The 144,179-nt window shown below is 39.5% G+C and overlaps 3 protein-coding genes across 4 annotated transcripts in view; 1 reads left to right on the forward strand and 2 right to left on the reverse strand.

Annotated features, from left to right (window-relative positions):
* The first annotated feature begins 35,011 nt into the window (after positions 1-35,011).
* On the forward strand, positions 35,012-96,867 carry ATP11B (ATPase phospholipid transporting 11B (putative)). The gene is given in 30 exon segments (XM_062499406.1): positions 35,012-35,038; positions 49,898-50,014; positions 50,846-50,935; positions 53,902-53,982; positions 58,185-58,292; positions 58,435-58,563; positions 58,688-58,791; positions 60,002-60,049; positions 62,747-62,811; positions 63,354-63,435; positions 64,319-64,469; positions 66,444-66,641; positions 66,915-67,151; positions 67,392-67,564; positions 67,948-68,016; positions 68,937-69,010; positions 69,097-69,200; positions 69,357-69,538; positions 70,241-70,444; positions 70,714-70,867; positions 73,523-73,625; positions 73,857-74,002; positions 74,770-74,829; positions 75,109-75,236; positions 76,084-76,222; positions 79,478-79,543; positions 79,824-79,927; positions 80,556-80,721; positions 91,935-92,068; positions 95,650-96,867. Coding segments are annotated over 30 exon segments (3,525 nt in total). The 3' UTR covers positions 95,732-96,867.
* Positions 96,868-101,645: 4,778 nt separating this feature from the next.
* Positions 101,646-120,304, reverse strand: DCUN1D1 (defective in cullin neddylation 1 domain containing 1). Of its 2 annotated transcripts, none has more exons than XM_062499200.1 (7): positions 120,285-120,304; positions 112,110-112,326; positions 110,673-110,841; positions 110,055-110,185; positions 105,928-106,010; positions 105,598-105,694; positions 101,646-104,609 (listed from the first exon to the last, which is right to left on the reverse strand). In XM_062499200.1, the coding sequence occupies exons 1-7, from the start codon at positions 120,285-120,287 to the stop codon at positions 104,530-104,532; spliced, it is 780 nt and encodes a 259-aa protein (XP_062355184.1). In that variant the 5' UTR covers positions 120,288-120,304; the 3' UTR covers positions 101,646-104,529. The 2 variants fall into 2 exon arrangements, with proteins under 2 accessions (XP_062355184.1, XP_062355185.1); XM_062499201.1 differs by lacking the exon at positions 120,285-120,304 and adding an exon at positions 112,663-112,910.
* A 7,548-nt stretch (positions 120,305-127,852) lies between these two features.
* Positions 127,853-144,179, reverse strand: part of MCCC1 (methylcrotonyl-CoA carboxylase subunit 1) — an 18,918-nt gene continuing 2,591 nt past the window's right edge. Inside the window, exons 5-18 of the mRNA XM_062498896.1 lie at positions 143,743-143,890; positions 142,825-142,946; positions 141,631-141,742; positions 141,223-141,304; positions 140,298-140,425; positions 139,197-139,380; positions 138,577-138,686; positions 137,154-137,370; positions 136,346-136,432; positions 135,726-135,775; positions 133,453-133,593; positions 132,001-132,108; positions 130,956-131,027; positions 127,853-129,426 (exon numbers count right to left, since the gene is read on the reverse strand). Coding sequence (XP_062354880.1) covers positions 129,307-129,426; positions 130,956-131,027; positions 132,001-132,108; positions 133,453-133,593; positions 135,726-135,775; positions 136,346-136,432; positions 137,154-137,370; positions 138,577-138,686; positions 139,197-139,380; positions 140,298-140,425; positions 141,223-141,304; positions 141,631-141,742; positions 142,825-142,946; positions 143,743-143,890 — 1,681 coding nt within the window. The 3' untranslated portion in view covers positions 127,853-129,306. The remainder of the gene's footprint in view (positions 129,427-130,955; positions 131,028-132,000; positions 132,109-133,452; positions 133,594-135,725; positions 135,776-136,345; positions 136,433-137,153; positions 137,371-138,576; positions 138,687-139,196; positions 139,381-140,297; positions 140,426-141,222; positions 141,305-141,630; positions 141,743-142,824; positions 142,947-143,742; positions 143,891-144,179) is intronic.

Consider the following 144,179-nt stretch of genomic DNA (forward strand, 5'->3'; position numbering starts at 1 on the left):
CAGAAGTCAGACTTGTGTGGCTAGTGGGAGATCAACTGTGAAAGCCAAGACTCCAACTCTACTGCACTGAAAAACAACTAAAAAGGGATCAGCATCATCATTAATTTCAAATTACTTGAAGTGCCAATAACAAGACACAGAGAAAGAATTGGCACTCACAAAAATTGTTCTTCAAAGACAAGTTAGTTCTACTGCAGTTTTCATTACAGGAATTGCCTTGTTTTGGAGAACTCTTCTTCAGTGGTAGAGTACAACATTTTTGAGTGATTTAAAAAAACACAACACCAGAAAAAAAAGCTCAATTGGCCCTTCGCATAACTGCACATGTTCAAAGTCTAGTGGGTCAGTCTATGGTAGAAGGGTTGAGCAGTGAACAGAGCTAAAAAAGAGCAGACTGCTGGACTGGACACTCTACAACCACCTGTTGTTTTATAAGGGAAAGGAGATGTCTCTGGATTCATTTCCCTGGGTATAGAATCCAGAGTTATCTGATTTCAAGGAACATAGAAAGGAAGAAAAAAGTTGTGCCTCATTAGATGCCCCATAAACACCTTTGTGATTCCACCCTCACCCTGCACACTGCTTTCCCTATAGGCAGCACGAGTTTTACACAGGTCTAACTTTTGCCCTTGCCCTTTGCACAAAATTTCAGTGCTGAAAAATATGTTTAAACTAACTGCTCTGGTTAAGGTATAAAATTAACTGTGATTGTTGCTCAGGCCTGGACCAAGATATTTCACTTCAAGGAGCACACTTTAAATGTGTGTACAGCAACCTTGGGTGCCACCATCACAAATTATGCGTATGTGGTGTGTCAGATAGAAGGAACATGTGAGCAGGATCTTCCTTAGATGGCAGATTTCCACATTAAAATGAATATTAGCAATTTCAGCCTCAAAAACACTTCTTCTGAAAACAGTTAAAAGGCACTCAGAGCAATAAAATATTAATCAGTAGTAAGAAGGTAAAATAATTTCCCAAGGGGCATCTTGTGGTGCTACAGCTTTGCACAGTTTCCTATCTTACACTTCCTTCCTCATTAGGTTGGCATTGGGATAAAAGAGCAGAATGGGTCAGGAGGTCCTGTTCCAAGTAATTAGAGAGTTGCTTCTTTTATCTAAGTGTACCTTGTTAAAGTATATCAGTGTCAGCCAGGTTAATTGGAACTTTAATACATAATTGATGCTAATTTATGGTCATTTTTGTTCCAGTATGCTGATGCAGACCCCAAAGTCAGGATACAGTTTTCTTGTTATCAATTATATACTGAAAACCAATATCCCTTGGAAGGAGACCTATAACTTACTATATTCTATAGATTTTTCTGCCCCAAAACTCCTTGGTTCACTTGTTTTATGTTGGTTTTTAAAAGATCCTATTTAGCCTTTGCAATCAAAAAGGTAAATGTTTATTTCTGTTTTCACCCATCACCTTACTCAGTAGAAATGTTCAACTATGCTGCTTTGAAGAGGGCAGGACTCCAGCTCTGTAGCCAAACTGTCATTCCCAAAAAATGCTTTTCCTCTTCAAACTGACAAAATATCCAGGAAGAAGTAAATAGTAAATGCTCTTGCTGCATTTTAATTAATTTTAAAAGTGAAGTCAGAGCTGTGCACTGGTGGATCTATGAGGAGGAAACACCTAGAAAAGGCAAATGAGAGCCAAGTGCCCTGAATTTTTGAAGCACAAGGATTTCCCTGTCTGGGGTTTGGACTGCCTGTGGGATGGGGGTAGCAGCTTTCCCTGAACAGCATTCTTTAGTGTGCTTGAAGAACTGAGATTTTCATGGCAGTGTTTTATCTGAACCACCTGGGAGTTTTTTCCCTCATCACTGCAGTGACCAGGAAGTATAACAGAGGAGGTGTGGATCAGTCTGCAGGTCCCATAAGGTAAGAAAATCACAGGAGGTGTAGGATGGCCAGACCATTCATTTTCCTTATCATTTGCCTGTCTCAGATTCAATGTCTATGGGCTTTCAGTACTTGTACAAGGAAAACATGAAGGATGCTTTTCTCTCTTGTCAGTTTAGCTGAGATTTTAGATTTTCTCTAAAGAGGGATTTTGTAGCATCTTAAGTACAGCAGGATTTGCACAGATAACATGATATTATCAGTTGTCCCTGCTTAGACATATCCAAAAATAATGCTGTTTCTGGGGTTAACAGTGGTCCTACAAGTACACTGGAAGTTCACCTCTTCCTATATGTTGTCAGATATTTGAACTGGTTAGCTCTGTGTACAACTGTTTCCTCCTTTAATTTGTTCCTCAGTTGATTTTGTTCTCTGGAAACCAGATGTGGCATAACGTGATAAAATACCTGTAGTGGGTTATGCTGGAACATGACACAACATGTGTCAAGTTTCTTTTGAACCATTCTGAGATCAGGTATCAGTCAAAAGGAGGTCATTTTAATTACCAATTATTAATTCATTAGATGATTGTTGGACAGATGGATCCAAAGATTATATAGCACTCTTAATCAGTGTCTGTAACCTAGAAGAAAAATGAAGATTTTTTTTTGAGATTAAAGAATGGAAGGATTGTTGCTCAAAATGTCAGTTATTTGTGTGATGTTTTTGTAGCATTTTAAAAGTGATGAAGTGAAGTAGCATCTCTAAGTACAACCTTATGAGCAGTGGCAAACAATTAGGAATCAATCTGCATTTCAGAAACTACCTCTTGATTTAAATATATTCCTACCCCATTTTGGTTTTTAGATGTCCAAACTGAACTATTTTTATTCATGCTACTATTTAGGGATTTGAGTGCTGTGCAGAGCTGGGCTGCACCAGCAGTCCTTGCCCAGTTATTCCATGTGGATCCTCCTCCTGCTGCTGTTGGCTGGGATGGCTGGGGACCTGCAGGGTGAAGTGATCCTGATCAAACCAAATCAATTTAACTGTTTTCAGAATCAGCACTGATCACAGAAGGCAAGGTGCAGACATTGGAATGGGGATGCTTTAGCAGCAGAAAAATCCTTTTGGTCAGATCTGCTGTTTTCAAGGATGCCATGTGTGTTCCACAGCTCCATAAATGCTGGTGCTCCTTGTGAGCAGGACAGTGGCCAGTTCAGCCCACTCATGTACACAGCTCAAGCACTCCTGTGCCCAGCATTGGGCACAGCCCAAAATGTGGCCAAACTTTGGTACAAGAACAGTGCCTTGACAGGACAGCCTTTTGAAGACCAGTTTACTCAGGGAGGAGTGAAGGGGATTTTAGCACTTTGCTTCCTTCAGTATTTCACTGATGTAACATTTGCTTTTGCCACATGTGAGATGTCCACATTAGACAAAGGTTCACCACTGCCCCAGTCATGATGCAAATCACAATGTGAGGAAGCAAGAGGAAAGTCTGGAGGCCAGTCCATATTTTCCATCAGCAACAGGATAATGCAGAGGCACCACTGAGCTCCAGCTGCTGATGAGTTTGGACCTTTCAGTAATAAAACTGCATTTGTGAGTGCCCAGTCAGCAGAAATTGTGGCAAAGAGGAAAGAGGGTTTGGCAATTTGATCAGGCTCAGTGTTGCCTGAATAGCTCCATAGGCCAGTGTTTAACATGCCAATTTCCATTTGTCTATACCATTTAAATTTCCTTGCACTCAATGCTCTTTGTGTGCCAGGCTGTACAAGGTAAATCTCTTCACAAGGTTTTGGGATCTTGAGTAGTTCTGATAACTCACAAGGTGTTGCACTGTAATTTGCTGTGTAGTACTTCCAATATGGCACAGACTGGGTGGTCTTGGCAAATTAAAAGTGCAGATCAGTATCTGGGGTTTTTTATTTAAGGAGCAATTTAAGTATCTAGCAGCATACTTTCCAAAGATGGTGAGACTGAGACAAACACCATTAAAAACTGAAGCAATCTTAGGGCTATAAGGATTGCATGAAAATCTCCCTTGGCTTTTTATCTGCTTATTCTTTCCTGTCCGAGGATTTCACAAGAGAGGACTGAGTGGAATCGATTAACCTCACAGAAACTCCAGCAAGACTTAATATTCTCAAAGGAAGGTCACCAGGTTTCAGTTTGTGCCAGCACTCACTGTCCCGAGGTATTGAAGGCTGGGGAGCTGGAAGTGAACCCTGGTCTCCAGCAAAAGAACTGGAGAAATGTGCCAAGCAATTTGAATAGAAATTGATGTGGTGGTAATTTCTTTTTCTTTTTTCTTTTTTTTTTTTTTTTAATTTTGGAAGTTGCTCCTGTTTTCAGGACTGTGCTCATCTCAGAAAGGAGGCGGGGAAATAAGGGAATAATGCTTCACATGGCTAATTGTCATTGCTTTGGTGGCAGAAATAAACAGAATGGGGAAGGCAGCAAGTGCATTAGGGCAGGGGAAATAAAGAAGCATTTCTAACCTCTCACAGCAATAGGCAGCAGGACACATAATGAGCTCTGCTGCACTTGTGTGAACTAAGGGAGGTTGTTCTTTCCCACCTCCCTCCTGATGGCACATCTACTCGTGCCCTGTGGAGAGCAGTCAGCCAGGGTTAGCAGCAGATAACCCTGTCTTATTAAGTGAAGGGTCTGATTTTAGGGGTTTTTTGTCGGATCTGATTGGAGGATTTTATTGTCCCTAATGGGTGGCCAAATAATGTTCAGACCATCAGCTTGGAGTTGGCTGGGGTTTTTCTGGAGCTGGGATAGAAATTGTCCCTTATCTTCATTGTAGCTGCTCAGGTGACAAGCCAGAGCTGGAGTATATAGCCCTCAAGGAAAACATTTCCCTTTTTTTTTCCTGTAAATGCTGGCAGTAATTACAAACAAGTGAATCATGATTTGCCTGGAATACCCAGACCTTTGCATGTATAACAGGCACAGGCTTGGCATGGCAGAGAGGATAGTGGTGGGAATTTCCTTCTTCTCAGTCTTTTCTCAGCTCTTTCTGAGACTGCCTGCTTGGCCCTGCTGCTTTCTGTACCATATGTATTGCTTTACAGTAACAAAATAAAGATCAGGAATATATTATTGACTTGTGAGTTTCTTCAAGTCAACATGCAGAAAGTACCTCAAGGTCACCTGTTTATAAGCAGTCCCCCAAAGAAGTCCATGGGTTTGTAGTTTTTTGGGTTTTTTTTTGTTTTTGTTTTTTGTTTGTTTGTTTGTTTGTTTGTTGTTGTTGTTTTGGGGTTTTTTTTGTAGGAAGAGACTGTAGAAAACAAGGTATTTCACATCTTCATAAACAGTTAACTCCAGCAGTGACTGAACAAAACTAGCTAATCAGAGCTCCCTCAGGAGGGCCAGCAAAACTGGGAAAGGTACCACTGCTCATACCAGAAGAGTAGCTTTTATTGCTTCATTACCTGCTAGAAACACTTAACGTTAGAAATATTCTCCTGCCTGGTCCCCAGCCCCACAACCTGGAGCAGCCCTTCCTAACCATCACTGCCTTTGGAGGCCCTTACAGGTTTTGAGTTTTTTCCTCAGGGACACTTGAATTCCGAGGCTGTGCTTGCCAAGCAGCAGATGTTGTTCCCTGGGGGGTTTTGCTGCTTGGTGCTAAATCACACTGTCATTGCAAAACAATTAGGATTTTTTGGATTTTGGTTTTTTGGGGTTTTTTTGTGGTTTTCTTGTGGTGTTTTCCTGGTCTCAAGAGTCCAGGGGTGTTTTGCTGAATTGCCCTGCTTACGTGTTGCAATGTTTTGGGCACTGATTGCAGTGATGATGCTACAGGGATCCGAAGCTGCCGGGTGTTCTGCTGTGAAAGGGTGATGTGCGGCTCGGCAAACACTGCCTTTGTGACTGAAATATTCTGGTGTTATACAGCACCCCTTCAAAGCCAATGACATGAAATCAGTGGAGGTACTTTATTTCAGACGTGTGTTTCTGTTGTAAGCTGTATGTGATGCGTAGCTATGTTTCTAAAATCTAAGCCTTCAAAAATCGATGAGCAGTGCTGGGGTTTTATTGAGCCTCCCTTTGCGATCTTAGGCTGTAAATACTTTTTACACCAATTACAGAATTCGGCTCGAAAGTACAATATATCTTGAAGGCATTCCCGGGAAATACCCAGTGAAATGGTGCATGTCGCACGTTTACTCACCCAGCTCCGCAGAGCGTTTGTAGCTGTTGTGTTGCAAACCTGAAGCGGAGGAGCAGATTTACATTTCGCAAATGACCCTGTAAATGCCCCATTAATTCCATGTACCTGGTTAGTGGAAGAGGGAAGAGAACGGGTTTGGTGACATTTGAAAGGGGAGGCAGAGCCGAGCTCTGAGCCTGGAGCTCCCTTCAGCGACCGCGGAGGGCAGTGCACGGCTCCGGAACAGAGCCCGGGTCCGGAATACAGCCCGGGTCCGGCACACAGCCCGGGTCCGGCACAGAGCCCGGGTCCGGAATACAGCCCGGGTCCGGAATACAGCCCGGGTCCGGCACAGAGCCCGGGTCCGGCACAGAGCCCGGGTCCGGAACAGAGCCCGGGTCCGGAACAGAGCCCGGGTCCGGAATACAGCCCGGGTCCGGAATACAGCCCGGGTCCGGCACAGAGCCCGGGTCCGGAATACAGCCCGGGTCCGGCACAGAGCCCGGGTCCGGCACAGAGCCCGGGTCCGGCACAGAGCCCGGGTCCGGCACACAGCCCGGGTCCGGAATACAGCCCGGGTCCGGAATACAGCCCGGGTCCAGAACAGAGCCCGGGTCCGGCACACAGCCCGGGTCCGGCACAGAGCCCGGGTCCGGCACACAGCCCGGGTCCGGAACAGAGCCCGGGTCCGGCACACAGCCCGGGTCCGGCACACAGCCTGGCTCCCGCAGCCAGGAGCTGCTCACATAAGCCCCGGCTCTCAGCTGCGCTCACACCAATCTTCAGGGGGATCTCACTCTGAGACACGGAGAGATGCCCGTGCTCCCGATTCCCACCTGGTAGCAGGAGACCAGCCGGGCTTTCATCTAAAATGCCCTGGCGAGGTAAAAGGCTGGACTGGTTCAGAGGCTGCAAGTCTGGACTTGAACCCCCCAGCCAATCTCGTTCTGCTGCTGGGTTTGGAAAGCAAGTACGTCTTCATTGCCATGTTCTTAGAGCTGGGACTGGTGGGACTTGAAATGACTTCTTCCCTTCTTTGGTCAAGTGGGTTACATAAACAAGTGTGCTGTTAACTGTGGGCTCCAGCCAAAGGCAATGGAAAACCTCAGGACCCGAGGATTTATCTGTGGAGAGTAAAAGAGGCCAAAAGACCTCTTCTGCCCATCAAAAGCAAAAGATGGGTGATGGGGAAGGAATAGACTCCTCTCTCCACAGAGTGTGGCCTGTCACTACAAGGACACCCTGTAGGACTCTCACATCTCAAGAGCTGACTGTGTCACTTGCTGGTTTCACCTTCCCTCTCCTCCCTGGCTGAGGTGGCTCACCTTGGCCATTTGGAGCACTGTATCCTATGGTCTCTCTCCCTCTTTTGACCCCATGGGCAGATTTTGCTGGCTTCTCTGACAAAGCAAGTTATGGTGGTTTTCTCTGGCCTGTGAGCTCTGCTCCCCAGAGCCCCTGCTTTGGGAGTAGGTGCTATCAATCTTCTCCTGTACCCCCTGCCTGTCAGTGTGGTGATTGGGGCAGATAACAGGTTTCTACTCCAGCCTGTTCCAGCAGCTTGTGTACATTGTCCTCAAATCCTTGATGATGTAGAGTTCTTTTGTTGTAGCACTGCAATCTATGGCATCATAGATTTTCAAGGAAGTAATCTATAGCTCTGATAATAAATATTCAGAGGGCACTGATAAGTTTCTTCCCTGAAAATATATCTTTAAAAGGAGATTCTAAGTCCAGACTCCATGTCCATTCAGTACAGATAAACAAAAACCAGTGCTCTGCATTGCTGGTAGGCTATACTGAATTTAAACTGATGGTCTGGATGTAAAAGGTTTGATTGCAATATCAACTGGTTGTCTGGGCTGCAAAAGTTTTCTTTGCCATCCTTCACAGTGATGTGATGGAAAAGTCCCAATAACATAAAGAAATATTAGAGTAAAAACACAAATTTCAACCCCCTGTTATAGGATTTGGTGTGTTTCAGAAGAAGATAAAGAATGAATGGCTTCTTCAGGAGCAGGAGCCAGTGTCCAGCTTTGGAGCAGGATCTAAATTTCCTAAATTCCAGGAGTGGTCAGATCTTGTGTTGCTTGGCATCCAGCACACTTCAGGGTAGACAATTGCATGGGGTAGCACACTCAACAAATGGGCAGGAAATCAGCAGCAGGTCTAATTGGTGACTTCGAAAGATGGGGAGCTGGAAGGAGAGAGAAAGGGATAAGATCTTGACAACATTGCAACTTCACATAAACTTGTTTTGTTTAATTCCATGATTTTGAACATATGGTCCATCAACTTCTCACAAGCATTTGAATTTCATTTCCTAGTGTGACTGAGGGATAGTTTTAATGCAGGATGGCAGGAGGTGTGTTCAAAAATCCATTTATCAAATAATGGGATTAACAGGAATACCTCCCGAGCCCTGCTTTAGAAACTTACTTCTAAATCTACATATTCAGCGACTACAGCAGCAACGTTACAGCACAACAAATGAAAGTGCTGGACAAGCATTTTGAGGCCTTCTCCCACAGTTCTGATAATAAAGCTGGGGCCCAAGACAGGGACAAACTCTCTTCTTACTAAGTGGGTTGGAGGATGTGAGCTCCTCTGCTGCTGATAAAGTGAAACAAATGCAGAGGAGATTGCAGCTGCATTTGAAGCAGAAAAGAGCAGCTCTCAAACACTGAAGGACACTGTCCTGGATGTGCCTGTATCTCTTTTGCTCCTTATTTCAGGAGGAGACAAAATGGACACAGGCAGATAAGAGGAAATATGCAGATGATTTAAAGATAAGAGCAGACCTAAATTGTCCTATATTTTTGCATTCACTGGCATATTAAGACTTTTTGTGGTTTCATATCTTATCCCACACAAATTCTAGGCTTTGGGGTTTTTTTCCTACTTTCTCCCATATTCTTTACAGTTAGCTATTTTTTAAATACATAAATTGGAGTTTGAGGTGTTTCTTCTCTGCAGAAAAGTCTCATCTTTAGAAACACTTCTTTGAGTTTCCACTGCATTTTTACTATTGCAAGCATTTAATTTTCATTTAAAATAAAAGTACAGGAAAATGCATGAGAGGTTCTCTATGTCAATAAGCAAACAGTGTTCTGTTCTACAGGGAGAAGGACCTTACTTAGAGTGAACTTCTGTTTTGTATTTGGCCTACCACAAAGCTTCTAAAAATTATTTCCATGTGCATATACAGTTTAATTCAAACATTACCATTTCCTCTCTTTAAAAAAAAAATCTTGAATGGAAAAATACTATGATGGGGTTTATATCAGAAAAGGAATGGCAAGTTTATCTTTGCTGGTAGGGACTTCTACAAAACTAAAGCTGGCACTGTGAACCTGTAAGTGTTGTCAACACAACCTGTGGCTTTGTAGCACCAGCCTATATAGTTCTCTCTCTGCTTGTTTCATTTTTGCAAAGCAGAGATAAAGGAGCAGTTTCAGCATGCAGAGAGCATTCAGCATTTGCAGAATGATGTTTCTAAGAGATGCTGGTTTCTGCATACGTATCATCCTGGTTTTGGTAAGAAAGCCCTGTTAAAAAACTCCCTCCCCTATAAAACCTGCTGCATTTCCTTATGCCCCTGCTGCAGCTCCTGCCCCAGCCCTGTGGTGCTGATGGTGCTGGTGGGGTGGGCACAAGTGGAGGAGACTTGTGTTGCCCTGACTTAACAGCTGAAGGCAGCACATCCAGCATCCCCTAAGTGCAATGCTCTCCCAGTGCCTGTGTTAATGTCCACCTACTGAAGAACATGCACAAATTTAAAAGATTAGCAGTAACACAGAAAAGTATATTGTGAGATAGGAGATGGAGTTTTATGGAGGAAAAGGATTAGTAGATATTGCAAAAAGCTGCAGTAAAAGAAGCGCTGAGATTTTAATAACCTAAGGTATTAAGTTTTTATCTCAGTTTTTCTAAAGCTCTGAATCAAGGTTTTTTTGGAGGCATAGGGAGGATTTACACACATGCATCACCTATTAAGGGAACCCTGAAGTCAAGCAGAAACTCCAGGCATCTTGAGACAAGTCAGGCTCAAACTTAGCAGCTCTTCTCATTATAGAGTCCAGGGTGAAGGGACAGGGTCACTGTTCTGTTCTGGCTCCTTCAAATGATGAGGTAGGCTGGATCTGTGTGAGTTCAGCACACACTTTTCTCCTTTGTACAAGTAGAACATTGAAGCTGTTTACTCTTTTTACTGGTAGAAGTAACACTGTGTCGCTGCATGCCAAAGGGGGCTTTCCTGCCCTGGTCTGATAGGGGATCATGGATCCAAATGAACAAAAGCTTTTCCTTAACTCTCCCTGGTCACACTGGCATGGTCAGCCTGTGCCAGCCAGCACACGGTCTCTGTCTGACATGGGAGGGCTGTAAACAGCAGTAAGAGCACGTGAGAGGCTCAAGGTGGATATGGCAGGAACAAGGGAGAGTAAAATATATGTGCAGGCAGTCTAAATCCTTAAGTCCCAATAGGTAGACAGGGTTTTTTCCTTTCTTCCCAGCCTTAACTTATTTTCTCACAGAGTAATGATTACACATTAATTATTTTCTAACTCCCTTTGAAAGAGAAAAGAGACCATTCCCTCCCAGGGAATCGAGTCCATACCCCAATTACTTTTTTTTTCCTTAATGCATATCACTCCCAAAAACCGTGCGTCCAAATCTGACCTTACAGGGATTTATTTTCCACTAGATGGAGCTTGAGTATTTCCTCACCACGCATCCCTGCAGCTCCCTACATCCATGCTCTGGCAGCAGCATCCAGCAGAGCGGTTCTGGCTCTTGGCCTGCACTACTGGTATCATTTTTGCCACACCGTGTCATCAATAATAAATTTCTTTTCCTCTGCTGAAAAGCACAAAATATTTCATAGTGGAAAGCCGGAGACACCACAAGCTAATTCCTTGTAGGAGGATTCCTGAAATCGCACACTTGTTTGCAGAGCAGCCTAGTCCTACAGTTAATCTAAGTGCTTTTATTATGGAAGTCTTCAGTGTAGCTTTGTTTAATCATAAGCTTTGGGTTTTATGGTTTGGGGAAGAAACTTCCAAAATTTGGCTGGATTGTGTTGTGGTTCAGTGCCATTTGATGGCAGAATTGTCTGAATCCACAGAGCTGCAGTGATGATGGAGTGGGCAGAAGGAGCCACATGGGCTGGTCAGGCTGTGCTGTATTTTGGCTCTGAAGGTCAGTCACAGTAGGGTTCAAGTCACTACTAAAATTCACTGCAAATGCTTCTAGACAGATATGAAAACTGTTCTGTGAGGGGCTCTGTGAAGACCAAATAATCATTGGTATTTTGTTGAAGCCTGATAGGAATGAGAAGTTTAATACTGTTTCCTGAAAAAAAATCTGATTTCCCAGTCCACAAAGAAAAATTAAAAAGCCATCCCTTTCCTTGTATCTTCTGAAAATCAGCAATAAGCCTACTGGGTAATTTTCTGAGGTTTTAATACTGTGTATGTGCCCTTCTCAGCCCACTCATATGCTAATTTCCACTGCTTTTATACTGTGTATTCCACGAGCTAAGTCTTTGAGCTGTCTGAATGGGAAAGGAGTTTCTGTTATCGAGGGAGGAGGGAACTACCAGCTGTAGAAAGAACTCAGTGCTAAGGGGAATAAAGCTTAAAGTGAAGTTGCTGATTTCCTCAGACCCAGGACTCTACATCTCTGAGGGGATGATATAAATCAGTCTTTTAAACCAGCTCACAAAGGTGAAAAATGGTCCTGTCCTATTGCTTTCCCAGACAGTTAAGAAAGACTTATTAATCTGTATCTGTATTAAATCTGTGACATAAAACTGAGGGCAAAAGATGTGTCTGTAATTTTCAGCAATTCTAACTGAACACCTGGAGCAGTATGACTAGACTGAAATGTCTTGGAAATTACAGCAATACCGATGGGAAGTGTGCATAAACATGGGCACTGAGCAAGCAGGATTCCTTAGGGAAACATCAGATAGCAATATTATATTCAGGCTATTTTGTTTAAATTGAGACATTTTAGCTGCCAATTTATCAGATGAAAAATTCAAGACGCTCCTTACACTCAAATTTGCAGATCATAATTAAACTCTGATGAAGAGCTGTTTTCCCTTCTCCCAAACAGGAAAGTTGGAAGCTTGCTTTTGAAATAGCAGTTATTTTGCTACAAGTGAAGATTTTGGCCAAAATTTCAATGATGACCAGTCACCATTGAAAGCCCAGGCAGGTCTGGGGTCTGACAAGCTGCTCAGCTCTGAGCCTTCCCTAGGCACTGGCGCAGCTCAATGTGGGTGTCAGATTTCTGACTCCCCTTGCAAAGTGCTTTATTGTGCTTGAGCCCCGAATGATCAGTCAATTGTGCACCCCAGCAAAGGGTGTCCCTGTGAATGGCCCCTGCTGCACTAGCTCCCCCAAAACACTGATTTCAGGGATAAACAGTGTATGCTGGGAACTACCCAAAGTGATGGGTGAGCTCTTTTTGGGGCCTGCCTCTGTTGTATGCATCAGTCACAAAAGGCATTGCCTTTTTTTCTACTCTTGTTCTCTGGTTATTTTGAAAGTGTGTTTGGTTTCCAGAGCTAATGGTGACATTGTTTGCTTGCCAGTCAGCTGATTAGCCATTGTACTTTCAAATCAGAGGGATTTAAACTAATGCTCTCCAACTGTTCTGGAAAAAATGTAACTTTACAACTAGACTCAGATAGTGGCAGAGAGAATGCCACTCACTATTGAAGGAGGGCTGCTTTCAAAATGGTCTGTGGCTGCAGTGGGGGAAAAATGTTGATTGGCAGCTGGCAATGTAATGATGCAGCTGATGTTTGGATGATGTTGTTATATAGCTGGTTTGTCAAGGGCACCTGAAGAGTCAGCTATTGCACTGGGAAAGCAATGGAAAAGTTCTCCTGTGAGAACTCAGAAATTAATATATCACCATTTCAGGGTCATCTCTGCAGTGTTGCTTTGCATTTCCAAGACTCATTTCTGAAGGTAAAAGTATTTGGGTGATATTGCTTGACTTTGGAGTTCCCAAAGGCATCTCACTGGGTTGGGTGCTGTGTCAAGACTGAGGTTGGCTGTATGATTTAAGCCTCTGTAAGTTCTGTCTGAAAGCTGGGGAGACAAGCTAATTTAGGGCTGAAATCAGAAAACGTCCAAGTGTTCAAAGGGAGGTAAAAAGTCCATCACATACCCAGAACATGTCCTCCCCATGGAGCACAGGAGCTGTCAGACACACATCCCTGATCTGTTTATTTACAGCATTCTCACACTCCAGCCTTTTTTATTTGTATTCACAGAGAGGGACAGAGAAGGATGCTTCTGCTTCCAAACGAGGCTAGAGCAGGAGAGTAGAAGAGTGTGCCTAGTGCTCCTTTTCATCTGCCATTTTTCCACCTGCCTGCCTGCAGTAATGATAATGCCCACGGGGATTTGCACCTCTCAGCTGGAGCAGGAGAAGTCCTTGGAGCCCAGGGAGGAGGGGGAGGCTCACCATTTCAGAAGACACCAGAAATAAAACTGCCAGGCTCAGAGAAGCCCAGATCAGAGACACAGCTTCGAAGGGTTAGAAGGAGGGGAGCAATTCACCTGCGGGGATTAAGGATCCAGCTACAGTCCAACAGCAGTGCTGAGGATGAATGTGGAAGTCAGAGAGAGTAGCCAAAGCCACATAGCAGGTTCTTGGGCTGTTTCTTCAAAGGCTGCCATCTCCTGGAGGGGAGCACTTCCTCTCACAGTCGGTACATTCGTTTGTCAGCTGCCTTCACACCCAGCCCTCCCACGCTCTGCTGTGACTTTCTGAACCCTCTGATGCTCCTGTGCTCAAATGTATTTCCTTATTATTTTCCCCTGAGATGAATCTCTCTTGTCACTGCACTTCAGGCTATGCTCGAAGTTGTTTTTTTGTTTTTTTTTTTTTTGTTCGGTTACTCTCTGTAAGTGCTGGTGTATAACTGAGCTGTCACAAGAACAAATCAGCAAAATAATTGTCTCTGACAGGGTGTTCACATCGTGTAACTGCCAGTGTCTGGCACAGATATTCAAACTAGCCAGAGAAACTTCTCTGAACCACAGAAAGGCTTTGACTTTTGAATGTGTTGCTATGTCTGACTATTGACTGCCCATCTTGTCTCACCCTCAAGGTCCCACTCCTACCCCACTCCCGGTTTGGAGGCAGCCTTTGCATTGCCATCATGTCCAACCTGGAATATGAATTGAATCTGTGAAAGATTGAGAAAAAACCACAACTACCTCAAAATAATCCTCCCCATACTTATTACCCACAGTCCTGCTTAGTGGCTCCAATTCACACTCAGGGATGGAGTTAAGGATCTGATTTAGGGGTGGGGCTGGCTGAGCCCAGGGGGTCTGGTGGGGTTCCTGCTGGTGCCTGCCCATCCACTCATGCTCCCTGGAAGCTGGAATGGTTGTGGCTGAGCTCCAGTCCATCTTCAGCCTCCAGCTCAGCACTGCAAAGCCAGACAGAAATGATAATACCAGGGAAGAGATGAGAAATTGCACTTCTCACATGGGCATCTTCTCACATGGGCACAAAAATAGGCTGTTTACATGCTGGTTTGTAATTTATTCAGTTCTCCCTTCATTTTGATCTTAGAAGGAACAAAGACTAAATTTTATGAAGTGTGTTCGAGTATTTAACGATGCAATTAGGAAATGCAATTTGAAAGTTGCACTAATTGCCTGTCTACACCATTAGCCATTTAAATAGTTTTTAAAAATCTATCCCCTTAGTACTTGACCTTGATTCATAGAGCAACTTCCTTATACTTGTGCACCCAGCCAGTACCCTGGTTGCAAAGGCAATGAGTGACGTGGTACAGGGGAATCTGCCTTTAAGAAAAGGAGTCTCTCCTGCAGCCCTTGGGGTTTCCTTCTCCTAGTTCTCACTCCTCTCCTTGCAGACAGATTGACACTAGCCATGAGCAAGGAAAATATGTGACAGTAAAATAGGGAGGATAGCTGCAATGGAAGTGGTGGTGGAGAAACTTAGAAAACTGAAAGCCCTGAGGTTGCTTTGACTCCCACGTAGCCAAGATCATTTTCAAAATCACTGACCCGCGGAACACAGTCAACTACAATGTCCAAATACACTGCCTGAAACCAGCACCAGATTACAAGGGGGCCTCCCTGAATGTGTCCCTCAGTCTCTTTCCCTAATCTGCTGCTGACTGTTTCGGAAGACTGATTCAGGCCAGCTGTTCATATGTAGGTATTTATACACAGAAATATTTTCATCTGTGATTGCTTTATGGCTATGCCTGTTAGATTCAAGAAAGCTATCAACTTCAGAAAATGTTCATTAAAGGTTTTAAATTAGTGATTTGGTTTAGATTATATAAACCTAATACTTGTTTATAGTACATATTGATAAAGAGAGAATTGCACCCAAGTATGAAGACATGTAATTTCAGAGTAGCTCAAAATTTGTTCTTAATACCATATATAGAGATAAGTTAAGATTTACTTTTATGTCCTTAGGTAAACTTTAGTACTAGAAAACTGCAATCTACTAGCTAATTATCATTATTATTAAATGTCTGTCTTAGTGCAGAATACAGCTTATGAGCTTTAAAGCTTACACTAATCAAGAAGCATGATCAACTAGTGATGTAGGTCACTTATAGCTCAGCTGATATGTAGCTGCCCCTCACTGACATTACTGCTTAAACATTTATATTGATGAAATAAAAAGTTAGAGTTCTGTGATGTGAAGTAAGAAGATAATTACATTTTTGATTATTAGGAAGTCAGTTACCAATCCCATTTGCACAAACACTTGAGCTGATAGAAGGACAGAAAACTAAACGGATTCAGTAATACAACATATGAATTGTATCAGTTGTAAAGTGCATTGGAGCTTCCATGTAAGTCTTCATTGCTGTAATATTATTTTAACCATAATTACTCTTTCACATTGCAGCGGTACTTAGAGGCATGTGGTCATTGGGCTGTGGGCTACTGAGAGGAAATCTAAATCTCTCCTTTGTTTATGGAGTGCAGAGATGGTCCAACACATTTTTTGAAAAAGGACCTGAACACACATCTCAAGTGCATGTCCTGATTTAAACCAGTAATTACTTTCTTCATTCCGTGCAAAACTGTTTCAGTTGGCAGGTTGCATCCCACAGGACACTGTTGATAGTCAGAGCTTTCTCCTAGAAGAGAAGTGATGCAGATTTGGGTCTGCATTTCACTCCTAGCTCAGGTTGCTCTCTTCACTTGGTTCCTAAGGATATCTCCTGTCAAGTGTCTTAACATGCTTAGAAAAAAGATTTTGTATTGATGCTTGGAAATGACTGAGAAAGAAACCAAAGTATGTCAGCAACTCTAGAATAACTCTGCATCCTGTCACCTACTGAGCTACTAATTCCTACTCATATTGATTTCCAGGGAACACAACTTCAGTATTTTTATGTATTCATCATATTATAAGAACTTATGCCTTAGAAGTTTAGAAACCTTTGTGGACATTAAGCTGTCATTCTGGTACGTATGGCTTGGTTTCCCTTTCATTCACACTGGTGTAACTGAGGAGTAGTTTGGTGAGATGAGATGAAGATCAGCACAGCATTGCTGATTCATAGCCATGGTTCATAGTTCAAAGTAGCTGTGGCTCTTGCCCAGCAGAGTTACACCAAGGTAAGGCACTACAACTCAGTGTTTGAATTCAATGCCATAACTGACATTTAAATGCTTAAAACTGGAGGCAAGTAGTCCATGGCTGTGAGGTCTAAGGCTGCTTAGCACAAGTAGAGAAGGAGAATATTCAGGAAGAATTAAAAAGATTGAGAGTTTTTTAAAGCTTAGGAAGTCATTCACACTCTTTCCTTGGATTACTTGGATATATATTTTAATACTGTCTCCTTTCTAGTTTAAGTAACATTGAGGTCAAAAACCAAAGTAGAAAATCTAAGTTCACTGTTCATGGTGACATTGTCCTTAACCAGAACAGGAAAGGAGCCTTCATGATACAGCAGAGGACTCTAATGACACAGCAGCACACTGAACTCATGTTTTGCCTCTGGCAGTGTACTGTACAAGTGTAAAATAACTAGCCTGGTTTCAGTTGACAAACAGTATAGGTGAACAAATGCCTGAAATGCGCTGCTGGGGATACAGCCAGTTTTTACCCTCAGTTCCTCACTTATTGGTGCTATTCTGGACTTGTATTTATGAAAAAATTTGCCCAGGGATAAAGAATCTTGTGAATGCTTGGTTTGCCATTCCTTGTGCTTACCAGTGGATGTGATGAATACTGGGTTAGACCCAAAACTAATTAATTTTCCAATAGCTTGTTCTAGAAGTTATTTTTAGTTTATCCTGACCTAGCTGCATTGTCATTTTGTTAAAAGCATGTTGGTAAAGTAATTCAAACGGATGTACTACTGCACACAAGAATCCATAAAGCAAAATCTCGTGTAGCAAGAGAGATGTAACAGGAGTTATCAGGTAGGAGTAAACATTTCCATCAGCTCATGGTATGAGATTCTGTGCAACATTAAACAATCATGGTTTAATAGCTGAAACAATCCATCAATGTGAAACTAAACACTCACCAAGGACGGTAAACCTTAACTCTTTTAGCTGTCTCTGGTGTAAGAGAACATCTCTGTCTAGGTGAACCCTGTTCCATTTTCCAACCCTCTGCACCAGGAGGTTTGGGAAGCAGTGGCTGCCTGAACTTCCTACCATGAGGCAAACAGCCTTCTGTTTTTCCAGCTCCATTCTTGTAATTGGCTGCAGTTTAGAGATAGTTTTCCCCCTCCAGAACTCAGCCTGTTGCTGATCCTGGTACAAACAGTCACAGTAAAAATTTCAGAGTGGAAAATTTGGCCTCACTTCTTCAAACAATTTGTTAAGCCACAATTTTCAAATCCAGCTGCCTAGACACAGCTCTCTAACATGTCCTTTGAAGCCACCTGCAAGGATTTAAGAAGCAATTGCCTATGCGCTGACATGGCCTTTCTGACAGCATTCACCACACATCAAGGAGGGCATGAGCCCCTAATTCAGAGGCTCCAGTTCCTGCTGTCATACCAACATAAGTAATCTAAATTGATTATTTCTTTAGGACCAGCAGTGGGAACAACAGAACTTGAAGTTAAGCATCTACTTGAAGTTGTGCATAATGCCAAACTGGCACCTTAAATCTGCACTGGGGCCTCTAATATAAAGCTGAGTGTCTTGTCAAGCTTATGTCCACATTAATAATAAATCCTGGTGACACAACCTCTTTAGGAAGAACAGTAAGAGCTGAAGCCTCCTTAAGTGGAAGCAATCTGCTTTGCTGTGTTTCAGTGTAGCCAGAATACTTGGAAGTTACTTCTGTTTTATTCTGTGCTCTCTCCTATTATCAAAATTTCCAAAAGCAGCATGGTTCAGTCAATACTGTTTTAACTAGCTTGTTCCTTTATCTGGTTAGTCATTTTAAGAGCTACTACTTGTTTAGGGAAGTCTGTATGTTTTGATTTTATTTTTATTCTGGCTGACTGTAGTCATCTGGCTGTTCATGTGAATGATTAAAGTCTTTAAAAGCTCTGATGGATTTTTTTTTCTCTCTTGCTCCTGTTACATTCTAGATTTCTGCAAATGCAGAAATACATATGTCATTCTGTAAAAGGAAAGGCTGTTAACAAACAGTAAATAAACTAAACTGGACTTCTATTATAATGGCAGACTAATGAGCCGAGTAATTTGAGTGGTATAAAAAATGAATGGCCAGAAGCAAGGGAGGCTGTAAGAGAGTCCATTGTAAGAGGAGACTGGGTTTACTAAAGCCTTTCAGCAGAGTGATTACTTAATAAAGAGCCTTATAAGCAAAGGTCCTGGGCTGGAGCCTGCTCCTAGCTCTGTATTGCTGGTAACAGGGTAACAGTGTTAGCAGGATTTGGTTCTGTTGAGTTCCCATAGAACTGGAGGGGAATCTGGTCTCTTTGATGGCCCAGTATGATGCATTTGATATGTGTACATACAACAGATTTTGGAGCACCACAGTACAGGAATTACACAGACATAGGCCCTGGAAATGGCACTAAGGTGCAGTAACAAATGAGCAGGACACGTTAGGGATTGTCATCAATTATTTGAAGAAAATGAGTGGATCTTATTGCACAGTCCCAAGTCCTTTACAGACATATTGCTGGACAGGGAAGTGTTTCTATTACCTCAGTTTTCAGAACTGGTTTATGGCTATCTTTAAGAGAGCTTCTTCCTTGCACAAATCCTGCCAAGGTGTGGATATATCCAGGACCTCTATTTTGTAGGGTGAGCTGAAGATGTGTCAGTAAAGAGAAATTCCTGCTATCCCCACATGAGCTCTTCCTTAGCCAATATTAAACATTTTCTGAGTGTATTGGCTGCCAACAAGTGGCACAGGATACTATAACTACTTTTCATTCCTGTCTCAGTTTTTCTATAATTTTTGAGTGTCCTTACTTATGGCTGTGTTGAAAGAAGATGGTGTAAATCAGGGAGTTTTAACTGCTCCATCCTTCTGTTCTGTATTCAGGTTTTAAATTATTATAAGCTCATGCCTATAAAAATGTCCTTGTTTCCATCACCTGTGTTTGGCTTCCAGGCTACATACTGAATTTTATAGATATTGTGCAGCTTACACACACTCTATGGAGATTTTTGAGGAACTGTGCCTCAAAATCTCCTTAGACTTTGAAACTTAGAACATATTTGAGTGGAAATTGCATTCAGGGAACAGAGGAAAAAAGAACAGGCTGAACAAATGCAATTTCTTTTGAGCATAATGGGTGGAAGTTTAAACCCATTAAAAAATGGCTGGGAGAGACTCCTGAGTTATTTCAGGCACTGCAGAGTAAATGTCCAGCCCTATCTGTACAATCTATGATGATAAGAACAGAGATTCATCACCTCAGTTCCAAGGTATTGGTTAATGCCAGTAAGATTCAATTAGCTTTTCAGGCTGCCAGGAATCATTCAGTGCTAGCAAGAATGGTCCTCAGAGAAGGACCACTGGATGGCAAACTAACAGCTAGTGTCTCTTTGGGTTTTGCATTCCCCCAAACCTGAATTTTGTGTCTTCCTCTTCTATTTAGATGCTGAATGGCACTAAGCAACTGTCTCTGCAGCACACAGGGAGAGGTTTGTCCTTCCACGGCATTTCTGAGTTCTCAGAAATTCCCAGAGAGCTCCTGGGACCTTGTTGGGCCAAGCAGACAGACATCAGTGCTTTTAAAAAAATACATATGACTGGCACTGTGCTTTAAACTGAAAAAGAGGTCGTGTAGTACCCTTCAAATATTTGTAGTGAGGATTTGAAAGTGTAGCTTGAGAAATGCAGATACAGCTGATTAGTCCAGTTTATAATATGGAAATATTTGTGCTTTACAAATACTGACCACTCCTCTCTGGACTGGTTCACTTTGCTTTTGATTATACTTTGAATTTGTGTCATGTTTAGGTTTTCCCTGTAGCAGGTGCAGATGAGCATGAAAACTGAAGCAGAGAGCAGCAGTGTGCTGCTTGGGGAAATGGCAAGTGACTCTATAATTTACTCAGCGGTGTGTTTCTCCTTATAATTATTGCTAATTCAAAAAAGAAAAAAATCACTGTGAATTGCATGACAGCTTTGTGTAAGATGAGTGTAGAGACAAAACATGAATATAACCCATGCCTTGTAGGCTGACAAATGAAGTGTAAGGTGCTATTGTTTGTTTACTGACTGCCTAAGCATGAGATGAACGATTATCTCTGCCTTGAGAGGTAGCCCAAAATTTCCAGTCATATCAATCTGCCTGTTTGTGATTCATTTGTGCAAACAGTACAAAGCTAAGCATATAACTGAAGGTGATTACCCACTTACTTCTCTGCCTCTTAAAAATTACATTGTTTCTCCATTCCCTTTTGAAACTCAGGATTGCTCTGGAGCAAGACTGGGACGATGAGCCCCACTTCTGGACACGACAAGGTAGGTCCAGACTCACACTCCTGCCTGCAAACCTCCCCACTGGGAATTGCTGCTGCCCAGCAGCAAGATGTTCTAATGAGCTCACAGGGAGGGGCAGGAGGAGCTGGATTCACCCAGGTGCACCCAGGGCTGCTGAGATGTGGGTGCAGCCTCTCACCCCTCCCTGGCAAAGGCTGCACTTCTGTCAGGGTCAGGAGATGTGGGACAGGGCTAGCTTTAGGTGTGACATCCTTCCTGTGATTCCTGCGCAGAGGTGTGAGGAAGCTGCAAGGGGAGGGTTCCCCTGCTCACTGACAGCAGGATGTGAAACAGGTGAAGTCCTGGGCCTGCTCTGTGCTCTCCATGGCCCAGCTAACAGAAAACTCAATGGGGAAGCTGGCCTAGGCAGTAAAAACCAGATTAATTAGTCACATGTGAACCTGATGAGTGTTTGAGTCCTCTTCCAACCCCAATCTTGCCAGGACAGGTAACACTGTTTTCCCACACCCAGCATTTAAGATTTTGGCCTTCACAGTTCCTTTCCTTTTTCCTTTTTTCCTTTTTTCCTTTTTTCCTTTTTTCCTTTTTCCTTTCCTTCTCTCTTTTTCTTCTCTGTAATAGTTCATGCATTCCACTTCTGCCCATCTCATTCCCCACAAAGCACTGCTTGTCTGCAAATCAGCTGGAGGAGCAAACTGAAAAGTTAACAAAGCTCCCAGTGAAAATTGGAGAAAGCTTACTCCATTTTTAGTGGATTATCACAAAGTAAAGTGGTAACTGGACAGTGGTTTTTAAATATTTACATAACTAAGATATCAAAATATAAGTATTGGCCTCTGAAATCAAGTGGATACCTTAAATTAGATTAGGGATAAAGTTTTGTCTCCATTCTTAACAAGGATGGAATTGTAACACTGCAACAACTTCATAAGGCAGGGCTAGGCTGCTTCTCATTTGAAGTCATTAAGTAAATAATTGTTTGTTTGGGGTTTTTAAATTAAGGACTAAAAACGCCTGGCTTCACCAGAAAGTAAAGTCTGCATATGGGACATACCTAGTGAAACTCCCTGGCCTGTAGGAAGTTTAGACTAATAGGTTTGACTGGCCTGTGAAACTACACTACCATTAACCACCAGAATAAATGTTTTAAAATTAATCTAGCAGTTCATCAGCAACTCTTGAAGAGAGCACTAAAAAAGTGAATTGTGGAAATGCAATGAAAGCAACACCATGTCAAGACTCAGAGTCTTAATCTGCCAACTCACCAGGCCATTGAGGACTCCGGAGAGAAACCAGAAACGCCTGTTGGTGTGTGAGAAGTACCTCAGAAGGGCACTTCTGTGTAGCAGATCTGCTTGCTGGAGCAAATAAAACATCAGTGACTTAGAAATGTATTCTGGGTTGTCTATGTCAAGTGTTGTTAACATTTTTCAGAGCCACCTTTCCTGTAAGGCAGCATTGGAAGGGTGGGGATTAATTGTCACTCAGGAAATGCCCTGCTGGGGCATTTAGCTAGCTCACAGCCCTATGGACTGATTAGGAGCAAAAACTGCAAGCAAACACAAATCATTATTTGACCATACTAACTTTCTTCTGGAACTCAATTTGGGTGCTAAAATAATGTGTGCCCCATTAACTTCAGTCCTAAATGCTCCTGGTTTGCTCAGTCCTTGTTTGTGCAGCTGAGTGCCTGCAGGAGCATCACTGGAACCTTATGACAATGAAAGAGGTTCATTCTCATGGATCTGTTGGAACTGATCTCCCAGATGATTAAAAAAAAAATTCTGCAGGAAATAGGAATCAGTAGGGATCTTGGGATCTCCTGAGGGACTTTTTTCTTTTTCTTTTTTGTATTTCTCTTAACCTAGCAGCATCACTGCATTGCTATCAGAGTGGAAATGTATACAGTACAGACTGCAGCTTCAGCTATCTGATCTTATATAGCACAGTCTACCCATGTACCAATTTGTAACACATCCAAAGCCTTGTGAAAGCATCCCCATATATAGAATTACATGTGTCATATTTATTTAATGATAGATTTGCTAATACAGCACCTGCTCAACAGAATTGCAGATTACATTGAAATCAATCACCGTATGCAAACTGCTTCTAGCAAATGGGGTAGGATATCTGCCCAGCTGAACTGCACGGATCTCTGTGTTTGGTCATCTTTTTTAACACAACTATTAATCTGGACTGTCAGACTTTTCAGACACATATTCGATGGTTTTCTGTTTCTACTGTTTTTTGACTAAATGAAAACTGGTGCCCTCTCTAGACTTGGAACCAAACTGCTGGAAGTCAATGGGTGTCAGGAGTCAGGGCCTCTGTGTAATTAGGGAGAAAATTCAGTTTCCAGCCTAGAGCTCTCTCTAAAGCTTGAGATTCTTCTTTGTGTGCATGTCCTGGGAGATGCATTTAGAGATGTTTGAGCCTGAAAAGGCTGTATTTGGGTTACCACTTTCTGGACATGCTTTTCTGGGATGCTTGTAGCTGCAGTGAAGTTCCCTTGGGCTCTGACCTGCTGTCACACGGGGTCCTATTCTGCTCGATTTCCACATCAGAAATGCCTGAGAGATGGAAAATCCCTTTCCACTGTGGTATGCTGACCTAAAGCAACCCCTAGGGAGGGAGGAATGTCTGGGAGCCCAAGGGTCTCATTCCCATCACATTTACATCCCCATTGTAATTCCACTGGCTTACCTAGACTCCTTCCTGGAGGACTAGCACTCCTAAATGCCCCCAAAATACAAAAATAAACATTTGTCTCTTTGCATTTCAACAGAGTTTCCTTGCTTTTGTTTTATTTAATTTGTGTTTTTCATATTCATTTGGAAGCTGGAAGTACTTGAGCTATAAAAGGAGTTTTGTGTACTCAATGCAGCTGACTTGATTTCCATAATGAAAAATACATGAATCATCAGCTACAGGAGTATGTCTTGAATCTTTCTTAAAGTTTCCCCAAAAAAGATGGTCTAAAAGTTGAAGTAAACAAAAGAAATCTAGTTAGTTTGTATGTGGGTTTTTTCAGGCACTAGTACTAATTATAATGTAAATAAAGTGATAATAAATATTACAATAATGATAATTAGTTAATGTATTGGTTGTTTCAGTAAATAAGTTAATTATTCCATATTCTATCAAAGGCTGACATGGGGTTAATTCTGGTCATCACTGGAGGGGAGAGCTAGAATCCTTCCATGGTTAATTCAATGTCTTTTATTCATGGTTCTGGATGAAAAATGAAGTTTGTATAAAAACTGACAGTGTTTCTTTAACTTCAGAGGCAACTTTTGTATTGGTGTTACAGGCCCTGACTGTCATAAATCAAACAAGATGGTTCATTACTCCTTTCCATATACACTTCTCACTTTTTGGTTGAAAGACTATTTTTCAGACCTGCCACAACAGCAAGCTTTACCCACTCAAGTATTGGAGAGCTTTTCTATAGCAGGAGATACCAACAATGAAATTGTTGCTCAGCTGTAAGTGTGCCATTATTGTCACTCTAAAGGGCACTGGCAAATGAAAAATATCTGACAAACTGACAACTTGACAGTGACTCGAGATGGTGAATTAATCCACCTTGGCAGAAGTCTGTTGATGAATATTTAAATAGGTTAATAGTCAACATCAGAACCCTGAAACCAAATACAGGCTGGCAGCAGTAGGGAACAGGTAAATCTGATATCTAAATTATACTGTTAGTAGTGTGCTTCAATCTCAGAATGGAAATCAGATCCTCAAATCTGAAATTAAAAAGTTAATAATCTTCCCTTACAGATAGTTCTTTGAGCAACAGCCTTTTCCATGAAAAGAAGGTGCTTGTTTCTTTAATTTATGTGTGCCCTTACACAGGCAAATCCCCAGTTCCTTATTCCACTCAAAGACACACACATTCAAATAAAAAGATGGGTAAGTTCACAAAAGAGAAATATATTAAAAACAAGCGAATCCCATCTGAATTGGCATTGATAAATTTTGAATATATCCATGAGTCTCTCGATTTCTCTGTTCTTTCTCCCAAAACACAATGAGAAATACTTGCTGTTCCGACCATGTATGACAGATAGACAGATAGACACGATAGATATGTCTCTTTAGGATGGCTTCCAGGGTGTTTTTACAGCCAAGATCTGCACTCCTGAGGGTGCCATCAGCCCAGCACCAGAGCTGGAGTTGCAAGAAAATGAGAAGTGAGAAAGGAACATAAGGATGTGTAGCAGTGGTGTAGATGATCCAACCTCAGCTCTTCCCTGCAGTACTTTCTGGGTCACCTGCAGTATCTTTTTGGCAAAATGCAGAAGGGCAAGCTCAGCTGGCACCACACACATTTACCTTGCAGAATATCATTAAAAATGTACAAGTTGGACAATGCACTTTGCCTGTATCACTTTCAGGCACTTTCAGGTGGCATTCCTCCAAAGGGCTGATGCAGTTCAGTAGCAGTGTTTTTTAGCCATCTCTGGGTTCTGTAAAGAATTCTTTCACTTACCCAGAATCCTGTTTGGCTCAAGAAAGGCTCCAGGCAAGCCAGGCAAGTTGGGTGCACTGGAATCTATCTGCTGTCTAAGGATAACTCAATTCCACGTTAATAATAAGAGCTAGTGCTGGTCAAATCCTTTTTCATTGTGTAAATCAAAGAGTGGTTCTTATGAGAGTCTGTTCTTGGTCCAATACTAATCAGTATTTTCACTAAGTACTGGGATTAGGGGTTATGATATTTGCAGATGACACCAAGATGGGAGGCACTTTGCAGGAGAAAAGCTAAATTCAAAAAAATCTTGGTAAAGTAAATAAATAGTCTGAGTGGCACTAAAATAAAAATGGTAATTAAAAACAATAGTAATTATTTAAGAATAATGAATTGCATGAACATTAGATACAAAGTGACTGATTTGGCCTGTCAGAAAAAAAGTTTCAAATGCTACCAAGCATGCATTTGCCAGTAGTCAAAAGGGTAATAGCTATAGGGGGAAAAACAACTATTTCTTGTTATGGGTTATACAAATACATGTGAGATAAGTGAAATTAATTTTCCATTGCGTGCAGCACAGATAAGCCTTCAGTTAAAGTACCAGCTCTGTTTGGTACTTGTAAATTTGGAAAAGAAGTGGCCAGGATAATTTCCAGATAAGAGAAACAAAAAATAAAACAGATTTCATCAGAAAACTTAAGGAAATTGGATGATCTTCAGGTTAAAGAAGTAGGATTATTTTCATATAGTACAGAGGTATTGCTCAGTATTACAATTCATATTTGGGCCAGGATAAGAAGAAAGAATTTACCTATTGGTAAAGAAGATCTAGGTTGGAGGTTCAGAAAAACTTAATGCTTTGGGGGATCTTGAGTTTTTATGATTGATTTTTAGGAGCAGCTGGATGACCAGAATTGGCTAGTGCAGTAGGCCTTGGGCAGGAGTGTGGGACTGGAAAACTGCTGCCCATTTTATTTTCTAGAAAACAATTGCTTAAGTCCCAACTGATGTCAGTGGTACTGAAATATCTGAATATATTTTTGTGGAACAAGCAAAACTGAGGACAAGCAGAACAGAAGGAAATGCCGTAACTTAAAACACATGGAAGACTATTTTGCTTGCTATAGCTCATCATCTAATGGTTTCCTCCAGATATATTTTAACAAATAGATTCACGGGCAGTAAAATATAAATCAGAGAATATTTGGGTCTCATTCACCAATTTATAAATATGAATTTTCTCTGCTTAAGAATGATTTTTGTTTTAGTAAGCAAGAAATAGAAGGAAATAGTATGACAGATGTGTTCTCCCAAAGAATAATTTCAGTAAGTTCTACAGAGTAGGGATAAACCTCCTGTGATCCAGCATTGTTCCCACTCAAGTCAATGAAAAGCTTGCTATTTTTTTCAGCTGGACAATCTCATAGTTATTTTAGCAATTAGGTTCACATAATTAATTAATTACATAAAATTATAAGCAATTTTTTTGTTAGACAAATACAAAGAAATTAAATTAACTGGATAAATTATATGCTGTGAACCACTCATCTGTAATACTTATCTTTTGCTATTATGTACTCTTAGAAATATTCCAAGTAAGAAACACAGTTTAATAAAAATTATTGTGAAATACAATTGTTATAAGACTGTCTAATTAATATGTAGATGGTTTTATAATATTTTTATGAAATTATTAAATAAATTCCAAAACACCTCATGGAAATATATCACAAAACACAATCAGTAGCAGAGTCTCTCTTGTTTTTCTGAGTCCAGCATTTAAATCTGCACTGGATCCTGTCCCTCCTAGCTGTTTTTCATTGAGCCAGTGAAATAATTTCAGATTGTAGCAGTGGCACAAATCCTAGGGTAAAACCAGAAATAGGGTCAGGTTGCTCACAGGGAATTCAGTGTTCCAACGCTAGAACTGATTTATTACCAACTAGTTTGTTTATAGCTATCTTTGATGTCTTCCGGCTACTTTGAATTATGCATTGTTGACATACCCTCAGCCAACCTCTACTGATATTAATGAAACATTGAAAACAACAGATACTCAACTAAGGACAGAGTAGAAAATGTTTGAAGACCTCTAGATTTGTTTAAACAGCGTGAGTGTTAACATCTTGCAGCAATAGCATCAGTATTGTACATTTGCTGTGATCAAACAGTACTGCAAGAAAACTGACAGAAGGCTAAAAACCAAACTTTTCATTCTATCAGAACCATTAGCAAGTAAAAATGTCTCCCTTCAGAAAAGCGGGAGATTGGGAAACAAAAATAAAAATATGTGAGGAAATTACAAAATATGGGAGATTTACAGATTTACAGCTGCAGCAGGCCTAAATGGAGAAAGTGAGACAGCAGAAAAGGGATTAGGATTACTTATGCACTTATATAACATTTGTTCTAAATTTGATTACAGTACTCAGTAAAATGAGAACTCAGTATTCACCATGCACAGTAAAAAACTTCACATCAGCATCCCCATTTACATTTGTAAAAATTATTAGGAATCATTTGTAAAATGCTTTAATTATGTTAATCAGCCAATGTTTCACTACACTTTGAAGACATAAAAGATTGAAGGAGCTTCAGACAGAGCAACCATATGTTTGTTTGCCTCATATGGCTGTAAGAACATCATGTCATGTTCACAGTTTTGGGTTTTTTTTGTCTGCAGAGTCCCCAGTTATCCCTGCATGGTAGATTATTGCACCCTACTTCTAGAATACTAGGCCATGAGGGGATTTTAAAAAAATAATAAATATATGCACACACCCTCTCAAATTTTGAGTATCCAGCTTCATATTTAGAAAGCTTAAGTGCTAAATACTTCCTACGGGTTTATTTAGTCTGCAGCTTCTTCAGAAGCTTGACTGAAATGGTTGACAGGTTTTTGAAACTCTGAGCCTATGTGACTTTTCTTAAAGCTTAGCTGGAAAGGAAATGTGAAGGTGTTGTGGAATCAGTGGTACCACAACCTGTCATTAGACTTTGCATATACTTTTCCTTTATGATACATAACTTGTCTTGAAAGTGATCTCCAACCTAAAGGCTAGGAAAGTCTCATTCCCCAAGAGCAGTGTAAATCAACCCATTTTACTATATTTATGCCAAAAAAAAAAAAAAAAGATAAAAAGGTGTGTGGGGGGGGGAGTTAAAAAGCCCAACCAAAAGCCTTTTTCTGTGATTGCTATTCCAAGGCATCAGAGTGAACCAAACAACAATGCTGTGTCTGTGTGAAGGAAGCCTGACTGTGCACAGCCCAGCCTGGGACAGGGAGAGAGGTCAGCAGCAGCTGGGAGCCAGCCTGGCATTCCTGGTGGACACACCTACGTGGGAGATCTGCCCAGAGACATGCAGGGTCTTATTAGCACACATGTGAACACACTTGGTTTGGGTGGGAAGGATGGTGTTGAAAGGAAAGCTGGTGGAAAGACAGGTTCCATCATAAATACCAACTGGAGATGTGATTAATTTACAATTAATTTGCAATTTTGGCAAAAAACACCCAAAAACTTTATTGTAAACACTATGGTGGAAGCAAGAAATGTTTTTGTCAGCTTATTCTGTTAGGTAGATGCTTTTGTAAAACCCTTTTGCTGTATAAAATGCATCTCTGTTAGCAAAAATTGCTTTTACAGCTGCATTAATGAACAGCCTCTCCAGTGCCAAGCAAGCATAAGTGACTTTATCTTCATCTGTGAGACCCTCTCTTACCCACTGATAGATCTGAAACCTGTGTTCATGGCCAACATTGGCAGAGCTCTTCTGTTTTGTCCTTTGTCACCCAAGGAGGTTGTATCAGTTTTAGATGAGGCACTGAAATTTTCTACAACTCCCCAAGGTGCTCCAACTCCAAGGTGTTGCTTTGCCTCTGCCTTGTTTCCTGAGGCATGTGTGTGAGCCAGACAAGCTGGAGCCCTGGGCTTTGTCATGGACACACCTGTGCAAGGCAGTAACCACCACTCTTTGAGACACCTGTAGAAAGCAGGTACAGGGGTAAAGTCAGTTGAAACAAATTTAATCTCTCACCCTTGAGAAAGAAAGGTTCTCACCAATACTGGCTAATATCCTGCCACTTACCATTGAGACACAGGCTTAAATAATGGGGAATTGATGGAAAGCACTGAATTATAAGTCTCTGTTAAATTGTTTTCCCTTTTCCCTTAGATGAGTTGAGAGAAAGGAAGAACCTTGAAAAGGAACCTTTATAGTCACTGCTCGTTGCTGCTGGGACAGGTAAGATTCACAGGCATCCAAGTTAGGTTTTCAGCATTCAAGCTGGCTACAATCCAGCCAACAGCACAGCAAGGTGCACCTTCAGAAATATTGGCTTTTAATTTGATATGTATTTGATATAATCACTCAAAAATAATTTGAGTGCGGTATAGGAACATGTTATCTGGCATTATATGAGCTAACTCAAATACTAAAAGTCTGAATCCTGGACACAAAAAATATATGTTAGTTACGACAAGCTTACTTCATATCTAAATCCCACAGAGATTTATGTGACTTGTAAAGTGTGAACCAGAAGGTGCCATCAGAAAACCTCTATCCAATTCACCAGTTTGCCCTCCAAGACATGGGAAACTGAAGTTCTACACAAGGGTGCTTGAAATCCTACTTCCCACTAACTGAAGAGCATTCCCTATAGTAGATGTTACACTATTTTGAAGCAAACTATTAAACCAAGAGAGAGTGTACAACCATGAACAGAATCCCCATGTTCCTTTCCCACAAAGATCTCAAACTCCTTTCCAAGGTAACATCCCTAGGTGTGTAACTGTTTGTATTATAGTTGTCATGGTAATGTCCCAGGTGACTGGTATCAAGAGACCTGGATACTAAGCCCTGTGTTTATTCTCCAGAATTCAATCTTTCTTTATCCACTCAGTGGTCTTAACTGAGGTGCTACAAAGCAGGAAAAAAAAAAAAAAGTCCCCGTAGAAAATTATGAGGTTTTTATTGAGATGCATCATTTTCTGCCTGGCAGTTTTTTACAAAGGTTAACCATGAGGTGACATATGAATGCCAATAATCACTAGGGCTTATAAATTAGAAAAGGAAATTGTTATAAAAAGATGAGGCTAAGAATGAATTGGTTGGAAAGTGTATTTTTATAAATCATTAAATAAAGAGTCTGGAGAAAAATTCACATTTTATAAGGTTATCCTTTTTTACAATACAGAATTGCAAAATTATGTCACTGTCAAGGATAGTAACTAGAAATTAACTGACTTACCTGAACACATTTTCTAACAAAACCATTGTTTTGCAAGATTATGAGTCCTCCACCTTCCATCAAGACAGGACCATTGGAGATGTTCCAAACTTTATGAGCCATGGGTTAAAAAATGTATCTCTTCCCTTAAAAACAAAACAAAAAACAAAACAAAACAAAGAAGAAAAAAGAAAGAAAAAAGAGCATGATCAATAAGCATTTTATACTTCATCCTGGTCATACTCAGCTTTGTGAAGATAAGGGATGGCTTTCCAGGATTTTCCATTTCTTCTAATCTTGGACTGCTTCCCCAGGGAAAAAGAAAACAAAACAGCGTTAGAGAAAGCCACAAGCTGAACAATACAGCCTACAGGCAACACATAATTAAAAAGTTAACAGTGAGGCAGAAAGGGAAGATGAATTTTAATGTTTTCCACAGGTTCCTGTTATCCTGGGACCTTGCAAACTGAGTTGCACGGATTGTAAACTCTCTTGACTTGCATTTAGCAAGGCCATTCCACACAGCCAGGGATGAGATAAGGGCAGAGCATCTTTAGGTGAAGTGTGGTGCAGTGCAAAGCTCTCTGTGCCTGCAGGGGACTGACAGGTTTGACCTTCTGTGTGTCACACACACGGAGCTCCTCAGCTGGCACTGGGGATCCAGCTCTCTTGAGCTTCATGTGTTGGATAGAAGTTGAACACTCTCAACAAAGCTCTCAAGTGAAAAGAAAAAAACAATGGGAAGGTAAGGTTTCACATTAAGATACAGGTTTTAACAACTGAGAGAAAGGGTAAGGAGAAATAAAAAATACTGCATTATTGTGGAGATCCAGTAAGTGTCTTACAAATGTCACCTTGTGCATCCTGTAATTTAATCTGATTTTATTTCTTTCCAGGCACAAAAAACGAGTGACAAACTGCATGCAAGGTTTCCCTTTAAAAAGTTCAGTTTGATTTCTAACTCTTTTACTTTTTCCCTGAAGACTGGTTGCTCTAGGTAAGAATACACGTGTCTTTAGATGAAAAGCCCTGTGACTGAAAATCAGTCACTGATTATCTCTACATAATTGATGCTTCAGCCAGTAAGTGAATGCTTGAGAATTAAAGATGCCTTGAAGAAACCCTGTGTCTCTCAAGCAGCCCTTTCTCTCTATGGATTAGAAACAAAAGAAGAATAGTTATAGTTTACATTTTTAATTAACACCATAATTAGCAAGTAAATAATGCATATATTAAAATACTCATTTAGAGAAATTACAAAATAGTTCATTAAAACCAAAGTAATGACTGAGAGGAATTTTCCACCAGGAAAATGATACTGTAAGGAGTATGAATGGGTTTTGCTATACAAACCTACATCCCTACTCTGCACCTCTTTGGCTTCGCTGTTTGTCTGTCCCAAAGGACAGAGGTGTTTTCTAGATGCAACACAAGAGCTGGGCTGCCCCAAAGTCAGTGCACCAGATGAGACCACCCCTTTTGCTACCACCTGCCTTGCCTGCATCACAGCAGCCCCCTGGGGGCCTGGGTTGGGGCTGTTGCATCCAGGGATGGGACAGGTGAAAGGGGTCAGCTGCCAAGCACTTCACAGTTTTCCAAGGTGGGAATGCTGAAGGCAGCTCACCCTCTGGCATCAGTGCCGCATTTCTATCTCCTCTCATCATGCACTGGATGTGGCTGTACAGCCTGACCCAGTTCCTGCTGGAAAAGGGCCCCAAAACACCATTCTAATGGAAATGTATGAGTGCCTCACACAGAAAAAGCTCAGGGAGCAGCATTAGCAGCCCCAGAGACAATTTGATGGCTCCATGTTCAGGCAGTGATTCTCTGGTTACCAGTGTTTAATTTTATAAACCTAAAAGTAGCACCATTGATTATATAAGAATTACTCATGCACACATAAATAAAAGCTTGCTGGACCGAACATTTAAGTGTGTGTTTTTATGTTTATGTAAATATTTCTTTATTAGACAGGATTTGTATCCTGATCTTGCTAAACAAACATCTGAAATCATTACTCTCATAGAAACATAAGTGGAAAGCTTGGAGTCTAATCAAGAGAGCCTAGGCATTGGGTTAAACCTAATCTTCAGAAGGTGACTTTTTTCTTCAGCAGTTGCTTTTTTATCCTGTATAAGCCTGCTGTGTGAATTCAGGTGAGACTCCAGGGCACTATTTTAAAGTGGGGTCTCTGATGTGGGAATCTTAATTCTTAATACAGTTGACCTCTGATTTAAGAAGTGCTGGAGTGTTACTGGCTAATCAATATCTGGCTTGGCTGCTCTGCTTCAATTTTCTCTTCTGAAAACTATTTATCTCTCAAGGGTGAGATGAAACTTCGCAAGTGTCTAGTGTGGGCTTTCGAGCAATTTAAAAGGTGCAGAGTTTTACTAGGCAGGATGTTAGGAAAGGACGTTTTTTAGTGAAATTTTTCTGTATATTTGAAAAGATGCAGTCAGAGCCTTTGCTGCACAGGGCAAAAAAAAATTCCTATCCATCCCATCAATATACTTTCATCCACTAAAATACGAACATCTTAAGTGAAAAATACAAGCTGCAGGTTCAAATCACTTGCAAATTGCTTCCAAGATTTGTCTGATGAAACAATATCATTACAGCAAATGTGGAACAGACAGCGCCAAGCAGCTTTATGTAACACAACTGCAAGCCATGGAAACAGAGGCTTGCAGAAAGTGCAACTCATAGTGGAATTTGGCAGGGACAGAGTGACAAATATTCTTGCACTTCAGAGTACTAGCAAATGAATTTTAGTGTGTAGTGGTCAGGACCCTGTTCTACATCTGATGACAAAAGAGGAGCACGAATATTGAGTGTATCAGTTCAGCTTCTGGCTTAAGGCCACTCTCCAGGCAACGTGCCACAGCTATGAAATCACTGTTATTTTCGACTTCACATTAGATGAATAGGGTAGTGCAAGCTGTTTGAAACCCAGCTTTGATGTATTTAAATGTTTTGAAATAATGCCTAGCATTTAATACTGAGTTTTGCTAACATTAGCTTTCCTAAGTGCCTGATAAAAATAGTCTTATTCCCCGCTGTTAAATGTTATTTTTCTAACTGAATGCAGATGCTTAAACCTTCAGCATTCACCACAAGATTCCCTTGCTCAGACATTAGATCATCCATCTTAAATCCTGAATTACATTCCAGATTTCTACATGAACGGTAAAAACAATAGCAGATACGATTATGATTCGTTGCTAAAAATCCTAATTCTCTGGGAACAAACAGGAGCGGCAAGAACAGTGCTCTTCACGCAAACACTTCTCTTTAATTCAGCGTCAAAATTGTCACCGACTTCAGTGACAACTGTATTTGGTCACAAATGCCCAGGTCTTTACTGCTTAAAATAATCTCCTTTAGTTCTCAGTCACACAGGCACAGAAGGTGCACACTTGTATAGGTGTGTCCAACGTTTGGCGCTGAGCGCTGTTTTGTTTCTGTAAGCAGCAGCTGTTTCCAGAGCAAAATCACGGATTTGTCAAGGTTGGGAGGGACCCCTGGCGATCACCCAGCCCAACCCCTTGCCAAGGCAGGGTCACCCAGAGCAGGTGACACAGGAACGCGCCCAGGTGGGAAGATTTCTTCCAGTGGAAGATTTCGGAGAGATCACTGCCTGACATCAGCACGTTTCTACACCCGATTTTAACAAACAGCAGCTCACGACAATGGTGCCAGCCGCAGGGCAGATCCCCCATGGCTTTGGGAGACCCACACACCGTGCACTTGGGCTTTAATTTTAAATCAGTGATTATCTGCGCTCTCTTCGAAGTCTTTATTCCAACACGTGTACGCTCTGCACTTTTTGCAAAGAACACAAAGATAATCAAGTTGCCAAGTAGCTTCCCTGGGGTAGAACAGGGGGCCCTCACAGGCTGAAGCCCTGGCTGAGGGCGCTGATCCCTGCCGGGCTGCGGCCGGAGCTGGAATTGTGCCCGAGAGTCACTCGGGCGCACGCACGGCTCTTGTGCCCGAGAAACCGCGCCTCAGGGCGGCGGAGCGGCCGGACCACGGCAGCCCAGGCCCGGAGCAGCTCATGGCGGCTCCCCCTCACGGCTCCATGGCTCTCACCGGCCCCTCTCCCCGCCCCGCCACGTCACTTCCCGGGCGGCCGCAGCCGCCGAGTGTCAGCGGTCGTGCTGTGATGGCGGCGGCAGCCGCGGCTCGGGGCGCCCGCGGGGCTGTGCCGCTCCTGACTCGGCGTGGGCCCCGCGCCATGGGGAGCAGCCGCGGCGGGCGGCTCGCCTGAGGCGGCGGCGACAGCGGAGGGAGGGCGCGGCACCGCCGAGGGAGCCCCGCCGCGGGGGCCGCGACCCGCGCCGCCGGGGATGCTGCGCTGGGTCCGGCAGCAGCTGGTAGGTGCCTCCCTGCAGCCCCCGGGCCGGGCGGGCTCTCGGCTCGGCCCTGTCCCGACGGCGCTGCCCGGGCCGTGGGACCGCGGGGGAGCAGGGCCGGGGTGCGGGAGGGAGGGGAGTCCTTCCCCCCGCAGGGGCTGGGGAGACCCGCAGGCTGTACTTTGATCGTTATGGACGGGTTTTTAAATTTTATTTTCAACCCGTTTCCGAGGATTTGGGGCGTTTCGGGTTTTTTGGCTTTTTGTTGGTTTTTGTGTGTTTTTTTTCCCTCGAAACCCCCTTTGGCACAGAGGACAGCGCGGTCCCTTTCATGTGGCCCCCTTCGGGAAGGGCTCCCCAAACTTCCCGGAGAAATGACGGTGCCTTTTTCCCTGGACCGACACTTCAGAGATTCGCAGCTTCTTCCTCCTTCCCGTTGCGAAATGTTTTAAAGCTTTTTCACCCGACGTGCGTCTCTCTCAAATATTTCTCCGTGCCCCAGCGCTCTGCAGCCGCTGCGTGCTGAGGGTTTGAAAGTAAAAGAAATTAAAGGAAAACATCCGTGAAATGCTTTTGGCGGGGGAAGCCGCTAGGAAAAGGCAGCAGCGAGGGTGCCTGTGCCCCCACACAGGCGCTGCTTGCTGTGCTGGGTTAGAGCGAGCAGGGGAAACAAGGCGGCCGTGGCTGTCACGTCTGTGCTGCTGTAGCAGGGAAGTACATCGAGTGTCACTGTTTTGATTTGAAGTACTGGCCGGCTTCCTGCCCCGACCAGCGTTATCCTACTTGCATTTTCTCTAAGGCAGAAATTCTTTCTAAATGATGAATTTGTAAAATAACTTCCATTCATTGGAGTTGCTTTGCATCACAGATGTTGTCCAGGTTAGTGCAAGACCTTACATTAGTTAGGTTTTCAGATTTCAGTTGTTAAAGCTTCTGTCTCACTAATGATTTGTTTAATTTGTTGCGTCACTTTTTACAAAAAAAAAAAAAAAAAGAAAAGAAACTTTCTGTGTTTTCTTTTTTCCTTCTGTTCTTCCCTGACCTTGTTTCCCATGGCCCATAGATTTTCCCAGTTCTGTGTCTGAGGCAGAGAGTTGTGGTGATGGTCTCAGTGCCAGCTTGACAGTGCTCAGTAGTTTGGTCTGACACCAAGAATTACTGACCTGGAAATTAATTGCTCTGTTTGAGCTCTGACTGTACTCTTCTGTTCTGTTACAGTCGTACACACGTTCTTTAGGGAAAAAAAAGTCTGTTTAGTGTAACATAGCTGTCATTTTTTCCACTTAAAGCCGGCTTGAGGTTTGTGTGTGTGGTTTTTAAAGCAGCGTTATACCACCTTCTGTGGAGTTTAGATTAGGACTGTATCAGTGCTAGCAATTAGTGTATCAAACATGGTTGCTTTTTTCACTGCAAGTAGTACACTGACCAGCTTTCCAGAAATCTGTTTGCCCTTAATAGAAAGTAAAAGATTAGTGTAACAGGATGAGAAATAAACTTGGCACTAGGAGGTTTAAGTGCTTCTTAAAGGAAATGGGTGGAAAATTACTGTTTAAAACTTGCACTAGTTTTGACAGGGAAGAATTAGTGTAGTAGAAAAGCAGGATGATAAAAAGTCAAGACTCTTGGCAGACATCTAAATATGGTCCTGATGAGAAAAAATTATTGCAATGATATGTGGTTTGTGGGGTTTTTTCCTATAGACGTCACAGATGTTAATGGCTTTGTTGTTTCACAGCTCATAAAGATGAAAAGTGGCCTAAGATAGGTATCACACTGCATGTTTCTTCCTAAAGACGCTCAGACAACTCATCCTTGTGTGTAATTGCTGGTTTAACATAGATCCCAGCATATGTTTGCTTCTTCGCATGGCTGTGATGTTTAGGTTCTGAAAGAATGTCAGAGGGCTAAAAACACGGGGAAGGATGCTGACAAAATAACGAGAATGAGTGGGAAGAGTGGGGTGACAGAAATATTTGAATCAAAAGGTGCCAAAAATCTGTGTCTGAGAGGAGAAGAGAGGAATGCGTGGGTTTGGATGCCTTTGGAGTGTGCTTTTGTACCTGTGCTTGATGTGGCAATGGGTTTTACAAAAGGGGTCCTCATCCAGCCAGGAGGGTTGGAATCAGGCAAATGTGTGGGAGTGATGCAAGTGGGATGTTGTACTAACACAAAAGAAAAACGTCGGTGTGCAGAAATGCTGGAAAAGTAGTAAGGGATTGGGAAAGGGGGAGGGATTGGTACTTTGCTGAAAGTGCTTTTCGATAGTTATTAAGTACTCTCTGTATGAAACCTATGAATTGTTTTGCAGCTTCTTTTTTGCTTAAGAGAACAGTATTTCATATACTGAGTGCTCATGAGTTTATATGGTTTTGAGAACTTGCATTGTTAAGAGGGGGGAGAATGAAGCAGGTGAGCTTAAAGTAATTCCAAAATGGAATTCAGCCTATTTTAGCTAAGTTTTAAAAGTGGTGACTCTGCTGTGCTTTCTCTGTGAAGTCCTGTGCATGCCTGCAGAGCTACAGAAAGGGATAGAAATGCGTGAGCAGTCCTCTGAGGAGACGTGCTGAGAATGTAAGACTTCTTTCATCCTTATTATCATCTTACAAGTCAGTAACAGTTTTTTTAACTGAAGTTAGATGTTTTGTAGTGACTTTTTGTATCTAAGAAATTGGTGACAGTACTACAGCCTTCAGTGCCTGCGTGACACAAGTCATCAGGTTGTTTGGTATCTTGCCCTTCAGTCTGGTTTTCTTGCTCCAGAACAATTCACACCACCCTACAGAGACAGTGTATCAGTTCTTCTCTGTCTAGTGCTGCCTCATGCTAAATAAGCTGCATAGTAAGTCGTTAACTTTCTAGTCAATGTGATGTTATAGTATGTAGTTAATAGTTGGAAGTACTGAAGTTTTAGTAATGAAAAAAATACAGAGTCAAATGGGCTTACAGTAAATTCATGGCTTTGAGTAAAATGCCATGACAAAGACAATCTTTGGGCCGGAGAGATGTTTGGGTTCCAGCTCTGTTACCTTGAGATCTCAGAGAGCAGTAGGCATGTGGATTTGCAGGGTTGCATAATGCCACAGGCGCAGCCAGCTCTGCCTGAAAAAAGCAACCGGATGAACAACAGTTGATAGGAAGCATCATTAATATTCAGGAATGGCATAGTATGTTTTATTTGCGTTTCCAGATACGATGGGTTAGACCTCATGGCAAATCTGTGTACAAAGTGCTATTGTGGCTCCTGTGGTCGAGTTTGTGCAGTACCAACACAAAACAAGAGTACAGTGACTTTTTTATCACCCAGGGACTTTGTGTTCCACTTCTCCTGTGGTGGGTTTCTGACAGCGTTTGGGCTGTGCCGCTCTCTGATGGTGCACGTGGAGTGCAGGAGCTGCTGCAGTGCCATTAACAGAACATACTGAGACCTTTGGTTGTCTGGCAAGGAGGTCTCTGAAAATTGTGGTATAATACTCTTGTATGTGTGATTTTAGCTGCATAATTCTAAATTATTAGTCCAGTCAATTGCAGAAGGGTCTCAGGATTTCTCTTCTATTGCTGCTTTGAGGAGTTCAAGCCTTTTGATCTGTTATCTAACAGCTCAGTGAAATACAAAGGATACTGCATGGAGAAAACCTAAGAGCTGCCTGCCTGGCCCCTCTTTTATAAATGACAGTTCAAGACAAGTGTTGTGCTGGATTTGGCAGAGTATCTTTGCAGTTTAAGGACCTGAATGCTGTAGTGCACAACAGCTTTAGTGCTGTGGAGAGCTGGGTATTTGGGCAAATGCAGCTTTCGTATTTAACTATAAACGAAAGATAAAATCTATAGATTAACAGTGAAACCTAGTTACCAGACTATTTCATTTATTTTATGGTCATAAGAAGGTTCAGGCTGTGAGGCATGTCAGGAGTTTATCAAGTCCAGAAGTTCTCCATAGGCTGCACTGTGTGGTGATCACAGGCAATGTTTTTGACTGTTCTGTGTAGGTAGTGCCTGTCACACCTCACACCCTTCACAGCCAGCACAGTATCTGTAGGAGTGTTTTTCATCTTCTACATGTGTTCTAATGAAAAATTTCTACTAATAAGGGAATGTCCTCAAATAGATTAGCACTGGCGGATTGTATGTCTGGGGTGGTTTGTTTTTTTTCCTTTCAGATGCTGGTTCCTGTTAAGATGTTCTGAGAGGACAGATGGTATTTTGTAATACCTTGCAGTTACTGGCATTCTGAACAAGGTGGACAGCATTTATCTCATTGGTTGTACTGACAACTGTGTATTATTTTCACTTAACCATTTTACTGAATGCAGTTACTTCCCTTCCCCCCAATTCCCCCTATTTTCTGAATGCCAAAGTATTTTAAACTAATCTAGTGACTGAAAATCTAGTTTCTGAAATCACCTTGCTATTCTGGAGTACAATTTCCCCCCTCTTATTTGTCAATGAAGTCTCTTTCCCTTTCTGGCTAAAGCTAACTGCTTGTTATTTTATGCTAGAAAAATAAATGCGTATTTGCTCAGAAGTGTTCCTGTGGTTCAGACTGTCCCTGAAATACCTTCTGAATTATCACCGAGGGATCAGTAAGGTGTGTGTTGGAGCAGCCCAAAGGTTGCGTTGCTTTGCTAGAGTAGTGTAGCTAGAGAGCTGGAGGTCAAGGACTCCCCTCTTGTAACTTAGCACAGGAGAAAATGTGGCCCTTGTTTTTTGCTAAGACATATTCTTTGATCTGCTGGACTAGTGCTCTGATGTGTTTGGGTCTTTTAACCTTATTTTCTCTTTGTATTCTGTGGCTCCTGAGGACTGATAGGTTTGCAGCACAGTGTGTTCCAAAGCGTGCCAAACCTGGCCCTGTCTTCAGCCAGCTGTCTGCTCCAAATGGAGACATCCGTTGTGTCCTGTGTGTAATTCATAAGTCTTACCTCATGAAAATTAAACTCTAAGAATTGCATACCGGAACATAATCAAACCATTCCTGACATGGATTCTTTCAAAGACTGTTTTAAAAATGGGAAGATCCGTGTTGTCTGATGTGCTGGCTTGCTGTGAGACTCGGATATTTGATTTGTATCTTGTCCCATCCTCTTTTCTTTTTGTTCCTATCCATGAGCTTTTTAATCAGCAAATTTTTGTTGTGCAAAATTTCCACTTACCACTCAATAATAGGACTATTTAATTGATGGTATGAGCCCTGCATTAATGGAGTCCTGCTCCCTTAATAACTTCTGTCTGTTTATGGTTTTTATGTGACTAAGGGAGAAGAGGGAGAAAAATAGAATTTTGTTGACAATGAGCAAAAAGTGTGTTCTGGTCAATAGGGAGTATCTGGTAGGATGGGCGGAAGGCTCTGTTTACTGCTAAGAGATTGTTTCTGTACTTTCAGTGGAAGGTAGAATTTGTAATCTAAGGCAAGTAAATATGTGCTGGATTTAGTAACATTCAACATGTGCTTTGGATACCACTGGTATTTGTTTTTCTAGTTTTAAATGGGTTGCCTGACTTCATTAAAACTGACATTTGCTTTCCTCTGGGATGGAGAGACAGAATTTATAAAAGAAAAATATAACTATGTTTTTAAATTTCATTTAAAGTGTCATGACTTGTGACTTTCACTGACTATCTGCTCTTGCTTTTTCTTGACTGTATTGTGATGTGTTCAGTAGTTATGACTGTTTTTTGTAATTATGTCACCAGGAGAAAGTTTACCTCTCAAAAAAAATCCTTCCATTTCTAACACAAAATCTGTTTGTAAAGCAAGCAGATAAGAACTGCAGCAAAATAGATGTGACAAAGTGTCTCTGTAAATGCAAGGTCATATCTTCTGCAAAACACAGGTGACATATTTGCAGCTATAGTTTTTTTAATACGAACCTCTTTTCACCTGCTGTTGAGAAAACCACTTTGCATTAGTACAGACCATGGTAGAAAAGATAGAAAGTAGGACTGAGAACTACACTGTGATTTAAAAAACAAACCCCTGCAATTCCTTGGCCTCCCACATGCAGTGACTTAAGATGATATTTTTTTCCTTGTTTACTTTGAGTAAAAATAAATCTGGGAAAGAACTTTCCTGTAAATGGGAAGGAGAGATAATGATGTAGACAAAAGGCAAACTCTTTGTTTTCATCCTGAAATGTTTTACTAGAGGAAGAGGTTTCATATGGTTTATCCCCCAAAATATATTCTGTCATCTGTTGTTGCATTTTGTTACTCCTTTGCACATTTTTGTACTACTTGGTGTGGCTGTGCACATTTTTGTAGATATTTACATTTCTGTTTGGAAAGAGAATTGCAATAAAATGGAAAGGAAGCTTAAGATTTAGCATGCTTTAAGGATAGACTAGTCTGTACACATGTCTGAAAGCAGGGCATTAAACTGACATTTAAATCATAAATCATGTTCAAAATGGAATTACATCTAAAAATGCTCTTGGGTGGATGCAGTAGACTCAAAACTGTAGTGTTTTACAGAGCAGGCTTTCTCAAAGCATTTTAAAAGGAAGAGCTAGACAGTTCCAGCTGTGAAATAAATTTTCTTCCTGTGAAATTTGTTGAGCAGCCACTGTCAGCAGTTGTCAGTATGATTTTAGCACACATTTTGAAAAAGCCTTCAGGTTTATTATTTAATGATGATTTTGGAGAAAGATGCTTTTGGAAAGGGTTTGTTGAGATTTTTCTGTGCTGAAAGAAAGTAGGAATTAGACTCACAGTGCAGGAGCTGATTGGCATGAATAGCTATTGCCTACTAGAACAAATCCAAATATTGAAAACAAGGGTTTTCAATAATGGCTGTATGAATAGTCCAGAACAGGAGCCCTTCATGCTTGTGTGAAATACTTTTATAAACGATTCTTCAAAGCAGAGGGTAAACAGCATTTCATTTTAAGATAATAGTGTATATAGTATGCCAGTACGTGAAGGAATGTATGATTGCTCTGTATTTTTCCTGTCATGGACTTGACAAGTGTCATTTTTTATGGTGAAATTGCTATCTACAAAATTTGAGCTGCTTTCTAGTCTTAAGGGAAAGTTCGTAGCCTGTCACAGATTTGAATGTTTTATTTAATATTGAAAATCTGCTATAAACCTACTTAACAAATGAAGGGAATGTACAGAAAGGATGCACTTGAGGAGGGAGAAGGGGCTCTTTTTCTGAGATCCTGTGGTGGTTCGAGGTATGTGAAGGATTTGTGTGTTAAACGTTTCATTTCTTGTCTTGGTTCTCTATTTCTTAGTGTGGCCTGTTTAGTAGCTGCTATTTCTGTGATTGATTATTGCAGAATTGTAGCACTTTCCATGCTCAGTGTAGTTTATATGGTTTGAGAAGTCTTCTGAAAAAGTGGCTTGTGATTTTTGAGCTCTCAATTCCTATTTTATAGAATGTGATGCCCTATAGTTGTCTCCTAATGGGTGTCTGAAGTCACCCTTCAGCTTTAAAAATTTTGCTTATTCTCCTTTTGTACATGCCTGACAGGAAGATGATATTGCAGATAAAGAAAGCTAATTGCTGGAGCCCACAGAGGAAAACTTAGTTCTGAAATTAGAACTGTGTAGTTGGAATTTCTAAGGCATCTTTATTTCCATGTTAGAGCAATGGGCTGCTTTGGGAACACGTGGCAAAAGACCATGCATTTTGGACTACAGGCACTGTCAAGCCTCAATATCTCTTCAGCTGCTTGGACTTTACATAAAGCTTTTTTTTTCAAGAAGAAGAAGAAAAAGTGCACTGACTGGCCTTGAAAGGTAACTTGGGAGAAACTAGCCCTGCCTTTGGGATTGAGTCTTGCTTCTTAGATCCTGAATGTTCACTAAGTTTCTTCTTTCACTGGAGCTGAAGACACATTTATTGTACAGTCTCTTTTCTTCCAAAAAGCATCTGAGCAAAAGTTACTGATGATCTGTGTGTGTGTGACAGGGAGCATCCTAAAATGAAGTGGACAAGGAATGTATTACAGGCATTTGGTTGGTTGAGCACATTGAGGCAAGCAGGTAAGTCCCATCCAACCTGGCCTTGAACACTTCACAGCTTCTGTGGCTACCTGTGTCAGGGCCTCTGCACCCTCACAAGGAAGAATTTCTTCCTTGTATCTAATCCAAATTTGCCATCTCTCAGTTTAAAGCCATTCCCCTTTGTCAAATCACTACATGAACTTGTAAACAGCCCCTCCCTGGCTTTCTTGTAGGCCCCCTTTGTGTACTGGAGTAATAATTCTGTAGGAAAAAGTGACTCTTTGCATTCTGTTGAAGACAGTCATGAAAGAGGAGCTGTTACAAGGTCTTAGGTTTGCATTACCGTATCAAGTCCAAAATGGATTATGCTTTATAAATACTGTGATTTGGATTGTAGAGGAGGATAAGAAAGCCATTTCCTTCATTGATGCAAGTTAGACTATTTTTGAATTAAACAATGTACCTGAATCTCTGTTCCAGTGCTTTGCTGCTAGCAGGAACAGGACATGGCTTAGCAGCCTTTGAGAATCTTGTGGCAGAAAGCTAAACTTGCCTATTCAGCTCATTTTTCCTTTCTGATTTTATTGATGTTACAAGACCCAGTTTGGCATCAGTGATCTGAGCAGAGAAACTGGCACAGTTTGTATGTTAGCAGTGAATGAAGCCAGCTTACCTTGCTTGTTTTGTTTGCAGATAAATAGAGAAGATAAGTGATTTTTAAAAATTTTAAGTAGGAGTTTTTCCAAGTTATTTTTTGGTGGGCATCCTGAGAAAATAGTGTATAAAGTAAGAGCAATTTGAGCTCTGTGTGAGCTGGACTTTGTGGTGAGCACCAGTACAACTTTTCTTAATGCAGTACTAGGCATATTTTAACTTTGTTAAAGGAATGATTATTGCCTCATGATTTCCCAGGCCTTATTGCCTAGAGGGTGTGTTTTCACAAAATCGTGTAATCTGGTTATAGGGTTACAACATGATTTATTATCAGATATTTTGGACAGCTGTAGATACAGTAAGAGGGAAGAGGAAGTTGCACGAATAGTGCATGACTTTCAGTAGTTTTATTTCTTTACTGCAGTGATATTTAAAAGGGGAGGTACAAATTGCATGGCACTGTGTACACATCAGGGTGCTTCAGCTGATTCACTATTTTAGTTGCTAGAGCAGTGTTTAAAATTGCTGTGAGAGGCTGTTTCTTCCTTCATGCTAACCTTTGATAAGGCAAATTCAGTTTGACTATTGCCCAGTTACATGACTGAAAGAATTATTGGCTGACTGTATGGAGTACTAAGTTGCACAGACTTGTGAAAGTGGGCATGGAGTGTGAATAGATCATCTTATCTGACAGAGGGAAAGTATTCTATGTATATTCAGAAGAAAATCCAAAGCAAGAAAATCCATTTCCTCAAAACACCTTTAATCAAAATATATCTTGACAGCAGTGTAATAGCAGACTTTCGGGCTGTCTGCCAGGAAATGTGGTGTTCAGCTTCTGCAGCCACAATCAGTCAAGTCACTTCCCTAGGAGAAAGAGTTTCTGAGACGGTTTTATTCTGTTTATTAGCTGTATTAAGTAGTGTGTGATATTCAGAAGGGTTTGGGGGGAGCTGCTGCTTTTGTCGTGTTCAATGTGGGTTTTGAAAGGAGGAAGAGGTGCTGCATCAGGCTTCCTTCTTTCAAACCCCTTTCACTTTTCAGTGGTCACAAAGAAGAAGTTCTTTCAGCAAGTAAAAGTTTAGTTTCTCTCCCCCCTCTGTAAAAGCTGTGAGTAATGAATGAGAAACCCTGGGAGATGATATTAAAGCATACTAAGTTTATGCAATTTGTAACATAACCTGCCTGTCAGATCATTTGTGATTATCAATGCCATATTGCAAAACTTGATAATGAAATTGGTGTGTTGTTTGCCAGTCTCATGTCAATAATCCTTGCTGAAAGATCTGTGAATTTCTGCTGTGTCATGTAATAGTGCTGTAGAGTGTGTGGGGAGGGCAGTTGTGCACACTGCCATATATTCAGAGTAGCATTCAAGGGTTAAGTCTTGCAGTAGATGTGTACGTTCCAGCAACAAGCTGAGTACAAAAGGTTTTTTTTCTTTTCTTCCGTTGCACTTGCAGTTGTTGGGAGGATCTTTTTTGTAGTGCTGATCCACATTTGCTTCCTGGGTGGTTGCCTACTTTGTTATATGTGTTATTAAGGCTTCCTCAGCAGCACTGTAAAACTCTTCTTTCGCAGGGAAGCTTTCTATTATATGACCAGACAACTGGCATGACATATTAAAAAAACTGGGATTAAAAAATGCCAACACAAAACCAAAAACACAAACCAAAGTGGGAAAATGGATGGATGAGTTTTCCTTACCTGATGGCTGATGGGCAATTCTCCAGGTGCAGTGGTTGAGATGCAGACACAATGTAGGAAAGAGTTGTTTGGAAGTGGCTATTGAATCCCGTGGCTTTCATGAAATAAATTGCATAAAATTGCAGTCACATATCTCTCCTCAGTTCCCTGGGATACGTTTTTTATGCTGTTTTAAAGGGGCCTAATTCACTGCACAGAGAGTATCTTTGTCTAACTTTTAGAGCAGTAATGAAGCCATGGCTGAAGAAGTTTAGTAAAAATTACTTAGACAAGTTATTCAAATTTATAAGAAATGAAAACTATGAATTATTTGTGCTTTATAAATCAGCTTGACTAGAGTATCTGTGTACTGTATATAAATGGCATGCTTTTAGGCTGTTTTCAAAACCAAAGTATTAAGTTCATCCAGATGCAGAATTTCTGCTGGGGAAATGTGTATTGAAGATTAAATGAGAGCTGTATTCGAAGGGTAGATAACGCCTGGTTTGTGTTGAAAAATCATCTGAAGGACTGAACTTTAGCTAATAAATCTAGATTTAATTTGCAACATGAAGGGGAGAAAATCAGGTCACTTCATCTTATGGTCAAATTTTATTTAAAGGTGATTCATGTAATATATATGCCTGTAATATACCTGTTCAAGAAGCCTTAAATACCAGGTCTTGTAATATGTTCAGCATTATTTGTTATGAAGTCAGTGATCGGTGCACTTGGGTAGAAATTACTTCACCAGATAACTGCAGGAAAACTAACTTTTTTTGGAAAGAGATTGGTGACAACTTAATCATTTTTCAAGACTCTAATTTAGGGTTTCTCTCCTCATGCTGTTTAGCTGCAGAAATCCTTTGACAAGGGCATGTTACCCTACTTTTGCAGCTGAGTTGGAGAATGACGTTAGAGAGAACTGTCTATTAAGTGAAATTAGGAAACAGTGAGCTTTCTGCACTGCTTTGCTGGCTGCACAGAGTTACTGTGGAAAATCCCTTGCTGGACATAAATTTGGGCTACAAATCAGTTTAGTGTCAGGAGCAGGCTCTGTGACCAGCCCCATAGTTAGAGAAGAGTTAGAGACATTTCAGCTCTTGAACAATGAAGTTCAATGCCTGTGCAGAATTTTCCTTGGAGAGATGTGTAATTAAAATTTCTCTGGAAGATCTGCTTGGTTGTGGTCTCATCAGCTAATTATAAGATGGCAGAATTGTTGGCTACTTTCAAGTGATTTTTAGTTGTTATGGTCACAAAGCTTAGGAAATGTGGGTTTTGTTTCCAGCTCTGACACTCACTTCCTGCTGTGGCTGCAGTCAAGTCACTGAGATTGTCAGGGATGTGTCCTTTACCAGCCACAGCTCTGACAACTGAGGGGTTTTTTCCCCAGCCTGCCTTGCATGTGCATTGTGATCTGCTGACTGCACAGCTTCTGTGCCTTCTCTGTGGCAAATGTCAACAAAACAGAATTAAACCTCTATAGACTGCAAATCTAAACTGTTTAAGCTCCACAACTGTAAACCTGTATGGCCTGAGATTCTAATTTATCTGGAAAATAAAATTACTGCTTTTAATCAGCTGAGCCTGCTTCAGCAGAGGTATTCATTCTGGTAGAAGTGCTTGTTCAGTGAGACTGGAGTTGTATAGAGGTCTTTACTCTTCATCATAAAATGTCATCAAACTTACCAACCTTCAGGAGCTCAGATAGTGGCCTAAAAAGGGCATATAAAAATTCAGTGATATCCTAGTCACTGAATAATCATATTTATCTTTTAATAGCGTTCAGCAAGTGGCATGCGGGTTAGAATTTATCACTGTCAGAAAGAAGACTGCAACTTGTTTTCTTTGCTCTTTGTGTTTTTTTCCTTGCTTTACATCTGTTTGATTTAGAGTGGAATTTTTTCAGGCTGTAGAGTCTGACTTTCCAAAGTGAGGATGTCTGGCATTTTGTGAGTGCCAGACATTTTCTCTGAGCTCTCTGTAGAAGAGAGCTGTGTACGAGGTCTTACTAATTAGGTGCTTTTTTTCTTGCTTGCAAAACACTTTTATTTGTGGCATCTTCTAGATTGATTTAGAAATACTGTGTCACTAATGTCAGATATCCAAAATGCTTCTGCTGCAAACACTCTTCTCTTTAAATTTTGTGCCAGCAGTTAACAGGTACATTTTTTTTCATCTTCCTTTCATGCTTGTATTTCTTTTCTTAAAGCTGTGAACAGTTCCTTGCATTTTGCTTTTGGTATGCTGTGTATTTTTTTCCATCCTTTCCACTATCTACTTTTTGCCTCCCTGCCCCACTCTTATGTTTAAACAAGTTTTCACCCTGGAGCATGTGACTAGCCCAGCCTTCCACTGCTTGTCATCTAAAGTTTGTTCTCCTTCAAATCTCTTTGAAAAATCCCTCTTCCTTTCTTTCTCCCTTCATTATTCTAGACCTCTTTCTATTTCAAGCAGAATGTTTCTGTAGTAATGATGCAAAACACAAACATTTGTATGTTTGAGAGGAATTTTTATTTATTCCTTTACTTCCAAATGACATCATCCTGAATGTGAACATACCTAACGACCTGCATTAAAGATATTAATGAATTAAAAAACTTAATGGTTGGTTATACCAACCATTTTATGAGTCAATCATTGTGCTCACTGTTCTCTTCTGTAGTTAACTGGTACAGAGGTGTCCTCTTCTGAAGTTCTGTGAAGTGTTACTTTTTATTTGACATGGATAAAGCTCTGAGCCTCATTCACAAGTGGAGCAACACAACTGCAAATGCAGTTTCCTCACCTGCGGTAGTGGAACTGATAATGCCCTTTCTAGCAAAGGACGCCATCAGTTGTCTTTGCTCTTGGCATCAAAGAACAAGGAGATTGTGTAAACTCTGCAAGTTGCTTCTAAGATTAGGAATGTGTGGTGCTGATGCTGGAATTTACCACTTTGCAGGCGGTCATTGATTCCCAATCCAACAGCAGTTTCAAATTTAATTTCACTAGTTTATTTTGTGTCTAAAAACTTTTTGACTTTTTATTTAGTAGTTTTCTTGGACTGTTATCTGAATTATTACTGTTTGGTTGTCTTCTGCCATCACCTGCTTCTCCGGGTCAGAACATTATTGCTAGGAAGGGTTCTGGTGAGTCATGTAGCCCCAGGAAAGGCTCAATTAAAGATAGACTTGAATGACCTAGATATAAGCCCTTCTGTTACAGACATTGCAGCCTTTCCTCATGACTTATTTTGGTGTTTAATTTTTCCTTTCCACAACAAAATAATTAGTTTGCTTTCCAATACTCAGACATAAGTTTCCTTACCTGCAACTTAAGCCTGCTTACTTCTGTTCTTTGGCCTTCAAAGTACCCATTTTCTCAATGGAACAGTCATCTATGTATCAGGAGATTTACTAGGATATCCCAAGTTTCCTCTCCTCCAGGCTAGATGACTCTAATTTGTTTGCTCTTTGCTTTTTAGATTGTTCAGCCTTGCGTTATATGTCATGTTTTCAGGATCTCTCAGGGCTCACGTTGCACTCCTCTGGGTGATGTCCAGCTGGTTCACAGTGCTTCAGCTGTGGCTCCCACTCCTCCTGCAGCCTCCTCTGCACTGAAGGCCTTTTTCTCAGTGGGATGATGTGGATGACTCATGTCTTGCCTGTGATCTGTTATAGCCTTTGACATTTTTCTTCAAAATTCCTTTTTGGACTTTTATTCTCTTTCTAGATGAAATTTCTATGCTCTGGATCTTTGTGTTCTGTGCATCTGGTTGGTCAAGAATTTTCTCTTACTTGGCGTTCTTGCAGTCCCAGGGTGGTGTCATCTGCAGGTTTAACACTTGTGTTCCACTTCCTCTTGAGAAGCAGATGATGAAAACACTGACCATTGAAACAGGGCTTTGATTGCCAGGGACCTCATTCAGATCATCTGTTTTGGCAGGAAGTTATTGATAAGTATTTCTGAGTATGCTTTTTTTTTCCCCATGAATTTGCTTTCACTGTTGCACCATTCATGTATGAATTGGTGGCAACGGCAGGAAATCACATTTGGAATGAGACAAGATCTTAGTTCTTGGAGATAGAACTTGTTTGGAAAAATACTGCTGTCTGGTCAGATGCATATGCTTTTAGCTTTTCTCTGGTGAGAATCTTTTCAAAATCCAGTTACCACAGTATATATACATATAGCTTGTATGTTTTGACCTTCTATTTTTCTCAATAATCTGTTTTATTAGGGTTATCATAAGCATGGCTGTGAGGTTTTGTAAATTTGTTTTAATCTCCATTTCTGTTTCTTCCTTTTTAAGTTTTGCAGGGCTTCAAGTTTGCATGGTAGCAAGTATTCTCTGTCCTTGAGACAGGGTTTTTTTCTTTCATTTTTTCAGAGTGAGTACACAACCTCACAATTGAGATTTTGGGGTTTTTTCCCACAATTTTTGAAAATTGTCTGGACACAGCAGACTTCAGTTTTATACAGTATTTTTTTTTACTCTTTCAAAACTGCTGCTTGATACCTGAATGTCCTTTTCCACAGAATTTTACGAAACAGCAGTTAATAGAATCTGCTTTCTTGATTAACTCTTTTTTTGATTTTATGTTCTAGGGTTTTGACCCACCGCATCAAAGTGACACAAGAACTATTTATATAGCAAACCGTTTTCCCCAGCATGGCCATTATGTTCCTCAGAAGTTTGCAGACAACAGAATCATATCATCCAAGGTAAGGAATCAATTTGTCATGGCAAAATCACTTGATATGTTGCTAAAGAAGTTAGTGTGTGTTAGTGTGGCAGATATGCAGAATACTGATGTGTCTGTATTATATCTAGTGGTGCTTATGCAGTGTTCAAAATGAAATAAACTCTGAACTGTTTAGAGGGAAAAGCTGGGTTGCTTCATGTGTAGTTTGTCTCATTCTCTCACCCTTCTCTCCTCCAAGTACAGGAGCAATTAAGCAAGTTGGTCAGGCTTTCTGATGAAAAGTAGTTTTTCAACCAGTATTGCCCAAACTACTTAAAAAGCAGGATAAAACTGGTTATGAGGATTTTTTAAATAGCCAAATTGAAAGCCAGTACTTTGCATAAAATAAGTCAGCAGTGGACTGCAGTTGCAGATTCCCTCCTAGTGTGTCCTTGGATTGAAATCAATAGAGCTGATGGTGGGGATGTTCCTCATTGCTGTAGTGTTGCAGGGAATGTTACAGCTGCAGGAATTAATTTCCTTTCTCCTACCCAGGACACAAGCAACCAAATGACTCCAGCTGCCCCTGGCCCAGTTGGAGGGAAACATTTTAAACTTGCCCTGTAGAGGACATGCAGTTGCTACCTACCCCTACTTCCCTGCTAGCTGTACTTAAAACAGAAAGAAATTTTTTAAATGCACAAAAATTGGATACAGCAGTTCTCATGAGCAAAGAGCAAGGTCTGGGGAAGGGGACCTGGGGAATGAGAAGATTTAGGTTAGGAGAGTTCAGTGGAAGCAGAAGTGAATTTCACTGAAAAATTGTGCATTGTAATTATTCATATCTCTCTCTCCTTTTTTTCCCCTTCAGTATACAGTGTGGAATTTTGTTCCAAAAAACTTATTTGAGCAGTTCAGAAGAGTAGCCAACTTTTATTTTCTCATTATATTTTTGGTTCAGGTAAGTTGAATAATACTCAGGAAATGGCATTTTCTGTTTTGTAAATTCTGGCACTGATTTTTGTTCTATGAATTTAACTTCTCTACTTATATATTCTGTCTATTAAAAAAAAAGCTTTTCTAGTTTCTCTAGGAAAAGAACATAACTTTAAAAATAATTATATCCAAATTTAAGTATTATCCTTAGGTTCTAGCTTCATGAATGCTAATGTATTAGGTGTGCAGCTTCAAAGTCCATTGCACAGTCAGCACAGGGATTCAAGTGTCTGCCTCAAGAACAACTTTAAATCTCTTAAGGGATTAATGAAGTTCCAATACGCTTCTTGTTTTTGTGGATGTTGTTGGTGTTTAAATATTTGTGTATTTTCACTGTAGGTGGTTGCAGATCAACAGACTATTGTGATATAGTTCTAGGAGCCTCAAATTCAATTTGTTCCCATAAAATGAACACACAGATGTTACAGCTAAAATAGATAATTTGACAGGTTTGAAGACCTCAATTAGTGCTGTTATTGTTGCAGTTTATGTCAGAAATGTTGCTGTGGCTTTCGTAGCAGAATGTATTTCTTTTTAATTATAAACACCTACAAGTAGATTTGGACAGTCTGTACATATTGTGTGATCTTTGCCTCTCCAGCTCTGTAATGCACCTGAATTCTGTGGAGCTATTGCAGGCTTAGTAGGTGAAGAATAAGAGGGAGAAGGGTTCAGAGGAGAGATAGTAACTTTTGAAAGACTAATATCTGAGGCAGAGACAAGATTTTGGGGTACACAAACTTTTCCTTCATTATAAAATAGAATTATTTGAACATGTACAGCCCTCCACAGTGATTAGCCAACATTTAGGGTGTGCGTCTAAAAAAGATGGCACCTCATTTGACAAAGAATGGGGATAGTGAAAAGTTCATAAAATTGTCTGTGGTTGTGTAAGGTGTCAGTATCAGGGCCAGGTCTGCACCTTTTAATCCAGTGCTTCCTGTGCCCCTTGATCTTGTTCTTTCACATTTAGAAAGAAGGACATTTCTAGGCTGAAAATTCCTGTGCTGGACTAAAGTCAAGCGCTTCTAACTTAGGTTGACAAAAATGTGTTGTCCCTCACATCTTCCTAGTCAAGAATGTTGACTATGTCATTCCTGTTGCAATGTTTCATGCTAGTTAATATATTGTAGCATGAGGAAGGTGGGAATGTGCTGAGGATGGAACATAAATGTTACTAAAGTTATCACAGACAGGGTGGCTTTTACTTCTTTTAAATGCAGATTTATCTCTTCAGTTCAATGTTGTGTCACAGTTCTTTCAAACTGTTGCCTTTCAGTAGTATCTAAATGTGATGTCCCTGAACAAATAAGGATCTAAGGGCAGAAATTCTGTTCTGAGTGTAATCCTGTTCTCTCCATTTGTGTCAAGTGGATGCTCTCACATGTATGGGAAGTGTCTTATTGTCTGTGTGTCTGCATTCTTGGAAACAGAACAGCAGAAAAGTTGAAGTAATTTTTGTTCATTTGCTAGAATGGAATCCTGTTATTATTCAAATCCTTTTTGGAAGTTCATTAGTATCTTACATTTTATTCTTTTTATGAGGCAAAGTTGCCTTGTAAGGCTGATCAGCATGGTACCTTCCTTGCCCTATGAATCTCATGTGGCCAAGATGCACTGTCTGTCATCACCACCTTTTCCACTGGGGGTGGCAGAGCTGGGTCAGGGTCTCATTGTGTGATTTCAACTTGCAGCACAGTCCAGCCCACGTTGTTCACCACGCTAGTGCATGCCCAAAACAAGGTGACAGACTGCATTTTGGTGACACGAGGTATGTCATGGATATGTGTCCAGCTGCATGGCAAGCAGAGGGCCATGGTGTCCTGGTGAAACTTGACAATTCAACCAGCACAAAACCTGCTTCATTTTCATATATGAGGCTCTCTTGAGAAAGAACGAGAGAGTGTAAATGGCAGAAATGCTACAATTAACCCTATCCAACTGAAAATCAGATGCTTTTGGTAAGGTTCTTCTTGGCAAAAATGCTGCCAAGCTGAAATTGTAGTGCTGTAGTTAAAGAACAGACAGTATTGCAGGCTACGTTTCATTTTTGTTGTGTTCTGTAAATTGTCTGTTTCAGTGAAAAAAACAACCAAAAACCTCATGTGTGCATTGTAAAGTGGCATGATCTGTTTTCTCTGTGAGGTTCTTCCCCCATAATAAACTTCATGTATGACTTTTTTTTCTTCTTTAATGATTCCCAAAGCAATGCCATAAGTCTCAGGTAAAGTGGATCCAATCAGTGTCTGTGGTTTTGAGTAGTTCTTGTGTATATTTCCTTTACAGCACTTGACCGTGTTGATTTTTTCCTGCAGCAGAGGAGAACCACTGACATCCCCCCACATACAGAACCTTAGTGTGTACACTGCACTTTTGGCATGCCAGCAATAATAGCACAAAATGTAAAAACTGCATGTTAACTTGGGTCAACCAGAAAGGTGCAGTCTAAAAAAAGTGTTCTGTAATATCTAAACCATTGGAAATTACTGTTCTTAACTTTATTTTCATTTCTGAAGTGGATGATGTTATACTCTGCATTGCTGGTAAGCAGTAGATCGTATAGAGTTGAATCAGTTTCATGAAATGTAGATTTCCTTCCTCTGTAATATGCTTTTGAATTAATTTTTGTAGGATGAAATTATACCTTCCTTTTTCTAAGGACCCTTAAAATTGTCACATGCTTTACAAATGTGACTAAGGCTGCTCTATGCCCTAAAACATTTGTTTGTGTCATTATTGACATATTATTTAGTTGTCAGAAACCAAGTTTTGCTTGAGAAGTTCTGCAGAAAATGCAGTAAATATACTCACAGGTTATAATAAAGAGTTGGAAAATAGTTGTCGTCTTGCTTCATTTGTTGGGAGTTTTTTCTGAAAGTAAATTTGTAAAAATAAAATTTGGACTAATTTTTGTATTTTCTTTTCTTTTAGCTCATGATAGATACCCCTACCAGTCCTATTACCAGTGGATTGCCATTATTCTTTGTCATAACTGTGACAGCCATAAAACAGGTAAAGGGGAGAAGTCTGGCAGCATGAAGTCCTACTGACATAAAGTTACTTAACAGGGTCTGACCAGGATAGTGCTTAGATACTAAAAACACATAAAAATGATGTAATTTTTAGAAACTGTTTTTTGTTTCATGTTTCTAGTTAGATGCTTGAGCTTCAGCATTTGGTTGGTTGTCAAGTACTCAGTGACTCACTGCAGTACCCTAAAATGGACAGTGGATGACTGTCAGGCAGCATTTTTGTCTAAACATTACGTGTCACTTGTTATCAGACCTTTTCTGAAAGCTCCTCATTCATTCCTTTGGCACACCTCACAGCCTGTTAGAGCAAGTCCTCCCACATCACACCCTGAGAAAGGAGCTTGGGCAGATGAAGCAGTGGTGCAGGCTGTGTTTGTCCACAGTTAAAAGGCAAATTTTGCCCCAAGGGGTATGTTTTATGGTGTAAAATGTGTATTAAGTGTGACCCTGTACCAGGTAAAAGCTCTGGTTTAGGAAGCTCCTGATCTTCAGTTGCATAAAACATTTTGGACTGTTTCATAGCACTTAAAGTAAGAACAATCTTCTGAGTGTAATAGAAATCTTGTTCAAGCACCATTTTACATCCTACTGAGACCTAGAGCCTCTGGAATCAAAATGTAAAAAGAAAAGAAAAAGAGAGAATAAAAAGTCTTCTGTTTTCTTTATGCCTTTAAAGCAAGAGGAGAAAGAAGCAAGCTCATAAATAAAGAAGTGATGTGGATAAAAATGATAATCTCTTCTGCAGGGAGGTAATTTTCAGGAACTATCCTCTTCAAGGGGTTTGACAGTGCTGTCGGGAATAGATGCAGCCTCGCAACTGAAAAATAAGCAGGAGACTGTTTCAGAGCTGAAACCAGAATTTCAATTTGCCTTCTGTGCCAGAAAGACCCAAAGCCACCCAGAAATAGGGCAAAAGTAAAAATAGTTCTAGCTTTCAAGCAGATAGAAAGGTGTTTGGGCCAAAGTGATTCTTAATGCTGGAATAATATTTGGACTAATATTTCCTCTTGTTGCTGTGCAATTTGTATATGTAAAATGCCCTAATCCTATTCAATTGCAGTTGTTACCATCACCCTCCAAAAAAATCACATGTTCAAAAGCCATAATCATAAGTAGGCAATGGATAATAAAACTCTGTGAACTAAAAGAGATTATGAAACAGAGTTATAAATATTACATCACCTTTTCCAGAAAGAAACTGGACTTGTGTAAATCTAAAATGGTCCAAAATAACCTTAACACCACCTTGCTTACAGATGTCCAATCTTACATTGGGAAATTTAACTCTCTTAATATCAATTTCAAAGAACAGACATTCTGTCATTCCTTCTGGAAGCTTGAAAGCATTCATGACTTGCCAGGCATCAAAAAATTTTCTGGCTGTCTCAGTATCTCTGCAAGGACTATTGGAACCACCTTAACTGACCTAATGGACTCTTACGTTTCTTCTACTTGCTGCAAAGGAGGCAAGGAATATTCACAGGCTGTTATCTTGAAGGGACAATGAATTTTACTATTTCCAATAAGCTGCCCTCAGACCAGGGAGAAAGATAAATCTGTTGGAGTGCAGAGAGAAAAATCCCCTGTATTGCCTCAAAATCAGTTCCCATTTTCTCTAAACCAGAAGTGTAATAGGAAGCAGATTTTAAGGAAAGAACCCCTTTCTGAAAGCTGTGGGGCACTGGTTCTTTATAAAGTTACATCAGGATAAATGTTAAACTGTAATTTAGTGTTCTGTCAAAATGTGAAAGGGTAAAATAGAAGTATTAATCATTTGAAGGTTTGAGAAGCTTAGCAGTGGATGGAACAAGCCCCTTGCCTTCCAGAAGACCAGTGAATGTGGCGTTTCTTGCAAACCTTAGAACTCAGCCTTGTTTCAGTCTCAGCAAAGGAGACAGAACTTTTTCGACTTGGAAGTCTAATTTCACCTGGGTCAGAAGAAGGGCATACAAAACTGCAAAGTGATGCAGCTCATGCTGTGTCATTTTGTCTGTCTTGTTAGCCAGAGCACTTTCCTCCTTATGCCTCTGAAGATCTGTATGCAGTCCTCCAAGGAGTTCAAAGTTAGCAAATAAATAAAAAAAACAGAACAAAAAGTTGAAAAAAAATCAAACAAAAACCCCCAAACCAAAATACAACAAAATAAAGGTATTTCCTAAGGAACAGTGCATTTTAATAAATGCATAGGTATTTAGCTGATGGAACACAGATGTTTACTTGACTGCCAGGTAAATTATAAACAGCTGCTTTGCACGTTTTGATTAACTGTAGACCTAAACTGAGAATGAAAAACCTGGTAGTAAAAAAAATGCAGATATTTTCTCAATTACATTGATGCAGTTATTTAAACAGAACTTGAGAATGTAATGTAATTGAGGGATTTTGATCTTTAGTTTATTTTCTTGCACATAGGCAACGTTTCCTGTATTCCTCTTGCATCTTTCTTTTCACTGTATTTTTCCAATGTTTTCAAGTGAGGATGAGTATGTCTCAAAAATGCCACAGTAGGTAAATTTGGGGGGAATGTGAACTGACCACACTAAGTTGGCTTTTAAGAATTCCCTGGTGTGAGGTGTCACCCTCGTGTTGGAAGCAGGAGGTGTCAGATGGAAAAAGTGCTGAAATCTGTACTTTCTAAAGAAGGTAAATTTCAGTCCTTTGCCAAATGCCCACATTGCTCAGCTGTTCAGGTTTGTGAGACAAATGCCCCAAGGTTACTGAATGTTAGTTAAATCCTTGTTTTCTTCTGTCAGTCACCTTTAACAAGGAGCTGTAGGTACTGACTCTTGCTTTTTCATACTGCTTAGGAAGGATTCTTAAAAGAGTGGTACTTAGGGACTTTAGGATTCTGACATCCCAGTATCTCTGTATGGCTGCTATTACTGCACACTTCCGAATTATTTGTTTTTGAAACATTTGGCATATAAAGCTCTTTTCTTTTCCCCATTCCCCTTGTCTTTCATCTTTCTTTTCAAACACAGGTAGTGCAGTTGTGCTGTCCTTATTCATTTGTGCTAGTAACAATGGAGGTGTGTGAAGGTAGAACTACAAAACTACTTTTAACATGTAAATTTCATCATATAACTTTTCCTACAAACTGCAGTCAACCACAGTACTCTCTGAACTGCATCTGCATTAGTACTTCTTGTAGTATGACATTGATGTAGTGTTTGTAGGTTGAGTTGGGATTATGCCTGCTGTTTCACACAGCTGCCTTTTTCTGTCTGCAGACTTCCAAGGAACCGTTTTTATCTCTTTCATAGTTCTTATACCTAGAGAAAAGCATTTTAGGAAGTCTCTATTCTTATTATCTGCAATTAGTTGCAGGAGTCTTGCCAGGCTGTAATAGACAGTTGAACTTCCTGCATGATTGATCTACTTTCTGTGCTTGCTCGCAGGGCTTTCCAAACAGTACCCAGACTTGGGGATCAGAGATTATTGTCCTACTATGATCTAATGCTATTAGGTTAAATAAGCAGTGGATTCATACTTGAGGAAAATAGGGGAATAGTATACTTGGATTCACAATCTTGAGTGTTTAAACATGTGTGCATGGGATAAAGGGTGCCTAAACAGGTGTGAAGTATCAGGTAAAGAAAAGCTGCTTAGTTTGTCAATTTAAAGCTCAGTTGCTGCAGATGTTCCATTAGAACTCAAAAAGAGTGAAAATCTTCTCAGTCATCTTCTCTTGCTGGACAGAGCCAATGTGTCAACAGCATGTCACACAGAACTCTTATCTTGAGATTTCATGCACGTACTGTGGCAGCAACTATAAGAAATGCTGTATGGTATGACTTGAGAAAGTAATTTCTGGAAAAAAAAAAAAAGGAATCCACAAAGGGGCCTGAGGACAGATTGTTTCTGGTTTTGTGGTGTATTAATCCATATGGATCAAAGATTTATTGAGTGCTTGGTCATCTGATCTGAAGAAAATGTCATTGCCTGTTTGTTGTAAGAGAACATGGGACTGTTAAGTTTCTTCACCACTTGTGCTACTTCATTTGCCTTTACATGTTTGTGTAAAATGACAAAAGTAACAGCTGGAGCAGAAACTCAAGAGAAGTTAGTAACTGCATTCAGACAATGCAGGAAGTAGTTTGAACACATTTGTTTAGTAGATTACATTTAGTCTATTTTTTAGTTTTCTTGCTTAAAAAGTCGATTTTTATGTGTTTTCCACAGGGCTATGAGGACTGGTTACGTCATAAAGCAGACAATGAAGTCAACGGTGCTCCAGTTTATGTTGTTCGAAGCGGTGGCCTTGTGAAAACCAGATCTAAAAACATCCGGGTAAAGGACAAACTGAAATTTGTGTATTAAACAGCTAAAACTCTTGCTTTATTGCTAATCGTTGTGGTTTGGTAACAATGCTAAAATGAATTCTGCTCTTTAAACCTCTTTGTACCTTTCTGGTCTATGTTCACTTTGTTAGGTGGGGGACATTGTCAGAGTAGCCAAAGATGAGACTTTCCCTGTTGATCTGGTGCTCCTGTCGTCTGACCGAGTGGACGGTTCATGCCATGTTACCACTGCAAGTTTGGATGGAGAGACCAATCTTAAGGTTTGGGTTACTTCTGTGAAATAGAATGTAGTTAATTTGTGGTGCCATTTTTTGTTCAGCCTGTTGAAATACCTGCTCTGCTACGTGGTAGTCCTGCAGTAACCCAGTGGGCACTGTTTTACAGACGCACGTTGCAGTCCCAGAAACAGCAGTGCTGCAGTCTGTTGCCAACCTGGACAAACTAGTAGCTGTTATAGAATGTCAGCAGCCAGAAGCAGATCTCTACAGGTATCACTTTATTAGTAAATATTTTGAAATTAAATCAAAATGGGACGTTTAATACTCAGAATGTTACAGGTCTTGCTAGGATTAAAATAGCTTCAACCATCTGTTCGAATTTTAGGTTTTAATAATCAGGTTGTGTTTATACATGTGTACTTACTGAAAGCGGCAAGTGACAAGTTAAATTTGAGTACTTGAATAGTAACCAAGACATTATAATATTAATCTTTTTTATTTTAATTATGTACATTTCAGTTCTAATCAGTAAACTTGTTTCTAGCTTTTAAAGAATTGAATGGCCTACAGTCTGATCAGGTTGAAGAAAGTTCTATGAGGTTCTGCCAGGAGATTTCAGTATTATATAGGATATGTTAAAGTGGAATTGACTCAAGTCTAATTCTAAGGATATGTGCTGCTCACATTTATTTTGCATATACTTCAGAGAAGATTTGAACTCCATTCTTCAGCAACAAAATCTTAGATTAAGAGCAGGGATATCCGAGTGTGCTTTAATATCAGTAGGCAAGGTCATAGACTCTGTAAAGCAGCATCATGGGTAGCAAAAGTTATGTTCCCATCCAAGTTTCTTCTGAATTGTATAAAGGAAGATGGTAGCTATGAAGTAGTAGTTTTTAAAATCCAAGTACATTATCACAGCTATTCTTAAGTTAACTTGGGGATCTTTGAGAAATATTAAGTTTTTTAAAACTAAGATACTCAGTTGGAACAGATGTTCAAATACTTGATATTTAGCAAATTAAGGTACAATCACTATAGATGTTTGTGTCCCTTTTTGTGATTGGAGTCGTCCTAAATATGTGCATGTCAGATAAATGTGTAGTAGCTTGGCTTTATTAAATGAAAAGTTACTATTTCTGATGGATAGTGTGCAAACTTACATTTGTTGAGGAATTATTTCTTACTGAATCATCAAGAAGTCACAATCTGTTTTAAATTAATAGAAATGTAATATTTTGTGGTAATTAATCAGATTTAATAAGCTTTCTCAAATGCCTATTCCTTTGAGGGATAAATGTTTCTGTTGTTAAATGTCTCTTGTAAAATTATTGCCAATTTTACCATATTGGTTCAGTTTGATTGTTAATAAAATTTGATTTCTTTTTTACTTGTGAACCGTTTTTTGTTGTCAGAGAGAAGGTTTATACATTTTTGAGTCTTTATGTAGATACTTCTAAGATGTATCCATCTTTCATAGATTTGTTGGAAGAATAACTGTAAGTCAACAAGCTGAAGAAATAGTACGGTGAGTAAAATTGTATAAGCTGATTATTTAGAATGCATGGAAGTGATTGAATATATGAAAAGGGGAGGTATTTTTATTAAAAGTATCAACTGGAGCTGCATGGAGATGAGAAAAAATGAGTGAGAGAAGTTCATTACTACCCAGTTTTACAGATTTAATACAAGAGTTCTGGAAAGCTTGGCTGTTGTGAAGTGGGTCATTTTTTGGGCACTGGTTATCAGATCATAACTTTGTTGTTATTTATTAATTAAATCATTTACTGATCTGAAACAATTTCCACTGATGTATTCACTACACTACAACAGATCCCCTTTCTTCAGAGGCTCTGAGAAGGAGTTTGTGCCATTGAAATCCCTGGGATTTCCTGATGTAACAAAGTGTCTGCTACAAATTTGTAATTTTTAGTATCTATTTCAAACTACAGCTGGACTGTGCAGATAAGTACTTACATCTGTCACAGGCAACACAATGGTGTGCACATAATCATGTGCTCACCATCTTTCCTTGTGCAGTCACAGCAAGTAACAAGCACACATGCAGATATAAAAATGAAGATGTGACTTTGGCGTCCATCTCGACTTCCTGGAAAGATTTCTAATTGCTGTGGGTTGGTCCCAGCTACCAGTGAGGCATCCAAACAGCTGCTTATTCAATTCCCCCCACCACAACAGGATAGGAGATTAAACAGGAAGGACAGGAGTGTGAAGGATCATGGTTTGAAATAAAGACATTGAAATCACTCACAAGAAATTGCCAAATTTTCAGAAATATTTCATTTTCAAGTTTAGTTATTTTATCTTGTGAGTTGTTGATTGTCCAGCTTTCAAAAAAACTTTGTCACCTCTTCTGAAAAGGTGAAGTGCTGTGTGTAAATTTGTCACAGGACCAGGTAAATCTGTTAATGTTCTTTCACTTCTCTGATGTCCAAAATTATGTCTTCTACACTTTTTTGGGCGAAATTTCTACTTGAATATTAAAAGAGTACTGTTTTCCTTGGAATATCTGCCTTCAGCCTGAGGAACTGAATGTATCTCAGTCTAAGGCTGGCAAACGTCTTGGATGGGAGTGACTTGGAGTTCAGAGTGAATCGAGGAGTTTTCAGTGGTTTTGCAAGAAATATGAAGGTGTAGCAGCCAGGTTACTTAGCCCTAAGTTCAGTGGCTTAGTCACCCTCACCAAAAAGCCCCACCCATGGCAGTCCCAAAAAACCACTCAGCTGTTTTCTAAGGTCACTTGCTACTTCAGTGTGAGCTTTTTGGAATTCATTACTGCCAGTCTTGACAGGTGCAGCATTGGGGGATAATCTATCAAAATAATTCAGTTGACAATGTTGTAAAACAGAGTTGGTTAAAAGGGAGGTGAAAAAAATAATTACAAGTTCTGACTACTTAGTGGAGCTGTATCTTCTGTCTAAGATAAACTTGTCTGGTCTGTGTTGCACTGATTCAGGTTTGGTATTTTGGTTTGTCAGTCTGGTTATACAAAATTGAATCCAGAAATATAAATTGTGTTTCTTATACGAAAATTCTAAATGCTCAAGCATTTAATTGCTTGTAGTTCAAGTTTTCAGTTAAAGTCTGAGTCTAGCCTAAAATATTAACATATGTATGTTTACTTTAAAGAATCCACCATAATCTGTGGGTATAATTGGTACACGTGGTATTTGTGATGGTGACTGTTACATTTGCAGTAACATTTAAGTTAAATTTTTGACTGTGGAAGGTGGGTTGTGGGTTTGGCTTTGGTTGTTTTGAGTAACTTCACATGGTATTTTCAAAGAGAGCTCAAGTTTAGGAGCTTTGTTTATGTAATAGTGGTCATGGCCTGCACGTGGCACAGCTAAAGGAAAAGTAGGGTAAAACCCAAGGCCTTGTATGCCAAAGCACTTAGCATCTGAACTTTTAATTCTTTTGTTTCTACCTAAGTATGTTAATCTGGCCAACGCAGTTGTTAAATTTCTGCTTTCATTTGAAATAGTGGGAAAAATACCTTTTTTTAAATTTCAAACCAACCCTGTTGGCAGTTTCTAAAGATGATACAGCTGCTGCAGTAGAGCATATGGCTCTAACTTTATATTAACCTTGTTTCTAACTAGACCCTTATTTTCACAGCCCTGCTTGCGGTGAACTTAGCCAAAGAAATGAATGTGTTATTGTATTTTGATAGATGTGAGGAAAAAACATCTATTTTACCTCCTGAAATTTTACCTCCTGTGTTAGGAAACAAAACTGGCGCTGCTGTGGTGGTGTTCTTCTAGTTGTTTGTTTCTTTGGTGTGAATAGCTTTTGAACTTTCATTTCAGCCTCACAGATGGGTAGAGGATTGGTAAATTAGCCAAACATAAACCAGTACTTTGGGTGCACTGTGAGCTTGACTGGTTTCTTGTCTGCTTCCTTCCCAAGTACCTTGCGGGTCTCTTGGAACCAGCCATTTTGGAATATTTAGCTCAGTCAGTAGTTAAGGGATATGGAGCAGTGGTGGGGGAATATGGCAGTGACCAAAGGAGACATGAAGGGAACAGAGCTCTGTGGAGGCTTGTGGGAGGTGTGGTGGAAGGGATAAGATCACTGATTGAGATGCTGCATTGGGAATTTATAGGGGATATAGGACAGCTTTGCATAGGAAACTAGATTTCAGTACTTCTCCAGAATACAGGACAGCTGATGTTTACTTGCTAATATGTCTGTTTCTTTTTAGACCTCTTGGACCTGAAAGTCTCTTACTTCGTGGAGCAAGATTAAAAAACACTAAAGAAATATTTGGTTTGTAGACATCTAAATATTTAAAGAGTATTCTCTTCTTAAAGCATTTTGATGAACTGGGTTTTAATTCCACTTGCACTGAAGAAATTGTAATAATCTTGCTGACTGTTACCTGAGGGCATATGATTATAGATGAAAGTAATGATATTATGCTGAAAAACCTCTAAGGATATGAAGTTCCAGCTCTGTTCTGTGAAAATATTTGAAGTGGTTTGATAAAGGAATAACTTAACTTCAATGGATAAATGACTGTTCTTACTGTTACCTATTGTTCAAGGCTTTCTCCTGAGATTTACCATGCTGATTTCCATAAAATACATATTGAAGAGCAGTACTGTCATAATAATGAACAGTGTTTAAATTACTTCAGTAGTCCTCTTTTACTGTAGAAGAATCTTGCAAATAGTACAAAATACTGCCATGTAGTAAACACTGAAGTAGCACCACCTTTTGTTTTTATCCTTTATCTCTCAAAATGAAAAATTCTGCAAACTGTATTTATGCAGAAAAGGAAGTCTGACTCTTCCCCCCTTCCTTCCCAGGTGTTGCTGTGTATACAGGTATGGAGACAAAGATGGCATTAAATTACAAGAGTAAATCTCAGAAACGGTCAGCAGTAGAAAAGTATGTTTATTTTCTAATATCTCTCTTATTTGTAGAGCTTTAACTTAGTTTTTCTTGTGTAACCTTAAAACCCTGGTGGTCTCATCGAGTTATAGGCAGAGGGAAGAGAGTATTCATTGCCTTGCCTTCAGTAGGAAGCTATAAAGATAAAATCCATTTCTTGATATTTCATCCTTTAGTAGTGTAAAGTGGAAATATCGAAGCTTGCTCTGCTTGCAGGATAGGTGTTGCTATGATAGATATTCATATTGAATCTCATGATTTATTTTAAAAGGAAAAGGAGTTCTGATATGTTGCCTTTATTCCAGTTTCTAAAAACCTGAGAGAGCCCCCTGGCATTCTTGTGCAAATACATAGCTACATACAAACAACTGTATGTAGCCCAAGAGAAGTTCAGTCATCAAAGGCAGGAAGGAAGGATGGTCTGGCTGGTTACAGAAGAAGTAGGTGTGACTGTTCTGCTGTGGCCTGGCCTGGGTTAAATGTTCAGCTGCACATGGCAGTGCTCTTCTAACTGAGGAAAAGGTGCAGCCATGGGTTTCTGCTGTGCTTGTTTGTACTGCCTGCGCAGCCTTGCAGGCTCCTTGGGGAGAAAGAGGACCACTGTGGGACTGCAGTTGGGACACAGGTCAGCTGTTGGGGTGTTCCTGCAACTTAATCTCGTCTTCATATTGCTGTAGAGAATGTTTGTCTTAGTCAAATGTAGAATCTCTTTCCATTCTGTTGCCTGCTGGTCGCATAGAAACTTTGTATCAAGCACAAGATACACTTTTGTAATAAGGTCCAAGTTTTTGATCAATTCATGTAACCACACTATCAACAGATGAAGTAAAATAAACTGAAGTTTCTTGCTGTGTTGTTTTTTTTTTTTGCCTCTTTATAGATCCATGAATTCCTTTTTGATTATTTATCTAATAATCCTCCTCTTTGAAGCCATTCTGAGTACTATTTTAAAGTATGCATGGCAAGCTGAAGAGAAATGGGATGAGCCTTGGTATAATGAAAAAACAGAGCATGAAAGAAACAGCAGTAAGGTAATGTAGTTCTTCCCAATTGCATATCTGAGGAGCACTCAAACAATATACACTCCATGTCATATATATTATGTCTCTATTCTATATGTAACTACCACATGACCCACTTGCAATTCTCTGTGCTATTCTTTCAGTGATTGTTGAGTTAGTCCCATGTAGCCTCAGGACTGTGTAGAAATATTTCTACCTCTGTTACTGGTGGGACTTCTTCCTTTATGAAAAGACCAGACTTTCTGAAAAATTTTGGAAAGGCTTTGTTAGGACGTATTTCTGGTGGTTTATGTTCTAATTATTGTTCTTTAGGATGTCTTTTGTCATTCCATAAAAGAAAAGAGGAGGAGGAGGAGGATGGCTATTCTCGTGTATGTTCTATTGCAGAGATTTCACAGTTCAGGAATTTAGTACGTTCTGTGATGTTGAGATGGTTTGGGCAATTTCATAAGGCTCTAATTTTGCTCGAGCTTCTGCTTGCATGCTCAGTTCTCTTCAGAGATTGAAGGGATACTTTAAAGTGTTCCTGAAATCTGTGGTTCTGAGAAGTATCTCTTTTTTTCAATTAATCTGTATTTTTCTGTGTTCTCTTTAATTTTTGATTTCTGTATGTATCTGCCTTTGTCCAAAGCAGTTCAGGAGCTTAATTTGAAATAATTCTATGCAAGTTAGTCTAGCCTGTGGAGCCTTTCAGTTCTGAATAGAGCAGGGATCAATCTTTCCATTCCTTTGCCATCAAGAATGTAGAGAGCCATGCTTTTCTGCAGTATCATTCTCCTTCTGTCATGTCTTTGTTTTCCTGTGTCCCATGTTGACTTCCACAATCTGCTTTGCATTTTTCAGCATGCTGACATCCTTACTCAGAGTGCTCTCCCTTGTCCATCTCCTCCTGTGTGTGCAGATTGTTATTTCATTGCCACTGCTTGAAGAAACTCTCTAACTTAAGTAATTGTCAGTACTTCTCTTAGATTAATTATTTTCTATCTGTCTTTTCTGGTTTAGTTTGGAAGATCTCTTTAGGCACAGAACTTGCTGAGTTTTTGTGAGCTACTTTAATTATTTATTAAATACTTACAGCAATGCTCCCTAAAGGGGAAGAATAGACATTATTTAGCTTTGCAAATTGTTGACTGCTTTTATGCCTCCTTTATATAAAATATTCTCCTGCACAAATATCTGGTGTAATTAAAAGAGATGGCCTGTTTTTTGTCATCTCTAATCTCCCTTGCTCGATATTCAAGTGTTCATAAGGGTTTTTCCAAAGCACAATTTAGATACTGAGTTTGTTGTGCAGGTGAAAAAGTGACTGTAGTGTTGTATTTCATGGTTTGTTAAAATTATCATGCCTAGTAAAAAGAAGTTTCTCTCCTGTCACATAGGTGTTTGCCTGGAACGTGTGTGTGGAACACAATGATTTGAAGAGGCATAAAAGTTTGTTTTCGTGTAGTTGGGATCCCCCAACTCACTGGGGAATGCCAGCAGACAGGAACCCTCTTGACACTTTGCTGACCTGAAACAACAGAGTGCTTGCAGATTCCTCTGATAGCGTGGAAAATCATTTGTTTGCCTGCACAACTTAGGGTTCCTTAGAAAAGCTTACGTGAATGATGCTTTTGATGGAATGGGGATCACGTTAGTTTTCTCAGAACAAACTCTTTCAGAGTTGGAAAACAGAATCATCATGGCAGTTAATATTAATTGGCAGCCCTCCTGACAGATTCAGTAGAGAGACAAAAATTAATGAACTTGTGAATTGAAACCTGCAGTCACAGCTTAAGGCAGAGTTTTTACCTCAGTGTGAAGGTGTGTTACTGGGGCAACCTGCAAATGCTGCGCAGTCACTGGAGTGTTGTCTCTCTCGTGTGAACGTGGGACTTGGCTCTCCCAGTTTGGCATTTTTCAAGCATATTGTAGCATAATTAAATCACCATGTTTCATCTGATCACTGTGGTAATCTTCACATTTTCTCTTTTTCCCTTGTAGATCCTGAGATTTATTTCAGATTTTCTTGCTTTTCTGGTACTTTACAATTTTATCATACCCATTTCACTCTATGTGACTGTTGAGATGCAGAAATTTCTTGGATCTTTTTTTATTGGCTGGGATCTTGACCTCTATCATGAAGAAACAAACCAGAGAGCACAAGTAAATACTTCAGACCTCAATGAGGAATTAGGACAGGTAAAAATACATTGTCTATGGGCTTTTTTAAACCTATTTTCTACTTAGTTTTTAATATTAAAATTAAAAGTTACTGCAGTTTCTTTATTACTTGTGATATGATTTGTGATTAATTTCAAAATAAGGTATAAAGATGTGATGGCAGAAGTTAAAAGTTATTATATGATTTAAGAAATGTGTGTAATAGAAAGTATAGTGGAGATTATTGTCTCTTTTTGCTTCTAATGAGTACATGTAATTCCAAGTTTGTTTTTTTGTTTTATTTTACAAAAGGTAGAGTATGTGTTTACAGACAAAACTGGTACATTAACTGAAAATGAGATGCAGTTTCGTGAGTGCTCCATTAATGGCATAAAGTACCAAGAGGTCAATGGTAAACTAACTCCAGAGGGATTTTCTGAAGATTCTCCAGATGGAAATAGGCGTGGTTTGGTAAGGTTCTTGTTTTCCCACCATTAGTCATCCTAGATGGAAAGTGTTTTATTTCAGAGAAGTATTCCTGTGCCATTAGCATAAAAAAAAAACCAAACAAACAAACCTGAAAACCAACCCAAACATAAATCAGAATTTCAGAATAGTTTGAAGCTTTCAAGTGTCACTGAACAAATAATATTTATTAAACATGTTGAGATGTGATTATTTAACATGAAATGCTTGGCAGATTTGTAAGTAAAAACATTTTTCCTGAAGTGTGTTCAAAACTGGGTTGATATGTAAATGTTACAAATCAAGTTTTTTTATTTCTTCTAGGTGAAAGAGGAAGAGCTCTTCTTGAAAGCAGTCTGTCTGTGTCATACAGTGCAGATCAATGCAGATCAGACAGATGGTGCTGATGGTCCCTGGCATGCCAATGGAATCACATCCCCGCTGGAATATTATGCTTCCTCACCGGATGAGAAGGCTTTAGTGGAAGCTGCGAGCCGGTGAGCAGCACTGGCAGGGCTGTCTGACACAGGAACTGCCTGCAAGGGCAGCCTTACAAGTGGCTCAGGACACTGGTGAAGCCCAGGGCCTGGCACTGTCACCTTACTGGGAAAACATTCAAATGTAAAAGACACAGCCCCCTAGATGCAGCATTAAGTGATGATTTAAAATATTTATGAAAGTACTTGAGAAATTACAGTGGTCAGAGTGTGGTGTGAATAAAATACTGCAGAAATGGGAATTCTTAATTTTCCATAGAAGCAGAATACAGTAATGGAGTGTAAGAGTTTCTCCTTTTCTTCCCTGCCATCTTTCCCTCCCTCCTTTAAAATAGGCATTTTGTCTAAAGTGATAATTAAATGTATATTTTCTTTACTTCTAGGGTTGGAGTAGTATTTACTGGAATTAGTGGAGACAGTATGGAAGTAAAAAGTCTTGGAAAACCAGAGAGGTATTTGTTTTTTTTCCTTGATTATTTTGAAGGACAGAACAGTAGTGAAGATTAATGTAATGTTCTCCTCTTAATCCTCTGTGTTCATAAGCAAACCTTGCCTTTCCACAGCGTGCTCTGTTTAATGCTTTTCCCTTGATGTCTTCAAGACAGCTTGCATCTTATTCCTTACCAATTGTAGCTGAGATGCAAGAATTTTGTGTGAGTTACTCTGTGTAGGTGTGTGTTGTAACAGTTTGTATCTTTGCCCATTCCTCAAAGGTTGAGACTATAGCAGAGTTGGAAAACTGAACTGCTTATTCGAGCCTTGTTTCAGCTCTAGAAATTCCCAGAATAATCTAATTAGATATTTTAAACGTTCCCAAAATGAGTACAAATTACTAATAACTGTTTAACTGCAGAATGCCATAACTCCTTTTACTCATTTGATTTGTGACAGCTAGTTGACAGTATTTTGAATTTAAATGTCTAAAATTAATTTTCTAAGCTAGTGGTAACATAACAAATGCTAATCCACTTACCAGGGCACATGCATTTTTTTGACAGTCTAGATTTTTTGCAAGTTTGTCAGAAACAAATTGTAGTTTTCAAAGTTACACTTGAAGTAATGACAGAAGGATGAAGGAATAGAAAGGAGCTGCTTGTAATCTCCAGACATCAAGTTAGTATTCAGAAAACTATTCCTGTTGCTAGAAGAACCTTTTATTCTTACAGAATGGAGTTAAGCATATATACACTGATAAAAAGCAATGAACAGTGGTTGTTCAACATTGGTAGCATTGCTTTTGGAGTTTCTATACAAAAATGACACTTTGAGGAAAGGTCTGTGGTGTAAGAGTCTATTTATAAGACATTGCCTTTGGAAATTTATTTCTGAAAATGTTTTCATCCCATTCCCTCTTTTAAAACACAAAATACAGGTATAAATTGCTTCACGTTCTGGAGTTTGATCCAAATCGCAGACGAATGAGTGTCATTGTAGAGAGTCCCTCAGGTAGGTGATCAGAAATTGCACAAGCAGCACTTGAGAACTTCTTAAATGGCATTTTTTTAAAATTTCAGTTTTATTTGACTTTCTAGGGGAGAAGCTTTTATTCACAAAGGGAGCAGAATCTTCCATTCTGCCTCGTAGTAAGAGTGGAGAAATAGATAAAACAAGGATACATGTGGATGAATTTGCTTTGGTAAGTGTAGATGCTTGCCCAACTCCCAGCTTCAGCTGACCAGAAGAAAATTCGTGCAGTATAAGTTGTAACTTGAAGTGAAAAAATTGCTGGTGATACCTTGTTTTTAGATCAGAATCTTGTCTACTCTGAATGTAGTCTTTTGTTTTCTCACAGAAAGGCCTGAGAACTTTGTGCGTGGCCTACAGAAGATTCACACCCGAGGAGTACCAGGAAATTGGCAAACGCCTTCATGAGGCCAGGACTGCCTTACAGCAGCGGGAAGAGAGATTAGCAGATGTGTTCAACTTCATAGAAAGGGATCTGGAATTACTGGGGGCTACAGGAGTAGAAGACAAGTATGCCATGGAGTTACTGCTATCTGTGCTCAAACCCAGCGAGTTTAGGATTTATATTTGAAATACGAAGTGTGAAAAGCTCTCCCGCTATGACCAAAAGTTCTGTGCTATTCTTGTGTAGTATAATTACCTTTGGATTGAGGCCCATTCAAAACAAAACTTGTACCAACTAGTTCTGTCTTAATAACAATGATGTACAGTGTGTTTCATCAGGGAAGATTTTATGTATATGAAATGGAATAGTTGCAGCAAATGTTTAGTGTATCAGCAAATTCATTGGGAAAGCTTCTACACACAGCTCCTTTGCAAAGCATTCTGCTTCTGCCTGTGCTCTGTAGGTCACAGGGTGCATTGTACACTGAAGTGAGCACCTGGGGCATGAAGAGCTTTCCATGCAGCACAGTAGCCAGGACTTACTATGGACTGTTTTAAAGCTTCTCAAATGCGGTGATGTGCCTAGTTTAAATCAAGATATGCTTACTAAAAATTTTCGATCCCTCAGCAGGATTGAAGTTTAGTTTTTGTTTCATCAAGGCCTTTGTTTTGTTGCTGGTAACAGAAAATAATCTGCCAGATTTACGTTGGAAAGGCAGATTTAACTCACACTGGCAGTGGGGTTACAGTGGTAACATGGAGTTACAGTATGAGCTTTTTTGTTTGTAAAGTGTTCAGTGGGTTATTTAAGATTCTTCTTGTTCCTAGGCTGCAGGAGAAAGTCCAAGAGACTATAGAAGCCCTCAGACTGGCTGGTATCAAAGTGTGGGTGCTCACTGGAGACAAGCATGAAACAGCTGTTAGTGTCAGTTTATCCTGTGGACACTTTCACAGAACCATGAACATCCTTGAGCTTGTGCAGCACAAGTCAGACAGTACCTGTGCAGAACAGCTGAGGCAGCTAGCCAAGAGGTAAAATACCTGAGATGTCACTATCTCACTGATGATCTTAGCTTGGATTGCTTTCATTTTTAAATTTCATGGCAGTCTCTTTGATGCATGTGCCAAACAAAAAAGTGGTCTTTTAAAAAACTTTATTAATTTCATAACAGACTGGAAGAATTAGTCTGCCTGACAGATTAACTCCTTTGCTTATTGTCTGGCCAGCAGCCCAGTTGATAGCAAAATTGGAATTTTACTGTTAACACTGGTACAAAGTCAACGTTTTTGTCCCTAAATAGAATAAAGGAAGACCATGTTATCCAGCATGGACTGGTTGTGGATGGGACCAGCCTCTCTCTTGCACTCAGGGAACATGAAAAACTGTTCATGGAAGTTTGCAAAAACTGTTCTGCAGTGTTGTGCTGTCGCATGGCACCCCTTCAGAAGGCAAAGGTAAGTGAGAATATTGTCAGGATTGCCCTTGAATTATATTTATTATGCTTTATAGGAGGCAAGGATTTCTGAAACTGCTTTGTTTGTTTGTCTGACCCTTTTTGTGACCTCTGAATCCTTGTTAAATTCAGATCCAGAGTATATTGCTCAAACGTTTCTACATGTGTGTTTGTAAATTTGCAAGTGGATGGCGAAATCAAAATACTGCCACTAAACTCATCTTTATTCTGCCTCTTGAGTGTTCAGTAAGGCAGCAGCTCTCCCAATCTCCTGCATGCTTTTGCCCTAGCTGTTCCATCTCTTCTTCAAACCAAAATAACTGAATTGAAAATTCATGAACCTGTAAGGAGAAACTGTGTTTCTCTAAATACTTTAAAAATATCCAAGTTTGAGGAAGAAGTAAAAGGCAAGGGAAGCCAAGTCTCCAGGAAAGCCTTAATACTCCTCTAATACAATTTTTCCTTCACTGGTACTGAATTTTACTCAAATACATGTTGAATAAGAGTCAAATTCAGATTTTGTGATTTTTTTTTAATGAATATTTTTACTCCAGAAAGCAAAGCTCTGAAGGACTATAATAGTCTTTCCTTTTGAATTTTTCTCTTCATGAAAAGACATCTCTTTCCCTTAAAGCACTAGGAAACCCTTCTGTAAGGCATTAGATGTTCAAGAGGCAGGCTATTTTACTGTAACAGGAGTGACCTGTTTGGAGGTCACTCTTCTTTCCAGAGTTCTCATGCAGTCTTCAGAATCACTTTTAGTATAGAACTGTTCTTCTGGTATCCTTCTAGATTCTGGAAAATGTTGAAAGGAAGTTGTAGCTACACTGAGTAAACCAATCTGTTGGATATGTCCACTCTGTACATTCTTTTAGCTGAAATTTTCACCATCCTCTCTCTTTAAGGTGCAGATAGGTGTCAATGTCATGTCCTCCTTCTTATTTTGTCATTTAACTTGATTTATAATGCTTTGTACTGCTTTCCTTAATTCTTCTCCTCACAAGCAGATAATGGAGATTATTTCCTGTCTTGAGTCATGAAGTACAGTAAAATGTAATTTTTATTGCAGTGAATTTTTAATTTCAAACATTGAACTATATAAATCACCAAGAGAAATGCCATACAATATGAGGAGTAGGGAAAGAAGTGCAGGGTAGTTTAGTCTAGTCTTGCACTTTATTTTTAGCTCTAGGCAACATTTTTGTGAGGTTTATTCCAAGATTAAACTGGAACTCAGTTTAATATTTCTTTCATCTTTAATTATAATGAGTGTTAATGTATGGTTAGCAGTCTCACTACTAATTTTGGTATATTTTATGACTCAAAGCCTTTTTTAAACATCATCATGCCAGTCATTTGGAGCTGCTGCTGATAGCTGCTGTTAAAATTTGCCAGAGGATTTTTCTTGACCTTTTCACATAGATGTTTGTCTGTTCAAATTACCCAGGCCTTGGGGATCTCAAGAGGACTGATCTGAGTGATGTCCTGCAGCCTTGTTACCTCTCAAAGGCTCCTCCTCCTAGGATCTAATGCTAAATGTACTTGAAATAATTACATGGGGAACCTTTAAACTTGAATGTTAATACCTGCAGTTAGGGAATGTATTCCCACAATCAGGTGGATTTCTCTGAGCTGTGGACTGTTTTTAATCACTATTGCATTCCTTGTGTGAAGTGAATTCCCATTCATGTGAATCAATGTCCTGACACTGCTAGCTACAACTCAATTATTCCAGTGCAATATTTTATGTCTACTTAACTTCATATAGTTGCTCTGTTGATATTTCCACTTTGGGGTTTCTGGAACTTGAAGGGGAAAATGTTTTTTCATCCATACTTACTTTCTTGGTTTTAGAAAACCTGTTGTGATCTTCGTTTATACCTTTACCTGCAGCCCATTTCCAACTGAATTAGTGAAGCTTCTATCTTAATCTAGAGCTCTGTGGGAGGTTAATGAGTCACTAATTCTCCTTAACCAAAAGTCTCATCTAACTAACTCCTCTGTATTGACACTTACATTGAAGATCTGATATCACTGCTCCTCTTCTGAGTATTTTAGGACCTTGCACGTCAACAATTTTTTCCTTCATTCTGTCATGTTTTCTTCTGTGTCTTTGTCAGTTGAGAGTAGCCCTTGATGATAATGACGTTGATTTAGAAAGAAGCAATTTTCTTTAATAACAGCATATTGATCTTTTAGCTAATGTGTTTGCTTTTTCAAATTATTCTTTCACCTGAATTAGTTCCATTAATTCTAAATATGAAGAATCTGGGTTTATTGAAGGGCATTAAGTCTGTATTACTTTGTAAGTAAATTTTTAGTTCCAAATTTTGCTTGACTTGACTTTGTTTTGCATGATAAAGCACCAAACTAAGAGTTGTACAAGAACATTGAAGTAAGAACAGGAAAATAGGCTCAAGGAAGATGCAATGTTTAAATCAGACTTGTACTCCAAAACAGGCAGCTTTTCTGAAGAAAGAATTAATGTATGCATGTGATATGCCAAAGCTGGTTTTTTTCCCCAAACATGCATGTTCATAAAACATATTAATTATATGTACAGATAGGCAGCTAACTGAGATACTTAGGAATTGTTGACAAGGTTTGTAGGTAGACTGTGTAACCTGGAAGTAAGTGTTTAATTTTCTTTTTCCAGGTGGTTCGACTGTTAAAAACCTCTCCAGAGAAGCCCATAACGTTAGCGATCGGAGATGGTGCTAATGATGTGAGCATGATCCAGGAGGCACATGTTGGCATAGGTAACTTCCTTCTGTCTCGAGCACCTTTATTTGAATCAGCATCAAATGAGCAGCTTCCTTTAGTTTTAAGTGAGGAATATCTTCCTTTGCAACAGAAAACTGCTGAAGTCCTTACAGTGTTGAAGTGTAGGAAAACAGAACTGTAGCTTCAAACGTATGTTGTTGGGTTTTTTAAACTTCAGTTTTTATTATACTTAACCTGTTTTGTGTTTTGTTTCCCAAACACTACAGGAATCATGGGCAAGGAAGGAAGGCAAGCTGTAAGAAACAGTGACTATGCAATAGCACGGTTTAAATTCCTCTCCAAGTTGCTTTTTGTTCATGGGCACTTTTACTATATTAGAATAGCAACCCTTGTACAGTACTTTTTTTATAAGGTGAGTTTTTTTTTTCCCAGCAAGAAATTTATTTCAGATCTGAGATTTTTTTGGGGGGGGGGATCAGGTTAAATATTTCTATTTTAGGTTTTCCAGCCAAATGCAGTAGTTGTGAAATTGTTTAGTTTTTCCACCTAGAAATAGGCCTTAAATATCACAGTGAGTTTGTCTAGGCTGAGGGGCTGATGTGTTTGTGTTCTCAAGGCAGGGTGGTTGGTTGGAGTGCTTTTGGGTTTTTTTCACTTGTTCATCAGTTTTCATAGCAAAGCAAAACTCACTACCTTTATTGAATTTTATCTGGGATTTCAGCTTTGCCTCCCAAGTCCCTTTTGAAGTTGTTTTCTTTCATTTGAAGGCAATAGTATAGTGTTACATTTTGGTTTCTGCTTTGTTTGCTTCCATGCAACAAACTCACATGAGCGGAGCACAGCTTCATTGAATAAAATACGGAATCTATTCTGCAAAGAAATTCTTAAAAAGAAACTGAAGGGGAAAATGAATGGATTTCTTCTGCTTATACTCCTGTAGTGAGATGTGCTCATCAAACACATATAGTTAAGCTCATACTTTTGAGGTTCATTGTCCCAAAGGACAAACAAAATATCCTCTCAAGCAAAGCATCTTGCTTGACTTTGCCAAGTAAAATGCTGAAAGGCTTCATACTCTCCCTGTGTACTTTTACCAGCTTGTAAGAGTTAGGAATTTCTCTTAGGGCTATGAGACATGTACAGAGGGTTAACTATTTCTTCCACTTCTCTTTATTTCAGAATGTGTGCTTTATTACACCACAATTTTTATATCAGTTCTTCTGTTTGTTTTCACAACAAGTAAGTATTGCATGCCTGACATATTGTCTGTGACACACTTGAGGTCCTTAATTAAGAAAATAAGAAAGAGTGATGCAAGGAGAAGTAGAGATGTTAAACATAGCAAATACCCAGCTTCATTTTTTGTGTTTGATAGCTGACGTTAGTTGATTGTTATGTGAGTGCAGCTGCTTTCCTAACTAGCAAACTCACGTAAACTCATCAATTGTTGCTGTTATAAGTGTGCTAATAAATCTTTATAAATTCAAGGCATAAAACACTTTTTGCTTTCCTTTGCAGACACTCTATGATAGTGTATACCTGACTTTGTACAATATTTGTTTCACTTCCCTGCCTGTCCTCATCTACAGTCTTTTTGAGCAGCATGTGCACCCGCATGTATTGCAGAGTAAACCTGTGCTCTACAGGTATGTATGTCCTGCATCAATTCCCACAGGGGCACATCTTGTACAGCAGCAATGGCAACTGCACAACTCTGAACTTGCTATTAGGTATTTGTACAATAATTATCTGTAGTTCAGGCATTTTTAATAATCTTGATGAGGAAGAATTGAAGCTATATAGTTCTCATCCTAAAAGTTAATTAAAAGGAGTATTTTAAGAGAAGTGTCTTTTTATGTCAACCATATTACAAGTGAAGAGCATTTAGCACTTGGTCAGCTTACATGATTATCAGCCTTCTCCTTCATTACATGTAGGAGGTGAAAATCACTTCAGACAGGAGAATGAAAAACTGGGACACCATGGTTAGGGGAATCACCACAAAAAAGTCCTTTACGAGGAGGAGTGATTTCCTGTAGAATTAGATGTCCTCCCAGTGGTAGCATTTTGCACTGCATAGTGCTTTTTTGGAGAAAAAAGTTGGTATTTTTGCAAAAAAGAGATGTCTCTCAGATGTCTCTCTTTCTGTAAAGGTCTTTTAAGCAGAGCAAGGGGTAAGTATCAGGAGATCTGGCTTTTTCTTCCTCTTGCAGTTCCACCTCCAGCGACAAGAATTCTAGCTTGTGCTGTTCTGAATTTGACCCATTAGAGACCCTGGCCATTGGTGCTCGCTCCTTAAAGCAGAGCCAGATCATGAGAGCTCAGAGTTCTTTCTTTGCCCATGATTTATGTATTTTTTCATATGTCAGCATTTGTTAAATGTGTCTCAGTGCAGTTGAAAGTTACATTTATTCAAAGCATTAGCAGTCATGCAGTGTGGATAGCTGACAGTTCTGGACTGTATGAAATCCAAAATACGTTTTCTTTCTGCAGAGACATCAGTAAAAATGCCCATCTGGGGTTTAAACCATTTCTTTACTGGACCATCTTGGGCTTCTTTCATGCATTTGTTTTCTTTTATGGCTCGTATCTTCTGATGGGAGAAGACACTTCTCTGCTGGGAAATGGCCAGGTACAATATCATAAGTGTTATTCTACCACTGTATTTTTGGCAGTATTTCTTAATGCGTTTTTTTTTGAAAAATCTTTATGTGTCCGAAAAATTTTGTTTTTATGAACTACAGTTATCAGTGATTCTTTGTCAGGATTTGTGTGTTCTCTCAAGAGTAACATTTCTTAGCATGGAAATTGTAAGGTGTTGTCAGAAAGTGTTTGTCCCTGAAGAACATATCTTTCAAGATAATAGATGTATCATGGTTGTCTTAAACTTTGTTGTGTTTTGTGAACTGTTTTTTGTCAAAAGTCCTATTTCACAATGTCAGCAAATGAGAATTTATATTCATTCATTCAAAACTCATTTTGAATTGGACTTGATTGCAATGTCAAGCAGTGGCTTTTCTTCAGTAACTGTTATAAAGTTAAGCTGAAAGTTGACAAAAGTCTTAAAGCTTCTCCTGAAAACATATTATTCTAATTGCTCCTAATTTTTTTTTAAATTTAGTGGTGCAGGTTGCTTTTAAACTGTGCTTTTTATTCAATAAATATTTTTAAGGCCATAACTTAATGAAATCATCAAATACTAATTTGACACTTTCCATTTTAAAGATGTTGAAGTTGACAGGAAGAATCGTTAAAAAAAACCTCTAAAGCTTGAATGAAACCACTGCAAGGCTGTTTTCTTATTTCCCCTGGTTCTGAGTTAGTTAACTCTGTTTAGAACAATTAAATACTGATTTTTGCCTGATTAAACATGGGTAGTAATGGAAAAATACATTTGCTTCTCATGATGCCATTCTTAATACTAGCATAAAGAACTTGCCAATTCTCATAATGCTTGGCAGAGTTGCAAGTTATGGCACAAGGGACAAAAGCAGCATCCTGCTGATTTCCCAGCATCACCTGGTGCCAGGGAGTGGGTGTGAACTCAGGGAGTTTAGTCAGAAATGCAGTGATGTGCAGACTAGTGAACAGAATGGTCCTGAGAGGCTGCAGGCAGAGCTGGTGCTGGCAGTGTCCCTGCAGAGGGACGTGCAGTGATGCAGCCACCTGGAGCACCCATTCCATTATCAGATGTTTGATAAGAATGTTAAAATAGTTGTGCTTCAGACTAAAATGTCTCTTTCCAGCTGAGGCATGAGTGTGTCCTCTCGTCATTTGTTACAAGCTGTGGGATTTGAAATTTTTGTGAGCTTATAAAGGTCCTTCAGGACTCTTGTAATGAGGTAATTTTAGACTATGAATCAGTGTGTGTGGTGCATCCATCTTCAGTTGTCAAAGCACCTCACTTCAAAATTGCTTAGTAAATGTCCATGGGGCAGGAAGATAATTCTTCCACTGCATTTAGTGACAACTGTTTGATCTGGGGAGTTGGTGGCTGCCCTTTAGCTTCTTATGTGATACAACTTCAAATAAATTCTAAGACTTTTCTGGGTTTTAGTTACTCTGCCTCTCTGCGTTTGCTAAAAGAGGGTGATTAGAACTGGTACAACTGTGTTGAAGTGAAATATCTGCATTGCATAGTTTCTTGCAAATGTAATGTGTACCTGGAAAAGCCAAAATTAAGGGCAAGAGGATTTTGTGCACTGCTGGAGTGCTTTCTTAAAAGTCCTCAAGAAGTGATCACCTGTACAGATCTGTGGCACAGGATAGTGTTAGTGCAAGGCCTCACATTTCCATTCCAAGTTCTCAGTTCAGAGCACAGCAGAATAGAAGAGATTGTAAATAATTTGTTAATGCTGGTGCTTTGTTAGGTTTACCTCAACACATTGTGCAACTACTTGATCTTTTAGTTCTTTTTTCTCCCCCCTTTTTCATGCTGTGCATGTCGTCAGATATTGAAACCTAACAGGCAAATGGTAAGAGTTTAGAAGAGCAGGAGATACAAAATATTGTATCTGTTACTTCATAGGATTAAAGGATGCAGCATCTGCAGTGTAAATGTGTTCAAAAATAAAATGGTGGCAAGAACCTGTTTGTGTTTTGCATTCTAACTCTGTGACCATTGAGAGCAGTGTTAGCAAAGACACTTTCTTTCACGGGTCACTCAGGAGAAGTTTAATTTTATTTTTAAGATGAATATTGCAGCTGCTAACAAGCACATTACTTGTTAACCATTACTGTTGGTGGGACAAGTAAATCCAAGGCTTCAAGAAGGCATGTTTTCACAAAGTTCTTTAAAATTATCAGTAAATCCAGACTCATGGCTGCCTCAGTTTTGTACCTTGTATAGAGAGAAGCAGCTATGCAATCTGTCCTCAGGGTGTTGGCATGTTTTTGTCAGAGCTCTGCAACAAGAACTACAACTGTGTGAATCCCAGTTCCATGGCCCTGTGCTATACTGACACATCAGCTCTGGGATGACCCTGGTTGCCTGTCTGCATGTGGTACCTTCCTCCTTGCTTTCTTAGTCTGCTACCAGTAAACACAGAGTTGAGGATTTGGTCTTTGTTCAATTTGTCAATGGCAAAAACAGCTGTGAAACAGCAACATCTTCCCTGTGATCCCCCAGCCAGTTCCAGGCCGGACCTGGTGTAGAGTGGCAGCCCTGAATAGCATGTGTGTAGATAGATACAGCCTCAGCATCCCTGCTTGGTTTTCAGAGCTGAGATTTTATTGTTGTAGACCTTGTTCAGAGTTTTGATAGTTTAATTTATGTGCACAAGAGAATACAAAAGTGACATATTTCAGTGTTTCAGAATTAAGCTTAATTTTTGTGTTTATTAGCCTTGAAACAAAGTGTCTTTTCCTTAGAATTTTCTTTGTAAAATACAATGGCACCATTATTTTTGAATTGTAGAATTGTGCTTGGGGTTTAAAGTGAACCTTCATTTGATGCTGCATGTTTAAAACTATCTGGAAGTGTTTAAACTCAAAAGTGTTTTGCACTTAAAGTGAATACCTTCCACCCAGTGTTTTCTTTCTATTGGACGCTTATAATTAATCGATCAAATTGGTATCTTCATTTTCCTATCATTTCATATTGCTGGTTTGACTTTTTTTTTTTTCATATTTCATGTAGCCTTTGTGATGATTTGTTTTGAATCAAGAAGAAAGATGACTTGGGGGTTGTTAATTATGCTCTTATCAAAACCTGTATTTCTTCTAGTAGTGTGTGTTGTATCCTCCTTGCTTTTTTCATGATGATTACCTGTCACAAGCTTATATTTTATTTCTTTAGTGTAGCTGACTTGAGAAGGATTTAATTTACTGTGAATGCTCTTAACTGATGTTTTTCTCTTCCATGATTTTTGCCTTGCCGTTTTCTTAGATGTTTGGGAACTGGACATTTGGTACTTTGGTCTTCACCGTTATGGTTATAACTGTTACGATGAAGGTATGATATCACACTGGCTGCTCTCTGGGCTTGGATGGATAGGCACATATGTAATAAAGCAGTGAATTAAAATTGATTCCAAAATCACTGATTCTTGAGGGTTCCAGATAAGTAACTTCTATGTTTAGTTTCAACAGTTGAAATTTTTCTTTAGTTTTTGTGTATTATAATAATATTTAGTGTTTGGGCTGGACGTTCATGAGTGTGTTCTGACTGGTATTCATCATTTTCTGTGAAGTGGGTGGAAAACAGAAGCTCACTGAAGTTATCTCTGTTTTAGATGGCACTAGAAACTCACTTCTGGACATGGATTAACCATTTTGTTACTTGGGGATCCATTGTGTTTTATTTCATATTCTCCTTGTTTTATGGGGGGATTATCTGGTAAGTGATTTTTTTTTCTCCCCCTTTTTATCACATATTAATGAAGCAAAAAAAGCCTGGAATATTATGTTCTACCATCTTGCTCTGAATTTTGTGACAGATTTGTGAAAAAAAAAGTTTTAAGTCTAGACTGGCCAGTTGCTTTTGGTGATTCTTTGAAAAATTTAAGAAGTGCTTCTGTGCTGTCATGTGCTCAGGGACACACAGTACCTGTCTCTGACAGCCTGTAACTATAAAGGCATTTTTAAGAAGTAAATAGGTTCCCAGAGGTGCTGTGTAATAGGGAAATAATTTCAACAGAAGATGCTGGGGGTTTGAATCAGTAAAGTGAAATATATTTTCCTGTAGTTTGGAGTCTGGAGAGATAGGGTGGTGATTGATTCTCTGCAACACAATTTAAAACTAAATCAGAACCTTTTCCTCCAAAGTTCAGTACCCTCTTTCCCTGGAGCTCATTTGCAGTCAGGTCCAACAGATTGCAGGACTTCACATGGACAGGGTGCAGTTGTGACTCTGCATCCTGGGTCTCGATGTTTGATGTAAAATAAGATACACTTGAGACAGCCTGTGCTATACTTTTGTTCCCAGAAGTTCTTTTTAGTAATTGCCACTTCTTTTAACTTTTCAGGCCATTTTTACATACCCAGGACATGTACTTTGTATTTGTTCAACTGTTGTCAAGTGGTTCTGCTTGGTTTGCCATAATCCTCATAGTAGTTGCTTGTTTGTTTATTGATGTTGTGAAGAAAGTGCTGTACAGACATCTGCAACCAACAAGTACTGAAAAAGCTCAGGTAATATTATGCTTTTGTATCCAACTTGACCAATAGTTACCCTCTTACATTGCTGTCATGTTTAATGCAGAGAAGTGTTCTCATTTTGAAATACACTTCTTGATTTAAAAATTACAAAAGTGAGGACACCATTTAACAGGGCAGTAATGTTTATGTTTAATAATTGGTAATAAAAATAATAGAATTATTTATGAAGGGGTCACTCAGTCTTCTGCATCTCAGCTTGCAGCTGTATGAAAGGATCATACTGTGCATTTTTGTACTGCTTTATAGATGGTAACTTTTTGTGTAAGTATTACAAGTATTAGAAGCTACTGTTCTAATTGGCACTGAATAGTTCTTAAAATGTGTTGGAAACAATAATTTTAAAAATACTTTAGTAAAACTTGGTTTAATTAGTATTTCTTAAATCTCAATAATTTCATATGCTGTGCATTTGATTGTTGATTCTGTAATTAAAGCTAATTGCCCATGTGGCAGTTTCACAGATTCATACACAAGGTCTAAAGTTATGCTGTGGTAATGGAATCTCCCTTCTGCCTGACACAGGCTATAAGAAAATCCTTTAAATCATCTTGGTGATATTAGACTGTCTTTTAGGTAAATATCTGTGAGGGTTTTCTTCTTTTTAGAGACATTTATGGAGAAGTCATCCTGACCCATTGTTCTAATAGTGACTGTTTCTTTGGTTTCAGTTTTCAGTGTTTTATCTTTTTATACTTCTGCTAAACTGAGAAGGTTTCTATTACAGTTTTTGTTTTATTCACAGTTAGCTGTACGATCAAGTTAATTTTAGCACTGATAGGTAGATTGGATATGCATCTTCAGTCAGAAAGGTCGTTTTAGAATCTTCTCATCATTCTTGTGTTTCTCCTGTAATTTTCACCCTTCTTCAACCTCATCTTGAATTTTGGATTTCACCAGTGGACACAATAATCCAGCACAGTAGACCACAGTGACAAGTATGGAAATAATGAGTCCCCAGTTATATTACAGAATAACATACATCAATAACCTGTTGTCTTCTGCAGCTTCTGCACATCTGCAGGTGGTGATGTTGGTTTCTTTCAAATCATTGATGAGAGGTCAATTAGCATAGGACCAGAAATAATGAAAGTGAATGAAGAATGCATCTGACAGAGATATCCCATGCACAGTTATGGTCTGAAACCTCTTAGCAGCTTTCTGTCCACCTATGTGCCAGATTGATTTTGTGGTGTCCTAATTGCTTAATGCAAGTGGCAATGAGCTCTGTGCCAGAACTCCTGGCTGCACTGCATCAGTGCTGGTATCTTTAGCATCTAACCTTGTAATAACTTTGATGCAAGTGCATACTGATTTATTTAAATTATATTACCCTTCTAATTTGTGTTTAAAAAAAAATTCATGTGGGATGTTCTCTTAATTTGCCTAGGATCAACATCATGCTGAAAAAGCCTACTACTAGCCAAAATATCCCACTAGTCCCTTTCCAAAACTGGAGTGTTGGTTGCTTTTTCCTGTTTTGGAATTTAAAAGCTAAAAGCCAAGGTAAATAACCACTGGCTTTCACAAGACTGTTCAGATAGACCTGGTAAGACTCTGGATTGCACATGACTGCATGTCTTGGATTAGAGTGTCTGTAGGTAATGATACTTATCTTTTTTTTCCCTTCAGAAACTAATGGCAATATTTATCAAACGCTGTCTTGCCTTCCTTGCTGTACATCACCTGTTGCTGTCTGGCGTGGCATTGGTGTGGTTCTTGAAGTTTCTCATGTTCTTGAAGTGCTTGATTTAAAACCCAAAAAGCCACGTGGATTTTCCTGCCTTTATCCATATACTTCCTGCTGCATTCTCTTGCTTTAGGAGTCCTTTCTAAAGAATTTTTGGGTTCAGTTAAATGCCATTACAGCTGTGCAGTCAAGGACACAGTAGGACTTTTTAAGAAGGAACCTTGATGAATATCTGGCACATTTCCTGTGGCTATAGTTTGATTCCTGGCCATAGGGATTTTCCTTTGTGTATCTCTATTAGTTATCTTTTTTCTTCTTCCTTATTTGCTTGCTGCCTTGCATTTGACAGTCAGCACTGGGGTCTCTGTTTACCAAACTACTGTCTTTTCTCTGAAAATTCTTCATTCCTGATGCTGCAAGGTCAAGGTATCTGGAACGGGATTTGACCAGAAATTCTTTAGCAGTCATCCAGTGATTTCTCTTTGTGTGTCTGATAGTGAAATTATAGCTACAGATTTGCAAAATGAAGGCACCTCTTTGTTCCTTTCTTGAGGTTTAATCTGTTGAGATTTTCCTACTCTTGCTTTAATGGGACAATCAGTTCCACTGGATTTCATTCACTGTTCTTGCAGTGAGGAAGTGGATATAACTGAAGAGGAGCAGATGATCAGCTTAGCTCATTTGTTGTCAGGAAGTGACAGAATGCTTCTTTTATGATCATACCTCATAATTTGTGTTTAAAATTCCTAGTAAATATTTTTCTTTCCATTTCCAAGCAGAGGAAGAGACTAACTTTCAGATAGAAAGGGTTTGGAGGATATCTTTGTCCTAAATACTAAAGGTGATGACTGATGGTAATGAATTCTTTGGAAGTCATTGAAGGAGCAAATATGGAACTTTGTATATTGTCCTTTTAAATTATTTTCATAGTGTAGGTGGATCCTCTGTATAACTGAACATGTTTAATTATTCATTTTTAATTGTAGGACTACATTAGTATATTTTCATGTTGGGGGAAAGAAAAAGCTTGGTTTATAGTTACTATGCTTTTATCATGGCAAGGTAAATTATTACATGACCTAGTTCCTTGTTTATAAATTGCAGCTGTTTAAGTTATTTGTTTCTATCTGCCATCATTTAAATTCTAAACTAATCCCAAGAGCAGTGAGTAAAACGCACATTTCTCAGCTGCAAATGCTTGCCCCTATTGTTTTAATTTTTCAGAAATATTTTGTCTGTGACTTTCCTGACTTAGTGCTCTGAATTCACTGTATCTGTAGGAATCTGCCTTACCTTGATTTTATATCTTTTAGTTAGTATTAGGAGATAGCATCTCTGATTTGTTAGATATTACAGGTAGCTAAGGTAGTCATAAGAGAGCAGAGAAATTTAACTGATATGAGAGAGAAATTTGATAGGCTTTTAAATGTAAATATTGGTCTGTCACAGCAATTTAAATATCAGTCGTTCGTTTTGGGAAACTAAAAACTGAACATTTGACAGGCAAGCGTAAGTTGACTTTTACAGAGGATGAGCTTGGTTAACTTTGTCCCTTAATGCACTTAAGGTGAACGTGTGTTACTGTATTTTATTTTAGTTTTGCTGTGTTTCAAGGGCTTTTTGATGGCCTAAAGAAAAGCCATCTTATGTTTCACTGAGGTCAGATGGCCTGAAATAGCTTGTGGGCAGTTTCTCAATATAGGTTTGTTACAGAATCATAAAAGAGGAATTGGACAGTAAGGTAAATGTAAATCAAAATATACATCTTTGGGTAAAGATAAATCACAGCACTATTGAGGGGAGAAAGCAATACAGAATAAAGGTGTCTGGTAAAGCACAGACATAAAGGTGTGTAGGGCTTTTCTGTCAGTATAAAAGCAGAGGTACTTTAAGAACGGTCCTGCTAAACAGTGACTGGCTGTGATGGTCCCAGGAACTGTCTTGAAGTTACCAGACTTGTGTTCTGTATATGATGTGTATTCCTCTTAAATAACAATGTGTTGTCCTGTGTCTTTCTCTTAGAAAATTACTGCTGCTACTTACTGACATGTGTGTTCCATCCCTTCTCTGTCCAACTGTAGATGTACTCCAACAGAGTTGCTTTAAGTGACGAGTTCATCGCACTGCAGCCATTGTCCAGGGCAAGGAATCAGCTGAGCAAAATTAGGTAGAGTAGGAGGGACAGTTCCTCATCAACTCTTATGCATGCTCAAGGTGAACTAACCAGTGCTGACAGAGATGGGAAGAGGCATGAATATATACTAGTGGGGTGAGAGGGCAATACCTGTAGTGCAGAAACATTCAGTTTGGTGATTTCTTGGCTTTGCTCTGTGTTTCTGAGCCAAATGCTTCTCCTAAGTAGCATGTGTTGGACGTGTTTTGTTTTGCTTTTTTTTTTAAGGAAAAAACATCCCTAGCATGATGCTCAACTTCCAGAATAAAGATAGCTGTTCTTGCATCCATTTTTAAATAATCATAGTTTCTAGCATGGTTATAATGCTTTTAGTTTCTTTATGATAAAAAATTAACAGTGCATTTTGCATGCTGGATAATTTCAGCTTTATAAGGCTGTGACAGGAAGATCCTTATACTTCAGGCAACAATTTCTTGCAAGTTATTTGCCCATTTTAATTTGCTTTCAATTGTGTTAAAAGAGCAGGAAATGTTTGAAGCTTGGGTGTGTCCATACCCTTGTGCAGCTGAGGCTTTTTGTGTCTGTTTTGTGCAGCTATAAAATGAGTGTTGTTTGTTTTCAATGTGTATAGATACATATTCCTAAAGGCATTTGGCTACAAAGTCCCAGAAAATTATTCAAAACAAGATCAAAACTTACATGTGTCTGTGTAGGTAAAACATGGTTCTGCAGCTCTTCAAACACACTCAGTTCAGCACATGAAATGCTGTCAAATGCTGATTCTGTTTTGTAAGACTTAAGCATTCATGATGTCTCAATCTGTTCAATTCCATCAATATCTACTTCTACATCCTACAGCAAGAATTAATGTAAAGATCTGATTCCTTTTTAATATTTTTCAAGGTGACTTTGTTGTTAAAAATGTGTAAATAGGTACCTGGAAGAGCCAGGTAACCTACATTTTAGGGGCTTAATTGCCATTTGTTTAACCAGAAGAGAAAAGTTTTGTATTTCCTCTGAGAGTGCGCTACAACTTTACAAGGCAAAACTTGAAATGGCCATTGTGTTGTGTTAGTGACCCCAGTGTGAAACACAACACCTTGGATTTCCAAACACCCAGGGAGATAGTGGTGGGCTGCTTTTATTTTGTTTTGAATTCAGCACTTAATAGCTTTAAAACAGACAAAGTATGGTATAGCTTTTGAAAGCTGTTAAACTTAGCAACGTTTTGGGGAGATTCCTCTTTACAAGTTAGCCTTTCAAATTCTTAGTTTATCAGATATCTTGGTTTATCAAGTGCCTTCTAGAAACTTTGGATAAGTGTATATAAGTCTCTGTTTTCTCAACGAATTATTAAAGTGAATTGCATCAGACATCATATCTACGCCAAAGGTTTTAGAACAGAAGATTCTGTTAAAATTTAAAAAACTAAACACATCTAAATCTTCATGCAGCTGGATAGTCAAAGGAAGATAAAGCTGTCTAGGAATGCATCACTGTAGCCATTAAAATGCTAAAACCAGGAGAATCCTTGCTAATGTGAGGCAATTTTCTTTGTATTAAACTTAGGCAAGAGTTGCAAAAAAGGAGAAATCTGTTTTGTCCATGAGTAACAAATGATTATGCAAATTCAGTTCTCTTGTAAGTCAGAATTTTCACAGTTGAGTATGAAGTATAAGCACTGGCTGCTTTCTAATATGCAGTTGAGCTTGTAAAGTGCAACATGAAGCAAACAAGGATTCAGGTTTCTCTAGTTCTTTATTCTTTGTCTTTGGACAAAGTTCATAAGTTATCCTGTGGATCCTTGTCTAAAACAGTGATTAGGAAAATCAGTTGATAGGCATAAACTACTCACTTCACTATATTAAATAAAATCTAATTTGGAGTGAAGAGCATGAGTTGGTTTCTGTGGTTTTCCCAAAACAAAAGGGCAAAGAAGGCAAAGAAAACTGTAAGATCATGAAACAAAACAGCTGCCTGGCGAATATGTAGCTGTAAAACAGCTAATCTGTCACACCTCAGTTGTACAGGCCCACCCAGGGATTGCATCCTTTGTGACTGCAGAGAACGCATGGAGGTTAGTGAAGACACTTTGGCAGGTTTTTGTAGTTTCTAAATATGTATGAAAAGTCTCAAAAGGAGCATAACTCCAGGTTAAACTGCATTATGCCTTGTTCTGCCAAGATGCTTACTCTTCTTTTGAGATCAAAAGACTTCCTTTATGAATGCAAATTAAAAGAGAACTGTGATGTTACAATAATTTTTTATTTCTGTAGGCTTCAAAGTGCGCAAAAAATGTTCAAGTTTATATTGAGTGCATTGGTGATGTGCAGTTAAGATCTTAGAGGGGATCTTCTAAGTGTCCAGGTGATTCCTGTAAGTCAGAATTGCAGTCCTGTGTGTGCCTGTTAGTCTTGACTCTGAACTCTGCTGTCTCTTTTGGAATGTGGGAAGAAGAGAAAATATGAGAAGACAGCACAGGCAGGTGCAGGTGTTGTGCTTAGTTGGAGTCTGGCTGAGCACTGCTTTCCTCCATAGCTGTCTCTCCTGTTCTTGGAATGTGTGAAATATGTATCTTAGGGTACTAACTGGGTCCCACTGTATCTCACTCCATGCTTTTATCTGTAAAAAGAGTGTTCTGTGTGCATGTATGTCTACATGTCCTGTGCTTTGTAAGAGCTGTCAGAAATCTTAAGCCGCATTTGGGAGGCATTGCTTGGACAGATGTTTTAATTCTACTTACTGATGGGATTAACTATGTTTACAGAGTTTCTACCTTTGGACAGTGTGTTATGAACTGTACCCAGAACTGGGGAAATGTAAGACACCAGGAGGAAGGGTTTTATTTACAGAGGGCTGTCAGTGTACAGTGTTATATCCTGGGCTCTGGAGCATTTACCTTGTCACAACCAAACCCTGTTCTTCCCCCATCTCCAGCCCCATGAGTCTGAGTCTGTTGTTGCCTGGTTTTCCCTTCATCTCAGTCCAGATCTGCTCTTCAGCTGTCTGCAGAACTCCAGGCTCCAGGCCCTGGCTTTATGGCCTTCACTCCTTGTCTGTATTTTTATTTCTAGCTCCTGTTCCATAGGATTCCCCCGCTACAGCTTTCAGGTCTGACCCAGCCCAGCTGTGTTCCTTTTACAGCCTATGTTTTCTATAAGGAACATGTAATTTCTGAGAAAACTGCCCAAGTGGAAGCATGAATTCCCACTAGTGAGGTGTGCTAGAACACCATGATGTGCTGCACTTTGATCAAGGGTAATCTCTTCCTTTACAGACCTGTTCATTGTGTTAGCATAGCTTGGTGTTGATCTATTGGCTAATCCACAGAATCTGGCACAGGAAGATGAGGATGTAAGCAAAGAATGCACCATTTTGGATTTGATTTGAGTCACTAAAGTGCATGTACTGTGTACCTGAAGAAACTTTGGTCTAATGGCTTGGAAATAATGAAATAATTTGGCACTTATAGGTTCATTTGATGCAAAAAGTAGAAAAAGAATGGATGAAAACATCATGGCAGTGAAGTTGTTAGTTGTCAACCAACGTTCCTATATATTTTCTTTAAAAAAATTAAATCTAATTGTTTGGTATTTTGGCATACAGTACATTAAAGGTTAAAGATTGTGAGATTTGCAGTAGGAAGCAAGTTCTAACTTAATTCTGGAATAGTAATAACCTTCTCGTATCAATTTTCTGAAACATCCATGTGGGATCAGAATGTTGGTAGCTGAGACCTGGGCTCAGGAAAATGCCCTGCAGTGCTCTTTACTTGGTGTACAGAATTAAACACATTTCCTGTTCCTCAAAATCCCAACTTTTCAGTGTGACTGAATCTTGGGTTGAAATGTCTGTCTTGTGGCATATGGAGTAACCTGCACTAAGATAAACAAACTGAAATGGTCCTTTCTGTTAGAGGAGGGAAAACAAAACTCCAAAATCTAACAGTTTTAGATAGATTCCAAATTTGCTGGGTTTCCTTGTTGTCTGTAGAGCACAAAAAGGCCAAACGCTTTTAACATTTGGGTGCTGAGAAACTGCATTTGATCCACCAAAAATAAAAATTGCCTCTTGACCTTGTAAATATGCCTCATTCTCTCAAGACCAAGCCTGTGAAAGTTCTTGTAACGATGCAAACTGTTTTAAAGCAATGCAAGCATGGTGCTTTATAAGATTTGTTGCTTTTCTGTCCTTCCAGATGGAAGAAAAGGGTTCAGTCAGCTCAGCATGTGACATTGCTGAAAGCAGGCACAGAGGGGAGGACAATAGGCAGCTGCTAGACCCATCTTGCCTGCCCGACAGTTCTTACCTCCACTAGGTAGTACTCCCACTGTACCCTACTGTGTGTGTATTTGTTTACATATGTCATACTGAGACAGTCATTGAGCCATCTCCAAAATACCCATATTTTTGGTATCTACAAGAAACATTGCATCATAGAATGTTGGTTTGATTTTTTTTTTTTTATCAAGCTGAATCATTCTTTAATTCTGCACCTCAGTTGCTTTTTGATTTATTGCATCCAATGGGCCATTTTCATATGAAGTATTATGTTTATTGAGATTCTAGATCTTACCTTATGAACATTCTTTATTTGACACCCAAATATTAATAATATCTGGTATTTCTCTATACTCATTCATTGTCTCTCCTACCTTATGTTTCTGAGGGTTTGTTTCAGGTCTTCAGGGAAAATTATGCCTTCTTGCCTTGCCATGCCAGGGTTTACTTTGGTATAAAGCTATGACCATAATTGTGCCCCACAGAGAGAAAGTGAGAAAAAGGGCTTTCTATCATATGTGTCTTCCTTCCAGCTAGTGGATGTAAATACAAAAATCCATGTCCACCAGGCATTATAAACATTATATCTACATATAAAATTTAGTTGAGTTTTTTCATCCTTAATGTGCTCACGGTGTCTCTTTACACTTAAGTGTGAGTTTGACAGAACAGAATTGTTGTTTCCAGGCTTATGTAAAGTCTCAAGTGCTGTTGTTAAAAGAAGTGATACTAACTTAGGGAAAAGTTGTGGTTCAGGCATGATCCTAGCTTTTTGTATCTGACTTGTGAAGAATAGAGGAGATTCTCCAAAAAAAGAGACATTATGCCTCCAAATCCAGAGTTGAAGGTTTGCTCCTTGGAGCTTGTTTGGGTTACTCTTGGTTCCTCTTTCTGACAGTCTTTGGATAATATCCAGGACTGCTGGCTCTCAGGGTAACAGATCCTAAAGAAAAAACATGTACTGGTTCATCTGATCCATCCACTGTAATGTGACTTTCCACAGCAACTTTAAAGGTCTGCTTGAGGATAACTGATGAACTCAATACTCTGAAATCGTGAGTGTAGCAATCTTACAGCTCTGTATTGCTGTGACCACAGCTATGAAGGTCACTCCATCTGCAGCAGGGGGTTTGCCTGCTGACCTCCAAATGGGAATTCCTTCTGCTCTGTGTAATCTCTTGTGTCACAGCTCTGGGAGCACACTCTGAGGTGGCTCTGAAGGTTGTATTTGCTGGTACTGCAGTGCTGCAAAGTGTGCAGTTCCTGATTCTGGTATCTTCTGTGGCACTGCAGTTGGGATTAGTTGTGGTGGTCATCACATGAATGTGTTCAGGGACTCAGGCTCTGTTGAGGTGTGTTTTGTTTTGTTTGTCTTTTAACCAGAACCCCTTTCAGACCTGTCACTTGCAAATCTTCTGCTCCTGCCTCTCAGGTACAGAAGTTCATTGTCATAGTAAATGTTCTTTTTGTGTCCCAAAGACCCCCCATTTGAGTGTGTAAAGCATGTTCTGCCTGTCCTCAGCCACGGCCTCTGAGGTGCAGCATGCACAGGATCAGGGGGCTCAGTTTTTAGAGAATTCTGTATGTTCCAATAGCTGCTGAGTGACCGTTGTGTGAACATCACAGTGAGTGGTGTGAGGGAGAGGGCTGTGGGGAATGTGGCACAGGGCTGAGGAAGGGCAGGCACAGGGAAAGGTGCATGCAAACAAACACCAGCTCTGCGTGTGTTCCTCCTTGTCCTACCAGTGGAGATTTTTCTCTTGTATTTCCAAAAGCCTCTTGTTTCTGTTAGCTGCCTCTTCTTTGTTGTGTAGGCTGTTCTTCTGTTCAGTGTGTCAAGCTGCCTGTTTGGGGGAATATGGAAAGAGTGTGTGTCCAGTCATAGTAAACCATTCCCATAGGGAACTCCTGAGGTTCTTTGCTTTTCTTGACGTGTTTGGCAACTGTGGGTGATAGGGAAGAAATTGGGGCTCAAAAACAGAATCTTAGACAGCAGTCAGTGACTTTTGGTGTCACAGTGAAAAGTTGTGGGAAGGTCTTAAATGAGCTGTGTCCTGTGATGGACTAAGATGTCTCCTCCCAGAATTCTTTCACTGGTGTGAGAAGAGGCTAATGGATCAATTCAGCCTCTGTATTCAATATCTGTTTGACAGGATGCTCTCGTGGACAGTTTAAAAGTAAATTTAAAAACATCCCTACACTTCACATTTTTCTTTCTCTTTGGAATGGTTACTGAAGTCAGTCTAGGATATTCTCTCTGCAGAGGCAGATTTCAGTTATCTGCAGTTGGTGCAGCAGGGCTGTAGAGGAGCACACTGGTAGGTGGCACTTACATCCATACATCTTTTGCTGCTTTCTTTTCATTTTATTTCTTTTATTCCTTTTTTTTCTCACCTACAAAACATGAGCTGTTGAAAGAGTTTATTATGCTAATGTTGAATTATTCTTCATGCTGGCATGACCATGACTGAACCTTTCTGACATCAGCCCCGTTTGCTTTTGGATAAGCCATGTTCACACAATCAAGAATGTGCTTTTGTTCCATACCAAGCCAAGGGTATCTATGGTAGTGATATAATGTCCATTATTCTAGAAAGTTGCATTGTGCACTTGAGGGAAAATTATTTGGGATCAGGTTGCTGTGTTGTATTCTACAGCCTGAAGCTTTGTCTTGATAAATTTCCCTTAAAACAGGGCTGAGCTGGTTAAATTGTTGCAGAGGTGAATCAAGGCATCCCAGCTGGAAGTGCATGTGCTCTGCTGTGGGGTTTGTTGGAGGGAATTTCTGACCAGTTCATTCCCAGTGTTAGGCAGATATGGTCCAGGCCATTTCCGTGCTCAACAAGGCTGCACTTAAACCTTGGGAAAAACAAATCTTAGTGTATGTAGACTTTAGGAAGTGGTAATATTATTATTGTAGTTCTATAAAATTGAAAAATATTCAACACTCTAGCTTTAAGAAAACCTGCTTTTCCTAAGTGTTTTTGGTAACATCTTCATTGCTAGAATTGTGAGTACTCATTTTTCTTTTTTTTTTCCCCCCTTTTTTTTTTTCTTCTTTTTGTATTTTATTTTTCTTTCCAGCTTACTGAGGCAGGTTCAGGTATCAACTGCTTGGACTCCATGTGCTGCTTCTCAGATGGGGAAACAGCATGCACATCTGTTAGAAGAATGCTGGAACGACTAATGGGAAGGTGTAGCCCAACCCGGGTCAACAGGTGTGGCATTTCTCTCAATAGCCTTTGCTGCAGACGATTCTCCTATAAACTGGAACCTGATGAGCCTGCAGCAGTAGATGTCTAGAAACTAGCTGCAGGTTTTGCTTATCTAAATAGAAAATGCAACTCTTTATTGTACTTTTTTCATCCTAAACGATTAGCTTCTTGTTTCTTTTTGAGTGGTTTCTTTTGGGATGGGGAGGGGAAAAACGGTTTTCAGAAGATTTCTGTTAAAGTGTTTAGTTTGGCTTTACAAGCTCTTGTGTTGTATCTATCGTGATTTCTCTTGATTTGTACATTCTTCTCCTTAGAAAATCAAGCTTTGCTGCTGTTTTTGTTCTCCTTTTTATGATTACTTTTTTGCCTTCATAAATCAGGAGCTGTTTGTAAAGTCAAAAGACTTTTCCCTTTGGTTCTTGATGTACAACCTCCAAATATTTACCTTGGAGCTTGCATTACTCCTGAAGGTATACAAAAGGCTCACATTTCCCCCCCTTAAATCTAACTTCATTGTTGGGATGAGAGCCTTTAAATCTTTCAGCCATTGATTGATATGAAGATGAAATATTTTTGTAGTATAACTTTTATAATCTATTTCTAAAATCAGAGTGATTGACAGAACAGAATCTTCAGGTTCTAAGAATTTTCAATGTTTTTTGGGTTCCAGAAGGTATATTGTCAAAATCATGTGTGGCATTCCAAAGTATGTGCTAAATAAATCTTTCCTTCACATACCACGTGTGAAACAAGCATCAGTGGGGTAAAAGCATTTTGAGTAATTGAATATGTCTGAGGAGCAGCACTGCTCTTTCAGTCAGCCCAACTGGGAGAGGAGTTCTCACTGAATCCTTCATGTGCCATCTCCCCATTTCCAAACAAAGAGGGATAGCAAACAAATATGGAAATATTTGGGGGTAGAAACAAAAATAGTCTTTTGTACATCATAATCTCTGTCCCTGAATGATATCATGATCCTTCATTGGTCAAAAGGCAAACCTGAAAACACTTCACAAAATATGAACTTCACACATTATCAAGGAAACTCATTTTGTATTTGAAGAACTTTGTCTCTCTCAGTTAAAGGTTGTGATATCATTCTTTGGGTATCAAATCTCATGTGGGTAATTTTCCCTGACAGCTTTGTCAGCTCTGATTCTGCCTTTAGGTATTGCCTGGTCTGTAGCTCATCTCTGTTGGAACTCTTGTGTTGAACACAGTGTCTGTGCTTTCAGTCAGTCTCTCTCTTCTGGCTTGCTTGTGAAATTTATTCAATGTTTCTACAAATCTAGGGTATGAGTATGCAAGAAGTTTCATTCCATATGAAAAATGAACTGTTACAATTAAGTACATTTTTAATTCAAACTTGCTGTGTAGAAGGTGGGCATGATGTGTAAAATAAACAGTTTAATAGAATTTTTAATCTACAAGGTGAGCATTTAATTGGTCTAAAATCAACATTTTGGTAGCAGTTGCTCGGACTTTTCTGGGGGTTTTTTCACTTTTCTGTACAAATGAGGAATTTCTCATGCTACTTCTTTTCACTTATTGTTATCTAATTAGGGCAGATTGTTAGTTAACAATTGCCTTAGTAACCTGTAGTCTTATAAGGTAGGTATTTGTGTTTTGCTTTCTGCAATGTATTTGCAGTTTTACAATTTTGTTTGCTCCATTCAAGTTTTCTTTCCTTAAGAATTTAAAAAATACTTACTGAAGCTAACTCATATTTGACAGAATATTAAACACTTTTTTCAAGACTGCTTTTTCTCAGGTTTCTTTTCTGCTTACCTCATGTAGTTTTCAGATGAATTTAATTCTAGCCAAATAATTTTAGAGTTCTTAGAATACAGACTTTAGGATTAAGTTCAATGAATATGCAAAACTACCTTGGTGCTACACTAAGGGCTTGAAGTTCTGTGGGTTTTGCTTCTGCCTCTGGTTGAAATTGCTCTGAACAATCTTCTAGTTTCACTTAAATTTATGTACGTAAAAATAGAAAAGAGGGTTTTTTTTTAAAGTTAGTCATATTTATTTTTCCAATCATTTCAGCACCTTCCACTCAGTATTGACACTTAAATCCTGGTCTAAAAGTCAAGGGACTATTTTTTCCCTTATACTTTTTTGCTAATATAAGAAAGCCTTTACTCATTTTTTAAAATATTAATTGCTTAAATCACATGAATCAGCTACAAGTTGTGAAATGCTGAAGGTGCAATTAAGAAAACTTGAGTAATTTTAAAATTGTTTAGGCTTTGTTCATGAGCTTGAGCCACTTTGTTTTTTATCTAAATCTCCAGAAGTTTGTGCAGTCTCCTTGAGTACTTGTACTCTTTATAAAACAGCTAAGTATTCAACCAGGAGGTAGCTGCAAATTATTTTTGTTGATTGAAGTGATGCTGATGAATATGTTGTTTGTGCAAGTGCTATAGAATGAAGAGCACTATTTTAAATAATGTTGCTGTAGCCAGCTTGTGTTGTATTCTCTGCTTCTGATATTCTGTCAAATATGATACTCTGTCAAATATGAAGTCAAATATTGTATCAAATTTTGATAAAAACTTTGATGAATCAAAGTCATACAGATGCTTGGAGTAGCGGGCCACAGGAATATAGTCTCTTGTGCTTAATTTACTGCTTGTAAAATGTATTTGAGAAGTATTTTCTATAGCTTCATTTGCTAGTTAGAATATAAAATGTGTGGTGTGATATGTTAAAATGCATTTTTGTCTGTCTGTTCCATTAAATTGTCTGTCGACTTGTCAGTCACTAAAATATTAAGAATGCTGGATCATATACATTACTTGTACAGTAGGAATCATTGATGAATTGTTGGTTCTCCCATTAGTGGTTCTTGTGTCAAGGCACTGAATGGAACAATTCTAAAGAAACAGCAGATTTCTGACAGAGCCTAATTTGGAGGATAAGATCGTTTGATTTCCTGCCTTCCAACCTTCTTCAGCTTTTCCCATACAGTCCTATGATGCTGTCCAGCCAACAGTATTTCTTCCCAAGCAGTAATCAAGTGAAAAGACACTGTGAGACCCCTCTGAGTCAGCAGCTGTGACATCTGGGGTGGCTCCCTGATGTTTTGAAGTGTAACAGGAAGGGACGAAACAGGTTCCTGGCTGTAGATAAGTTTTGCCTCCCCCAGGCTCAAGCAGCGTGGATGTTTCCCACTGGGATACAGCTGTGCTGGGTTTCCAGGGCTGGCCATGTGCTCCACCAGGCTCTGCTGGAACAGCCTCATGTGCCTCTGGACACAGGCAGCATTCACAGCCTCCCGAGGCACAGCACTAAAACTTCAGCTGCAAAATAGGCGTAAAAACCTCTGCTTGTTTTAATTCATAGCAATGGACGTAGCTGTAGCTGTGTGCTAATTACACAGCAGGCATGAATTGGCCTCTCTTTCCAAAGGTCTGAACAAACTGCAGGTACCTACATGAAATTAGTGGAGTAGTCCCTTAAAGCAGTACATTTGCCTGCTCTAGTAATACTTCTATCTTTTGCTCTCATAGTTTGTCCTCACCTCCCAGTACAAGTGCAAGTTCCCAGTCAGCCAAACTTCTCTTTTATTGTTACTTTAGATCTTGGAGTTCATCGGACCCCTTCTATGCCAACGACAGGAGCGTCCTGACTCTCTCCTCAATGGACTCAGCCACTTGCTGACAGGGACATTTTTGAATGCCTTGTGGAAGCCGTGTGGTGTTCACACACCTGTAGCAGGTGCTGAGGCGAGCTCAGTGTCCAGCGCTGCCCTAGGAAAGCCCAGAGGACTCCTGAGTCCAGGCAGGGCTTGTCTGGCCTGGCATAATCTGCACAGCAATCACTTCCAGGATTTTTTCTAATTATATCTACAAATTGCTAAATAAGTTGGGTTTGGGTTTTTTTAAGTTGTTTTTTTTTTTTGATCCTTTTTGTTGCTGTATGAGCAGATCAAAATCCTACATTTAATACTTAAGACATCAATGACAGAAATCTTTTTCCTCCCAAATTTGAGTGATCCAATTTGAATCAATTTGATTCTCCACAATGAAACTTTTTAAAGCTGTGTTTTTCATTATGACCCGACCCTTCCCTTTAAACACGCATTCATTTTGAGCTGTCTTGCAGATGCTGTCTTAGCATTTTGCAAATGAATTTTGTTACTTCTGTGGACAGTTACTGTATTCTATAAGCAATCAATTTAGTAATTTTTGAGAATTAAATGCAATTCAAATATTTATGCTGGTGTATGATTGGCAATATATTAGCCATTGCTTTGAAAAACACTTAACTGTGACAAATCAGTAATTAGGAATAATAATGGATATAACAGTTCACTGTTCTCCTAAAGTACAATTCAGAAACCAGTCATCTTTTATTATGCCCTGTGTGTTTTGTTAACAGTTCTGGATCCTAACATGGAAAAAATTGTCAAGAATTGGTGGATTGAGCAGAAGTCTCACTAGCATAAATTTTTTGAATTATTAATCCTTTTAAAGTTGGGGAATTTTTGCATGTTTTGTTCTTTTTCATGTATTTATATTTGGTCGTGTTGTACTTTGAAGATATAATTAATGCTTAATTATCTTTGTTTATTGGAAGGATCCGAGACTTTGATGGCAATGTTTTGATACCTAAGTATGCCAATAAAAACAAACTGCACAGTTGGAGCTCTGGGTGGTGCATCCTGCAGGTGCCTCCCTGCCCCTGTGCAGACGTATCTGCACAGTGAGGCTGGGGAGCAGTGACCTTGCACTGTTCCCTCAGCCAGGGTGGCTGAGCCCACTGCTTGTCCTGGGATGTGGGAGACGAAGTGAAGGGTGCCTTAGAACAGTGCTGGTCATGGCTGGGGACTGGGAAAAGTGCTGCTGCTCTGGAACACTCTCTTCAGTTATCTCTGACTGTGACATCCCATCAGTAACTGGAATACTTGTCCTGTCAGACTGTTAAAAGTGTAAAGATCCATCTTAAAATTAGCTTTAGCTGAAAACTAAATCTGGGCTGCTGCAAACCTGGCTGACTGTAACTGGGCTGCTGCCAGGGGAGTGTATCCTTCTTGACATCCCAAATTCTCCCAAGTTTAGTGAGCAAAGGAACAGGTTCTGCTTTCCTGGGATCAGATCCTTCAGTTGCTCCTTACCTATAAACAGTTCTGCCATTCATTTTCCTGCCCATGACTTTAACTGGGTTTATTTCAGCTCTCCCCTTGGAGCTTTGTTTTTGCATTAGTGCCTGGCAGCTTCACTCAGACCTGAAGGCTACAGGTATGGTGTTTACAAGATCTCAGTGCTCAAGGCAACGTCTGTGTAGGAAAGAAACTCATTGCAACTCTGTTGTTAAATTTGTAGTGACTTGTACTTGCAGCACACAAGGGATTTTTCCCACTGTTAAGAGGTGAAGATCAGTTCAGAAATAAGGAAGCTTTAAGATAAATTACAAGACAATAAGAAGAAATTAAATACAGCAAACCTTCCTTTTAAATAAGTGTTTAATTCAGTGTTCATAGTGCATTTCTGTATCATGTCTTCAGATGTCTGAGTGCAGCAAAGCTTGAGGTTGAAAGTGTGCACTAGATCCCCCCAACGAGTGCCCAGGGGATGAAGAAACACTAAAAGTGAGCCTTGTCTTCTCATGCAGCAGGTATGAACATGTGACTAATCCCACTGCATAGGGCTGTAAATCTGGATCCAGCTGGAGGGGCAATAACCCGATTGTCATCCATCCAGTCCCCTCCAGATCTGCACTGGGAGCAAAATACACTTAGATTTCACCAACTCCTATAACTTCCTTGCTATTTCATATCTGTTTAAAACAGTAATTTTTTTCCTGGTATTTTCTCCTCCTAGGACTCTTCATGCTGCCATGGATACCTAGGAAATACAGAATTATTTTACTGCTCTAATCAGATATCTGCTGTTTAGCTGTATTTTACACCTCAACCAGAGTGTTTCACTTTTCAGCAGTGTTTGTCCTGTCAGTGTGTGTGACCATGTGCCCTCATCCATCCGTGTGGTCCGTGTGTCCTGCCCTGAGACCCAGACAGGTTCATTGTGTGAGGGGAGGCAGAGGCTTTGCCATAAACCCCACTCCAAGCACTTCCACTGGCCCAGCTCTGTAGGTGAAGTATTTTGGCTTTTAGCACACCAGTGTGTTGAGTAGATTTGCACAAAAGCAGCACAGTCGTGTATTTGAAGAATAATTTGCGCTCATTATGTGTTTCTTTAAAACCTTCCATCTCCTCTCCTCCCTTTCCCCCTACTTTCCCTTTTCCCAGTGTTTGTAAGGTTACCGAAGAAACTTGCATTTAAACAATTCAGGAAGGACTTAAGAATCCATCCCTCGGCCAAGGTACCTTTTTCTATTTGCAGTAATTCTAAGTCAGTAATGTCTCACTGAGTAAGATCATAGATGTGGTTTGCTTAAGGGCAGATTTTTTGGTGTGACAGATACTTTGTGTGGAACTCACTGGGGTTTTGTGGTGTTGTCACAAATCTTTAAAAATGCTCCTATTGAAGGAACAAACACTTTGAAAGCTAAGTGTAGGAGCCAGTTCACTGTGCCCTGGGCATGGTGCAGAGTCCTTCATGAAGGAAACTGAAAATTCCAGCTGAAAAATTTCAGTGTAATGCTGGCATTCACCTCCCAGTGCCAGAGTGAACGGGTGGGGGAAGCTGTGCCATGGTGAGGAAAAGTTTTATTATTTACCTTTTAGCCTTGAAATCCATCAAAGCCTGTGGTAGATGTTTGTAGCTCAAAGCAAGACTGGTGTACACTCACTTTACTGTGCAGTGTCCCTGAGGCAGCACCTTCTCCACAGCTGTTCCCAAATGGGGTCATGTTCTCTGCAGGTCATTTCTGCCTCTGAGAAAAACAGGGTTTAGTTTTCTTACTTAGGAAAACAATTTTAGTTGCCAAACTCATGCTTTTAAGAGGGTGCAGTGGAAAAAATACCTGAGATGTTCCGAATTGTTTCAAAAACTAAAATGTAAATATTCCACTTAAAAATACAGAGGTATTTTTTAAGATTACAGTGGGGAAAGGGGACAGAAGCTTCAAAGGAATGAATGCTGAGAATTTTGGTTTTTCATTTTCAGAATTATTTAAGAGAAGCTTATGCAATTTAGAATGCATATTAAGCACCTATAATTTCTTATTGAATATATTTGGTAATACTTTCAAACACGTTTTTTTTATGATAGCGTAACTCTTATATTGGAATAAAATACCATTTTCTAGTGCTAGAAGTGTTTCAAAGCTGCAGCCTAAATTATTTTTCATAGTTCTATCTGCTACTGCTGTAGTTCTAAATTCTTGTGATTTTGGTGAAATTCCATGTTCCAAAGTGCTCAAGCAGAATGTGCTTTTGACCACTTATTTCGAGGTTCTCTTTTTTTGTTGTTTTGTTTTTGTGGTTTTTTTCTTGTTTTTTTGTTTTGTTTCTTTTTTGTTTGTGTGTTTGTTGTTGTTGTTTTTTGGAGGTTTTTTCTGTTTCTGTTTTTGGTGTAGAATCCCTAATAACTCACCATTGTCACTGCCCTTGCCACTACTTTTTTTACACAGATTATTACACAGATGTCACTGCTTAAAGGAGCTGTCCCTAGAGCTGGGCAACCCTTTCACCAGGGACTCATTTTAGCCTTTCTCTTGTTCCTGAATTATTTCCCAGGCAGACTCTCTCCATTGCAGCTCCAGGCTGGGATTTTTTTCTGCAAACGTTTTCATTGTTGGTTGTTTTGCACGTTCCCTGCTTCTGTTGTTTGCTTCCAGTGGCAGGGTTTGGTTTGTGCTCTGGGGAATGCCTCGGTTTGTAGCAGGAGCAGGGCCGGGGTGCTGGGGATGCTCGTGGCTCTGGCAGCTCCCGGTGCTGCAGGAGCTGGATGTGCCAGGCTCCTGCTTTCTCTGGATTTCTCTCTCCCTTCAGCTCAGTGCTGCTCCAAAGGCGTCAGGACTCGCTCAGAGCCGTGTGTGCTGTCCCGGCCGCCTGGTGCTCCTTAGGGGATTGTTGTCACCGCCCGGCTCCGGGCTCCGGCTGAGCTCTGCGGGACGGACGCGGGGACAGAAGCGGGGACAGAAACGCGCAGCTCGGCTGAAAGAGACCCTGGCGGGCACCTCCATGGCCTGGAGGGTCGTTCACCTCTCCTCTGCAGTTTTCAAGGAGATCGCTTCAAACAGCAGCAGCTTCTCACCCTTTTTCCATTCCGACAACAGGCTAAAAGATGATCTGTGGAATATGTGGAATACGCGTTGAAAAGGGTTAAAAATGAGGCACGCCTTGATGGAGGAAGATCTTATTTGTATCTCAAAGAATATATTTTTACAATTCCTAATTGCAGTTCCCATGGCAGATTTCAGGTTTTATGCATACAAAAATAACAAATCATCATCTAGACTCCTGTTTTTTCACTGAAGTGGGATTGAGCGTGCATCTTCAAAGAAAAAAAACTGCAATGTTCTCATCTCTGGAAGAAGTACCTTTTAAAAGACGTTGGTCCTTAATTTGAGGCAGATTAGGGGTGTTGCCCACAAGAAATTAGCAATAAGTAATACAAAGAATTTTGCACCTCTGACACTGTGGCTGCCTCATTATTTTTGCTCCTCTGACAGTGATGCTGTGTGCTTGCTCCTTGTACAGCTTGGTCAGTAGTTGTTTTGAAAATGGTTTATGAAAATTATATTTATTAAATAAAACTTTCACTTCTAGCTGAGTCATTGTTTTAATTATGTAAGTGGTAGAGGAAAAGCAGGCAGAGCAAAGCCAGGCTTGCTGCACCCTGGCCCAGGAGCAAGGCTGGAGAGAAGTCAGCAGCAAGAAAAAGAAAACAAACCTGGGCCCCTCCCCACACAATTTCTACAGACCCCTCATCTCTCACCCTAATCTGATTTATCCCTCAGTCTCCTGCCACTTGTCCTTTGAACACTGAAAAAGGCTTGAAATGTTGTATTCCAAAAACACAGGATTGAGTTTAGAAAAGAAAGAGTTGCAGTTTCATGCAAAACATTCAAGTTGCACTTAGGCAGCTTTTTTTGACTTAGAACTTCCAGAAGCTGGGTGTTGAGTTTTCTACCAGTTTAAATGATCACATGTGAGCCTGAGGTACAGATTCCTATTTAGGGGCAAAACTCTTGGTGTTTAGTTCTGCAGATACTTCTACACCAGCTCAATATTTACAAAGCTAAGGCCTATTTTTGATAGATGAAATTATAATTACATCAAGCATTTAATGGTGTGGTCAACAGCTGGAGAGCTCAGAGGCCTGAAGGACATCACTGGATTTTGTTTAAAAGCCAACCCAGTCAATTTATCATCCTCAAATAAAATCCAAAGAGACTTCTAGCAATGTTATTTAAATAAAAGTGTGAACAACGAAAGTTTATTAAATGCATTCTTTAAAAAATCATTCCTTTCTTAAATAAGGAGGTCTCAGCACGGGTTTCATTGTAAAACAGTTTTGAAGCAAGTCATAAGTTACTTATTAACAAGTTGATCAATAAAAAAGTGGCTTTACTGCTACTGGAGGCATACCTGAACCACTGCAGTGTGTGCCGTGTCTTCCTTCACAGGCTGGGGCCAAGGGCTGGGAGAATCAGCTCCGGGTGGGACTTGTAAACACTGGGAACAAGCAATAGGCAAGGTGGAGGAGCAGTTTTTAGATTTTTTTTTTCCCCCCCCAAAAAAAAGACTTGCCTTGAACTGTATTTTATGCAGAACACAGGTATTCCATGGTTTTTTTTACCCCACTCCCTAAAAGCACATTCCAGAAACAAGTTTTACAAATAATACACTGAAACAATGCAGTACAAACCTCAGTCATGGCAATTTCACTGGAGCTTTATTGCCTCCTTTGGTAATGAGAGGGATTGTAAGAAGTTACATTTTGAACTTACAGAGATATGTAAATGATGGATTTTTACTAAATATAATCTCAAGATTAAGTGTTTTATATCAGGGCACTTCTAATTTTGTACATATCTTAATGTATAAAAACAGTTTACAAAGTTGATGTTTGCCTTCTTTTTTTTTTTTCCCTTGACATTTGGCAAAATTAAATCGATCCATTTGCAGGGAGATGGTCAAATTGAAGACATAAGCACTTACGAATTAAAGCAATCCAAGTAAGCAACTGGCTGCATTCTTAAAAAAAACAACCAACCAAACAAACAAACAAAAAAAAAATAAAAAATAAAAAAACCCCACACATATATAAAGGAAAAAGCCACATGGCCACATCCGAGCATATTTCAGTACAAAATATTCCCTGTAACCAGGCATTTTGTCCTTAGAACAACACCCTGTTATCTCAATGTTTCTTTCAACTTCAGTCATTTTGAAAAACTTTTAAGATGCCATGATAGCACAAATAACCCTTTTCCGCAACATAATTAGTCAAAGTTTTTATGTATTTCTTTATAATTACACAGTAATTATAAGCATGTAGTACCAAACTGATGACAACACTATTTTGTTGGAAAGATCTTGCATTCAAAAGGAAGAGTCTCTAAAACACCACGGCATTTCGCCACTGCCCAATCCCAGACTTTCTGGAGGGACAAGCCAGTCAGTTCTCTCCAAACACAGCATACTTGAACTAATCAATCTGAAACAGTACCAAAACCCTCAAGACAGAAAACAGCACGCAGAGATAACCTTGTCGAGCTTTTTTTAACTCCCCCCCCCCACCACCCCCATAATTTCAAGTTCCCGTTTTTATTTACACAAAACTGACAAAGGAAATACTAAAAGCAGCAAAACACACAGTTTTTGGCGTAGCCAATTCCAGTAGCTGGATAAAGTCTGCAATGTCTTTGAGGAACTGTATTTTTTTAATAAATGCACAACTGGATTTACCAAAAGGGCACTGCTGTAAGGGGAGCCAGCCTTAGGGTCAACTGCACAGAATACAAATAAAAATTTTAGCTGTTTAATGGTCAATTTTTCCCTAAAATACTTTTAGCTTCTGCATAAAATCGTGCTGCAGTCTAGTGCAAGTACCAATGACTCATCTCAAAAATAATTCTGGCCTTATCAGGGCACTATTTAGAGCACGAACTCAAACCCCCTCTTCTCACTCATAAGTATGGTCTGTCTGCTCTCCTGGAGCTCATTGTTTCCAGCTTGTTTTCCAGAGCAGGATTTATCACATCTCTTCACAAGTAACTCAGTGAGGAGTAGAAGACTATAAAAGCAGCTGAAGAGCTCTTGAATTATTAAAGAATTGCATCTGATAAAACCTGCTTTGATCCAAATGAAGCGATTTAGTCAAACGCAGCAAGACAGAAGTAGTGATGATCCACAAAATAATTTAAACAAAGCCAGTGTAGTAGTTTGTACCTGATCTGTTCTTGTTTGGGAAAGCTTTACTCTTAATTTCTGTATTTGGCAACCACAGTGATATGTCAATTTAAGGAAAACTCAGCGAAATAATTTTAAAAAGGGTGTCCTCCATAATGGCAGTACCTCTATGTTACCAAGATTTAACTTCCCAGGGTAACAGTTTCAAAACCCAGATTCACATCAACCTCACCATCTTCTTATACAACAGGGCCATTTGCTTTGTCACACCTCAGCCATAAAAGTCTCATGTCTCAATTTAAAATACTGTATTGTGTAGCAAACAGTTAAGACACAAATTCAGTATATTCAAGTGTTTGATTTCCACAGAAATGAAAAACCTGTCTTTGACAGACAGGTAAGCATTTCAAAACTGCAACGAAATCTGATTTCTCAGAGTAACCTAGAGAACACTGGTTCTGTAAGGACACAGCTCTGCCATTGCCCACAGGGTGGAAGTGCTCGAGTTGTGTTGTCCCCCAGCTGTCCCCAGAGCAGCTGAGCCCCCAGCAAACCTCAGCCAGGCACCAGAGACCCCCAGACACCAGCCCTGGGGCTTCTTGGTCATTCCTGGCACTGCTGTGACCAGAGACTCAAACTCAGACGACACCTGCACTTTTCCAGAAAAGAAAAAACTCAGACCCAGTACACTTAAGCATACCACTCTTGCAGGAAGTGCTATAAGTACAGTCTTTGCAACTAGCCCCAAATGTATATTTAAGGATTCTTTTAAAAATTGTTTTGATGTTGATCTGTATAATCCAGATGCCATACAACAGTTGTCTGATGATGACGACCAACCAGCGTTGTGCTTTATGTGAAATCAGAAACCTCAAAATAATTATAATGCTTCTAGGACTTATGGGAGATGAAACTAGGGTGATCCACCAACAAAAAATAAATCCATGATGAAATCCACAGTGTTGGAATTTTAACGGGCAAGAGTGGTCCAGACTAGAAGAAAAGCCCAAACCACCAGTAGAAGAATGAAATATGATATGGTCCAAGATGTATCCTTAAAGGTTTGTCTCAACCCTCAGCCATATTGTGAGGATTGATCTTCAGTTCAGTCCAGCCAGCAGAAATTGACTGTGCAATTTTCCATTTCAGGTATTTGTACAGACTATGTACACTCTAGAAGGGTCCTTTAGTGCTACACTGTCGTACTTTTTGTCCCAGCAATTTGAGGGCGTGCAAATTCCACAAAGTCATCAATAAGAACTGGCCATGCCCCTGAAAGAGGAAAACACCAGAATGTAAGAACTTGGTTCAACAAGGCATTCTTTCACAAGCTTCATATCCAGACGAGCTATTTGCTTTTCAGTATTAAACTAGGCAGAGGTTGAAGCAGAAAAATATAATTTTATTTGCCTGCTTGAAATTTAAGAGTTGATAAAGATTTCTGCTTCCTTTAAAGCCACTTAGTACACGTCCCTTCCAAGAGTCATCTTCCATACAAAAAGAAAAAACTGACCGAAATCCTAACTCAAAACTGACAAGGGACTGAGGACAGTCTATAATTACTAAATAAAGTTGGAGAAGTTTGCTGCCCTCTGCTCCGGAGGCATCACAAGTTTAGTTTCCCCCCTCACTGAACTGATGTGCTGCCAAGGGCTGAGGGTAATCAGCTGTTCTTGGCTGCACACAGACTGAAGAGGAAAGATCAATACAAAAGTTTACAAGGAACACATTTGGTAGGAAGTGAGTTCTGTTCAGCAACCCCTGTGTGCTGCCAGCTTCACTTCTACGTCAAAACATGTCCAAGCCTCACATAAACTGAAACAACCAGACTTAAAAACATTCTCAGCTGTCAAATGCAAGATCCAGAGGACCCTACACAGAGCTGCACAAACCATGGATCAGTTACTTGGATGAAGATGCCAAGAACTGCACCAAGAGAGAATCTGTGGGTTTTAAATGGATATATAGCAGGATTTGCCTCAATAAGAAAGAATTTGGGGTTTTGTCAGTAAGAAAGAATTTGTGTCTGAGCTTAGCCAGAACAAAAAAAGAAAATGGATTCCATGAAAGCTTCAGCATTTCTTTTTTAAAACATCAGTAACAGAGATGATTAAGACATGCATTAAAGCAGCTCTAACTAGATTTCAGATCTCCAGTAATACTATAATGGAGCTGTTTTTGAGATTATAAAGCAGATACACAGTAATAAATGTAATATAAAACACAGTTAAAGTTAATGAAAGAAAATGGCAATGTTTACCTTCCTCATCATAGTTAGACATATCATCTGCTATCATTGTACTAAAGTCTAGAAGAAGGTTCCAGGTATCCTTAGGAATTGATCGTTTATGATGTTCCTGTTTGGAGAGGTGGAAAATTTATATTAAAAAAATAAATTAAAACCCTATTATACATTCATTTTTACTGTCTCAGACACATCCATACTCCAAAACATATTTCTCTTGTACACACTATGAATACCTGGGATTTAGGTCAAGACAGTCTGTTTCATCTACTCAATAACTTAAACATGTTTATCTTCAAGTTCTGAAAATACTGCAGTCCAGATTATGTAAAGGTTTAAACTTACCAACAAAAATTTGTTCCACAAGTCTAGAAATTTAAATCTTCCATTTAGTACTAAATTCCAGTAGGCAATGGCCATTTCTAAATCTGTAATATTAAAATATATTACTTTTAGAGATATACATATCAAATATATAATCTCCACAAGTATCTAACACCAGGATGAACCATGTATCCATAAATGTGACAAGATTAAACTAATGCAAATATACTCATGGATCCTTTACAAAATGGCAACCATAAATAAAGTGTTACATGCATATTTTACATTTGATAGAACAGAAAATTGCCCATATTAATATCTAACATATCTAAAACCTCCAAGACATTTCACATGTCTTTTGATATCCAACCATACTTTAGCTAAAAGTCAGAAAAATATTTTTAGTTAAAAATGCTATTGGTTTGAAAAGAAAATTTGTAGTATTTTGTACTGAGACTTTCTCTTTTTTTAATGCATAAAATACAATTGAGATAAAACCAACTTTTAATTATTTCATTTTTAGGGCAACCTTATTACAGGTGCTGCCTTTGTAATGAAGCTTTTTTGAGAAATGCTCATTTCTGCAGTCAAGATTTCCTTTTGAAAAAGAATCTTTAGATAGTGTCCTTAAGCAGACAGAAGACAGTTGGTTTATTTGTTGTTGGTGTTGTTTTAGTTGGGTTGAGGTTTTGCTTTTGTTTGGGGTTTTTGTTGGTGGTTTGGGGTAGTTTTTGGTTATTTTGGCTTGGGATTTTTTTTCATTTTGTTCGTTGGGTGGGTTTTTTGTGGGTTAGCTTCTTTCTTTCTTTTTTTTTTTTTTTCCTTTCAAAGCCTCCTGTTAAATTCCTGATTGTTTGGAATGAGTGAAGCCTGACCTGACACATTTGAGAGCAGCCCCTTGCCTGTCAGAGTTGCTGGAGTGCAGCAGCTCCCAAAAAACCCCAGCTGGTCTGGATGGAGGGGAAGGACAGAGCCAGCTCCCCCCTCCCTGGGAAGTGCCAAGGGGGCAGACAGGAGCTTGTGAGCACATCAAAGACATTTGGAACCCACAACTCTGCCCAGGGTCACCTGCACTACCAGGAATTGCCAGGGAATTGCTCAGAGCTGCAGCACCAAACACCACTCACTGTGAATTACCAAATTCAATATTCTCAGCCACAGGATGTCAGTGACTCCAAAAGGCTGCCTAGGTAAGTGGCCTCTTTTTAACAAAAGCTGTTATATATTTTGCAGTCTAGCAAATTTCTTCTATAAACAATCCCCTCGTGGAAGCAGGGGGAGAAGGCATAGATAGGATCAACTGCAAACCTCAGGGAAAAAAAAAGAAAAAAACCCACACTAGTAACCCAAGAACTCCACTCCCTTCCTTCCCCCAGGATGCCCAAATATTTAAAAGAACCCAGGAAGGTAGATGTTGGAGGTGAAACCAACAGCAAACAAAAGAAAGTATGAAATGTGCATTGCTGGAAGGGAAACAGAAGCCGGTGGGGAGTTTCTGAATTGTTTAGCATCTGATATTAAAGTTCTCAAACAGCAGAGTCATATTACACAGAATAAAATTTGTGAAGGATTTTCCAGCAACTGCAAAGAGGTTTGATTTCAGACAAAAGTGTAAGTTTGAATCTCAAGAAGCAGAGACAAATTAGACAGAAGTCACTACTCCTCAGTAAATAAAGCTGTATCTGAAAATGGCAACTCATTCAAGACTGTACAAACTCAAAATCTCCCTTTAACAGGAGATTCAGGTACAAACACATGCATTTTAGTTTTCAACTAAAACTACTGCCTTTCTAAAAATTACTAGATACAAACTTCAGAGCAAGCTGATCAGTTCCTCAAGGAAACAGATTAAAAACTAAATTTTATTTACTTGTGCTGCATTAATGGTGTGCATACAAAAAGGCAAGGTTATCAAATGACTGCATTTTACAGTGGTTTGTAAACAATCACTATAAACAAACTGCATTCTGACATTTTTATAAAATTTTGAGATCATTCTTGTTGGTAAGCAAAGGCTGTTAAAAGCTAAATCTCAGGATGCTGCAACCTCAAACTCACTGTATGAGTCCAAACACGTAAAGCATGATGACACAATGCCTTGGGACAAACTGCATTTTTAAAAATAAATTATATGGAAGGTAAAGATATAAAGGTGAAGATATAATTGGATGGTAAAGATATAATTTTCGGTTTTTCTAAGTGTGAGAATGCTCCTGGATCAAATATAAGAGTCTCAAAATACATCCTCCATTTTGAATTTTATCCAGAGAGATGGAAGAGAAGCAAACAATGTCTGAGATGAACACCAGCTACAGGGTATTCTCCAATGAGATGCAAATGTCACAAGAACTTTTCAGACACCCAGAGTATTTACACAGTAGTAAGGAATTATGCAGAGGAAATATATTTCCAGAACTGTGCCTGAACTACTGCACAATGTTTGCAAGATTAGAGGCCAATATACATTAAAATCAATTTGCAAGTTCCTACAAGCAGTTATTTAGACACACCAAAATTAACTGCCTAACTAGCAGTACTTACTTTGCAGCTCTGTACTTCTCCCAGTATTCTTTTGCTCCAGGGTTTCCAGAATTATTCTGCCCTGTTCTAAATTCATGCCTAGAACTGTGTATTTATTTGGTGCTTACCAGCACCAAAAGGGCTGGTAAGCATCCAGACTTTAAGCTCAGTTCTACATCATTCAAGACTGAGACTTTAAAACAAAAACAATTAAAAAAAAAAACCTATCTTACACTGTCTATATGCCATATGGATGTCAGAAAACTATACTTGTCTGCCACTGCTAGAGCTTAACCTGCAAGAAGAAGCTTTATGATGAATGAGAAATAAAGCAAGTGAATCAGTTTCCCTGGGAAATTAATCCCACAATTCAGTTGCTGTTCATATTTTCCTTGTTGTAGCAGCCTAAAAAAAAATATTATGACTTTCTGCAAGAAATACAAATCAGCCTATTCATTTATTTGCATGATTCAGAAATGACTACAAGCATGCACAAGTATTTTCAGATGGTTTAGAAGCTCCTTTGGATACAATGAAATTCACAATCCACTGAAAACAAAGATACAGCAAGATGTCAAAGAAGGACATAGAGCTTTTGCTTATTTCCTTATTTTTCAATACTCATTTTAAGCCAAAAGTTGGTCTGTACATAAAAGCCAATAAAACTAAAGCAGAAAGTTCATCTTTACACAGCCTGGGAATGAAAAGCTGTCCAGTGTCAGCCAGTTTAGAGCATTTTCATTACTGAGTAAAACAAATTCACAAGCTGCCAAGGAAGAACCTACCAGCCTTTCTGTATTTTATTACTTCTCAAAATCAGAACAATTAACTTAAGAAGTTACAGGACCATTAAATGCTATGGCAAATAGCCAAATCACAATGCAGAGAAATGAATGTACATTCTGGCTGTTCAACATCACTGCTCATAAGAAATTTTTATTCCTTCTTTTTTGTATTTTTGAATAGACAGAGCTACAGTTTCTTCCTTTAATTTCATCCAAACTGTGGTGTTCTGAAATTATTTTTATTAAGTTGTTCTTCCACTCCACCTGTTACACCAACCAAAGCCACACTCAGAGTGTGAACTCTGAAATAATGACAAAAAAGCCTTCAGTGAGGTAAGGAGGAAAAAACTCTGCAGGTAGGCACCAGCAGGCATCAGGCCCAGAACACAGGAATCCATTTGTACCATTCCAATTCTACCCTGCTAAGATATTTGCAAGCATTTTTGGTGTTACAAGGGACTGTACAAATGTGCTTACACAGAAAATGGTTTTACAGCTTCAATTTATCCTAAAAGGAAAAAATTCAATTAATCTGTTCAGTGCTGCAAATTCTAAGTGGTCTAATTATGTCTTTAATGTAAGACCATAATCCATTGTGTTTACTGAGAACTGCACTCACTCTGAGTGAAAGAATAAACCCTCTCTCATAAAATTCTGTAGCCTTTATTAATAATCAATTTCAATACCTTAAATTGACATCTATCTTTCAAAACACAGAGAAGTATTTTATCCCAAGGGTGATTACTTTTCATATTCATTGGACGACAATAATACATTCATTCACTGCTTTAATTAGTAATTTCCAGTATTTATTAACAAATGCTTATGGATTACAATACATACCTAAACCTTTCTGTCCTGGGTTCTTTGCAAAGTTGAAAGTAAATTGATAAAAATCTTTAAATCTTCCTGGTTCTTTTAATTCTTGTTCCATTTTAGGAATCTGGGCCTTCAGTTTTTCTATGCTGTCACACCTGCATTTTAAAAAGCATGTTTGTTTGTTTGTTATTCATTTTGCCATAAAAACATGAGTTAAACAAAAAATCTATAAACTGTTTGTAGAATACAATTGTCAAAACAGAATTCAAGAAGCCTTTAAAGAGCCTGCACCTCTACAAAATTTCATTTATTTCTTATTTCTTCACATTGCGTTTACACATATACCTGATATATCAGGTTCTACAATCCACAAAATTTTTAGGAAAATGTGACAAAGACTCCTGCCTTCACACAAGGCAGAGAAACCCCAGATGTGCCCAACATCCCTGCTCTACCTGGCAGAGCAACTCTGTACCAACCACCACACAGCACTCACACAACCAAGGCAGGGCTGCGTTTTTCCAGAGGCTGACAAGCAATGCTGGACTCTGAAACATCTCAGAAAGGACACTAAGACTGAGAACTCCCCAAAACAGGGCACTGGATCACACTGCCACCATCTAACACTCAGTGAGCACTTACCCCAGTTCAGTCATTCCATCCATGAATTCCAGCTTTGAAAATTCACACTGTGTTGCAGCCCGGAATTTCCATGCGATGATGAGTACAGTGATGCTGGCTGGGTCAAGAGCTAGGTCATCACAGAACTGCTGTATTCCATCTATACCAATCTTATTTTCATCTTGAGGATCTTTGGGACATAAAAGTAAGTATCAAGAAAAACAGATATTTGAAAAAGCCAGTTTATTCAACAAGTATATTTAAGACAAGGAAACATTTTCGAGATGCCATTTTTAGGATCAGCCCTTATAAGAGTATTTTAAAAACAAAATTAAATGAGTGCTCCCAATGGTTAAGCTTTAACAATTGAGACAGTTACTGCAATAAAGTATCCTATACAATGAAGCTCGTTTTATTTTCATTGAGAGACAAAAGCACCACAAACATTTGTTTTCTGCCTAATAATATGCAGGATCTTCTGACTCATTCCCTACAGAGCACAGTGGTTCTCTCCCCCCAGCACACTCAATTATTGGCCTGTTTGGTCAGACTGATGAGCTGTGTTCCATTAGTAGCCATTCTGCAGTGTTTCTTTCCAAGCTGTACCAACACCCAAATCTGCACATGCACAGCTACCCCAAGAGCAGGTTTGGGCATTTCCTGGCACCCACGAGGTTTCCAGCATGCAGGAACTTGGACATGATAACCTCCAGGGGGAAGTCACGCTGCCCCGTTAGCGATTCCGAGTCAGCCAGGCCCACTCCTCTTTCCACAAAGGAATCAACATCTGGTCTGGAAGTGAGATGCTCACATTTCTACTGCCCTAACAAAGATCTATTAAAGCAAGCCAACACAGACTTCACCAAAACAGTATTTGGATTATACATATAAAACATAGGAAAACTGACAGAAAACAGAGCACTCATTTTTAGATTAAGTGCTAAAACACAGGATTTGTTCTGCTCTGCTGACTCCACTTTTTGTGGTAGGATATCAGTTGAACACTGGCTATATAACAGATACAGAGACTTTGTCTTCTTTTTGCACTCTGTTTGTAACTACCTGATAATAAGAACAAGCTGAAAAGAAAGTAAGGCAGAACTCATCCCTAGTATGAAACCTTTTCCTTTCTCAGGATCAAGTCCTGTGCGATGTGCCTTCCCTAGGAGACTTACCTAAAATCCTCATTAAATATTACAATTACTCACTGCACACACAATTCCAGCTCAGATCCTAATGTTCTATAAATGCAAATATATTCAGAGCACATAAAGTAACTGCATGTAATCCTTGTGAAGCAGAAACCTACCTATATTTCCTTTCTAATTTGGATTATTAGCATAGAAAAACAAAGCTGAATCAGTTTAGATTTCCCAGCACAAGAGCACAGCATCACAAATACATTGTAAATAAGAATTTTACAAATAGGAAATAAACCTTAAAATTCAGGATACTCACCTTTGTATCTGTTATACAGTTGTTCTAACTTCTTTCTGTCCAGTGATCCTTTAACACTCTCTCGTATATAAAGTTCAGGATTTTGGAAAAAGTTGTCTGTTGCAACATCTAACTTCCAGTCATTTTGAGACAGACAACTCACTGCTGTCTTTTCACTAGACTGTGTGAAGACCATAAACTGACGCACTTTATCCTTCTGTGATGATTTCAACTTGTTCTAGTGAAAACAGACAATACTGTAACTAGAAATGTCTACTGGACGAAAAAAAACACAAGTAAACAAAAAACAGTCTCTTCAGGTTTTTAAAATCAGTATCTTTATAATTTTCCCAAGCAATCAGGATATCAAAATATCTGATCAAGTTCCTCCAGAGGTGGGGCAGAGCAGGCCACTGAACAGCTTAGCACCACTGAGCAGCAGGCTGGTGTCCTTTTGGTCCCAGCTACTGCAGGACCAGGACCACACCTGGAACAGGATCTCCTGAGGTGCCCCTTGACTGCAGCAAGGGACTAGGCTGGCTCATCCATTTCAGGGAGCTACACACTGAAATACCTTAAACACTTCTTTTTCTTTAAAGAGATTCTTCACTTTGAAGGTTCTCAGCTCCACCTACGTAATTTGCAAAACATTCCTGCAAGGAGGTATTGTCTCCATTTCGCAGGTGCAGCAACCAAGCTAAGGGAAAAAAAAAAAAAAGGTAATTGTGCCTGAGGCAGGCGGGGGAGTGAGTAGCCAAGGTGAGAGCTCTGGAATTCCAGGCCTCCTGCCCAGACCCAGCCATCCCGCCCTGGTCTAGCCCAGAACCGAATGCAAACTTGCTGCTTATCAGCAGAGAGGGATTCCCAAGGATGTTTCTGATGGGGAGAAGCACACTTGATTTCAAGGGTCTGAGTAACACAAAACTAACTGCAAATCAGGAGAAAGCAATCACAGCTCCTCAACTACACTCAAATTCAGTTCTACAGTTCACTCAATGCAGGACTGGATTTCTTACATGGCACGGATATTTCATTTTTAGTTTACTTTGTATTCTAACCAAAACTTGTATATTATGTTCATTATTGCAACTGTAATTTCAACAGCTCCTTCTCAGGGAATATGGAGAAAAAGGGCAAAAAAACCCCAAGACATGATAAAATGCAGCTAAAGAATGAATGATTTAGGAGCAGTATGTGCTCAAGCTCTTAATTCCAAAGGATAATTAGTGTTCAATCACATTATCATTACAAAAAAGAACTAATGCTTCAGAACACAAATTCATCTGTCTTAAAAGTCAGGATCAGTTTTCTGTGGCTTGATGACAAGTGAACACTTATTTGTAAGAATAGTTAAGTAACCAGCTTCAGAGTTACACCACTGAAAAAAAGAAAATACAAGAGCATCACATTTGGTTTAAACTGATACCCATATAATATACTAAACAGAATTATACCTTTAGCTTAAGAATCCTTTAATAAAAATAATCCCCCCCAAACCAAAATGACCCTGTATCTTCAACACTTAACAGAAGCCAAACTTTTACCTCAGACTGCAGACTTCAAACAGAGTAGTATTAGTTAGGCTATACCATTTCTAAAGCGATTATGTGTTGCTGCTTTATTTCAGTCTATTGACCAAGTTTGTTGCACTGGACCTCTGGCTACAAACACATTTGTGAAAAGGAGATTTTCAGATGTAAAAAAATTTTCCAGGTAAAAGCCAAGCCACCAGAACAGCACCTGTGCACCCCAGCTGTCCATGTTTGGCTCCAGCAGACACTCAGCACCTTGCACTACTGAGCTCACACTTCCACAGAAATCACTTACACTGACAAAGCCATGTGGAACGACTTCTAGAAATGACTGATGGATTTTTAGTTGCAGCTTTTAAAATGTATTGCAAACTGTGATATATGAAAAACAAACCACTGAATGAAATCCCAAATAAAGATGAAACAATAATCCCAAATTTAATTTTCTCTATCAATTACCAGCTTCCTCTAATCACACAGCCAGACTGCTTCATCACCACAGACTCAGCTGCACTGTAAGGCAGCCATACTTAATTACCTTAGCTTTTCTTTTCTTCTTTTTTTTTTTTTCTTTACAAAGCTGGTGCTTTTAATCTTTAGTATTTTGATTTTTTAACACATGTACACATAAGTATGCATAGCACATTTAATAGTGAGTACTCTGTAAAACCTCAGGAGGCTTTGTTCTGCCCTGCTCCTGCAAGAGTGAGCTCCAAAAGCAGTGACATCCCACAAAAAGTTAAGGAACAGGTTTAAATAGGCTTTACCATGGATGCCCAGGACCACAAAAGATGGTGTGTTATGCATCTTCTCACATAAAAGAAGAGTGCAATTTATTAGACCAAAAACTTGCAACATAAATGCCTTTGATGATAAAATTGAAATTCTACATATGTACATGCGAGTTTCCCCTGCTTGGGGCTCCCTAAGTGATAGTAACAACATAAAACCTTTTTTAAAGACTGAAATAGCAAAGAATCAAACAGCTAATTACAGTTCAATTAGTACTGTAATAATCAGTACAACATTCAGTAAGGTGTAAGATGCAATAAATCACACTGTTCAGCCATCATCTTTTTCTTATTAAATAATCATATTTTTTCTGGTCAAATATGAGTTTATTTTTAGTGAAGAAGTGCCAAAGCTCTTTCTTTTTATTTGATGAATGCTTCTGCAGAACCTTGCTGATGTGGACAAGACACTCCACATCCTAAGTGACTGGACACTCTTTGCAGGCCTGCTACAGGACAGCAAGAGATGGAATTACTGCTGAGTTTTTTATTATCCTATTATAGCTCTTCTTCCAGCACGTTAAAAACCCACACTTCAAGCAGAAACAGGTTCCAAACCTTCTGCAATTTTAAGGGCTATTTCTGGACACTAAGCACTAATACTCTATTATTGTTTTAAGTGTAATACAGAGCAGCACATAACCTTTAATCCTACAGTTATCAGGCAACAAATACCTGACACTGAAATTGTGCTCACTGTAATGCAACACAATCCACTTAAAACACCTCAACTTTAAAAGGAAAACACCTCAACTTTTATCCTTTAAAAGGATAAAAAGGAAGACAGAATTTTATTTAACATACATGTCTTATCTATACATACAAATGAAAACCAATGGAAAGCAAATTAAACTAATTTGTACTCTTATTTCTTGTTTTTTCTTGAGTTAAGAGGAAAAGGAAAAATTTAGCTCTGCAAGCCTTTGATCAAGTCTGTGTGGTATCCAAGCTACCATTCATAAAATGATGTCACAAGAATGATAACCTTACTTCTAAAACACAGAATAATTTCTCCAAATGAAAAGCTACATTGTATAGATTTATAAAACTACACTCATGCTAATTAACACCTAGTTCTATAACTTTGATTTTAAAATGAAGATTTGCCTCTTACCATGAAGTACCAAATTTAAATATTCTAATTCAGTATTGTTTCTTTGAGAGATACTTCAGTAAAAAACTACAAATGAAAAATAAAATACTTGGACTTTTATTTCCCCAAGTATTTTTTTCTCTGTTTTTTTCAGGAACAAAAACTGCTAGAACTTCTCTACCAACTCTGACTACACCACTGTTTTTCCTTATCTTCTGCAGTGTTTTTAGTCACCCCAGATTCAAAGATAAGTTCTGCACACTGACCATCACTATTCTGTGGGCAGCTAACAGTCAAATGAGGGCTCCACTCTCCCAGAAAATGTTCGTGGGAGACAGCACCAACCTTTGTCCCCCACTGTCTGGACTGGAGAGCTGAGGATCCCTACTGGAGCTCTGTTTTGGACTTGGCTCAAAGGTACCACCAGCGAGACAAGCAGGGCACCGGGAGTTCTGCTGCCCAAACTTTCCTTTGAATGCCCCCCAAGGAAGGCATTCACCCAGTCCCTCCTCAGCCAGCAACTGCTTTGCACCTTTCCCTTCCCAGCCACTGACACAGACAATCCTGCTGGTTTCACTGCTAACTAAAGGAATTTGAACAATGTGACATCTGTGCTTTTGTTTCAGGCAGGACTCAAAGAAAAGCCTGTTAAGTTCTCATGCATGTGACAGGTAAAAGCCTTTTCTAAAATAGTATCAACCTCCACAAAGTCTAGGCCTTTACACTGACTACATTCAGACTCCAGGAAGAGCTGTGGCTGTGGGAAGCGTTCCGGCTCTTCCCAAGGACCCTGGTGACATCAGCTCAATCCCAGAGTCTCGGGCATGCAGCCCTCACCCGACTGCCACTTCTGCCACTTCTGTCCCTTGATTCGACACGAATGGCCTGGGGAGTTCTGCTCCTGAATCATCCCGACTTGGACTGTATCCATGAAAGGAACCACATGACACCTAAAAATGTCTGCTTTACTGCTTGTATTCAACAAACACACGGTTAAAGCTTAAAAGACAAAAGCATGAGTATTTTTCTTTGGTATGAAAAATGTCATTTACAACAAAAATCTACAAATACACAGAACTTCATCTTAACCCACAGTGATAGCACACGGGTATACTACAAAAAAAAAATCTAAAGTAAAGACAAAAACAATGAAAAGTAAATAGTCACAGTTTCTGCATAATGTAAATAAACATGTCCTTCAACCACATTTTATTTTCCACAGCAGTTTCTCTAAGGGAAGGCACACAAAGTAAGAAAGCCAGGACATTCTAAGCTTCTGTTTCAAACTGAGGCAAAATCCACTTGACTGCAGCGGAACAGAACAAAAACACAAAGTCTGCTGAGATATAAAATCCAAGGGAAAAATCACAACATAAAATTAAAGTTGCTTTCCAAGCTCTATAATGTTCTTTTAGTGGATAAAATAATTTCAGCAGTCGCACGCAGGCAGAAGGTCAGTCTACAGCTACCCAGAAGATTGCTGCAGATATAATGGTAATTCATGCTAACCTGAGAGGTGAAGGAAACACAAAAAGTCAGGGCTTTTCCAAACAAAAAAAGACAACATAAAGCAGCCAGTTGTTTAGCCTTCTTAACTCTGGTCTGGGGCAGAAGCTCTATTCATACTGTATATTTGCATTGGCACCATAAAAAAATGAGTAATATATCAAGAGCTACATAATAAATTTCACACCTTGTTCTCAGAGTAGTTCACATTCTTGAATATTTTTTCTGTGGCTCTAGTTAAAAGTGATTTAAAGCATTAGTTCAAAGGGATCTCTGGTAAGCTAGGAGAGGAAACAAAATCATGCACCATCTTGTCTAACACTATGACTACTCTGTCCGAAATGCAATGCCAAGAATTTAAAGTTTTGCTATGAGACAACCAAACCTCAAATATTTAATATCAACTGCTCACAGATTGCATATGCACCACAGATTACACATATAAACAGCTGGCCTTGCAGAATAGCTTGTGGAGTTAAACACCACATAACAATGTCATGAAGTACACTAACATTACAGGAGACAACGTCAGACATTAAATTCTTCTAATATTAAATTTTACAACTTCCTGTCAGCTGAGGTTTGCAGTAAGAAATTATGTATTTATCAGCACATAAATATTTTTCAAGAACACAAACTGGGCAATATATGATAGTGTAAATAGACACAAGGCTAGTACTTGGCTCTGGATAAAGATGTAGATAATCACACACTTGCCTCAATTACCACACACAGTTCTAACTTCATTAAATCATTCAGAATTGTACAGGCAGTAAAGATGGCTCAGAGTAAAATGGACCAGCTTACTGTTCTGCCTTGATTCATGGGCACACCATTGTCCTCGGGACGAGATGAAGCAGTAACACTCAACAGGGAAGGTGAAGAACACCACTTCTACAGATGCTGCTCAGCCAGCTCAAATGAAGAGTGGGTAAGAGAGGCTGACTGCTCTCAGCAGTGCAAGGAATACTGGCAGGGTGGTGTCCCTTCCAGATCTAGGACAAAGATGGCTCAAGGGCAGGAAAGCTCTGTCCTGAAGGCACAAGGCTCTGGCCATATGGACACTGGTGAGACTAAGGCAGAGCCAGCACTGCTCTGTCTGGCAGGATTGTATGGACAGGTAGGAGCCAGGCCCCAGCTGCAGGAACCTGTGCCATGGCATTTGCTGTGCTGGACCAGCTACCTGGCCACAGCCACTGGGAGGATGAGCCAGAGCAGTTGTGTACATGGGCAGAAAAATGGGACATCGAATCTCCTGATTCTGCATGGGCATCCTCAGATCTCTGTGAAGTCTCCCTACTGCTCCCCTAACCAAACAAAGGGTTTTGATATAGCACAAGTACAGGTACAGAATCCTACACCCAGGCACTGGAAACCATCCATGCCTTATTTACTACTTCTAAATGCTGCAGCCTGTCATTTAGTCCCACTTGAGTGTCTATGTCGTCCTTTCACCTCGGTGCTGGAGTCAACAACCTGGAACACAGTTGTTAGCACAGGGCCTAACAGCTCTGCTCGGGGCCATGACCAGAGTATTCATATTCTCCCTCCAATCTGATAAACACCAATCTAGCAGTACAGAGCTTCTACACAGAATCTGCTGCTTCTTCAGTTAAGTGTTTCCAAGAAGACCAAGCAGACAGGAACTTTGCTGTTTCTCACAAAAAGTTATTCTCTGAATAATGGGCTTCGCTATTTCTGTTATAATGCCACTTTCTACAATGTTCTTCAATTTAAATTTCTAATCTCATAGCCAGTCAATAATATATGTACATGCACAACATCAACTGTCTATTTAATCAACTGTGTATTTACTTTGCCTACCTACACTGGACATTCTGTAAGACAGCTCTAGGTGATTTTTATGGAAAAGAGTCTTCATAAAAGTTGTGTAACATCACTGTGTAAGCGCTATTTGAGACAGTCTCAAACCTGCAGAATTACAATAAGATACTTTTACAGTCTGAACTTTACTCAGACTTAAACCCTCATAAAAAACATAAAGATCTACATCAAACTACTCAATTAAAATTATACTAGTTACATAGTGACAAGTTTATTAGAGGTCTGCATGCCACTAAATTAAATGCTGGCTAACCAAATTTTTATGCCAACATAACTCCATCAATTAAAAGTGACATTGTAATTTTTTTTACTATGTCTTCAACACTGCTTATCAGAGCAGTATTAACAACAAGTACAAAATATCTTTATACCAATAAGCATACACCACTAGATCTTAAGATTTCCTCCTACACCCTTCCTAAGACTAGATCACTGCTACAGAAAAGTACTGCTTTAAATTGTACAGGTGTAGTAGCTAAAGCTGTTACAAGATCTGAATATGGAGAAAGCCTGGAGTACCACAATAAACTGTTCCCTCTGGTGCATAAGACACTGTGCAAGAAACCAGTGAGAGCCCCCTTAACTAAATTGAAGGAATACATTTTTCTTTTGTTTAGGCAAACAAAACCAGCACATGTTGTTCTAAACACTGCAGTCTCCCCGTACAAGAAACAAGGGAGAAAGTCAGTCAATTTAGGAGTCCACAGCAAATCCTCAGCTGTAAGAACAGTATTACAGAGAAAACGCATGATAAACCTTCACAAGACCTTTACTAAGAGGACCTTTGCAAGGCCCTCCTTTACAACACTTCTATGAACTGAACCAGCCAAGACCCTAGAACAATTATCTAGAAATTCTCCAGCATAATCCCAGCTCAAGAAGCACCAACGCTCCCAAGTTTCCCTGTGAACTGACAGCACTTAATGGGCCTTGAGATGGCTGAAATCCTGAGGAAAAACTCCGAGCAGCCCCTGGCTCCTGGCAGCCCCTTGCACTCCCTCTCTCAGCGCTGCTGCAGGCGCAGGGCACAGACCGCACAGAGCTGCCCACAACTCCGCCGCTGTCTCGCAGAGGTGCCCGAACCCTCACACCAGGTGCCAGCGAGCCCCTCCCCACCGTGCGGGGCCTGCCGGGGCCCCGCGGGTCGGAGGCCTGGGCGGGATCCCAGCGCCCCCCGCTTAGGCCCTGGCCGGAGCAGCCCCCGCCGCCCGCCCTGCGGCCCCGTCCCGGTCCCCACACGCCGGCCCGGCCGTGCCCGGCAGGAGGACGAGCAGCCCCCGGTCCAGCACATCGCGCCCGGCTGCGGAGCCCCCGACACCGGCGCTTCGGCCGCTCCCGGACACCCAGCGCGCCACGACCAGGCCGCGCTGCCCCTGCCCGGCCCCGAGGCGCCGCGCCGGGCACCAAGGGGCCCCGGACGGCCGCTCACCATGTTGGGGGCTGTGCGGGCCTCTCCCCTCCCGGCTCGGGCGGACACTGAGGGCGGCGGCGGCGGCGCTTCCTCCGGCGGCGGCGGCGGCTCCCGGCTCCTCACGGGCCCTTCCGCCGCCTTCCCCCGCTCATGCGCAGTGCGGGGAGCCGGGAGCCCTGGAGGGGGGCGGCCCCGGGCCGCGTTCCCCGGAGCGGCGGCAGCGAACGGCGGGCGGCCCTCGCTCTGCGCTGAGGTCGCGGCGAGCACGGGGGGGGGGGGGGGGGGAGGACTCGGCCCGAGCAGGGAAGGGAAAGGAAAGCTCCCCCCCAGCCTCCTGGAGCCTGTTACGGGGTGGGCTCGGGGTTCGGAGGGGATGCGGCGGGAGCAGGCCGGGGTGCGGGCTTCCAGCGGCTCCTCATCCAGGTTCCCGCTCTTCTGTCGGGAAAACTCCCTATGTGTTCCTGTTTCGTCAATATCAAAAGGTCAAACACTTTTCGTGCGCCCAGTGTGAGCGCCAAGGTCATGTCGCCGCCGTTCGCGGAGACCTGAACACGGAAACGGAGAGATGGGGAAATCCCCCGGGCTTTCCAGGACGGATTCGCAGAAGAGGCAAAATCGTTTGCTGAGCAGCCGCGGAGACCTGGGGAAGGCGAAGTCTCGGGGCAGCGGCTTTACAAAGGAGCATCTCCACACCTGTAAGATGTCCCCGATTTCCCGCTCCAGGCTATGATCCCCTTTGGGGACCTGTGGACAGATGCAGCTCTTCCTGCAGTAGCACAGCTGTACTAGCAGAAGGGCCTGCAATGGTTAAATCACGGTTTGTACCACTATCCCAGACAGTTGTTTTTTCCCAGGAAAGCTTACTCTACCTACTGCAGGCTTTTGGCAGCCGAGGGAGTTTTTGGGAAGCAGAATATTTGCTGATAAAACTCACAGTGGTGGCAAACTGCTGTTGTGAAGGACAAAGGTTTGAGATCTGATCTTGTTCTCTCATCTCCTGCTGAGCTTGCAGCTATTAAAGTAAGCTTCTGTATTTATACTGTATCACTGGTATGACTGCACACACCACAGAGAAATTAAGACTTCAAAAAGCCATTCCTCATCATGGATGTCTGCAGTTAATGTATGTGTTTTTGTAGAAAATAGTCTGAATTATTTCTTGCTTCCTTTGCTGAAAATCAGAGCAAAGCTTAAATGGGAGTGTAAGGAGTTAAGTTGTATTTGGTAAGGAAAATCAGGCCTGACCTGTGAAGTGTCCAATTTTGCCAGGGTATGAAACAGTAAAATTAAGAGCTTGATATTAAGTATATGGGAATATATCTGAATTCAGCTATCCTTGGAGGCAGTAGTTGCCTGGATACCTTGAATCCTATTAAAAAGCATAATTTTGAAATTGGGGATGGATGCAAATTGGCCAGTGAACAGCCATGAACACTGCACACTAGCCCAGTCCATGTAACCATGGCAGGGGAGGCAGAGCCAAACCTGGAAGTCTCCTTGATTGAGTTAGTTAATTGCCATCACTGTAACGTGCTGTGACAGCCCTCCCGCATGCTGAAGACACAGTTTAGACCTGGAGATTTATTGTGACATGTAACAATAATCTGAGAGATGAGCTGTGCATGCAGGAGATTCCTCAGGAGAGAAAGAGGATTTTTAAGTGGCTTGTTTTTTTCCAATACCTGTGGATCTTGCAGGTTTCTTGTAATGCAGGATCTCAGTGGGTTTTTTGAATGTATGGGGGCACACCGTATTTAATTTTTTGCCTGGCTTGTGATTTGATCTCCCTAACTTACTAAATTGCTCTACATTATGAATTCCTGTTGTATAAGATAACAAGGTAAACCAGTGATATGATAATGAAATATATTTTTAAATATGAAATGCATATTGCTGCTATTCACAGCATGCGTGCTACTTCTTGTGGGGTTTTTTCCAATTCAAGATCACTCCTAAGGTGAAACTGTACCTGAGAAAAGGAGTGGCTTCCTGCTGCCATTTAAGCTGTAAGTCTAGTGTTCCTGATTTGAGTGGGAGCTGCAGTGCTCTGTGGTTATGGCTGAATTTCTGAATCTAAGGTTACCTTACCCAGAGCTCTTCGCCACCATGGTATGACTAGACTGAGTTACTTCTCCAAACACAGCTCACTGCAATGGGCAGGCACACACCTCAGGACACAGCCAGACTGCCCCAATTCCACCCATATCCACATGCTTGAGCCTGCCTACACATGGAGATGGGCACTTGCCTGATGAATGTGCTGTCTGAATCTCACCCTCGCCATTTCTGAGCAAAACCAGATGCTTTATAAAGCAAGAGGCAGCATGAGGCCAGCAAAAAGTCTTACTTTACCTGAAGTAGCCTTGTTACATGTTTCCTTTTGCACAACTCTCTGCAGGATAGAGCCCCAGGTCAGAGCAGGGATACCCAGCTCTGCTGCTTGTGAAGGTGACATGTGCACTCAGTGACACAGACCAAGAAGGAAATTTCATTGTGCAATGTGCACACAGCATAATCACCGTGACCAGGGTAACATGATGACTTGTTTAAATTATTTTAAGGCTGACATACTTGCCTTGTTTTGTTGTGTGAGCCAATGATGTTTTATCTTCTGATGTGAATCCCAGGAAAATGAGGCTGTGATTTTTTTTTTTTTAAACCAACTATGTCAAGTGCATAACTGAATATAACACTGAGCTGGTTTACACTGACCTGAGCTCTCTCCTTGAGCAGACAAATAAGTCATGTTCAGTCAAAGCAGAATCCATTTAGTGTAATCCCCTGCCTGAGAACTTCCACTTGGAGCACTTTCTGAGGAAGAGGCCCAAAGTTTTATGAAAGATTACAATAGGCAGCTTGAGGCATAACTGAGGCAGCTTGGCCAGGACGTGTCTTTCTAATCACATCTTTTTGGCAGCTCCTTTGTGCTCTAGAAAATGAAATCACCAAATCATCATATATTGATGGAACAGCCATAGGATGATTACAGTTATGGCCCTTTGCCTGCAAACTGACCCCATGGTTAAGAGAGAACAAAGTCCAAGAACTATCTTGCACAAGGGGATTTAATGCCACTCTGTGGGCATCCAGAGGTGCAGCTCCAATGAACTGCTTCTGTTGAGCTGTTCAGCTGATCCAGTTGGAATGTCTCTATCAACCCATTATGGTTTTTTTTCTGCACTGAAAGCAGCACAACGGAAGTAAACAGTGAGTCCTCCTGCAGGTGTCTGAGCAATTTAACCTGCAGTGACACAGCACCAATATCAGAAGATTGTTGTTGATAGGTTGCAGGGAAGGGTGTTCACCTTCTATTAAGTTTTTCATCCTTCCTGCATTACACAAGAGGTTAACAAGTTAACTACACCCAGTCCAAAGCACTTTTGGGAGCAGTTTTCCATGTGACAGCATCTCTAGGAGGGAGCAGGACAGCTTTATATGACAAAGCAAAATCAGGTCAGAGAACCTAAGAAAATCTGAAAATATCTCATGTGCTCCACCATACCCTGGCAGGCCTGAATAAACTGAAACTTCCCAGGACACCTAAAAGGCAACAAATTTCTAGGTTTCTGTATTTTTTTAAAACTAATAAGTAATGAGATACATATACTAAAAGCAAGGCATTTTAAGTAATACAAGTTAGCAAATGGGAGTGCAATAAGAATTAACATAGCTAGTTGTTTTTTTTATATGGACATTTTTTTAGTAGAGAACTTCTGTAATACAAGGTACAATGTTTGTAACCAGAATTATTTGAAACTTTCCCAAGCTGTAATCCACATGGTGCCATCACAGCTTCATGATTAAAACCTATACCTGTGAACTGCAAGCAGCTTTCTATTCTCACTACAAAGAATTACACGTGATTTCAAGAATCTAGAAGACTGAGACACAATTATTTCCCTATCCAGTGATTTTCTGTATGTGCCATCTCTAATTGTTCAATAAAAATCAGCCATCCCAATGCAAAGCACATATTTTGGTATTAATATACAAAACAATAATTTAAGTTACTTATACTGGAAGGAAAGGCTTTTGCCTTGAAGGTAGGCATGCTGCAGCTGTACAAAGCAAGAGTAGTAAGATGGCTCTTACCTCCTGTCTCATGTTACACACATTCAGCCTTTTCCACTCCTCCTTGTAACAGCAAACTGATTCTTGGGCTCACGGCTACGCCACCTGGCCAATAATATTGTCCTGATTGTAACCTCCATGCATGTGACTGGCTGCCTGCATCACTACAGTGGGACAGGCCTCAAGGAAAATGTGCATTAACATGAACCACATCTGTATGTAACAGTGCTGGGTTGAAATGGGTTTATTCTCATATTTTACTTCATTTTACAACTCTGCAGAGCAGCAGCTGCGTCTGAGGTTTCTGGGATGCTTATCCCAGAACACTGAACAGGCAGATCCCACCCAGTACTGGTCACTGAGTGTTTCTGCGTGTGAGTGAGCAGAATGGGACAGCTCAGGAGATGTCGTCACCTTCCTTTTCAGAGAGGCCAAAGACGAATTAAGCTCTCAGCAGCAGCCTTTTTCACCACTCTTTGGAACTTTGCTGTGGCACCAGAACTGTTTGAAGGAAAACAGGCTGTCATGATTTAACCCTAGCTGGCAGCTAGGTACCACACAGCCACTCACATCCAGTGGGATGGGGAACAAAGGAAAATGGGATCTGCCCCTTTATAGCTTGATGGCATTAGGACGCACTGTACACAGGTATCTGCTAGAGCCTTACAGTCCTGTGGGTCTGTTGTGTCAGGCCATCTGGTCCACAGACTTGGCTGTCCCTCTCCTCCGCCTGGCTGGAAGCAGGACCCCTCTAGTAGTGGTCTTAGGATTCCCTGCTTCTTGTAAAAATGGGTTTGAATTTTTTTCCGTATGATCAGGAGTAAGGTCAGCTCTTCCCCTCTGTGTGGGGAACTGCCCACTGGAGACTGGAGCAGCAGTTTTCCTGGAAGAACCTCCATTTGTGATTGTTTTTTCTTTGTTTCACAACCAGCAATTCTATCATACCATAAACCAATGTAATAAAGTACAACAGAATCAACCTTAGCCCAGCCCCCAAAGGTGATAAACAGCACAAAGGCAGCTTTGACACCAAGGACGTCATGACATGACACAAGCCTGAGAGCAAGCACAACAACTCTGAGACCACTGACTATTAAATTAATGTAATGAATGCTTGTAACAAATCTGTTTTACACACTGTGGTCAAATCTGGTGTTATCTCCAGCCTTTGTGCCCACACTGGGCACGAAAAAGGTCTGTCATGGTTTAACTCCATCCAGCAATTAGGTACCAAGCAACTGCTCATTCACCACCCTCACTTCCTGCTGGGATGTGGAGGAGGATGGGAAAAAACAGGCAAAATCCACGGGTTGAAGTAAGAACAATTTAATAGTTCAGATAAAATATGGTAAATAATACTACAACTGTAATGAATAGACAACAAAGGGAGTGAGAAATAAAACCCAGTAGAGACAGGTGATACACACTACAGTTGCTCAACACATCCTGACTGATGCCCAGAATGTCCCCAAGCAGCAATCAGTGGCTCCTGGCCAGCTTCCCCCTGTCTGTGCTTGGAACAGTGTTCTGTGGTATGGAATGTCCCTGGGGCCAGTTCAGGCCAGCTGTCCCAGCCCTGCTCCTTGTACACCTGCCCACTGGCAGAGCACGGGAAACTGGAAAACCTTTAACTTAGAGCAAGCAGGACTCAGCAACAACTAAAACATCAATTTGTTACCAACACTATTCTCTCACTGACTCCAAAATATAGCCCTGGACCAGTTACTAGGAAGAAAGTTAACTCCCAGCTGAAATCAGGACACAGATTAAAGTTAAAATCCAGCAACCATTATGATTTCAAAACCCACCAGGACTACAGATGTGTTTTATTAATTACTGCTATAATAAAAAACATGGTGTATTCAACAAGAATATTCATGTTTGTTTTAATGTGAATTCATTGTATAATCAACAGGTTTTAAGCTAACATCAAATGTCTCAAAATTGTTTTTAGAATCCAGGCTCTCTTCCAAGAAATTCAGTTGGATCATACAAAAATAAATATCAAGGTTTCAATTATCAATTGCTGCAATATTGATTTTTAACAGCATTCAGTATGTATATTATTTCCCAAATGGAATTCTTACGCAGAAGGATATGTCCCAGTATTATAAAGGAATTAAGTGATATTTACCTGCAAGGCATTTGTGCAAGAATCTCTATTTGGAACATAACTGTACAAGAAATTAAGGCATCTGTTGAGAATATACTTTGTGTAAAAGCTGGTAGTTCAGAACTTCATCAATTGCCATTGATTGTTCAGTAAATACATTCTACTCAGAACAGCTGAGCCTTTTACAAGCAGAACAGAGACAATTCCAGATCTGCTTGAAGAGGATTATCAACAGCAATGAATAGTGATAGTGCACTGGTTGATCTGTCAAGGGACATATCAACAAGTTACTTTAATAAAAGAGTTGTGTGCCCAGATGAACTTTTTTTTTCCCCCTACCACTGACTAAATTTTAAAGGTCCTGCCAAAAACCACTTGAGTATTCATTTTTTAATCAGCATGAAGACTTGAAACTAGGACTTCCTGGTAACTAGCTGGTACAAACATTACAACAAGGGATACAATACACACTGGAAAGTTTGTAACTCCATGTTATTGATATTTGATGTATAAAAGCTTAAAAAACCCCACCCCTTACAAGTAGAATTAGTCTACTAACTTTTTTCCTAGTCTGCCATTAAGTGTTTTAGAGACAACAGCAGTAACAGCTATGTTACTACGCTAGGGCTCTTACCAATTTACATTCATAACACAAATATTTATTTGTAATAAACTGGAGATTCATTAATATTTTGTCAACCAAGATACTTGTATAGGAACAACCTACCTTTAATAATTCTTTGAGCATCTCCACGTTCAATTATATCACACTGCAGTAAAACATTTCAAGTGTGCAAAATGCAACAGTGCCTGCTGCAAGAGATTTTTTCTTAAATAAGCAAAACCATCACTATCTGAAAAAAATCTATCTCAAAAACCTAAAGAGATAAAAACCTAACAGCTAATTTTTGAGAAGTGAGAGAAAATGAACACTGGTGAGATTATTTGTCTCCCCTGGCTCTGAAGGGAGGACATTTTGTCAGCTCCCAGGGAATGTGTTTTGCTGCGCTGGCTGTGTGCAGCCAAGCTGTGCAGACAGAGCGGGCACAGAACCTCCTGCTGGGAGTTTTAATGTTTTGGTACAGATTCAGAGCAGCAAAGTCGGTCTAGAAACAGCCATGTTACAGAGAGAGAGAGAAATAAATGCCAAGCTGCTGGATTTCTTCAGGGCTGGGCTCATGTTTCTATATGGAGATTCAATTCTGGATAAAACAAGTGCCTAACCTTACCTACAGTGAAACCATCACGAGTCTGGATTACTGCCTCCTACATGTGATCTGCAGATTGTGCTCATCATCATCAGATGATACAGAAACAGCTGCTTAAACCCTCTAATCTAATGCATGAACAGAGGCAACCAAGGAAAGAACAAAATGGAGAAAAATCAAAACAAACATTCCAAGTTATGCTTAATTTTTATTTGGCAGTAAAGAAAAATCACCGTGGCAATATTCTACAAAATGACCACTGGAGTTTAATTATTTGCTAGGTGACCATATGATTGGAAAGAATATTGAAAAGTATTAAAATATGCTTTTAATATACTGATCATCCAGAGCCATTGCTTTTTTACCACTTTTTTTCTGCATTGCAGACAAGGCTGCACAATTATAAAAGCAGATCAGAGAATTCCCCATGATACTGCATATGGATTCAGAAATGAGATTTCAGGTAAGGGTCCATTTGCACAGATTGAACTGCAGATTTGGGAGCACTGCAGCATCTGATTTTTCCTTTCTGCAGTATAAAACAGATTATTGAATTAAACTAGCATATCAAAACTTCACATGATAACAGAACTTCACATTAACTGAAAGACGAGAAGACTTTCAAAGTGTGCAACAATTAAAACATGTTTTCTTTCCCTTCTTTCGCTAAGGTACTGGTTAAATAAGTTAAAAGAAATTCATGGCAAATGATGAGTATGCTTAGTTTGAGAATGCTTTTTCTTTGCATATCCAAAAACCTACCAATTTTCCTTTCTGAAACCCTACAGATACAAAAAAAAAATCTATTATTCTTAGTAACACTTCAGGTTGTTATAAAGACCGTAGTGTACTTCATTCCAGCCAATAATACACTAGAACATGAACAATATGGTAACAGTAATCAAGATTTTTAAGTCAGTATTCTATTTTGGCACACTAAGTATTAAATAAGTTTATCTTTCTATGCTACTATTTCATGTTTAAAGTTAAAATGGTATTTTTGGAAAGCAGTTACATTTTGCTTTGATTAATGTAGCTAATGTATTTGAAAAATGCTTTGTATCAGATTATTTTGAGGTATATTAAAATAATTTTTGAAATGCAAATTTTCACAACTTATTGAGGTAAACAGGAAAAAAGAGATGCACCAGAAATACTGAGAGGAATTTTGGGCTAAGGAACAATCCTAAATTCCTTAATAAGGCAAAAACATAAGCCACAAACAGGAATTTTGCCAGAAAATAGAACAACTGTCTTACAGATTTCCTTCAAATCAATCCTGACATATTAAAAGGGAAAAAAGGCAGCTGTGAATAAATAGGCAAAAGAACTCAACCTGTCCTGTACCTTGTAGTCCTTATTAACCTCTCTGATCCTTTCAGTTTCACATGTTCTTCCAGTCTAATGCCTTTCCACGGGCAACCAACCACTGGACAACTATCACATAGGTCCACAAGTTATAAATACAATTACAGTATAGTGATACCCAAATTTCAGTGAAGTCAGCACAATTTACAGTTAAACTATGCAGGAAATGCAGAGGAAACCAATCTCCCATTCATACAAAACAGTCTGCTGAAAATATGAAGAAATCTTCTGGGAGAAAATCAGCAAAGTAGAAAAAAATTAAATGCACCTTCCTTGAATTTTATTTTGACTCTGTCTCTTCATCCACAAATTCAACAAGTGGAGCATGTCTGTTGGCCTGGGCACCTTCTTGAAAGTTGACCTTTTTAATCACTCCTGCCTTGGGAGCTCTTATGGTGTGCTGCACAGAAACACAGCCAGAGTGAACAGCAGACAACTCAGGGATTTCCCTCCCCTCTCTCTCTCTCTCCAGCAAATGCCAGTATTATTCCTTGTCCAATTAGAACTGAATACACTTAATTCCTTCATCTGACATGTGTTATTTATATATTATTCTTTTAAACATTATCCTAGTCTATTTTCAAGTTTTATTTTCTCATGAATATTTGATAAGTACACTGGGAAGAAAAATGCTATATAGTGTATTTATATGAATTATCATCATGATATGAATTATCAGTATGAACAGCTGACTGTTATTTTACCCCACTAACAGTTTCTGTTGTTGTAATAAATACCAAACAGAAAGAATACAGTTTTAATCCAAGATGGTAATCAGAGAGCAAATTTGTTCCATTAAGAGAAATCTGCAGATTTACTAAAGATATTTCTGTTTTCTGGCCAGGAGGGGTCTTTAGTAGGCAGATATTTGGCAAAATGCAGATAAAACACAAATACAGCTACTAATGAGAGTAAAGCAAGCTTACACACAGGTGGTCTGCTTGTCATTGTACAAGGTTAGTTTGATATTGTAGCTTTGCTTCTTGGTAGTTTTCTACATAGGGTTAGTCTAGCATCAAAACATTTAAGATGACATATTACATCCTCACATCTAAAAACTCTTTAAAAAATAATTTTCTTTTTAAATTTTACATTTTATATTTCAGTAGCACTTAAGTCAGATAATATCAGTCTGGATATCATCTGGAGAGACACAAACACATTTAGCATCCAACTGCAAAGAACTTAATGTGTAGGGGTTTTTTTTATTGCACGCTGTTTTATTTAATATAATTTGAGTGTAATTAAAAAAAGAACACGATAAGAGAGAGGCAGATTTTCTCAACAGTGTTAGTTCTGCTGCCACAAATTGAGGTTTATTTTAAACTAATAGTCGAATCAAACCAGTTCAGTCTACAGAAACTGTAATTCAAGTAATCTGAGCCACAGCCAAGCCCAGTAACAAGGTAAAGTGACCAAAACGCCAGTCCTCTGACTGCTGTGTGAATAATTGCACGAAATTTTTTGTGTGCTCCTCATAAAACTTTATGCAAATAATAATAATAATAATCACAAGAAGAATCCTGTGCATATTTACAAAGTCTCCATTAGCTAAATCACTGCCTGAAGTAACTGCAGACACCCATGTGCCTGCATCACAACCAGGGAGCAAGAGATACACCAAGACAGTTTTGTGCTAGAAAAGTCAAAGGAGACAAGGGGACAGAAGGCCTGACACCACCACCCAAATGCACGTTAAAACAGCTGCAGAATACCATGGATTATATAATCATCATTTGTTAGTAAAATAACAGCCAATATAATCCTCTGAAATCTAGTCAGACACAACACTGACGTTACAGCAGATGAAATGATACTGACATCTGCAAGCTGCACTCTACACTGAACTTCAATAATGCAGCCAAAAATTATTAAATTTTGAGCAGATTTTTATTTTCTCAGTAATTAAAACCTCTATATGTTACTTACCTCCATTTTCATAGCTATCATAACCATTAGAGGGTCTCCAATCTGAACCTTATCCCCTGCCTTCACAAACACCTGCAATTCAGGAGAAAATTGGGGAAAAAATAATTTTTGTCTGTACCATTAAAAATCAGCTGGATCTTGACTAACACAATGCACAGAGGGAGTGAGGTTTTGCAAAACAGCCTCATATTAATCTTTATTTTTGTTGGTCTGGGTATCTGAGTTCTCTAAACAGGGAATAGTTCTAGATACATCTCTTCAAGGGAAGGCAGATCCTACAGAAAGAGGATCAGTACCAGATGACAAGATGACCAGGGAGCCATTTACCCATCAAAGAAGAAACACTAGAAGAGATGATGTATATTCTACCCTTTCTGGGCTTCAGCAATTCTATTTTGAGAAAAGTGCAGAACCTCTTCCTGGAGCCAGTCCCTAAAGTCTTTAAAACAACATCCAGAATGAAGATGGCAGGTCACCTCATTTTTCAACAATTACACTGATTTGGAATGTTCATTCAGGATGTCAGAGATCCACGTTCCATGTACTCCACCCTTCATGACTTTTTATTAGTGGTTGAATCCTTCAACCACTAAACTCTCCAGGAAAATCTTTCTGTTGAAACTTTGTTACTGAACAGAGAATGCACAAGACTTACTGAGCTAAAGAAAAATAAATAAATTCACAGCTTAACAAAAGAAGCATTTCTGAGTTTTTTTTCAAGTGCATCTCACTCTTTCATTAGATGAAATGATTCAAACAGCCCATAACACTTTAGGGAGCTTTGACTTGGGAAGTAATTAAGATGAAGAAAAAAAATAGGCAGTAGCATTAGTTCAGATCTTCCAGAGCTCTAGAGAAAGAATGGAAACCTTAAAAAGCCCTGGGTGGCTGCTGAAAACTTGGAGTAAGCTTTTTCTAATCAGAAGTCACACAGCACTGACATTTCTGGCCCCAGCTCTTTCCTAGCAGTACAGAAGCACTATTTCTGGCAGAGTAAATTTAAATATATTGGAGAATTCAGGCCCCACTCATGTTGTTTAATTACCTTTTCTACTGTGCCTGTCATGGGTGCCACAGCTCCACTTTGCTCTGCCCCTGAACTCGCCGCAGACAAGTACTTGGGCACAGGCAGGCCAATCTGAGCACTGCCTTCCTAAAAAAGAAAATCCAGGACAGGTGAGTTAGCAACATGAAATAATAGCACCAGGAGATGGGCTGACAGAGAGAAAAGAACAACAGATCCAGCCTTAGGCAAAACAGTCAGCTCTGAGGGTGGCAGACCCTGGGGTCAGGGCTCCAGCACGACTGTCACAGTCACTGCTTTGCCAGTGTCTGAGGCCTAGGAAGTCACACGTGCCACTGGAAGGACCAGCAAGGAAGGAACAACCCCTGTGACAAAGCAGCTCCACGAGGATATTTGTACAAGGCCCATATTTGTACCTCCCCCATTCATGTATCAGCAGTGCAGAAGGTTTTGGAAAATGCATAAAGGCTGTTTGCACAGGGGGCAGGCAGGTTGCTGCAACAAGCAGGAGACATGTTGGCATCTTCATTGCCAGCCAGTGCCAATGACTGCTTTGCAATTTACAACAAATTTAATTCAGTGCTAAATTTAGTCAAAAATTTGCACTGTTATTCAAAATCCCTTAAGGCCTCTCAGAGTTGCTTCCCAGAAGACTCATTATCCCCCACATCCTTCCCATGCCCTAAAATCCTGTGATTTCTTCTCAATCAGTCCCCCCAGACTCCACTGATACCACAGGACAGCTGAGCTTTGCCATTCCAGCATGGGTTATTTTGTCCTCATCACTGGAGCAACAAAGTTTTTGCTGCATTCTGTTGAAGTCTTAAGAGGCTCAGAGCTAGAGGTTAATTAATGAAACTAATAAGTAATAATTTATTTATTTATATTGCATGATTATGGAGTTACTCTAAGGCCTTGCAATATTTTAACTGTAAATAAAAAATTATCAACTTAATAATGCAAGTTAGGGTACCTCTTCTTTCTGTATATACACAATGCATATAATGCCATGGTAACTCATAATTGCATATTTTAATATTAGCTGAAGTTATCCTTCCTCAGACCAATATTGATTTTTTTTCTTGTCATATAATTTAAAAAATGTAACTGAAATTAAAACAACAGTTACAAGACCTTTCAAATAATTGTCAGTTTGAAGTACTTGCTACTGTTCTGTGATAAACAAATACCTGACAAATGCAGTATTTTGTGTTCCCCCCTCTTAAGCCATAATTTCCAAACCTGACTCACCAAATGTATTTAAACTTTCTAAAACTAATTAATTTTCTCACTCACTATAAGCAATGAATTTCTCATCAGAACAACAGTCCAACAAGTATCAAAACTTGATAGGTCAGAGTAAGAAACTGAAATCATTGTTCTCATTTACATTCCACTGCAATTTCTACTGTTCATTTACATGGATAAAATTCCAAAATTTTAAATTTGTGATAATAAGGAAAGGAACTTTACCGGGAAGAACAGATAAATGGTATTGTCCAAAATTACCAACTTGGACTTAGACACTGTTCCATTTACTGAAGACCTCAAGTAAAGTGAATCACCTTCTTCTTTTAAAATCTCTCCAGAAATCAGGAACATTTTATCTTGAATCTGAAAGTTAAATGCTTTTATAAGGACAAAGGTCAACCTCTCACAAGCAATAAATCAAAAGATTGTATTTGTACCCTCATAACCTGTGATTCTGCATAGACAACTCTAGAACTAAAAAAGAAATATTTTTAAACCTTATCTATCCTATATTTTTCAGTTAGAGACTGTTCTGAATCCAATACAAACAGCTCAGCAAATTATCTAATATATCCACTCAGGACAATTTTTATCTTAAACAAAGATAAACTATTTCTCAAGAAAAACAAACAAAAAACCCCAGAATATTCAGTTTAATGATGTTATTAAAATCCAGTATTTTTAATTTCTCCTAGCATCTTGACTTCCTTCAAACTGAAGAATCCATAGTATTCAGCTGACACATTCCACAACGTTTTGCAGAACAGAGGTGACTTGTTCTGTCTTGGAAGCTTGCAGGACAAGAACTACAACATAATCAGTAAACCTACAAAGAACAGAGCAGTAATGGAAACAGTGCCAATGAGACACCAAAACTGCAAAAGAAAGATCAAACAGAAAGGTCATTTATTTATGAGTACCCTTCATCCCTTCCCACCCTTTCCTTTAGTGAAAGCTGCACCTATACCACAATTGCAGCACACAAAGACTGTAAGAACACAAAAATATATTACATTTCACTCGTATGTTCACTTCCAAGTCTGACATCACTGAGCACAGAATCAGAGACTTGCTGGTCTTTAAGGATGGTACAAGCAGAAATGAAACTCAAGTCTTCATTTACATAGTCGCAAATTTTTCTTCTACTGCAAACATGCATTGAAAGGACCCTGTTGACCTGACACTGATCCCTGAGCAGAAACACATTTGCTTGAGCAGTGAGTGCCTGCCAGTTCTAGGCCCAGCCACCTGCTCTGGTTGGTTTGCCTCAAGACAGGTTCTCTAACACTCCAGTGGCACTGTCCTCCTCATAATAAGCCCCCAGTTATATCTTTACATCTCTTATCTCCAGCTGCTCTCCATTTCCAGGTCAACCCCTATTCTTCCTTCTTCCCTAGGAGTCCACATTCTCCCCTGTTACACCTCCCTCCACAGATGGTCCCTACAGCCCTTCTAGCCTCTTTTCATTGTTGCTGATGTGACTTCTGAGATAAGGCTCAAGTGCAAAAGCTGTCAGGCATTACACAGATAATCAATACACTCAAAATAACCCAGGTATTACAGGAGGGGTGTGGGTTTTCTCAATCTTTATATCGGCAGAAGTAAAGGTCTGAGTTATCACAATGTGGTTATACCCTTGAAAGCACAGTAATTTTATCCCTCTTTTTCTTGTACACCCATCTCTATACAGTCTAAGCAGTTCATAAATACTTATTCTCTTAATTCCCCTTTTCTGACTATTAAAGCAAGAAGTAAAACTATAGAGACTGCATTCTTGAGTATGCAACCATTCTGGGCACCAAATCTGAGAGAATAACACGTTCAACTACAGGGGATGCAAGAAGGATATTCAACATCCAGCCAAACACAACCCCTTAAGCCACAACTGGAGACTCTCACGTGCACACACAAAATTATCTACAACTAAGGCACCTTGAGCTGTTTACTACAGGAGCTCTATAGCATGGACAAAAAACCCAGTTCTATGTGGTATCATTCAATTATCTAACCAGAAGATTCCTCAGCTGCTAATCACTCTCCAATTTCCATCTTCAAAATAAAATGTTATCTTGCAGATAATGCTCTAGAAAGCTTTTATTTATCCCACAGGAGATCCATTCTCATGCACAGAATAAAGCAGGAGTCCTGTGGAAAGAAAGTCTTTTTAAATGCAGATTTAAATCTAACTTCCCATGTTTTAGAAAGACAAATTTAAAGAGGAAAATAAAGAATAAGACCTTTAAATACTGAAAATACAAACACTTTTCTTAGCCTTATTTTCAGAAGCATTTTAACAGCTCTTCTATGTTAATCCAGCATCTAGCACAGATAATTTCAGGTCAAAGTAACAGTATATAGCAAAGGATACAAGTAAACTAAAAATAGAATCCTGCATCTGTAATCACCAAGCAACTTAAGCAACAAACTACTAAGAGAAATCTACAAGGAATGGATTCTTTTATCTTATGAAGCATCTGAAAAAATTGTACTTGTACCTGCATTTTGTATGACCCATCTTGATTGTAACTTACTGCTACATCCACAGCTGTTAATAAAACAAAATATGTATGTGTGAGTAGATTTAATTAGAGTATCTAGAGAACAACGACATATAAACAGTATCAAGGCTTTCTTGATACAAATGAGGCCTACCAACACTAAGATAAGAACAAGTATTTTCAGATTAGTTTACTACACACTGCAGATTTCATACTAAATTCCAGACAATTTTTCTTCCAAAGGTGAACACCTGAAATCACGCTCTGAAATCTGTATTATCAGGACAGAAAACAAGTTTGTGAGGGGAGAAAGTACTGAGCTCTTTCACACCAAAATTAAGTTCAAAAAAAGTAAATGGCACTCCACTCTTTTTAAAATCTCAACTTCATTAATTTAAATAATGAACATTAATTAGTAGTAATTTGAGTTTGGTTTACATGCCCTCAGGATCTAACAGTCTGTGTTAAACATGCAATTCTGTGAATACCCAGGTTACACTTGATAAAACTCATAGTGCTTCTTTGCTGTTTCTTAGCCTGAATTTACAAGAATCAGCTAAAATAACTTTATCCATCAAGCACCTCCCTTCCCTCCACACATTTTTTTATTAACTTACTATTTTCCCCATCCAGCAGAGACAGTTTTCTAGTGTAACATATATTTATTCTTCTACCAGTGCTGGATGCAAAGGGTGAGAATTTATCTAAAACACAAAATACACAGATATGTTATTTTCATTTTACTTCAGCAAAACACAACAGTTAGAACTTAGGCCTTGAAATAATTGTCCTACTGTTACTACCTTCATATTTATGTATTTGTATTGCACAGAAAACATTGGGGAATTACTGTAGTCACAGAGGGGAACAATTCCTTGATCTCTAATACTAAATAAACTGATGCTGTGTGACCTACAGAAAATATGGCACTAAGAAGGGCGCTGGCTGCTTTCTATGAACACATGCTTGAGCAGGACCAGAGAGGATGGGAATGCAACTACACCCTAGCAGGTCCTGATTAACCTTTAGGTGAAGGTTCCTTTAAACCCCACTGCCTCTCCCATTCCAAGCAGGGTCAATTTTGTCTGAAAACCTTGGCCAGCTGTAGGAATAACAGAGGCAGAAGGCCACTGCTTGTGCTTATCAAGAGCAGAGAGCTCACAGTGTCACTGGCCATGAATCCCAAGGTTTTTCAGATAGTGCTTGTCTGAAGGGCTTTGAGAAGTACTCTGGACTTCACAGTGGTGACACATTCCATATCTGATCCTTAATAAAAGTTATAGCCTGCTCTGAGTATAAACATCTGGGAGATGCCAGAAAGCAGAACCGTGAGCAGGCACAAAGTAGGGCAAAGAAAGTACATCCAAATTAAATAACTGCAAATGAACTCATAAAATAAAACAATACAAAACAATGAATCCTTACCATCTGACTGATCTCTAAAGGCATCTGTTAGCATCTTCTCTTTCAGGATGAGCCCTAGAGCTGCCTGACAAATTACTTCATGTGGAGCTGCTTTTTTGGTTGGAAATAGTTCATCATGGTGTTGGGGAATGAAGTTAGTGTGCACATTTCCAGCCTCAAACTGTGGGTGTCCCGACAGGCTCAGTAAGAAATCAATATTAGTGCTTAATCCTACAATCTGTAAAGAAACAGAAGCTTATTGCCAAACTCAGTTATGAATGCATAGCTTTCTGCTCACAAAGTTTATCAATAAAATGTAATTCGTTCAACTGGTCTATTTTATTACCAATTAAACCACTGACTGCAAAAAGACAAAAAAAACAAAACTCAAAAGCTGCTTTCTCAAGACCACTCTATTTTCTAAATGCTGTCTTTGTCCACTGCGAAGTTGAGCAAAGTTTCCCAGAAACAGTAACAGGAGGCAATTTCAGAAAAACCCTACTTCTGTAAAATCACACTCTGAGTATTTAAAAGAGCATTCTTAACTTGACAAGTGCTTCTTATTAAAAATGAGTTACAATAGTTTCAGTATCCCATATCTGGTATTTTAATAGTAAAAAGTAGGAACAGGGACTTCTGTAAGTTTACTAGATACAATCCATTTCCTGTAGTGCAAAATATACCTAATAAAACAACATTATTTTAGAGAAATCAGTGAAACTGGTAACTGTGTTATGCTGTCAACATGTACTGACAGAACTGCTAAGAAAATTCTGGAAAAAGCAAGAGAATTCTTTTCTCTCTTTCCCTTGCAGTAAATTTCCTTCTTAGCTAAAACAATAAGGGGCACATCATTTTCACTACCTCAGTTATGTTCATGTTGTTGATGTAAAAGTGTAAATTAGTTCTGCACGAGTAATAGTCAGTCCTCATCTCAAGCCAAACCTCCTGAATTCTGCTTTTGAAAACACTTACAATACCTGCAGTTTTCACTGGGGAAAAAAATTGAGCGTTTCTAAAATAGAACTGCCAGTATATTTCTTTCACCACATGTATAGTCTAAAAATTTAGTTCTTTTAATAATTATAAATTACAAGCATTGTCTGACACAAATTCCACCTAAGAAACCCTTTAAGTCTGAGAAAGCTCACACTACAATAGAAAATGTTGTTTAGCCCTACCCTTCTACAAAGTCCCAGGTGCATCTTCAAACTGAAGATACCATAAATTTACAAATCTATGTGTAAAATTGGGCCTCACACTTATTTTTACTCACTCCACCAACGAAAACAGTTTGCAAATTAGGAAAAAATACAACTTCTGCAAACAATAAACAAATTTGAAATGGCAGTAGCAATGCAGGATCCCTTTTGTTTTACTGCAGTATTTTCTGCATACTTTGATGGCTCAAGCTGAGGTATCACAGTGGGTTCCTCCCACTTACATTATACTGGTGCAAACTGTAGCGCAGCCTTCTGAGAGCTGCCTGTCGGTCCTCAGCCCAAACAACCAGCTTTGCAATCATGGGGTCATAATGCACAGAAACCTCATCACCTAAAATGTGGCAAGAAAACAAAAATGCTGTAACATGCAACCAAGTATTTATCAAAGTTGGTAATGCAATCCCCATGGCATCCAGCTTGGGCACAATTCATGGCCACGTTTCTCTCAAGATTAAAGTTGTTTAAGGACATGATGATGTGAGCTGGCGTTTCAATTTCAAGGGCAACTTCAGCACAGATGTTGTATAAATTTTTGTAGTATTACTCAAATTCAATTTTCTTTATTGCAATCAGAATGCAGGATTGCTAAACAGCGACGAGAATATCACCACCATGAGCCAGTGCACATTAATCTGGGGTACAGATAAAGAAGAGGTAAATAAAATATTCAGTGATTGACCAAAAGTACATGGAAAATCATAAGGAAGAATAATTCCGTAGGGATTTGTCTTTATAACAACACTCTTTTAGACAAACTTATTAAGGCCAAAGAGACAAATGCTTACAAAGAAAGGTTCTTGATGTTAATTATTTCTTCTTCCATCACTGCCTTCAGTTTTACCTTGCCTGACTCCAGTCTCTATCCTGGTGAAATGATCTGCTGGAGGGGTGGATAAGTGCAACAGTGGCCCAGCTCCTGGCATAAAGTTATTATTAGGGTCCTCAGCATAAATTCTAGCTTCAAATGCATGGCCCTGGAGCAGGATCTCTTCCTGCGTTAGAGGAATCTTCTCTCCTGCTGCAACCTGAAAACAATAGTTTTTTTCTTTAATACAGGATCAATATCCTGGAGTGCTGATATATTAAATATTAACTATCTTTCTTCTAAACATGAATAACTAGGAAGCACATTTTAAAAAGCACAAGGACAAAAACAGTGCCAAGACTACTGAACCTGCCCACCTTCTCTCTCTTGCTTCCAGTGTTGTCTGATCCCTGTTCTAACTCAGGATTCAATTCTCAATTTCCATGCCCAGATAAGAAAGAAAATGTTCCTTCTTTTTGCATCAGCATTTGCCATTTTAATTTTCTTTCTGATTACACTAAGTACTTCCCCACCCTTAAATCTCACACTACTTAAGCTGCTGTCCTCACTTTTGGACTTACCCAAACAGAATTGGGTTTTATTTCAAGTTCGCTAATACCCAAAACTTCCCATGATCATTCAAATGTGTGAATAATCTCTGCAAATTGGGTGTGTGAGGAAATCCCCTGCTCCAGTCCACTGTACATTTATTTCAGAATGTGACTATACTGGCATAACACCAGACAAGTTTTTGTGAAGATTTTTTCCTCAAACATCCTGATGCAAGAATGATTTTTGGGAAACTGAGATACATTTCACTTAGTTTTAGCAAATTTTCAGCATAGCAAGAGAAAGATCAGAACCCGATTCTCTCCCATTCTCCACATTGTCTGTAATGCACTTCAAAAATGTTTTCTCTCTACACAGCTGAGATGGGAGAGAAATGGTTGAAATTCAGAGCATCTACACAATGCTCTACATCCAGTACAGCAAGGTGAGATGTTCCTGTGGAGCAAAGGAAACTCTACCCTGTCAGCTGAGCAGAAGATGAGGATCTGGAAAGCCATCTAGCCTCTCACAGGCAGTGTCACAGATCACTCAGGAGGAACTCTACATGTAAAATCAATTAACACTCACCCTGAGCTGCCATTCCACCAAGTCTGTTCCAGTGACCATCTCTGTAACTGGGTGCTCTACTTGCAGCCTGGTATTCATCTCCATGAAGTAAAAATTATGTTGGGAGTCCATAATAAATTCCACAGTTCCTGAAGTATTTAACAAAAGGACACTTCACCAAAGAGCTCTCAGGCATCCATTTATGGAAAAGACACCCAAAACACTTAATTCAACTATACCATGACTATTATTTCTAAATCAGACACACTGAATTTCATTAAGTTCTATACAAATAATCTAAATGGGTCACAAAATTGATGGCTGAAAACAGAAGGATTGTTTCCTTATACATTTACATAACCTGTGTGGTTTAGTAGCCATTCTCTACAGTAAGAGCTGCATTTCATTAGCACTTTAAAAAGTGCACCAGGACTGTTTGAAAGTATTCTGAATATTCATAGGGTATGTAATTATTTATTAAAATTACAAAAAAAAAAAAAAGGCAGTGAGAAAACAAGTTAGAAATAATTTTAGGAGGTTATTTTTCATCTGGGAAACAGTGTGGACTTTACAGTGACTTTACAGTGCTTTTCTTTTAAAGACTTTACTGTTTGCATATTAAGTATTGCCTTTTGCATGCTAAAAGAGAAATTATTTACCCCTTGCTCAGCTCAAACTTACTAATTCATAATGTTCACTTTCCAACAACAGCTGTGCTGATCAAATTATCTGCTCTGAATTTTTTTCTTTCTGTCCTTCAGCTGCCACTGGTCTTGAGCTCAGGTATGCTAATTTAAATCTGTAATTACATCAGAATTAACTACATGATTACTTGCTTAAACCTCAAAAATTTGAGGGATGTGTGTCATACTTGAAAACAATCAGATGCCATTTGCTTGAGCCTTAAAGTCTCATTAAGTTAAAAGCTGCACCTCCCCAGACTGACCTGCTCCCACGTATTTCACTGCTTTAGCTGCTTTGACAGCAGCTTCTCCAAGTCTCCTTCGAACCTCTGGACTAATTCCTGGCTGGAAATTACAGTAATAATAAAAAGATTACAAACTATTGTTAAGTTTGGTGATGTTAAACCCAGTATGCATGAATATTTAACAGTATTTAATAAATGTAGTGAAACCCTGATCTAAGTTATACTTGATATCTACATAATACTTCTTTGAGAATCATTTTCCTAAAGAACGTAGGTTTTTTCCAATTAGAACACCTTCTGCAGAACAACTAAAATAGGTCTGAGAACTACAAATAATTTATTATCCACTACATCCATTCAATGGGGGATAGCAATTACTATAAAAACATTTCAGTTCCTGAAAAATATTAACAATTTTCTGCTCACCCCTGGTGCCTCTTCAATGATTTTCTGATGTCTCCTTTGCACGCTGCAGTCTCTTTCAAACAAATACACAGCATTGCCATGCTGGTCACCAAATACCTGGACTTCAACATGCCTGCTCCATAAAAATAAATGTTTTAACGTGTTTAATGCCCCAGACAGACTTCAAACTTGTACATTTCAGTAGGATTTCTTATAAGTTTAAAGGTTTGTCCTTAAATAAAGGCCAAAAGTGTAGAAGTGAAGCTGCTATTATGTAGGATTTTAACTGTTTTAGACTAACTCAATCTTCTAAATGAAAGAGGATTCCTAATACCAGCTACTGCAGTGAAATCTCAGATTGTAGCATAAGCAAGACACTTATCTGAAGGCTGCTACCTCTTTTTAGTTATTATAATAAAAGTAAAACCACTTCACTATTAATTTGATAATGATTATTTCTCTCACAATTTACTATGCAGCAATTCACAAGAGACAGCAGCAGTCCTGGCTCAGGAGTAACACTGTTCACTTCAAAACACCATTTCAAAGGACAACTATTAGGAGGCAGAATTTAATTCTATGCACAAAACTAATAAAAATACATCACCATTCTGATCCTGGCAAAAGAAATTCCTCAGCAATGAAGTTTTTCTCATGCCCACCTGACAGCATAAGCAGACCCTCAATTTCTTTGGAATAAATGCTTTCCCTAGAGTGATGCCTCAAGGAAAAACAGATGTAAAGTACAAGTGTATCAAACAGACCTCTGTGAGACATTCTTTATAAAAAATAAATTGGTTCAGTTTCACAGGCCAGGCATGAGCTAAAGACTCTCACTTCTCTTTGAAATATCAAAATAGAGGAAGATTAAGTAACTTCTTTAGGACATGTGAGGCCAGCAGAAACACCATCACAGCTTGACTAAGGTCTATAACTGAAATATCATAGAGTGATTTTTTTTTTCTTAGATGTAAATCAATTTTAGAAACTCACTCACTGCCATGTCTCCCAAGCAGTAGCATTTTACTTCCTGACATTTTAAACAAGGCCACTACAAGAAATTCAATAAATTATAAACAATTTTGACTAAATTAATATCTTTCATACTGCGAATCAGACATACAAAACCATTTTAATTCTACAACTAAGCTAGTTATGCTTATTTAACAGCAGAATAAATATTGCAGTGTTTATATTGAAACATCCATTTCTTACCTTGGATTATCTACAAATTTCTCAATCAGCATTGCATCATCGTTAAAAGATTTCTTTGCTTCTCTCCTTGCTGATTCCAGTTGGTCCAGAAACTCCTTTTCTGAATGAGCAATCCTCATGCCCTAAAATAAGAGGAAAAAAGCTTATCTAAACGTTTAAAAATACAGTACACAATGAAAAACTTTGTTGCACACACAGAGTGAGAAATAAGCTTAAAAATAACACTTTCTTTCTTTCTTTCATAAACCTTAACAGAATTTTGTAGGAGCTTCCAGTAAGATAATCCTACTAAATCCTACTGAAAGTGCCATAAGAAGTATAAAAAAACAGACATTATCATTCCATTGATATGAGTGAGGACAAAACTCAATTTTAAACTCAAATATAATACAAATGCTCAAAGGTTGGCAGAAAAAAAAATCCTTATTTTTTACAAAATAAATCTAGCTATTTTGGAAATAACTAAAATTTTCTATATGCAATTTTTATAGACGTTTATTTCACAGCAAAATCTGATTTAACTGGGATTTTGCCACTCCTTACAAAGTATCTAGACATAAAATGGTACTTCTAATCCTTTCTTATGCAACATTTAGAACTGTTAGCAAAAGAAGTCCCAGAAGCTATCACAGAGTAAAAATTTAAAGTCATCTCATTTTGCACAAGCCATAGCACAACTTTTCTGCTTATGTGAATTACTGGAGACCCACTGAAATAAACAAAACTTTTCCAGTTTATTCCAGTTACTTATCTTCTACATATCAGAGGGAAATGAGACTTCATAGTGCTAGATTGCCCATTAATAATAAATTTTAACAAAAAGTACTATTCCAGTTTTGGATTTTTTTTAGAATATTGACTTACAGATCCTGAGACATGGTAACTTTGCAGCACATGATGAACAGATGAGCTCCTTACCTTTCCTCCACCCCCACGGACAGCTTTAATCATTACTGGGTATCCAATTCTCCTGGCATGTTCCTTTAGACACTCATCAGATTGATCTTCTCCATGATAACCTTCAACAACAGGAACGCCAGCAGCAGACATTATAGCTTTGGAAGTGCTTTGACAGAATAGTTTTATATTTAGAATGATAATATTTTTTTCTTACTTTAAGCTCCAACCTGTCTAACGTTCCCAATGTTAATTCTCTCCTTGAAAACAGATCCACAGTAAGCCTCAACAGGACTACTTGCATAGGTGGGACACACAGGACTGGACTGTAATTCAACACATGCTTCAACCAAAGATTTTTGTTTCTCTTAGCAGGATTACACTTTAGTTTGACTGGTTTTTCCACATTATACATGCCAAAATTTAACATTTTCAAATTACAACACTGTATCCTGCAA

The sequence above is a fragment of the Cinclus cinclus genome, chromosome 10 (assembly GCF_963662255.1).
Source record: "Cinclus cinclus chromosome 10, bCinCin1.1, whole genome shotgun sequence".
Taxonomy (NCBI): domain Eukaryota; kingdom Metazoa; phylum Chordata; class Aves; order Passeriformes; family Cinclidae; genus Cinclus; species Cinclus cinclus.

What these genes read in the sequence shown, in the direction of transcription:
- DCUN1D1 (XM_062499200.1), bottom strand. An exon ending in GATGGAATGACTGAACTGGG is followed by an intron (nt 110,186 to 110,672) that starts GTAAGTGCTCAC and finishes TTTAAAATGCAG; the next exon opens with GTGTGACAGCATAGAAAAAC. An exon ending in GTCTAACTATGATGAGGAAG is followed by an intron (nt 104,610 to 105,597) that starts GTAAACATTGCC and finishes TTCCTCTTTCAG; the next exon opens with GGGCATGGCCAGTTCTTATT.